Source organism: Vicugna pacos, chromosome 9 (genome assembly GCF_048564905.1).
Source record: "Vicugna pacos chromosome 9, VicPac4, whole genome shotgun sequence".
Taxonomy (NCBI): Eukaryota; Metazoa; Chordata; class Mammalia; order Artiodactyla; family Camelidae; genus Vicugna; species Vicugna pacos.
This window is the reverse complement of record NC_132995.1, coordinates 3,805,682-3,949,860: the sequence shown is the minus strand read 5'-3', so window position 1 is coordinate 3,949,860 and position 144,179 is coordinate 3,805,682. Positions and strand designations below refer to the sequence as shown.

General features: G+C 40.6%; 7 protein-coding genes and 1 non-coding gene across 31 annotated transcripts in view; 4 read left to right on the top strand and 4 right to left on the bottom strand.

Moving 5' to 3' along the window:
* The window catches only part of LOC102533272 (uncharacterized), an 18,813-nt gene extending 13,326 nt beyond the window's left edge, over positions 1-5,487 (bottom strand). Inside the window, exons 1-3 of one of the 4 annotated variants that reach the window (XM_072968484.1) lie at positions 5,440-5,487; positions 4,247-4,367; positions 1,407-1,497 (exon numbers count right to left, since the gene is read on the bottom strand). In XM_072968484.1, the coding sequence (XP_072824585.1) occupies positions 1,407-1,421 (15 nt within the window). In that variant the 5' untranslated portion in view covers positions 1,422-1,497; positions 4,247-4,367; positions 5,440-5,487. Of the gene's footprint in view, positions 1-1,406; positions 1,498-4,246; positions 4,368-5,327; positions 5,402-5,439 lie in introns of those variants that run through there. The other 3 variants (XM_015242766.3, XM_072968485.1, XM_072968486.1) reach the window with 3 other exon arrangements.
* A 9,376-nt stretch (positions 5,488-14,863) lies between these two features.
* LOC102533022 (uncharacterized) lies at positions 14,864-29,666 on the bottom strand. Of its 6 annotated transcripts, XM_072968490.1 has the most exons (5): positions 29,517-29,534; positions 28,908-29,066; positions 25,666-25,730; positions 21,214-21,367; positions 14,864-18,783 (listed from the first exon to the last, which is right to left on the bottom strand). In XM_072968490.1, exons 3-5 carry the CDS (start codon positions 25,678-25,680, stop codon positions 17,096-17,098), a joined length of 1,857 nt encoding a protein of 618 aa, XP_072824591.1. In that variant the 5' UTR covers positions 25,681-25,730; positions 28,908-29,066; positions 29,517-29,534; the 3' UTR covers positions 14,864-17,095. The 6 variants fall into 6 exon arrangements, with proteins under 6 accessions (XP_072824591.1, XP_072824592.1, XP_072824590.1 ...); XM_072968491.1 differs by lacking the exons at positions 28,908-29,066; positions 29,517-29,534 and adding an exon at positions 29,580-29,666; XM_072968489.1 differs by having other exon boundaries at positions 28,908-29,571.
* An 8,070-nt stretch (positions 29,667-37,736) lies between these two features.
* On the bottom strand, positions 37,737-110,021 carry LOC116282204 (vomeronasal type-1 receptor 4-like). 10 transcript variants are annotated; one of them, XM_072968542.1, is made up of 5 exons: positions 109,707-110,021; positions 80,329-80,421; positions 71,935-72,059; positions 69,896-70,006; positions 67,600-67,942 (listed from the first exon to the last, which is right to left on the bottom strand). In XM_072968542.1, the coding sequence occupies exons 2-5, from the start codon at positions 80,341-80,343 to the stop codon at positions 67,921-67,923; spliced, it is 273 nt and encodes a 90-aa protein (XP_072824643.1). In that variant the 5' UTR covers positions 80,344-80,421; positions 109,707-110,021; the 3' UTR covers positions 67,600-67,920. The 10 variants fall into 10 exon arrangements, 6 of the variants coding, with proteins under 6 accessions (XP_072824643.1, XP_072824638.1, XP_072824641.1 ...); XM_072968537.1 differs by lacking the exon at positions 67,600-67,942 and adding an exon at positions 79,050-79,174 and having other exon boundaries at positions 69,277-70,393; XM_072968540.1 differs by lacking the exon at positions 67,600-67,942 and adding an exon at positions 79,050-79,174 and having other exon boundaries at positions 69,277-70,393; positions 109,745-110,021.
* On the top strand, positions 39,930-49,230 carry LOC140698350 (protein FAM90A27P-like). The gene is made up of 7 exons (XM_072968543.1): positions 39,930-40,025; positions 43,986-44,092; positions 44,525-44,697; positions 45,517-45,694; positions 46,365-46,561; positions 47,031-47,139; positions 47,891-49,230. The coding sequence occupies exons 2-7, from the start codon at positions 44,021-44,023 to the stop codon at positions 47,990-47,992; spliced, it is 831 nt and encodes a 276-aa protein (XP_072824644.1). The 5' UTR covers positions 39,930-40,025; positions 43,986-44,020; the 3' UTR covers positions 47,993-49,230.
* On the top strand, positions 91,889-92,788 carry LOC140698569 (vomeronasal type-1 receptor 4-like). The gene has a single exon (XM_072968877.1). It carries the CDS (start codon positions 91,889-91,891, stop codon positions 92,786-92,788), a length of 900 nt encoding a protein of 299 aa, XP_072824978.1.
* A 175-nt stretch (positions 110,022-110,196) lies between the features above and the next one.
* On the top strand, positions 110,197-123,610 carry ZNF331 (zinc finger protein 331). Of its 7 annotated transcripts, none has more exons than XM_072968513.1 (8): positions 110,197-110,324; positions 111,381-111,449; positions 111,566-111,615; positions 111,802-111,859; positions 114,759-115,169; positions 116,064-116,149; positions 117,192-117,318; positions 119,714-123,610. In XM_072968513.1, exons 5-8 carry the CDS (start codon positions 115,130-115,132, stop codon positions 121,048-121,050), a joined length of 1,590 nt encoding a protein of 529 aa, XP_072824614.1. In that variant the 5' UTR covers positions 110,197-110,324; positions 111,381-111,449; positions 111,566-111,615; positions 111,802-111,859; positions 114,759-115,129; the 3' UTR covers positions 121,051-123,610. The 7 variants fall into 7 exon arrangements, with proteins under 7 accessions (XP_072824614.1, XP_072824613.1, XP_031537401.2 ...); XM_072968514.1 differs by lacking the exon at positions 110,197-110,324 and adding an exon at positions 110,717-110,866; XM_072968512.1 differs by lacking the exons at positions 111,566-111,615; positions 111,802-111,859.
* A 2,532-nt stretch (positions 123,611-126,142) lies between these two features.
* On the bottom strand, positions 126,143-131,159 carry LOC102532286 (cationic amino acid transporter 3-like). Its single transcript, XM_072968510.1, has 11 exons — positions 130,787-131,159; positions 130,083-130,241; positions 129,268-129,445; positions 128,947-129,059; positions 128,565-128,787; positions 128,253-128,392; positions 128,047-128,149; positions 127,674-127,870; positions 127,306-127,472; positions 126,723-126,831; positions 126,143-126,567 (listed from the first exon to the last, which is right to left on the bottom strand). The coding sequence occupies exons 1-11, from the start codon at positions 131,157-131,159 to the stop codon at positions 126,446-126,448; spliced, it is 1,884 nt and encodes a 627-aa protein (XP_072824611.1). The 3' UTR covers positions 126,143-126,445.
* Positions 131,160-135,304: 4,145 nt separating this feature from the next.
* Positions 135,305-135,377, top strand: TRNAV-AAC (transfer RNA valine (anticodon AAC)). The gene has a single exon. It is a non-coding gene; the product is annotated as a tRNA-Val (tRNA).
* The last annotated feature ends 8,802 nt before the right edge of the window (positions 135,378-144,179 follow it).

Sequence of the window (144,179 nt, the reverse complement as noted above, 5' to 3'; positions counted from 1 at the left end):
ACCGAGTGATATTCAGTATGCAGATAAGCTAGCGCATGAGTGGTGTCTTCGGAGATGACTAAGTCCACAGTGGCTTTAAAGAAAGATCAGGATCCTAAAATTGTGATGAGGATAACAAGAGCAATGACGAAGTGCGTCTGAACACTTCCTGTGCGCTAAGCATCACTCTTACTATGTTACATACATTAACTCAACATTGTATGTAATTAACTTAAATATTATTGAGGTTGGGCCCCAAACATAACAGCTCATCAGAGAAAGATCTGTTCCCACCTTACTAAGGAGAAAACTGGGTCACAGACACTCGGAGAAAACTGGGTCACAGCCACTCGTAAGAAACTCACCTCAGATCAGATAGCTAAGAAATGACATAGTAAGCACCTGAATGCAGGTAGTCAGCCTTCAGAATCGAAACTAAAGAATCAAAAAGTTAAGTAGAGCATTAAAAGTACACTGACAGAGGGTTCCCTGAGAAAAGCTGAAACAAGTCCTAGGTTAACAACATGCAAATGCATGAAAAATGATTATCTATGCCTACGTACACATCTACACATGTTACCATTCTTACTACTAAATGATTCGTGTGATGGATATAATTTCAATTGCTAAAAAATAGAAAACTTATTTATAAAATGATGTCTTTTATAAAAAACATGGACTTGCACATCCATGAACTCAGGCACATACATGTATTTTTTATTTTTAGGCACACACGTGTAAACACACAATTCACTAGAGTAGCTGTCTCTCAACATGTTTTTGATTTTTAAAATTATCATTTTTATTCAGATGCATTTCAGCATCTGTGGGACAATGAAAATGTACAAACTGTACTTAATTTAGTTTGTCAACATTCTTCTATTGTAGGCTAGCAAAAACCTGGTACAAACACAAACAAATGTATAATACTTTAATCTCTAGAAAATACATATATTCAAAAATATAAATACAATTTTATCCATTTAAATTTAGATATGTAGTTAATAACAAGAGCTAAAGAGAGTTTATTTCACTAGCAAAATATTGATTCAATATATACAAGATCTTGTGATAGCACATAGCAAAAAAAAATGTAACAATGAATATATGTATGTTCATGTATAACTGAAAAATTGTGCTCTACACAGGAATTTGACACATTGTAAAATGTAACAATAAAAAATGTTAAAAAAAGTAAAAAAAACAAAGTTGGAAAGGTTATTAGTGGTATATATTAATATAACAGATTAAGAAAAAAATCATCAAAATAGAGGTGAAAAATTCTTGGATAATTAAAAATCCTGACAAAAAGAATATTGAAAGAAAACTTTTATTGAGCAAGAACATACTTCATAGAAGACCGGCAAATTCAAAGAAGGGCATTTCAGGAAGGACTGATGAAACAATCAACTAAAAATATGAGTTACCTGAGAAAGAGCCATTCCTGACTTCTTTGCTATCCTCTTCCTCCTCTGCTGGGCTTATTCCTCGGGGAACATGAGTCTTCAGAAGTCAATCCTGAAAGTTAGAAGATGCTGCTTAATGCTGAGAACCAACACACTCTTCCCTGTGCCACAACCACACACACAGGGAAGACCTCACCACGTGGAACAGATAGTCCTCTGCTGCCCACTGTCACAGGAGGGACTCAGGACAGGAATCTCCACACGCAGACCAACAAGGGAGTTTCCCCACACTGTCCTCAGATCACTCTCCCCTCCTGGTGAGCCCCTTCCCTACACAGCAGCAGTGGGCACCTCAGCTGGACCTGACAGCCCCCTTCAGGTCACAGACCAGGCCCTGACCCATCCCCACGCAGAGCAGAACCCCCTCCCTCTCAGACCGGATCTCAGCCCTCAGGATGGGAGGACTCAGAGTCAGGATGCTTAGTGAGAGACCCAGACTGGAATCACTGGGCCCCTTAAATATTATTGCGGTTGGACCCCACACAGACTGAATGGGAATTTCTGGTCTGAGGGTACAAAACATCCGTATGAAAAATGCCTCATCGATCTAATGTGAAACTCAAGAGGAGGTGAGCCCAGCACACCTGGCACGTTCTTCTTTCCCAGCTTTACTGAGGTATAACAGAATATAGGTATAAATGAATAAAAATGGTGTACATATAACATGTACAATGTGACTATCTGACAGACGTATCCGCTGTGAAACAATGATCACAATCAAGTAATTTCCACTTCCATTAACCACAATTACCATTTTGTGTCTGTGTGGTGTTACTCTCTCTGCAAATTACAAGGCTGCAGAAACACAGTGTGATTAAGTACAGTCAGCAAGCTGTACATTAGAAGCCCAGACTTACTAATTTTACTACTGAAAGGTTAAACCCTTTGGCCAACATGTCCCCATTCTCATCAACTCCCAGACCTCGGTACCCACCATTCTACCCTCTGGTTCTATGAGTTTAACTTTCTTAGTTTCCACATATAAGTGAGATTATACTGCATGTCTTTCTCTGCCTGGCTTAGTCTACTTAGCATAATGCTCTCCACGTTCATCCACGGTGTCGTAAATGGCAGGACCCTTCATTTTTAAGGCTGAATAATAGTTCATAGTGTATATACCACATTTATCTGTCACTAAACTGTCCTGTTTTTTAGTTGCTATGAATAATGCAGTGTCGCTCATGGGAGTACAAGTATCTCCTTCCAAGTAATGATTCTGTTTCCTTTGGGCAAACAGCCAGAATGGGATGGCTAGACTGTCTCCCTGCCTTATTTTTAATTTTTGAAGAAACCTCCACATTGAGGCCCTAGAACAGTAAGTGGAGGCTAGAAGACTTGAGGGAGGAAACACAAGCGAGGCACAGAGAGAGAACACTTTTCTTCCTCAAGTCACCTAATTGGGAAAGTTCCATCACCGCCATACTACAGAAGACAACAGAGAAGTGTGTGTGGAGGGTGAGTGTGTTGGGTAGAAACGCAAGCTCCTTTCTATAACATGACCCCCTTAGCTTACTGCTTTCTGTTCATTAACTGCTGGGCACTGGGCCACCTGGTGAGTATGAACAGGGCTTTTCCTCTATTTGCTGAATTTCCCTGCAATTACTAGGACTCTAACTCCCTAAACAATGCTCCCAATCCTGTCTCCAAATTCCCTTCCCAGGATAGTGTCTCTCCTCATTACTTCCACATCTAGTTTAAAACATCTTGTTCATCTGCTCCCCAGCTGCCTTGTGACTGGAGAGTGTGTGTGTGTGCGCGCGCGCGTGTGTGTGTGCTGTTTTGGGACAGATGTGGAGGGAACGGTAGAGAAACCAGTGCTGGCCCGGCAGGAAGAAAGCAGCAGCTGCATTTTTGTGCTTCAATTCACTAGGGTGTTGACAGCCCCCTGATTTCTGGGACAATCTTTCCCCAAGTTGTAGGGCCTTACAGCTCCTCTCATGTTGCGCCTGGAGACTCATCCCTAGCAGGTCCTTCCTGTTAAATCTTTCTGCCATCTGCAACTTAAGACTCAATGTTTCCCTTCTGGATTCAAACAAAGTCTCATGGGGCCCAACACACTCCCCAAACACCCCATAATGATCCCTCATCCTGCTATGAAGCCCCACAAAACATTCCCAGCCTTAATAACTCATGCATTTAGATGGACTAGTGCACACAAAGACATGCAGGACCCAAAAGATCCAAGTCACCATATTGTCATTCAGTGACCTCAGCCCAAACATCTCCAAAGCTACTAATAAGACAGATGTCTCCAAAGAGCCCCAGTGAGACTGCCACATCTTCAAAGAAAACACTCCAAATTCTCTTTAGTACCTTCCAAAATGCTACTGTTAACTTCCTTCACTTGGAATTCAAAATATCTCAGACACCAAAGGATACCCACAAAACGACCTCTGGTATTTCCCCTACAGTTACTCTATGGGATGTGTGATGATACTTGCCATCCCAAAAGATCCCACAGAAGTCACCAAATGGAATGGATTCTGTCGGACAACGTCTGGGCGCCCCTCAGGACCCAGGAACCCACCCTCCTGTGCAGAGAGCTCCCTGTGGGCTCCTTGGTTCTAACAACATCACAGGACACATTTCCCTTCGCCAAATCCACTGTCTTCATTCCCCTGCAGTGTGGTCATGAGTCACTCAATTAAACTCACAAGTGCAAACTTCAGTCTAAGCAGCTGTGTCCCAGGGAACCTGAGCTAAGACACTATGGTACCCCACATCATTCCATGCTGCCCACAACCACACTTTGTACAGGTGCACACACCACCCACTGGGCTCATGTGGAGGCCCACACTTACTTCTAAATCCCTCCTGCAGACTCCTAAAGGCTCCCCACCACTTCCTCTACTTTTCCTCCTCTCTTCCACACATGCAGGAGCAAACAGGGCTGAAAGGCACAGGGACCTCTGGGCACAGGCACTGCAAAAGATAAGCACACAAGCTTCAAATGGAAGGATACTGCGGCATTCAGTACGCAGATCAAGAAGCTGGCCCTTCTGGGAAAACACTGAGAGAGGTCAGCTTAGAAATAAGCTGTGAGTAAACTTCTTCATGAATAGGTGGGCTCTGTTGGAAGGTTTCAGGTTAATCCTGCCCATCCTTCATCATTTGCAGAGAACAGTCAAGAGGGACTTGAGGGGAAAATCTACTTAATAGCTCACAGCTCACCATTTTAATAGGTCACATAAAAGGGAAGAAAACAGATTAGACTGACTGACTAGTTTTCAACTGTTAGATCACTGACATCCTTACCAAGTACCAAATAGGCCCTCACCCATCTTCTACGTTGTCATTTGTTCTTTCTTTTTTTCTCCTCAGTTTTTCCATGTCTCTGTCAGCCACTCTGTTCCTGCTTTTCCTGATCCCCCTCGCCCACATATTTACAGGGATGGCGACTAAGTTGTTCTCTCTCCCAGAAGAACACATTTTCCAGACGTTTGGAATGTGGGACGTAACAATACCGGGGGGTCACACGGCTGGCCCAGGTCCCCTCCCCCCACGCGGGGTGGGGGAAGGGCTGACTACCAAGGGGAGGCCCGCGGAGCAGAAGAACCGGCCTGAGGACGACGCGGGGACAGAAGGGCTGGGAGGGAGGGGATCCCAGAATCCCGGGACCCGGGAGAAGACGCGGCCTCACGGGAGCGGGGCGGCCGGCGCTGCCCTCCAGGGGCCGAGAGGGCGAGGCTGGGGGCGTGAGTCCACCTCGCGGAAGAGGACGTTACACAGAAGGGGGCGGAGGGAGTATAGGGTTCTGAGCAGGAAAATATCAGGAAAGGCAGTGTCAAAAGGCAGAAAAGCCAAGGGCAGGAACCAGCCTCAGAGCGGTTTCAAGCCCAAAGGAAAAGATCCCCCACCTGGAGCGGCGCCGTCGGGACTTACGTGGCCGGAGGGCCGGGTGCTGGGATTTTAGGTTCGCAGTGACTCCCACACCCTGAGGACGGAGGAAGGGGGACCACGCAGCACAGATTTACATTAGAAAGGAGGAACTTACGCTCTCCTGTGTGACCTTCTCTCCGCGCTCTCCGTTTCCGGGTCCTTTGGAAACTGCGCACGCGCGGTGTTAAGAGGCAGGACTTCCGGGGGCGGGGCCGAAGGGAGCGCAGTGAGCGGCGCGGGGGCGAGGAGGGAGCGCAGGGAGCGTCGAGAGCACGGAGGGTCGGGGCATGGGGCGGGGCCTGCGCGTCCCTCCGCCTCCCTCCGCCCTGCTGCGAAGGCGTAGCTTCGGGTTTAGAAATGCTTGAGTGTCTTTCATGCCTTGTGATGCAGCGGTCGCTACCTCCTTATATTAAGTTACTGTCTTTAACTGTAACTCTGAAGCTTGCAGTTGTGTGGAACACTTACAATGAAACTAACATGTTTTTCTCTTAAGTTGAAAACAATTTAGTCAAAAGCTGTTTGTACCAGTGGGTTGCTAGCGAGGCTGAAGCGATTCAGAGGTCCACGAACTGGGATCGCCGTTATAAAATATAAATATATTTAAAAGTATATTCTCTTTTATATGAACGATGTGGTTGGATCCAGGAACATTTCCTGCAGTTAGACTTAATTTAAGCAGTTTAAGTAAACAAGAACTGGAGTTGTCTTTGTAGCGATGCAAACTAGAATGTGAAATAAAAAACTCTCCCTGCAGAAAATAGGCAGTTTCACACTGACACGCCACAAAACATTTCCATTCCCCATTCACTGCAGGAGGCCAGCTTAACAGTGTGCTCAGTTCCAGAGACTCGGGGACAAGACCTGGGGTCCCAGACTGCAGGATTAAACAGTTAACGATAATTTAGGTCACTAACCATAACTTTAAACCTAGGAATTAAAGAAAAAGTTATAAATTGCACTGTTCTTTCTTTTTGCTAAGGTGTTCCAATTATTTGCCTTTGTAAAACTGTCTCTCTTCCCCAGTTTAATTAAAATATAATTAATATACATCACTGTATAATTTTAAAGTGTACAACATAATGGTTTGACTTACATATATTGTAAAATGATTACCACAATAAGTTTAGTTAGCATCTGTCATCTCATATAGATACAATAAAAAGAGAAGGCACAAAAGAATTTTTTTATAATTGATGAGAATTGCATTTGTCTTTATGAGTTATTCTATTTACACTTGTGATAAATTACGTTCAAATACTGTTCAGTAAAAAAACTTGTTTACATCCTAATATGCTTAAGTCAATACTATCTAAATATATTATAACTGCAAATTCTCTGTACGTTCATTTTGAAAGTATTAGAAACTTTACTTTTCATTTGAAAATCGTAATGTATTTTAGCTCTGTTTTCCATTTCTGCACATTCTGTCAGGTGTGAATAACAATCCTGTAAGTATATAAACAAATTTGGGATTTATTTTCACCTAAAGAATAATCATTTTGCAATATAAGGCATTTAGTAAGAAGGTATATTCTCTTTTAGATGAACCCTAAAGAAAGTAAAACTAGATTATCAAATATCCAATAAATTCACTTCTACACTAATTTTTATGGCAGTATCTGTTAGCTAACATCTACTACAAAGAATATTTTCTCATATCCTTACAAGTGGAAGATTTCATCTACAATAGAGGAATGGCAACCCTTTGAAATATGAACATGTTTGTAGGGAAAAGAGCCTATTTAAAATATTTTCACGTTAACTGAGGAGAATGTCTTGACGTGGCACACATATGAATACAAGAAGATATAGCATCACATTTTAAAAAGATGGGGTGAGGGGGATAGATTTTGGGATCTTTATAAGGTAGATTACCCTGTATTATGCAATACTGCTAACTAACCATGTTGGCAAGAAACACCTTCCCGCACAGACTTCCATGATTCCAAACAAGGAAATGAGTCGATGGGGAACTTTTCTTTAAGCACAAAACAGTAGCGGAGAAGTCAATTATAGGTGCAAGTCATGAATCCATTTTGTTTACAGGGAATTGTGTTACTTGTGTAATTTTAAGGCAGCAAAATGAACCTACTCACAAGGGGGAAGAAAGGACTTCTTCAATCATGGAAGATTTTGATCCATGGCTCCTGTAATATTATGAAATAGATGTAAATTATTAAGGACTTAAAACTGTGAAAAACACAAGGATCTAGTTTGACCTGTGTATATATATTAAACCCTGTGCTAGAAAATTATAGTATATACATTTTCAAACACAGATGCATGACTAAAATATTCCCCAGTCAATCTTAGGTAAGGAGATATTTTATTCCAAAGGATTATTACCATAGAGACAATGCTCCAACCACAAAATCTGCAGATGTCTCAAAAGTGTGACACAAAAGAGCTTTTCTTTTATACCGAGGGGTAAACAGGGCTACAAAAAAATCCCGTATGGGGGACTAGATGAGTAGGTGGCACAACTCAGGGAATATTTTACCCTTAACGTACCCACTTCTGGGGGAAAAGTGGTATGGGAGCGAGGTAGTTCTGAATTACAGTGCTCAAGAGTGCCCCCAAATTCTGAGGCCATGGGGGCTGAGAGAAGCTAAGTAACGTTTGATGAAATCATGCTAAGAAGTATTCTTCCCATTGATGAGTGAGGACAATCACTGACAAGGCAAAGGATGGGGATTTGGAGGATCTGTATTTCGCTGGGTCCTAAGTAAACAACGAGGCTCTCACAAGTCTTACGGAAATTAACAGGGAAGGCTTGGCTTTGCGAGTTCCTTGGCTCACTTGGTGTGAGTGGATGGGCATGTTTCAACTTTAAATGAAAGCTTTCAAAGCTTTTGTTTGCTTTTTCAAACCTTCTCTTCTCTCTGCTGCAAGAAAGGTACAGCCCAGATACACTGGAATTTTACCCTGAATCCCAGAATCAAATTACAGAAAAAGCTAGAAGTGAATAATAAAAGATATAATATGAGGCAGAAACAAATGTTTGTTGTTATAAGCCAAGGGGAATTCAGGGATATCTGTTACCATAGAAAACCCCCAGAGAGCACTTTTAATAACATTTCCCTTTTTTTCTCACCCACCTTCAACTCTCAAATTCAAGGTTACAGGTAGGAGCTCATTATCTCCAGTAATTATTCCACCTTTGAAATCTTGATTTAAGAATTCCTTTCCTAGGCTATTACCATCATTCCTTCTATTATATATTCACTCTTTCCATTAGAATATCCATTTATTTTTAATTCACCTACAAATATATTACTTTTCATTGTCTAACTTTCAATGGACTATGTGTTCCCAGTTACAACATTTCCAGCTGGCTCTTCATGATCCAGTATTTGTAAATAACCTCAAGTTACTTACCCTCTTACATGGTGCTGCCTTCATTTGAGTATGCAAGCCTCAGATCTGGATGAGCTCAGTTAATGGCTTAACTCTCTTTACAAACAGGAAGAGGAAGTTCACACTGTTGGCCAAAAAACCCATGCAAACAGAGTGGCAAGATATATTCAAAGCCCTGAATGAAAAAAAGATGCAGCCTAGGATACTTTATCCAGCAAGGCTATCCTTTAGGATAGAAGGAGAAATAAAGAGTTTCACAGACAAAAAAAAGCTGCAGGAGTTTAGCAACACTAAACCCATACTAAAAGAAATATTGAAAGGGCTATTCTAAATAGAAAAGCAGCAGGATGCTACAGAAATGAGAAACTTACAACTGGAAAGGTGATAACTCATGAATTACAAATAAAGAAAACACGAAATTATAAAAGAAGACATACAAATCACTGAGAGTGGGAGAGGGAGGCAGGGAAATATAGAATTTTTTTTTCTTTCTTTTTTAAATTTTTTTTTAACAGTAGGATGGGTTTGAGATCATGTTATTATCAGTTTATTAAAAACGGGTATAGGTTAATAGATTTACAAAAAAGGGTAACCACAAGTCAAAAATTTACAAGGGAGTCACAAAAATTAAATAAAATCCATGATAATACAAAGGAAAATTACCAAACCACAAAAGGAAGAAGAAAGGAACAAAGAGGATATACCAATTCAACTGCAAAGATAAGTTCAAAATGGCAATAAACACACATCTATCATTAATTACTATAAATGTTAATGGACTAAATGCTCCAGTCAAAAGACATAGAGTGGCAGAGTGGATAATAAAGCAAGAACCTTCAATATGCTGCATACAAGAGATCCACTTTAGGGAGAAGGACACATATAGATTGAGAGTGAAAGGATGGAAAAGGATATTCCATGCAAATGGAAAAGCCAAAAAAGCAGGTGTTGCAGTACTGATTTCAGACAAAATAGACTTTAAAACAAAGGCCATAAAGATAAAGAAGGACATTTTATAATGATTAAAGGAGTGATACAAGATGAAGAAATTACACTCGTTAATATATATGCACCCAATATAGGAGCACCTAAGTACATACAAGAATTACTAACAGAGATAAAGGGGGATATTGATGGGAATACAATCATAGTTGGAGATTTTAACACTGCATTAACATCACTAGACAGATCTTCCAGACAGAAAATAAACAAGGCAACAGAGAAATTAAATACTACAATAGAAAAACTAGATTTGGTGGATATTTTCAGAGCATTACACTCCCAAAAAATAGAATATATATTCTTTTCAAGTGCACATGGAACATTTTCCAGGATCGATCATATACTTGGACACAAAAGAAACCTCAACAAATTTAAGAAGATAGAAATTATCTCAAGCATCTTTACTGACCACAATGCCATGAAACTGGAAATCAACAACAAAGAAACAAAGCAGAAAAAAAGAAAAGCATGGAGATTAAACAATATGTTATTGAAAAAACAATGGATCAATGAGGAAATCAAAGCTGAAATTAAAAAATACCTTGAGACAAATGATAATGAAAGCACAACCACTCAAAATCTATGGGACACAGCAAAGGCAGTGCTAAGAGGGAAATTTATAGCGATACAGGCCTTCCTCAAAAAAGAAGAACAATCTCAAATAAACAAGTTAACCCACCACCTGAATCAATTAGAAAAAGAAGAACAAAAAGCCCCAAAAAGCAGCAGAAGGAAGGAAATAATAAAGATCAGAGAGGAATTAAATACAATAAAGATTAACAAGACTATAGAAAAAATCAACCAAACCAAAAGTTGTTTTTTTTAAAAAGTAAATAAAATCGACAAACCTCTGGCCAAACTCACAAAGAAGAAAAAAGAGAGAGCACAAATTAGCAAAATAAGAAAGGAAAATGGAGAAATTACAACAAACAAAATAGAAATACAGAATATCATACGAGAATATTATGAAAAACTATATGGAACCAAACTGGATAACCTAGAGGAGATGGACAAGTTTCTGGAAACATACTGTCCACCAAAACTGAATCAAGAAGAAACTGAACACTTAAACAATCCGATCACTAGAAAGGAAATAGAAATAGCAATTAAAAACCTCCCTACAAATAAAAGTCCAGGACCAGATGGCTTCACCGGGGAATTCTACCAAACATACAAAGAAGAACTCATACCAGTCCTTCTCAAACTCTTCCAGACGATTGAAAAGGAGGGAATACTCCCAAACTCATTCTATGAAGCCACCATCACCGTGATACCAAAACCAGGCAAAGACACTACAAAAATAGAGAATTATAGGCCAATATCACTGATGAAAATAGACGCCAAAATCCTCACCAAAATTTTAGCAAATAGAATCCAACAACACATAAAAAAGATTATACATCATGACCAAGTGGGGTTCATCCCAGGGACACAAGGCTGGTTCAACATACGCAAATCAATCAATGTAATACATCACATCAACAAGAGAAAGGACAAAAACCACATGATCATCTCAATCGATGCAGAAAAAGCATTTGATAAAATTCAACACCCATTTATGATAAAAACTCTCGCCAAAGTGGGTATAGAGGGAACATATCTCAACATAATAAAAGCTATATATGACAAACCTACAGCCAGCATAGTTCTCAACGGTGAAAAACTCAAAAGCTTCCCACTAAAATCTGGGACAAGGATGCCCACTATCACCCCTCCTATTCAACATAGTCCTGGAAGTCCTAGCCACAGCAATCAGGCAAGAGAAAGAAATAAAAGGGATCCAAATTGGAAAAGAAGAGGTAAAAGTGTCATTATATGCTGATGACATGTTACTATATATAGAAAACCCTAAAAGGCCCACAAAAAAGCTACTAGAGCTGATTGAAGAATTCAGCAAGGTAGCAGGTTACAAAATTAATGTTCAAAAATCAGTTGCATTTCTTTACACTAACGATAAATCAACAGAAAAAGAAAGTAAAGAAACAATCCCCTTTAAAATAGCACCCAAAGTAATAAAATATCTGGGAATAAATCTAACCAAGGAGGTGAAAGAATTATACACAGAAAACTATAAACCACTGATGAAGGAAATTAAAGAAGACTTTAAAAAATGGAAAGATATTCCATGCTCTTGGATTGGAAGAATCAATATTGTTAAAATGGTCACACTGCCCAAGGCAATCTACAGATTTAATGCAATCCCTATCCAATTACCCAGGGCATATTTCACAGAACTAGAACAAATCATAATAAAATTTATATGGAACCATCAAAGACCTAGAATTGCCAAAGCATTACTGAAGAGAAAGAAAGAGTCTGGAGGAATAACTTTCCCAGACCTCAGACAATACTATAGAGCTACAGTCATCAAGACAGCATGGTATTGGTACCAAAACAGACATATAGACCAATGGAATAGAATAGAGAGCGCAGAAATCAACCCACAAACTTTTGGTCAACTCATCTTCGACAAAGGAGGCAAGATTATACAATGGAATAAAGACAGTCTCTTCAGCAAATGGTGTTGGGAAAACTGGACAGCAGCATGTAAAACAATGAAGCTAGAGCACACCCTTACACCATATACAAAAATCAACTCAAAATGGATTAAAGACTTAAACATAAGACAAGATACAATAAATCTCCTAGAGGAAAACATAGGCAAAACATTATCTGACATACATTTCAAAAATTTTCTCCTAGAAGAAATAAAAGCAAGAATAAACAAATGGGACCTAATGAAACTTACAAGCTTCTGCAGAGCAAAGGAAACCAGAAATAAAACAAGAAGAAAACCTATGGAATGGGAGAAAATTTTTGCAAGTGAAACCAACAAAGGCTTGATCTCCAAAATATATAAGCAGCTTATACAACTCAATAAGAAAAAAATAAACAACCCAATCCAAAAATGGGCAGAAGACCTAAACAAGCAATTCTCCAAGGAAGACATACAAATGATCAAAAAGCACATGAAAAAATGTTCAATATCACTAATTATCAGAGAAATGCAAATCAAAACTACAATGAGGTATCACCTCACACCAGTCAGAATGGCCGTCATTCAAAAATCCAAAAATGACAAATGCTGGAGAGGCTGTGGAGAAAGGGGAACCCTCCTACACTGCTGGTGGGAATGCAGTTTGGTGCAGCCACTATGGAAAACAGTGTGGAGATTCCTCAAAAGACTAGGAATAGACTTACCATATGACCCAGGAATCCCACTCCTGGGCTTGTACCCAGAAGGAAATCTACTTCAGGATGACACCTGCACTCCAATGTTCATAGCAGCACTATTTACAATAGCCAAAACATGGAAACAGCCTAAATGTCCATCAACAGGTGACTGGATAAAGAAGATGTGGTATATTATACAATGGAATACTACTCAGCCATAAAAACCGACAACATAATGCCATTTGCAGCAACATGGATGCTCCTGGAGAATGTCATTCTAAGTGAAGTAAGCCAGAAGAGAAAGAAAAATACCATATGAGATCGCTCATATGTGGAATCTAAAAAACAAAAACAAACAAACAAAAACAAAGCATAAATACAGGACAGAAATAGACTCATAGACAGAGAATACAGACTTGTGGTTATCAGGGGGGTAGAGGGTGGGAAGGGATAGACTGGGATTTCAAAATTGTAGAATAGATAAACAAGATTACACTGTATAGCACAGGGAAATATACACAAAATGTTACGATAAATCACAGAGAAAAAAATGTGACAATGAGGGTGTATATGTCCATGAATGACTGAAAACTTGTGCTGAACACTGGAATTTGACACAACACTGTAAAATGATTATAAATCAATAAAAAATGTTAAAAAAAAAACAATGGAAAAGGAAAAAAAATAAACCCATGCAAACAAGAAAATGAAAGAGACTTCAGGCTTTCAGTGTTCTGCTATCCTTTCTCCAAGGGTCCTGCGCTAGTGGCAAATTAGAAATGTTGATACGTTCTGTTTCCATTTTCAGTCAATTCAAAATACATTCCCATTTCCTTTTTAATTTCATCTTTGTCCCACGATTAGTCACAAGTAGGTCATTATTTTTCCAAATATTTGATTTTCCAGGGATTTTCCTGTTATTTATTTCTATTTTAATAACATTATGGTTATACAGATATTTTGTATAACTTGGATTCTTTTAAAATTTACCAAGACAAGAATGGTTTGTCTTGGTAAAGTACTATATGGACTTTGAAAGGCTGCATAAAATCCTCTTGCAAGGTGGAGTTTCTTATAAAGTTCTCTTCCTCCTGTGGAGGAAAAGACCCAGTTCTTCCTATTGTGTGTCTTTCCTCTGTCTCACACTGCCACCACACTCACAGACAATACTTCACTTCTGACATTTCCAGTCAACAGATATGTAGACATTTTATCCGCAACGAGCAATTGTATATGACACCAGCTGGGAGTCCTACAATTCAACTCAATTCTGACACTTTTCAGACATAGTATCAGATCCCATAAGACTGATCTCCCTCCCCCCCCCCACCGCAACACACTTCAGTAGCCAGTGACAAGTCCAAGTTGTCACCTGTGCTTCTGACCAACTGACTAGAGATTGGAGTTTCCAAACACTCCCCACCCCCAACTTTAAAGTTCATGAAAAAGGCTATATAAACAGCCAGTTTATATAGGATTGCTTCTTAAGTCCTAAAGAATAAAAAAGAAATTCTGACTAGAAGTCGTCTCCATATTTTAAATGTCTCCAATAGAAACTGAACATCATGTCCCATGAAGCCACACACCAGCTGTGGATATTCCTCCATCTTGTAGGCACGTTCCCATCCTGACAATTTTTTCCTTCTATTTTTTCCCCACACAACTGCCCTTCCCCATTTGTATCTGCATGACACACTTTCAGTTAATTAATGATTCTGCTTAAATATCACCTTATCTTATGGGTATTTCCTGAACATACTTTAAATTAGGGTCCCTTTCACTACCATTGTACACGTACACTTAATCACCATCATATTTTAATTATTGCTGATTTCCCCTTATACAATATAAGCTACTTGAAGATAGGCATGGATTCCCTGCTATACTGTCAACGATTAGAATCGTTCTTCACTGACAGAATGAATGGATGCATTTTATCAGTGCAAAGAAGCTACCACAATGCATAAATCCATAGATGAGTAGGATGTGATCTACCAAAACTGCGATTATACTTGTGGCATTGATTTATTTTTGATACCCACATCTCTTTTACTGGGGGGCGGGGGGTGCTGGCAGTTGGCGGCGGGGGCTCTCACTGAACAGCTTGTTCACTGGCGCTGCTTCCTGAGTCCTGCGGCTCCATCACGTCCGGCAGCTGGGGCTGGCGGGAAACGGGCTCCACGCACAGGGACTCCAGGGCTGCTTCTGCCCGGAAGGCGAGACCCACGGTGGCTGGGACCTGCGGCCGTGCTGTCTGGTTGGTGAAGCCACACTCACCCACGGTCTTGCCGTCGTCCAGAAACTGGCCGTCCTTGTGCAGCCGCTGCTTGTCTGGCAGCTGCCTGAGGATGCCCTGCACTCCTTGGCCTCAGTGAAGATGGCGCTCTCCCGGCGCCCACCGTGAGAAACGCGCGCATCTCGGCGGTGCTGCCTCTGCCCTTCAGTGCGCCTGCGTGGCGTGCTCCGCCCACTCCCGGCAGCCCATGCGCCGCCCCAGCGTGCCCCACGGCTGAAGGCCCTCTCCCCGTGCCCGGAGCTTACAAGCTAATGTTGTGAATATTTGTCATACATTCTGAAGCTGTATTTTGTTCACGCCTTGTGAACTTTAGGTCACACGTGCTAAACATTTCATCAGTGAAAGGCTATTTTCATAAAGTTTTTCTAAGCCACAAAATTTAAAGTTCAAGGTTCCCTGCCACATGCTCCATTCTGCTCCCAACACAAAGTAATAATCTTGTCAGGTAGGATGGTTTCCTTTTGTGAGTGACAGGCCACCCGGAACACAGGTGAGAAGTAGGTTTATCATTCCCACCTGACAGGAAGTGCAGAGGGTGCAGTGTGGGCTGTGACGGGTCCTTCGCCCCGCCAGCTCCGTGAGCCTCCACTTCAGTGTCCTCACAGCAACACGGCTGCTGTGCGACTAAGAGAGCAGTGAGGAGGCAAAACCCTTTTCATTATTACGTCTTGTTTCCATGGTAACAATCCCAGGAGTTTCTCCCAAATACTACTAGCTAGTTGTATTAAATGGCCACCATAATTTTAATAAAAAATGGTAATTTTGAATTTCATATTCACACCTCAAAAACACAGGTAAAGGGAAAAGACGTTAGAGAAAACATTTGCAGAACAAATAAAAAATATCCCTTATTAATGATATTAAATGACAAAGTAGTCAAGAATAACGTGAAGAGACAAATACCAGTTTTCTTAATTCATCCCTAGAGTATACTATTTCATGTAATCCACTGCCAGTCTCCCAGCTGTTTCAAATGAAAGGTAAATACTAACATCCTTTGAGCTTTCTAACTTATTATTCCCCTTCAGCTCTCTCTGAATCTCAACAAAAATATTTTCCAGTTTTGATATTGGTATTGATTCTAGCACCAGGGTCAGAAATGACAGAATCAATTTTGAGATCCTGTTCATTCATGCTATCCTACCTGAAAGTGGGAGATACACAAAAAGGCTTATAGTTTGGAAATATTCTAGTATCACCTCTAAATGTATTTTAATAATAGGCTGTAAGTTAATGGTAACAACTGTTATAACTCAAGGATGTTCAAAATTGGGAAGCCAACATTAAGCTTTTCCCATACAGACACACACACACACACATATCGCCCACATTTTATCTACTCATCTATCAGTTGATATTTAGGTAGCTTGCATCTCTTGGCTATTAAAAATAATGGTACAATGAACAATGGTGTGCATGTATTTTTTCAAATTAGTATTAAGAAAATATCCAGATGTGCAACTGCTGAACCATAGGGCAGTTCTATTTTCAATTAAAAATTATTTATTTGGGGGGTAGGTAATTAGGTATTTAGTTATTTTTAGTGGAGGTACTGTGTATTGAACCTGGGACCTTGTGCTACATGCTAAGTATGCACTCTACTACTGAGCTATACCCTCCTCCCCTATTTTTAATTTTTTGAGGTACCACTATATAGTTTTCCATAGTTGTTGCACCAATTTACAGTCCTACTAAAAGTGCATGAGAATTCCTCATCTTCACCAACACTTGTTATTAATTGTCTTTTTGTTGACAGCTGTTCCAACAGGTGTGAAGTGACATCTCATAGTGGATTTGGTCTGAATGTCCACAATGGCTAGTGATGTTGCGCATCATTTTACATACCTTTCTGCCATCTGTATGTCTTCTTTTTCCATGATGGAGTCTCTTAGCCTCGGTAAGGCTGGAATACTTGCACAAGTTTTGTGTCAATCATTACATTTTAAGGTTTCTTCCTACTATAAATTCTCTGATGAGCCACAAAGCTTGAGCTTTGAATAAAATCACTGCCACATAAGTTAGGTGTATGTTTGTTTTCAGTATGTATTTTCTGATGCCTAGTAAGGCTTGCAAATTGGGTATAAGCTTTGCCACACTGAACACATTTGTAAGGTTTCTCTCCTGTATGGATTGTTTTATGTTGAGTAAGATATGAACGCATTGTAAAAGCTTTGCCACACTCATTACATTTGTAAGGTTTCTCTCCTGTGTGAGTTCTCTCGTGACCCCAAAGTTGTGAACACTGGATAAAAGTCTTATCACAGTTTTTACATTTGTAAGATTTTTCTCCTGTATGAATTCTCTGATGTGCTATAAGGCTTGAATGTTGGGTAAATCCCTTGCCACACACATTACATTTGTGTGGCTTCTCTCCAGTATGAGTTCTCTCATGACCCCAAAGTTGTGAATGTTCGATAAAAGCCTTTCCACACACACTACATTTGTGTGGTTTCTCTCCGGTATGCATTTTCTGATGCCTAGTAAGGCGTGAAAATTGGGTAAAAGCTTTGCCACATTCATTACATTTGTAAGGTTTCTCTCCAGTATGGATTGTCTCATGCTGAGTAAGATTTGATCGCATGGTAAAGGCTTTGCCACACTGAGCACATATATAAGGTTTCTCTCCAGTATGGATTTTTTTATGTTTGTTAAGGCTTGAACGTTCAGCAAAGGCTTTACTGCATTCACTACATTTGTAAGGTTTCTCACCACTATGCATTTTCTCATGACTCCAAAGGAGTGAATGTTGGATAAAGGCCTTACCACATTCCCGACATTTGTAAGGTTTCTCTCCAGTATGCATTCTCTGATGATTTGCAAGGTGTGAATTTCGACTAAAGACCTTGCCACATACATCACATTTATATGGTTTCTCTCCTGTGTGCACTTTCTGATGTGTAGTGAGATTAGAACACTGGTTAAAGGCCTTGCCACACACGTTGCATTTGTAAGGTTTCTGTCCAGAATGAATTCTCTTGTGATTCCTGAGGTTTGAGCTTTTGCTGAAAGCCTTCCCACAGGCATCACAGTTGTAGGATTTTTCTCCAGTGTGTGCTCTCCTGTCTTGTGCAGGTAACAAAGTGTTTTTCACACTAGCAGGAATTCTTCGCAATGGTGAAACTGAGGAACCATTGTTGATTGACTTCTCAACTTGATTGTATTCATACATTTTCTCCTCAGTTGGGAGTCTCTGCAGTGCAGCCACGTGGGCCTGCAAACTTACTCCAACTCCACTTTCCAAACAATTTCTGTATGTGTTTCCTGCAATGCTTATGCTATGTTTCATTTTTAACAAACTTCTTATGAATGGTTTGTCATGCATGAAATACTCATATATATTAATACTTCTTACAGAAACACTCTGAGGAAAATTAATTAAGGATTTATCATCTTGATCTTCTCTATGACTGAGGCTTTTGTTATGGGTCAAAGGCACTTCTTTATAATTTCTTGCAGCATAGCCCCATGTGCTCGCACCCTCATGCGTATTTTCCCAGACTTCCTTGAGGTCAAAATCCTTGATGCCATGGCTTTCTTTTCTGTCCAGTATCACCAGATGGTATAATTCTTCTTTATGAATGGCCTCTCTTGGTACTAATTCCTTGATTGCAAATCCAGCAGAAAGGCTTCCTGTTAATAAGTAAGTTGGAAAATAAACATTTCATATTGAATTACAAAATTATACAAATAACAAATTAAAAAAGATGTTTTTAAACATCTGTATACCACAATAATAATTAATGAAATATTTAGTAACCCATGGTAGCTCCAGCAGGTACGTTAATAACTAACTACAGTTACACAAAATAATAAGTCTCTGGCATTCTAAAGGATTCTTCCATAAGAACTGGAGAAAGAATTTACATTCCAGAAGAAACATATAATAGGAAAAGTAAAAATCAGGTTCAGGTAAATACAAATTTTTAAAATAAAGATTAAGAATTAGGGAAAACTGTCTGAAATCTCTATTATGATTTAAAGCCTACAGTTCTAATAATAGCCAAAATGGAGATCAACTCCCTAGCCATGAAGTATGATTTAACTATGCAGTTATATGGCCAAAAATATATATAGTGTATAGTGTGTGCTTTGAAAACTTGTTATCTAAGGTGAGCAAAAATATTAATCTGGGAAAAATTACAAAATGACAACATACAAGGTACACTGCAGGCACATGTAAATCTCGTAAGAAACATGATCAAAAAATTGACATTATCTTATTAACTACAGGTAACTTCCTAGTCCTTACTATGTGCCATGTAGTGTTTGAAGCCCTCTGGCAGCATTATTTTAATTATTTTTGATGTAAATTATTCAATTTTTCATATCAAAACAGAAGGCTCACAAGGCTTAAATACCTATCCCAAAGTGACTGAGAGCAAAATCCAGAGTCAGGGTGTGACCTGGGTGTGCATACACCCATGACACATCCACGAGCATTCACAAGCATTAAGCACCACTGTCCATCTGGGCAGTGCAGACTACGACAGGTCTCAATAAACACCAGAAGCCTACAAAGAAACGTTTCAAGAGAGATATAGAACCTGAGTTGTGTCACTGTTGTGTTACGTACAGCGTGACTGTCTCACCATTCCCAGATAACAGTACACATCATCGTGTCCTGCACACGTTGATGTACACAGTCACCAGATCCTGCTGCTGATCTGAGCAAGCTGTACTGTGCACAGTAGGGGTCTTTCCTTTTGCAGTGTGTACAGTGTGGGAAGGGGGCAAGTCCTGCCAAAAATGGGGAGCCTAGGGGCTCAAAATTAATATACTTCTGGGAGGTACCAGAATAGTTAGATCAATAAAAATCTGAGGGAAGGCTGGGGCTGGGATTTAATAAAGCAAGAGTAATGGGCAATGTGGGAGCAGTGCTTGTACTTGCGAATCTATGAAAATCTGATTGTGCTACAGCAGTTAAGGGGCTGACCTTGGAAAAGAGAACTGGTTTAGCAAGAGGCATAATACTGACTCACTCTATGTAAACTATACCATGAGTATGAGCATACATGTCACTATACATTTGTCCAAGCCCACGGAATGTACAACAGCAAGAGTGAACTCTAATGTAAACATGTACTCGGAGGGGTTAGCTTGTGTCAATGCAGGTTCATCAGTGGTAACAAATATACCCCTCTTGTGTGGGATGTTGATAATGGGGCAAAGTCTGCATGACTGGGGTAGAAAATACATGGGAAATCTCTGTAACTTCCATTCAGTTTTTCCGTGAATCTACAGCTGCTTAGAAAAAGTCTATTAAAGGGAAGGTGTATGTGTTAATAGTCAGTACTAAGTAATTAAAAAAACAGAGTAAAAGGAGTGACTTAGACTATTTTTTCAAAAATTTCAAGAGATTACGTAGGTTTTGGGGAAACAAATGTCAAGTAATAAACGCTCAAGAAAGACATCCTGTAAAATATAAAAATCAATATTCATTCCATGACTCCACAGCCCAAATTGTAGCTATACAACAAAGAACACTAAAAAGTTCATCAAAAATATGAATTAATGATAAAATAAAGAAAAAGGTCATTTATAACAATGAAATTTGCAAGATGAAAGTAAAAGTACCAGTGGTTTAAACAAATTACAGCAGACATAAAAAATGCTGGCATCAGAAGCTCCCTCAGCTTTGTTCAGCCAAGAAGAAAGAAAATTGCAGAGGGGTCTAGAACTGTATAATAAAAATCAGTCAACTGCCTGCCTGCTGAATGCTTAGATTATTTTAAGTACGTAAATATCTAGCTCTCTTCTAAAAACTACTGAATCAAAAGTACAAAGGTAAAAATCAGAGAATGAGGTATTTTTAAAAATTTGCCGTAAGGCTTTCTGACTGCTACTGTTCCGTAAGCACAACTAATGAGCATGGATGCAGAACTTCTGAAGAAAGGGAAGTCAGAGTCTGAAATCATGTTATAAAGCCTTTCAGCCTTTCAATCTGAATCAAAACAACTTCAACCACTCTCTTAAGAACAGGGATTTGAAACTGTCACAAGCACGCCAGGGGCTTGCAAAAGACTCACAAGGGAACATGCAAAGATGGACAAGAGTAGTTACCGACTTCCGGAGGGATGTTCTCCTCACCCAGGGAGAGCAGGTTCCTGCAGGTCTCCAACATCACGTCCCTGTACAAGGCCCTCTGAGCAGGGACCAGGCACTCCCACTCCTCCTGGGAGAACTCGATGGCCACGTCCTTGAGTGTAAATAGTCCCTGAAAACAAAGTGCATTTCACGACGTGGGCAAGGAGAGAGTTCTGAGTTTGACACAAACTTACATAAACTGATGTGTATAAGGGTTGACTGGGCTGCAGTGAATGTTCTGGTTAATCCATAAGATAATTCTGAGCAAGTTATATTTCTCTAATTCTTTTTAACTGAGGTAAAATTCATGTTAACATAAAGTTAGCTATTTTAAGGTACCATTCAGTGGCATTTAGTACATTCACAATACTGCACAGCATCAACTCTAGTTCAAAAACATTTTTAACATCACTGAAGGAAATCCACCCCTTACGCAGTCACTTACCATTCCCCTTTGCGCCCAGTCCCTGGACACTAGTGCTTACTGTCATTACGCATTTACCGACTTGTGATTATTTTCATATAAACGGAATAGTACGAGATGTGAGCTTTTCAGTGTGGTTTCTTTCACTGAGTGTTTCTGGTTCACCCATGATGTAGCACTTATCAGTACTGCATTCCTTTTTTATGGCTGAATAACATTCTGTCTGGTTGTTCCACCCACTACTAAAAGGGGAGTACTGAGGTCTCCAACTACGAGAGCTGAACTGTCCATCTCTCCTCAGTTTTTGCTTCAAAATACTTGGGGCTTAGTTGTTACGTGCTTATTGCTTTTGGCTGTTTCATCTTATTGATGGATTAACCAACTGGATCAATTGATGTATAATGTCCTTAAAAATCTCTGGTAACCATTTTATGATTTAAAGTTTATTCAATCTGATATGAGTACAGCTAGGATTGGTTACTACTTCCATGGAATATCTTTTTCTATCCTTTCACTTCTATTTGAGTATTTCATTTCATTTCATTCCTATTTGAGTATCGTAAAGTGAGTGTTTTGTAGAAAGATTCAGTAGAATCTTTAAAAAAAAAACCTTGCAGTTGATGTCTTTTAATGTAAAGTTTAACCTATTTACATTTAAAGTAACTCTAAACAAGGAAAGAATCACTTCTGCCATTTAGCTATTCAATTTCTAAATATCTAGCATTTTCTCTGTTTTGTAATTCCACCCTTGCTTCCTTCTGTGTATTCCTTTGTGTGTATAACATTCAGATTCCCTTCATATATACTTTTCTGTATATTTTAAAATTATTTTCTTAGTGGTTACCTTGGGAATTACAGTTTACATATTAAACTGATATTATTTGTGCTCCAGCTGATACTCACTTAGCTTTAACAGCATACAACTGCTCCTATACTGCCCCCCCATATTGTTGTCAAAAATTATTTCTTTATACATTTTGTATTCAATAACAGATTTATAATGACTTTTACACATCTGCCTCAAGTCACTAAGGAAAAAATGAGTTAAAAACTAAAAATACAATAATACTGTCTTTTATATATGCCTATATAGTTACATCCCCACAGTTCTTTATTTGCCCCTGCGGCTTTGAGGTACTGCTAATAACCTTTCATTTCAGCCTGAAGATCTCCATTTAGAATTTCAAGTAGGATAAGTGAGGCAGTGTGAATTCCTTCAGGTTTTGTTTACATAGCTGTCATAGATGTCTCTAAATTTCATTACCAATTTTAAGGCATAGTTTCCCCGATAATGAATTCCTGGTAGTTTTTTTTTTTTTAACCTTTCAAACTTTAAGCATATCATCAGACTCCTTTCTGGCTTCCACAGCTTCTGATGAGAAACAGGCTGTTAATCTTCTTGAGGACCCTGTACACGGGAAGTTGTTTCTGTTTCGCTACTTTTCCCACTCTCTTCTTGTCTTTGTCGTTGGTTATATGTCTTGGCCAGGCTCTCTCTGTGTTTATCACATCTGAAGTCTGTTGAGTTTCTTAGATTTGTAGCTTCATGTTCTAAATAAATTTGTGAGGCTTTCTGCTCTTCCTTCTTCAAATATTCTTTCTGCCCTTTCTCCTTTCTTTCTGGGTCTCCTATTACGTGTATATTGGTGTTTTTGATAGTGTCCCAAATATTTCTTAGTTTCTGTTCATTCTTCTTTTTTTCTACTCTTCTTCTGCTCAGACTGGATAATTCCAATTAAAGTATGTTTACGTTCACTGACTCTTTATTCTGATTGTCAATCTGCTGTTGAAACCCTGTAATGAATTTTCAAATTCAGTTATGGCACTTTTTGGCCCCAGAATTTCTATTTCTTCTCTTTTGTGTTAATACCTATCTCTTTACGGGTATTTTCCATTTGTTGAAACATTGTTCTCTGACTTTCCTTTAGTCTTTGTCCTTGGTTTCCTGTAGCTCTCTCAGTACATTTAAGACAGTTGATTTATAATCTTTACTTAGTACTTGTAACGTCTGTTCTTCTGAAACAGCATCATTAATACAGTAATCGTGCTCAGGTTGCCCATTCTGGAGAAATCCTTAGACACCTATACTGAAGTTGGCCTAATGAAAAGTAGCCACTAAGGCATTTTTTATAATAGTAAAAAATGTGAAAAACCCGTTTGAGAGCATTGAGAGAATCCTCCAATAAGGATCTAAAGAACAGTTATCTGTATATTTACTAATATGAAAATAACTCTAACACATATGGCATGTAAATATTTAAATTTGCAGAATAAAATACACAAACATTTACTGAAAAATATGTTCTAAAATCACTTCAATGTATATATGTATTTTAAATATCAATCATATGTGGTATCTCAAAAAAAAAAAAGGGACACTATGAACTCATCTACAAAACAGAAACAGACTTGCAGACTTAGTAAACAATCTTATAGTTACCGGGGAAAGCGGGTAGGCAGGGATAAATTTGGAAGTTTGAGATTTGCAAATGTTAGCCACTATATATAAAAATAGATTTTAAAAAAAGTTTCTTTTGTACAGCATAGGGAACTATGTTGAATACCTTGTAATAACCTTTAATGGAAAAGAAATGAAAATGAATATATGTACATATATGCATGACTGGGATATTTTACTGTACACCAGATATCAGATATAGACACAATGTAACTGACTGAACTTCAATTTAAAAAAATGCCTTTTAATGGATTTGTGCCGAGAACTAACAGTTGTTCCTGGTGGAGACAGTAAGTGACGGTGGAAGACAGGGAAGGGGATATTTTACTTATTTTCTAAACTGCATCACTGGGTGGAGCTGAACCACAAATACACATACACAAGAAGGTCAGTACAAAACATATAACACTGAACAACAATGAGTAGAATCAGAATGTGGCTCCAGGCTCTTTGACGGCAGAAAGTTCTGCTCCTGTGCCTTGGCTAAATTATAATCATTTTTATCAAAAACCATCTGCTGCATGAGAATCCCTATGTGAACACCTGGGTCTTTGTGAGATGGATGTGGCATGAATAATTTAAAGGACCCTTCCTGTTAGACAATTAAGTTGAGTCTACTTTTAAAAACTAACTAGGTAATAAAACTCTCTATATCTCATTTCTATTTTGGACCTTCCCACTTTATTCTTGAGTACTGATATTTTAGAGTCAGAAATACAATGATTCACTTCTTTTTAAAAGAGAAAAAGTTGTTTAAAAGATTTTTATGGGAGAGGTAATTAAGTTTCTTTCTTTCTCTCTCTCTCTTTTGCTTTCCTTCCTCCCTCCCTCACTCCCTCTCTCTTTCTCTTTTCTTTCTTTTCTTCCTTCCTTCCTTCCTTCTTCCCTCCCTCTCTCTCTTTTCTTTCTTCCTTCCTCCCTCCCTCTCTCTCTCTCTTTTCTTTCTTCCTTCCTCCCTCCCTCTCTCTCTCTTTCTTTCGTTCTTTCTTTCTTAACAGAGGAACGGGGTACTGAGCCCAGGATCTCGTACATGCTAGGAATGCACTCTACCACTGTGCTATACCCTCCCCTCAATGATTTACTTCTTTAACTTCCAATGCATTTATAAAATGTGATGAGGCAAGTTTCTCTGTATCAGTTTTCCTTTCCAGACCTCCTCTGATATTTGCACACATTAACACATCACCTACATATGTAGTCTCTGTGATCCTGGTTTCTAGAGAGCTGACAGAGCATTCTCTCAACAGTCCTCACTGCCCTACCTCACTGACACCACAGAGCCTACTCCCCAGCATCTCCAATCTGTGTCTGAGTATAAAACCCTCCACAGGATGATCACCTAAAAGGGGACTCTTTCCAAGTTCCATGTCACTGGGTCACCGTGAGGTAGAATCTGCAGGGAGATGAGAGGAGATTGAGGGAAGGCCCCGTGTAAGAGTAAATATTTTAGACAGGAAACTTCAGAGACTGAGAAATGTAACAAGTCCAAAATGAGCCGTTTTAGGAAGGAGAGAACAGAACAATCAATGAAGAGTATGCCTTCTACCTGGGAAAACGCCATTCCTTCTTTCTTTCCACTTCCTCTGAGCTTCTTTCTCAGGTAAGATTATTCTGTGCGATAAAAATATGTTGTTTAATGCTTAGAATCGACATGCCTCCTTCCCCTGCCACAAGTATACACACAGGGAGAACCTTATGACAGTTCACTATCCAAAATGTGACAATGATTTATTAGCACCTTGCTTTTAGCCTCTCAATGACCTCTTCATGTCCACAGGAGCAAATAAAGCTCCTTAAGAGAGACTCTGTCATAAGTCCCCTCGTGACATGACCCTTGCTTTTGCCTCCAGCTGCATTCCTTTCACTCTCTGCTTCATACTTTGCATCGAAGCAACATTAAAAGGTGCTAATAATCTCTTCACACCAATAACACACTTACTTTCTTCATTTTGGAATGCTGCTTCTCCTCTATTAGCTGGTGAACTAGTACAAACTATTTAAAATTCAACTTGAATAATAAAAATAAACTAAACTAAAACGGCTGTAAGAGTTGCCTCTCCCAATTCTCTTCCCTTAAATGGTCCAATTTTATCCCATCCAGATAGAATTATTCACCTCTGCAGTTTACACCTGCTTCTATTATCTCACAAGATATGTTTTAAAATATCCACATATCCATTTTCCTTAAAAGAATGCAAGCTCTGTGTAAAAGGAAACACATCTTCCATTCTGGTAGTCTGCACTCCATTCCATATGCTGGCAACGATCTCCTGAGTTCTCTTCTGAACATAATTTGAAAGCCTTCCTTATAGTAACTTGACTTCCTTGCTTGGCTTACCCAGCTCCCCATCAAAAGTAGGGTCCACTTTTAGGTCACTTGAAACAATAGGTTTGAGTGGAAAGACTCAATCATTAACACTTGAGAAAAATGTAACTATTGAGGAAATTAGAAATATTCGCATGTTTCAATATCTTATTAGGAACAGGCTGTTGAGAGTGAACAGCATAACAGCAGAAGCAGAGGTAAGCAAACACTGGTTGGCTGACGTCACTGTGCTTATAGTAATATTACTTTCACAGCAATATCCTTTTATTATGAATGTCATTTTACTAATTTGCTACTGGATCACTAGTGCTAAAATCTGTCTATACACCAGAAGGTACAAACTGGCTCCCAGCATACCCACTGGTGCAACTTGCAGCAGTATTTAAAAGGTGGATTTGATGCCAGTTGTGGGACTGGAACCAGGTCCTTAAATATGTGGACATAATACCAAAGGAGCGAGGACAGTCAATATTGATGAGGTCTTTTCTAACCTCAACCAGGAGCCTTCTTAGCCTCCTCACTATAATCAGAGTAGGAAGTTTTCTCGGTTTGACTGCAGCACCTATCCACTCATACTCTGGTTGACACACTGATTAGTATGAACACATACAGCGACACATCCACCATTACACGTTTCCACAAAAACACGGCCTAACCTTTTCTTCATAATCTCTGCCTTCAGTAAAACATACCCTGCATTGTTTTACGACAAACATCACAAACCAATGAATGTGTTTTTTGCACTCAGTTATGATGCTCCAATGCTTATGTGAAGACTGTAATTCAACAGTTATTCAAAAAGTTGTCTCAGGTCCTTTGGCTCAGTTCTGCTCTCTCATACAGCATTCTACTTTGTCAAAGGTTCCTCCTTTGGCCTAAAATTTGGCCTAAATTCCAAACCATAATATTCTACTGAAGAGATGGAGGACAATCATCTGCTTTTATGCTGTTGGTATCCAATGCTGTATTTACAGCAATGCATTCTAAAATTACATTAGCTTTTTCCCCCCTCTTATGTTGAAGTATTATTGATGTACAAATACTAGGTTACTTCTGGGCATACTACATAGCGATCTGATGTTTGCAAACATTACAAAACAAGACAAGTCAAAAAGAAAAGAAGAAAAAAGCTTTGGCCCATGATACAGAAATTGAGAAAGACAAGCTCAGAGAGCAGCATGCCCCTTTCTTTGAGCTTATGCTCCTGCCTCTTTCTTAGCGGTCTGCATTATCGCTGGAGGACTGGGGCACATTTCAAATTCTAACTGGGCACCCATCCCAGAAAACTGCCAAATGCAAACACAAGACCAATTCTGAAGATCATTTCAGGGATCCCAGTTGCACAGACTCAGAAAACCTGGTCTACTTTAACTTCTCCATGTTACAGGTGGCATATCAGACTCACAGGGCAAGTAATTTTGCCAAGTTTACTTTGAAGAAGTCTGACTTGGGTGAGCAGAACTGGGTGTAAGTGGTGGCCTGACTAGGTTTAAGCAGAAAGAGTTTGTCCTAATTCCAGATTATCTTTCATACTCCCGAGCAAGAGAGGCTTCTTGTTTGATGGTTTAATCAAACCCAAACATTTAATTCCTCTCCTCTAGAAAAAAAAAGAATAAAAAATATGAAATTATAAATAGTTATTACTCCAGGAAAATACGAAAGAGGGTCACGTGTGAAGATAAGCTCTGAGCAATCTCTTCATTGTAAACACACGGGCTCTGCTGGAACAAAGTTCCATATCAATCCAGCCCATCCTTCAACATCTGCACAGAAAGGACAGAGGAGACTTGAGGGGAACATCATCTTAGCTGGAGACTTCAGTTCAGAGCTCACTGATTTAGCAGATAACTTAAGGGAAGAAACAAGCAGTTGAATACTAAACTAACTGGTTAAATAAGGTCTTGAATGTTAAAAGATCACAACATCCTTATCACATGCATAGTGAAGTGCTGTAAAGCTATTTGCCAGACAGCAAAGAATAGTTCCAATACAGGATACAGTAGAAAGTGTATAAACCTCATAATCTAAACAATAAAATTTAGAGGAAGAATAATTTGGAAATTTAAGAACTATCCAATGAGTTCTGAGATTGAAGTTAGAACAAGTGTGAGGATACATCAAATTTAGAAAAGACAGACAGGAACCACAGAAGAAAGGGGGAGAGGGGAACAGAACCGTTAATAATGGCCGTTTTAAAAAGCACCATGCAGTGAAAGAAATTGTTCTTCTACTTATTTTTAAAGGTAAGAGTAGGAACTGGAATTGACTGAGCTAAATCTCTGCACTCTGGATGAACAGGGATCGCAAGTGGAATTATCAATGATGTAATCATCTGGTTTTTGCAACTCTCATCTTTTCTGCATTATTTAAACAAGTCAACAAACTTGACATTAATTAGGTTATAAGCCGCAAGTTAGTACTTTAGAACTTAATATTCCACATCCAAACCACTCAATACTCACCAGAGTGTGGGTCCTCTGTTTTCTCCACCACTATGCACTCTGTTTTCTGTATATGTCTCTCTCTCTCCGTTTCTTCTCCTTCTGTTCATTTCTGTGTTTCCTCTTCTTTTTTCTACACATCATTCGGTTTCCCTCCCTCTCAATTCCTCCTCCTACAAACTGGCCCCATTCTGTTAGTATCTGTTTCAATCCTTGCGGTTCTTTCTCCCCAGACTTTCTGATGCCTCACTAAACGGCATCTATTTCTGCCTCTCGGTTCCCCCTCTGCTCTCTTCAGAGGTGAAGGGCGCACACCCACCTCCTGAGGGAAAACTCTGCACAATGGAACTGGGCGGAGGTGGCGGGAAAAGGGCTGGGGAAGTCGGAAGTCAGAGAAAGGTTTGAGAAGGGGAGGAAGGCAGCCCAGAGCAGGAAAACATCGCTGCAGGAGGTCAACGTCTATAAGCACCGCAGGCAGAAAGTTGGGGCCGGTGCCTGCCTCACAGCGGGTTTACCCGGACTCGGACTCAGACTCCAGGGACCGAACTGAGTCTTCTGGCGAAGCCGCGAGAGGCGGAAGGGACGGACTCAGATCGAAAGCGACGAGCGCGCTCAGGAGTTTTCACTTACCGGGAGGCCCCAGAAACCCGGCGTGTGGAGAAGCGGGGCCTGAAGCCCGCACAGCGTACTCACCAGAAAAACCGACACTCACTCGCCCGAGCACGTCCGTTGTTCCGCGGGACCCGCTTCCGGGTCTGCAAGTGCGTGCGCGCACGCGCACCAGGGCGGCTCAGGGGCGGGGCCGCTGGGGGCGGGGCTCGGACGTTCGGTGGGTGGGGACGGTGAAGAGGGTGGGGCTCAGCCTGCGGGCGCCGCCTCCGGCCCTCAGACCCTCCGTGGAAGTTTCTGGTCGGTTCCCCTTCACTCCCCGCAGGCTCTGCTTCTTAGTTGGATCCTTTGAACGTGTCCAGTGCCCTTTGGCGCCTGGCTGGGTACAGAATTAGAGATGCGCGGCCGCTTATGTCGGAAGCGGGGAGTTGAGAACGGTTTACGTGAAAGCTGCCGGGCGAGCGGACGAAGAAGCGGATCGTCTGAGCGGCGAGGCGGCGGCAGCGCCGGGACCTGGGGGCGGGGTTGTGGGCGGTGCTTGGACCCCGGACCTTCTGGGACCCCGGACCTTCTGGGGACCCGAGGCCGTTACAGCTTCCTATTAAACGAAAGCCGGAGTTTTAGAATAGGTGACGGAAACTGGAGTGTGACAGGAAATGAAACGCTGTGCCAGTACGGGATATGCAAATTTATGCCAACTTCCCACCAGAGCATAATTTTCACTTCTGTTCCACATTCACTTGGAGGCGTCAAAAATCACAAACCTGTCATTGTCTGAGGAGACTATGATCAAGGAGTTGGCTACAGTCAAGAGCTTAAGAAAAAAGTTTCAGGAAGGAATTCAACCGTATTTTAATTTTTTACGGTATAGATTCCACCCCCCACCCCCTACTTTGACCTGTACCTTGCTATCGGCTTTGAGGAAGAGGGTCTAGACTAGGTGCCCCGTGTGGGCCGGGCTGCCAGCTGGGATGGTGTAGGTGCACCAGTCAGAGCCCCAGGCTGCTCGCGTTCTGCTGCTTCTTCACGCGTATCCGTCACGGACCCCTGATCATGTTCAGATGCAGGGCTGGATGGAGACAGAGACATGGGTAGTTTTCTATCTACTTCCTCAGCCTTCTTCCCCAGAGTAACCAAGCGCGTGCACGCGCTTTTCAGGAACAGAGCCCCCTGGTTGTGTGCCACTAAAACAGCTACGGGGACTCATTTTCTAGGTATGGGACCCCAGGGCTGGGGCAACCAGTATGTGGCTCAAACCCTTCACCCCCCAGGGAGGATCTGTGAGCCTATGATATGCCCCTCCTCTGTGTCGCCTGCTAGGGGTGTGGGTCCAAATCCGATCCCTTACCCCACTTTCTAACTACCTCTGTGTAGATCTTCACAGCCTTTGTTGTAGAAAAGCCTTTCCACCAGCCTCCAGTTTGTTTTCAGTGAGAATTAGTTGCTCCACGTGTAGATGTAAGTTTTATGTGTTTCCTACTCTGGCTTCTTGATCTTCCTCTACTCTTTGTCTTTATAATTTCGCTATGCAGGATAAAAATCTACACATGGCATCACAAATTCCCTGGTGTATTAGGTAATACAAGCAGTAACTAATATGCCTGTGCCATATATTGTTATTACCCTCCATCTCCAAGATGAGTCCTGCTGTGAGGTATGGACCACGAACAACAAAATAGAGTCACTTATGTCAAAGGTATCAAAAACGGAGTTAAGAGGCAATTAAGGAAGTCGAAGATCACACATCCATACTCAGATGAAACATAAACTCACTCAGCTGACTACCAGCCCCCTGGAATTCATTTGCTTCACTCCCTGAAAACTCGCAGCTTAGCAACCAATCAACTGCTCTCAAGTACCTGGCACCAATCATAATTCGACAAAATAACCTGTGTATCTTGTCTGGGATGTCTTTGTTGTCTTTATAAACCTCTGATTCTGCATTTCTTGGCCCATACAGGCGAGTAACAAAAGCCACTCTCTTTTCTCCTCCTTAACCCGAAATTTCTGTCTCTTCCAGCATCGTCACATCAGGGGAGGGAACAGATAAAGCATCCACTTTGTTGCTATGGGACCGTTTCAATAGCATCACTATTCTCTTGTTTTGACAGATGTTTATTGATGCGACTTTCTCTCATGAGAATTTTGGGGTTTAGTGATATATCGGTAGTGCTCAAAAGTTTTGTTTTTGAACATTCTATAAAGTTTTGTGAAACTCTGTGACCTTGTTTAAGGTGGAATTTAAAATTTTAATCTTAAGAATGAATTCTGTAAATGGTACAATTTTCAGAATATCTTAAATTTTTACCCATAAAAATAAAAAAAATTTCCTACTCAAGAACACGGTGTGATCTATTTATGTCTACTTTTTTGTATTTCAATCATTTTCTATGGTTCTTCTTATATATACTTCACATACTTTTATTAAATTTATTTCTAATTATTTAATTTTTTAAACGTTTGTAATTGCATCCCCAATTTCCGAGTGTAACTTGTCAATTCTCTTTTTTGTACATGTGAATCACTTGTATAATTTGAAGCCATTTCATGGGCTAAAAGTGATCTGTGCTATATTATCATTGAATTGGCCCCATTCACTGGAATGACAAACTGCTATCCTTATGTACAACAAGAGCTGTTTGGTGTAGGAAAGTAAAGGTGAGGTAAAGTAGAGTGTAAAGAAAACAGTCTCCTAAACCACACATACAGTAAAAAAAAAAAAAATCCACATGAATAAATAGGTAATTAACTAAAATATGAAATACATTAAAACAGTATTTATTTCATCACTAAGTGATATGCAAATAATGAGGCAAAGGATAAAACAGTTTTGCAAAACTTTACTTTTATTTTTCTTCCATAAAATTATATAAATTTATTTTATAAAGGTTACATGATCCCAGTATAAAATGCAAATCAAAAACTATATAAAAGAAAATACAACAATATGTAAAATCTATGACAATATCTCTAATAGATTTAATAGCCTCTGGGAAAATATGAAAAATTGATATCTATAAAGTAGAAGATTTATAAGTAGGTCCGTAAATTGAGACAGATTAAGAATAAATACATGTGGTGAAAAAGCATTTAATATTCCTTGACTTAGCTTTTACGTAAAGTAACAAAAAAGCAAAAATGATATGATGATGTTGCCATAATTTCATCAAACTGAAAAATAAAAAAATAAACATTTTCCAAAACATATTGTTAGCAAAGATTTTTGGATATTAGCCTTCCATGGACTGGACTTTTATTTTTAGAATAAAAGGATTTGACTATATGCCTACTTTGCTACTTTAAAGTATGCAAACACATACGAATTACATCCTGACATTCGTTCTCATTATAAAATAATACTTAACTTTCTTCACTGTAATTAATGCCAGTGTAGAACACGCACGGCAGCGCTGTCCTGAGAGGCAAGGGGCCTGGGGGTTCATACACCAAGTTGACTTTCCTAAGGTAGTCAAAGCATATCAAGTGTCTAACATGAATTATAAACTTTGCAATCTTAGTTCTCAAGAAAACCCAGTTTTCACCATTCTGAGTCAATTTTTCAAGCTCCTTTCCTATGACCACCAGGTTCCAGTGTTTATGATGAACACACAGCGTCTAAAATAGGCCCTGCGGGTCCTCTTGGAGAATCTGAGAAGTAGCAGGGCTTTGCTCTGCCTCTCAGCGCTGATGCGGTCTCTGCTGAGTAAGGCTGGGTCCCCTTGGCTCGAATCAAGTCTAGTCTGATCCACTGACAGCCTGTCTAGGGAAGAAGGGGCGCGTCCTCGGAGCAAGGACCTGCTCCTCCATCCCTGGCAGGACTCCGGCGCCCGGGCAGCGGGGCTGGGACGAGCCAGCTCTCAGCAGGGAACACGTAGGCCGCCTGGTGGGCCACGGCGTAGAAAGTCTGCACCGCTGCGCACAGGCTCCCACGCAGCTGGGCCAGCTCCTCCCAGCTGGGCGGTGAGTCTCCCTGCTGGTTGTACACTTGAACTATGTTCTGAAAAATGGCCTCCGACATAGAGCGCAGGGAGGTCACGAGGCTTTTCCGAAGTGGAGGCGGCTGGTCTCCTGGGGACCCGGATCTGGGTCGCTTGCTGCGCCCCCGGCGCCTCCCCTGGGGTCCCCTGGGGCGGGCATCCCGGATCTCTCCACTCTCGCTCCCGAGGCCAGCGTCAGAGGCCGTTTGCTTCGTCTTCTCCGAAGTCATACTGCGCTTATTTGGAGAGGCCCCTGCGGATGAAGCACGTGGGTGAGAGGCCTGCCACATCAGTTCCCACGGACCCCCGGCCCCGGATCTCACCGCGAGCCTTCCGGTAAACCCCACCCATCTCCGGCTCCTTCCCTGCCCCTCGGCTCTAGAATGAGGTGATACGCGCCCACCCTGGGCCCTCAAATGCTCCCTGGATCCGAGACTCTAAAAACGGCTGCGTCCACTGAATAACCAACCCCCTTCGCGCCCACGCTCTGGATGGTTTACCTCCTGTTTTCTCTGTTCACCAAGGGGCCCAGAAGCAAGACCCTACCTGTTCTCTCGTAGGTGCTGTCCCTGGAATTGATCTTCCTCTCCGGGCTGGAGCTGCCTTCTGAATCTGCGGGTGAAGTGAGAGTTTGAGTGACTGCCTGACCCCGGCACCTTCAAAACCTAGTCTATCCTGGATGCACGAGGAGCCAAGATTGCAAACAAAACTGGTGTCTCAGCTGGTCGCAGAGTCCAGGCTGCGCAAGGCCTGGTTCAAAGCTCACCCAGTACCCTGCCCAGGGAAGTCTGAGTTACTCCACCCCCTCTCCAGAAAAATGAAATCTCACCTGAGGGAGCAATGCAGCTGCTTCCACCATCGGGCTCTGTTTTGTTGGCATTGTCTTCCCCATCACTCTTGGGCTCTGACCCTGGAGAAAAAGAGGGAGTGAGATGACTGGCCTCCCTTGAGGCACACACAACCCCGGTCCATCCCTAACCCATTTTGCGGGCAATTCCCCCAACAGAGGCTGTTCAGTCATGTCATATGTGAACTGGAGTATGTGGCTTCAGGGGATCATTGCCACAATACTCAGAGCCCCCATGGGGCTGGGTGAAGTTTCCTATCACCAGCCTCAAAGTAAAGCCCCAATAAAGCACTAATTCAGTATCCCCGATCCCATTCCTCCTTCCAGCTCCCAGAAAAACGGCCCAGCTGCCTACCTGGCCTTTCAGCCTGGCTCTCATCTAACTGGAAAGAGAACGTCTTGCCATTTTCTTCGGCTATTTTCTCCTCCGCATCTGAGGCCCTTTCTTCCACGGAACTCTGTTGGAAGGTGGGCTGGTCAGTGGGGTGTCCGTTGGAGGGGCTGTGAGGGTGTAGGACTCCAGTTCCCGATTCCATCTTGAAGACGGAATGAAAGCCCCTCTCTCACAGGAGTCCAGAGTCAGAAGTGTCCAGAGGCGAGATGAACCACCTTTTATTAGACCCCCTATGGGGCGTGGCTTGCTCCTATTGGCTGATGAGATTGCATCTTCCTGCCGTTTATCACAGCCTGAGATGAGATTAGGAGTGTGATTGGTTGTGATTGTATTGGGGAACCTGACACAAGAAAAGTGAATCTCTGTTTACCCTTAAGACCTCTTCAAAGTGTTCATTGTTTTTCCAGTCTTGGATCATCCAATCCAACCTTGTCCTTTGAGTGAGAGTTGGGTGGGAAATGGAGCTGATATATTTTAATTCAGGTTGAAGAATTATGTATTCGTCTAATAAACATGTTGAGCTCCATAAAATCAGTTCTAATAATTATTTAAGGGTATAAAAGACAATAAAAGACTCAGGCTTTATAACACAAAATTATTTAAATATTTAAAAAATATTATTTAATACCCAGTCCTATTCACATTCTCCCATATTAGTCAAACACATTTTATTTATTATTTTTTGAGCCAGAGTCTAAACAAAGTTCCTACATTACAATTACTTCTCATAACATTAAACTTGGTACATTCTGTCTAAAAATACAACTAAAACAGTTACATATTGGAGGCACATATTTGTCATTTTCATCACTCAAAAAGAAATTATAAATTTTTAAAATCGAAGGGAATGGCAAGGACCAAATTATAGTCTATTGTTTCAGACCTGTACATTTGAGATAAAGTGGAAGTGCGAAGAAATGGTAAACAACCAATGAAACAGTCCATCTAATCAGGGGAGAGTGGGCGGTGATTAGATCCCAGGAGATTAGGCTTGGATGATGACCTCAGCAGGTGGGAAATTCCAGGGAGTCCAGAGGCAGTATAAAGCCCAGTAGAAAAAGGAATCTTCTGGGAAAAAAAAGAAAAAGGAAAAAAAAAAAAAAAGAAAAAGAAAAAAAAGAAAAGAAGGGAAAAAGGGAAAAAAGGGAAAAAAGAAAAAAAAGGAATCTTCTGGTCAGTCATCTCTTCTTCAGTCATCCTGGTAACCATCCGGTCCCCATGGGTTTGTCCAGTGTCCATGTATCTGAGCCACTCCGGACCCACAGCAAAAAAAAATGGGTTAGTTTTCATTACTACTTGGAGCCTCTATGTATCCCTCAGAGAAACAGGAGAGTAGGAAAAATGTAGAGAGGGCCATTTTAGCGTTAAGGTAAAGATTAGTTAATTGTTTAATAGAATGTCTAAGCATTGACTCTGATTCACAAAATATTTCCAAATGTTAATTTTGAGATGAAGGCCAAAATTTCCAAAACAAACAAACAATGGTCACCTAGCACGTGATTTTTCTGAGGTGGTGGACAAACATTATGGGGTCCTGGTGTTTTTGACCAAGGGTTTTTGAAAACTGTAAGTGATTTGTTAATTTATCAATTGTTGTAATGTATTCAGGAGAGCTTGTTTGGAGCAGGTTGAAATTCGGGACCTTGACCCTAAACCTGTAAACAAAAGGAAGCATCACAATTCTGTTACATTCTATTTGTGATTCCATTAGGCCTTATTTAATTTTTAGTTAGCCAATTCCGTCTTTTCAAAGGAGCTCCCTGACAAAAATGTGACTGGGCGTTGGGTCTCAGGGCCCCTTCCCTTGTCTGAAACTCAGAGAGGTGTGATGGTCAGAACTCACCAGTCCCAATACCTCTCTCCCACCAGCGTGGATCACCTGTCATTGAAGACCAGGCTTCATGGGTTCACGTCCTACTCCTCCGGCTTCAGCTGAATTCTCTTCTCTGGTTGCTTTTAGAGACACCCCCGCCACCTGCAGAAGGGAGGCCCCCCACCACCACCATGAAAGGTCATAGACTGGTCCTGGAGCCACTGCCATAATGTGTGCCACCATCCATACTTACAAATTTGTGCCTGTGTGATGAGGACTTTTAAGATCTAGTCTTTTTGCAACTTTCAAATATGCAAGAAAATATTTTAAATATAGTCACCATGCTGTACATATAGCTCTAGACTTGTTTGTTTTATAACTAGAAATTTGTACCTTTTCCCACACCCTTCCCCACAACCACCAATCTGTTCTCTGTATCTATGAGTGTGTCTTTATAAAGATTCTACATGTAAGTGAAATCATACTGTTATCTGTCCTTCTCTGCCTGGTTTATTTCACTCAGTGTAATGCTCTCCACATCCATCCAGGTTGTTACGAAAGGCAAGATTCTATCCATTTTTTTATCATTGAACCATGTTCCATTGATGTATATACTATATCTTCTTTATCCATTCATCCATTGATGGACATTAAGGTAGTTACCATATCTTGGCCAAGCCAGGCTTTTCTCAACCTTGGTCTTCACCGGTGCCCAGCAGGTCAGGATCTCCAAAGCCTGGCTGCCCTTGAGCTCTTTGCCATGGAAACCGAGTTGACTCATTGGCAAGATGCAGAAAGATTCAGCCAGCATATTGGTATACGTATAAGTTTTTTTTTAATTGGCTTAATTTTTTAAGAGTAGTTTTTAGCTCAGAGCAATAATGAACAGAAGGCTCAGAGAATTCCCCAAAATGCCCTGCCCCCACACATGCACAACGTCTGGCACTGGCAGTATATGTATAAATGTTTTAAACAGAATAGGTTGTTAAACTTACATAGTTAAACATGCATGTTTTTAAAATTGCAGGGACTGGCAAAGACCAAATTATAGCACATTGTTTCAGATCTGTAAGTTTGAGATAAAGTGAAAGTGGGAAGGAATGATAACAACCCAACACCACGTTCCCTCCAATCAGGGGAGAGCGGGCGGCGACCAGGTCCCCAGAGAGTAGGCTAGGCTGATGGCCTCAGCCCGAGGGGCATTCCAGGGGGTCCTGCGGCCGTGTAAAGCCCAGCGCAGGAAGGAACCTTCTGGCCAGTCGTCTCTTCTCCAGTCGTCCTGGTAACCACCACGGTGGTTTTGTCCAGTGTCCACCTATCTGAGTGGCTCCTGCCCTACAGCAAAAGCACAGGTTAGTTTTCATTACTACTTGGGGCCTCTGTGTATCCCTCAGAGAAACAGGAGATTGGAAAAGTCTAGAAAGCGTCCTTTAAGGAGTTGTTAACTGTTTAATATAATTACTTGGCACTGATCCTGATTCACAAAATATTTCCAAAATGTTAATTTTGGGATGAAGGTCAAAATTTCAAAGAAAGAAAGAAACAAACAAATAAACAAACAGTCACCCAGCAGCTGATTTGTCTGGGGTGGGGGACAAGCATTATGGAGCCCTCGTGTCTTTGACGGAGAGCTTTTAATAACTGAAAGTGATTTACTAATTTATAATTTTTCCTAGTATATTTAGGAGAACTTGTTTGAAGCTGATTGAAATTTGGGACCCTGACCCTAAACCCATAAACCAAAAGGAGCGGCAGCGCAGGGGTGAAGCTCCCAGTCCACTGTGGAGGGGACAGTTCTTCCCTAACTGTAGTTGGGACGCGCTTCCTCGCTGCTTCATTTTGTTCATATAAAATTGGCAGAGGAAAGCACGATGTATTCTACACATTGGAATATGCCAGGCCCAGGAGTAGACAGGACATGTCTGGACACAGCTTTTTTCCTGTGTCTATGGCAAAATTGTCTTTTCCTTTTTTTAATAGAGTCTATTACGATAAAGTTTTTTGTCTTCACATGACAGCCCATGGTCATGTATTTGACTGCTTTCAAGAAATATTTTCTTGTTGCATTGTATTTATATTTCCATTAGATCCTATTTATTTTTTGGCTAACTGTTCCTGTCTTTTCAAAGGAGCTCCCTGAGAGGATGTAACTGGGTTTTTAGTGTCAGGGTCCCTTCCCTTTGTCTGAAAGTCAGAGAGGTGTGCAGCCTGAACTCTCCAGTGCCAGCACCTCTCTGTCGCCATCCTGGGTGGCCTGTCATTGAAGGGCAGGCGTTGTGGGTTTGCTGCCTCAGTTCCTCGGGCTTCAGCTGAACTCTGTTCCCCAGCTGCTTTGAGAGAAGCCCTTGCCATTCCTAGAGGGAGTCGTTCACCCTGAGGAAGCAGTGTAGACCGGGTCCCGGGGGCACTGCGGCAATCTGCACCCACATATAGTTCCACATTGTGTGTGTGTGATGAGGACTTGTAAGATCTACTCTGTTAGCATCTTACAAATGTGAAATAAAATATTTTCAATACAGTCACCATAGTGAATCGATATCACTGTGACCCATTTATTTTACAACTGGAAGTCTGGACCGTTTGGAAGGCCACCCCGCCAGCCACCAATCTGTTCTCTGTATCTATGAGCTCGTTCGTTTGTTTTTAGATTCCACCTATAACTGAGATTATACCGTATTCGCTTTTCTCTGTCTGGTTTATTGCACTTAGCGTAATGCCCTTGACATCTAGGCATTATGCTGTTACCAAAGCCAAAATTCAATTCCTCTTTGTAGTTGAATAACATTCCATTGGTGCATATACACATTTTCTTTATCCATTCATCCACTGATGGACATTTAGGTGTTAGTGTTTTATGGCTGACACAGGTGTCCTCCAATGCCCGGGTTGCCCTTCAGCAATTTGCCATGGAGACTGAGTTGTCTCATTGGGAAGGTGCAGAAAGATTCAGCCAACATGTTCGTATGTGTATAAGTTTTATTTTCTTTAATTGGCTTTATGTTAGCGTAGTTGTTAAGCTCAGGGCAATAACGAGCAGAAGGTTCAGAGATTCCAAATATATGCCCTGCCCCTACATTGCACAACATCTCCCACTGGCAACATATGTATAAGTATTTCAAACAATATAAGTTGTTAAAATTATATAGTTATATATGCATCTTGTTAAAATCATAGGGAATGGCAAGGACCAAATTATGGTCTATTGTTTCAGATCTGTACATTTGAGGTAGAGTAAAAGTGGGAAGGAATGGTAAACACCCGATACAACATTCCATCCAATCAGGGGAGAGTGGGCGCTGATTAGATCCCCAGACACTAGGCCAGGATTATGACATCAGCAAGGGAAATTCCAGGGGATCCTGAGACAGTATAAAGCCAGCACACGATCCAGTCTCTGGTCAGTGTCTCTTCTGCTGTCATCCTGGTTACCACGCTGTCTCTAGTGGTTTTGCCCAGTGTCCACTTTTGTGGTGGCTCCAGACAGACGACAAAGACACAGGTTAGTTTTCATGACTTTCTGGGGGCCTCTGTTTATTTTTCAGAAAACAGGAAAGTGGGAGAAATCTAGAGATGGACATTTTCGGTATTAAAGTAAGAATTTTAAAATTGTTTAATAGAATTTCTTAGCACTGACCCTGATTCACAAAATATTTCCAAAGTGTTATTTTTGAGATGAAGGTAAAAATTTCCACAAAAATGGTTACCCATCCCCTGATTTGTCTGCGGTGGTGAACATGCATTGTGGGGGCATAATGAGGCCTATGGCTTTAAAAAACTGTAAATGAGTTTTAAATTTATCATTTATCCTAGTGTATTCATCTATCAAGTGTATTCAACTTTTTGGGAGCTGCTTGAGATTTGGGAAACTGACCCTAAACCTGTAAACGAAAGAGGGCATCACAATCCTGTTGCACTCTATTTATATTTTTATTAGATCCTATTTACTTATTTTTTGTTAACCGATTTCACTCTTTCAAAGGAGCTCCCTGTGAAAAATATGACTGGGCATAAAGCCTCAGGGCCCCTTCCCTTATTTGAAACTCAGAGAGGTGTGCTAGTCAGAAGTCTCCAGTTTCAAAACCCGTCTCCTGCGGCCTGTCAGTGAAGGTCAGGCTGTGCAGGTTCACTGTCCCACTCCTGGGGGAATTCTGTTCCCTAGCTGCTTTGAAAGACACCCCTGCCAACCCCAGAAAGGAGCTCTCCCACCTCCACAAAGGGTCCTAGACTGGGTTCTGGGGCCACTACCAAAACCTCTGCCACCATCCAGAGTTACAAATTATGTGTTTGTGTGATGAGGGCTTTCAAGATCTACTCTCTTAGCAACCTTCAAATACACAATATTTGAAAGATAGTCACCGTGCTGTACATACATCTCTCTGACTTGTTTATTTTATAACTGGAAGTTAGTACGTTTTGACACCCCACCCCCGACACCACCAATCTGTTCTCTGCACCTATGAGTTCGTCTTTATGAAGATTCTACATATAAGTGAGATCGTACAGTATGTCTTTGTCTGGTTTATTTCACTCAGCATAATGCCCTGAACACCTATCCATGTCGTTACCAAGGGCAAGTTTCTACCCCTTTTTGTGGTTTAATAAGATTCCACTGATGTGTATACCACTTTTTCTTTATACATTCATCAACTGATTGACGCTAAGGTTGTTACTGTATCTTGGCTGAGCCTGGCTGTTCTCAGCCTTGGTTTTCACTGGTGCTTAGCAGGTTGGGATTTCCAAAACCCTGGCTGCCATTGAACTCCATTCCATGGGGCCTGGGTTATCTCATTGGCAAGATGCAGAAAGAGTCAGCCAGTATGTTGGTATATGAATAATTATTTTCTTAAAATAGGCTTTATTTTTCAGAGAAGTTTAGTGCTCAGAGCAACAGTGAGCAGAAGGTTCAGAGATTTCCTATATATGCCCCGCCCCCACACATGCACAACCTGGCCCAGTGGCAACATATGTATAAGTATTTTAAACACTATATATTGTTTAAATTATATAGTTATATGTGTATCTTTTTAAAATCATAGGGAATGGCAAGGACCACATTATAGTGCACTGTTTCAGATCTATAAGTTTGGGATAAAGTGAGAGTGGGAAGAAGCAGTAAACCCCGGTACAACATTCCATCCAATCAAGGGATGGTGGGCGGTGACTAGATCCCCGGAGATTAGGTGAGGATGGTGACGTCAGCTGGAGGGAGATTCCAGGGCGTCCTGAGACAGTATAAAGCCCAGCAGAAGGGTTTTCTGGTCAGTTGTCTCTTCTCCAGTCACCCTGGTAACCGTTCGGTCCTTGTGGGTTTGTGGAGTATCCACATAGCTGAACTGCTCTGGAATAGCAAGAAGACAGGTTGTTTTCCTTACTATCTGGGGCCTCCGTGTATCCCTCAGAGAAACAGGAGAGTGGGGAAAATGTAGAGATGGCCATTTTAGGTGCTAAGGTAAGGATTAGTTAATTGTTTAATAGAATTACTTGGCACTGATCCTGAGTCACAAAATATTTCCAAAATGTTAATTTTGAGATGAAGGTCAAAATTCCCCCCTCCCCCTAAAAAGACTCCCCAAACCTCAAAAAACAAAACAAAACAACAACCAAAAGAAACGGTCACCAAGCACGTGATTTGTCTGAGGTGGTGGACAAGCATTATGGAACCTGGTGTCTTTGACTGAGGGCGTTTAAAAACTGAGAATGATTTACGGATTCATCATTTATCCTAGTGCATTTATGAGAACTTGTCTGGAGCCGGTTGAAATTTGGGTCCCTGACCCTAACTAAGCCTGTTAAAAAAAAAAAATGGAGCGGCACCTCAGGTGTGGAGCTCCCAGTCCACTGTGGAGGCAAGAGTTCTTCTACCTTAGTTTGTGGTTGGGACGTTTCCTACCTACTGGAGTTTGGTCAATTTAAAATTGAAAGAGGAAAGCATACTTTATTCCAAACATTGAAATACGTCAGCCCCAAAATGAGTTGTAGTAGGTCCTGATCCTTTCTTTCCTGTTTCTATGGCAATAATGTCTTTTCTTTTTTTGAATATGAACCTTATGATACATATTATTGTCATTTTATGACAGCCTGGGGAAAGGTTATTTTCTTGTTGCAAACTATTTGTATTTCCATTAGATCCTACTCATTTTTTAGTTAATCAATTCCATCTTCATTTCCTTTTTTATAATCTTTCTTCTCTCTCCAATTTCAAACACTTTGGGTAAATTTCATTTGTTTATAATGTGTCCATTTAGATTAAGGAATTCCCCCGAACTCAAGTTTTTTTCCTGTCCTTAATTTTTGATTCGAAATGCTTTATTTTTCCCTTATGATTTCCACTTTAATTTCATTTATGATTTTAAAGAGTTTCATTTCAGAAATTTCTGGAAACATATTTCACAGTTTAAAAAATCCTAATGTTATATAGAAATTTAGAAGTGTAGTTGCATCTAATTTTCTTAAAATGTGACAAAGGGTGACTATAGGGTGTAAATATCCAGTTTTCAAGTACATTGAATTTTCTTCAAGATCAATTACATGATCACTTTTCCCAAGTGTTTTATGGTATATTACATAAAGTCTCTAAAGAAGGACTCTGCATTTAATGAATATGATATGTTATGTACTTGATGGGGAAAAAAATCACAAATTTCTTAATGGCAAGACAATCTAGTTCAGAATTGAAGCACACATAGGATGTCTCCACATGCCTTTGTGACTGTCTTTTCCCAATATGCATCCACATTGTACAATAACCACACCTCCTGAAGACCAAGGGATATAATCAAACGTTGTGAAAAACAGTCCTTTTCATATGCCAGCACTGTAACTCCTAAGATGAATATTTCCATTCTATCCTGTACATGGGGTGTTGTTGACCTGTAGGTTTGCTCTCTACGTGCGTACGTCACCAAAATATCTCTGATGAAATTTAGATATAACATATACCTGTTAAGATGATACATTATTCCTTGTCTTGAAAATGTATAAAACTGCCTCTCTGACTCCTGACCCAGGGAACAGTTCTCACAGCTTCTGAGAGTCTGTCTCCTGGGTTATAACGCTCAGTTTGACTGGAATAAATTACTCCTTTTTTCTTCTTAGCTTGATTGAATTGTTAATTAAATTTTTATTGACATAGTGGAGTAACTTAACAAAAACATCACCTTATTTTTTCATTGCTTGGTGCTCTGTTTCTCGCAGAAGAATATATATATGTAGTTTGTCGGGGAAAGGGTGGCAGTTAGACATTTTTAGAGGAGGTCCTGGGGGTTGAACCCAGGACTCTGTGCGTGCTAAGCAGGCACCCAACCACTTGTGCTATACCCTCCTCTACATACATGTGGTTTGAATAAAAGGTAATAGGTGAGATGGTGGGCAGAGAAGAGTGATGAGACTTGACTGCATCCTGTATTTGGGAGATTTCAGGGATGTACAAAATTCAATGGTTTCATTTTCTTCCCTCCAGAGAGAAAGAGCGCCCCTGGGAGAGCGCCCGCAGTGATGGACCCCGGCACACTTTCAATGGAACAGGGCAAAGCCTTCTTAAAGCAAGCTGGGATTCCGCAGAGAGACGTAAGTGAGGGAGATGTTAGTTTGAGTGAATGAGATGCAGAGGGATGAGGTGGGCTCCCAGTCCGGTGTCAGTGCTCAGGCAGTTTCCCCCTTGACCAGGGGTGGAATCTGGTGATTGACAACATGGGCGGATGGACGCTGGGTGATCACAGAGGACCTGCAGTTATCAGATGGGAGGGGCACATGCAGCCCCAGTTCCCGGCTGGGGATCGCCAGCATTCTCTCGGCACTCAGCTCTCACCCCTTGCTGCCTGCCACCTGGGGTCATGAGCAAGCTCACTGTGGGATTGGAGGAAAGAGCCTTTACGCTCTGATTAGCATTGGATGAAAGAACTCAGGAAACTGGGAGCTTTCTTCATCTTGTGTCACTCCAGGGCTTCTTCCTGTGTGCAGAACTCTAATTGAATCTTTATCCTCTTTCATCGCTATCAGATCAACTTGATGACAGAGAAATGGATAGTTGATGCCTCTGTGGAGGTTCTGCTACGGTTTCCTCTGTTGCCGGGAGAGGATCCAACGGCCCGCTGTGTCCCGAGTAAGAAGGGCCAGCCTTCGGTGGACCAGCTTCCCAGAGCCCCCCAGAGACCTGGAGCCCGAGGGGAGAGGTAGGCGCACGGTGTCAGGCGGTGACGTGGGTGGAGCCTGGAGGGATTCCAGCAGGGCATGGGTGTGGGCTGTCGATTCTCCTGAGCAGACTTTCGATTCATGTGTCCCTGTATAACACAGGCTTTTATCTGTGAGTTGCCTGGTGTGAATTTGCACATACATGTGAGCTTGCACGGGCATCCTCAGATTGCTTGTTCCTCTGTGGCTTTGTGCAAGCCTCTGATGAAATTTGGCATGTGGTTATGAGGCCATGTCTGAAATTTCACAGGTGATCATCAGCTTAAGTATCAAATCTCTGCAGAGCTTTGCCAGAAGAACTGGCAGGTTTTCTCAGTAAGAAGCTGCTCTATGAGAATTCCGAGTTTTCTGGAAATACGTGGGGGAAAAGTCAATAGTAGTTGGCTGCCTGTGTATTCACTTTCATAAATGCTGGTAGACGGTTAAATGTTGGAGGGAGTGCCTGACCCAAAACCCAGAACACAGGCGCAGGTTACATGGAGCTTGTCAGGGAGAAAGAGTACAAGCAGCCCTGACCACAGGCAAGTCTCCAAAAGCAGGCATTCAGGGCTGCAAATTTAATTTCACTGTTTGTTCATCCAGTGGTCTTTTCTCAGGCAGTGTCCTATTCTGGGAGTAAATAATGTTGGGAAAAGATGACAAGTGTCACAAAATGGGACATCAGTTCATGAGCAGACCAGCTCATAGTGGGTGTGACTTAGTGGGTGTGACTCAGTGAGCCCTGTCATCTACTCAGAGAGGTAAGGGCAGGATGGCTTCTGTCCCTGTATCTCCATGGTATTATTTTTTCGTGTGTCTAGAAAATACAACAGTCAATTCCCAAGGAAGAATGACCAGAAGCCCAAGGATATGAGGCAGATAAAAAGTCACTACATTCACAATCCGCCCCTAAGACCCCCTACGTCCCAGAATGAGAAGGTGCTACAGAGGGGACCGGTGAGGCAGAGGACCCCCTTTCCAGAAGAGACGGATACCAAGGTAAGTGGAAGCGTGGATATTTTAAGAACCAGGGGGTCTGCATGAATCCCAAAGAGTGTTTTTTTCCATGGAAACGTCTATCTTATGACGCAACTGCTCTTCCGTATCCAGGGCTACACTGGTTTGTAGTATCCTCGTCTGATGATTGGCCCATCAGATCCTCTGAGGAGTAATCTTATTCCCTATTTAGTGTCATGTCCAGCTTGGTGTTTGTCCAAGGCCCCAAATCTGGTTCATTTCTCCCATCTTTAGACACTCAATTCTTTTCCCCTTGATCTCCCTCTAAAATGCTCTGTGGGCAGCACCAGAGTATCTCGAATTTCCTGGTGGTTATGTTCTCTGTCCTCTATCCCAAACTCATATCCAGCGTCAAAACTCTGTCCAACATAAGAAATCTGAAACAGTGCCTGCGTTCAGGGCAGCACCTGGGTCCGTGAGAAATCCACGTGGAATGGCACAGTCAGCCCCTAGCCCTTTGTAACCAAGGTTCCCCATCCACGGATTCAACCAACTTTGGGTCCTGTAGGGAGCACTACAGTACATATTGATGAAAAGTATCTGAGCAGAAGTGGACCTGCCCAGGTCCAGCCCACCTTGCCCAACTATCATCCTTTGAAAGTTGCCTGTGATTCCTGTGGACTCACTGCCCACCCTCCTCCTCTTCCCACAGGTGAAGTGTAGGAAGTGTGGAGCCTTTGGGCACTTGGCCATCAGCAAGTGGTGCCCCAGCAAGTGCTGGAGTGGGGCCCCTGCTGCTCAGCCTTTGGGCTCCAAGAATAAGGAGAATCTGGAACCCAAGAAGCCCCAAGACATCCAGACTCCGGGATCCTTTACCAAACCTGTCAGAGAGATGGAACCAAGACGGAGGTGAGGCGTCCAGGGCCAGATGACCCGGGCAGTGGAGCTGAGGGGTGCTGTCCTACACAGCTGCCCCAGGTGCAGGGAGGGTGACTCAAGAGACATGGACAGGAGCCTTGTGCCCTGCAGGGCTGCACACTCAGAGCTAATTCTAGTCCTGAGACTCCTGGGAATCACTAAGGGGGAAGGGCCAGAAACTATCCGGGCAGGATGCACGGGGCAGGCGGAGAGGCAGTTGCGTCTATGTGAGTGTATTTAATGAGGAAAGCAGAGTGGGGAAGCGGGTGCTCCCGGGAAGGAGGGGCTGCCTCTGACGTGATGGAAGGACTTGCCTTTGCTAAGGTCTCAGGAGCCTGGATGCCTCCATCACCCCCAAACAAGGGTGGGGACTGGGCTCTGGGAGTGTTCTTGGTCCCCAGTCACCAGTGAGGACAGGAAGGTGGGGGCATCCAGACACTTAATGTGAACCGTCCTGCAGGCCACAAGAGCAGCAGAGAAATCCTCTCGCACGAAACATTCCCAGAAGACCCCAAGAGGAAAAACAGAGACTCTGCACGGAATCCACGGAGCCGTGTCCCTTTGTGAGGGTGAGTCTTGCCCCTGCTGCCTTGCTCTGTTTCCCGTCTCAGTCCCCGTTTTGCTTCACTTCTGTGTCCCTCATGGGTGCGGGGTTATGTTAAACCCAGGCTGGCCTCTAGGAGTCCTGTTTCATTTCTGTATTTTTCATATTCCAATTTATTTTGAACTTTTTTCCTATTTTGTGCAAGAGGACCAGCGAATGCTCGTGGAGGCATTTCAGTGCACGTGTGAAGTGTTTTATCAGATGCCTTCTCTGACTTTATGTCAAGGCATCTTTTAACTTGTAAATTCTCCCAAATGCCCCCAAACCGATAGACACTGTTGACATTCTTCACATCGTGTAGGGAAATGTTCTAAACCTTGACCTTAACAGCAGACAATATTGGGAAAGTTTTTATTGTCTGTTCTGACAGGCAAACCACTCAGATTAATATTGTAATTTTTCCCCTTGACCACATCTGAGGGGGGTACCTCTTCAAGTGTGTAATGATCATTTGCATGATTTTTTCTGTAAAATTTAACTTTGCATGTGTTGTTTATTTCTACTGGGTTGTTTTCTTCCTCCTGTTGTAGAAAAGATCCTAGGGTATATTGCTAACTTCCCCGTTTTGTTTCAGTCTGCCAGTTTTTCTCTGTCCTAAATTGTTTATCATTTTCCTGTGTTCCATTAGGCTGTGGTTGAAATTGTCGGTCCTGGACTGCATCCAGTTTGCTAATTCTGACTCCTGAGGTGTCTAAATGATGTTCTCTCTCCCACAGCGTCCCACCCGGCCAATGCCTGTCCAAACGTCCAGGAAGAGGTCTGTCCCGGGCCCTGTTGTCACAGGTCAGCCGCCGGTCAAGAGACCTGCTGTGAAATGATTCTGCCCTACACCGTCTCTCAAGAAAGCACCTGAACTGGGTGCTTGTGAACCGAAGACTTGAGGTGGCCTTTAGTGCCTCACCCGTCAGGCTCTATGGAGCTTCCACCAGGAAGTACAAGGCAAACTTCCTGGTGTGGAGTCATAGCCTAGTTGACAGTCTGCCACACAACAGTGTGGCCACAACTCTAAATTTAGCATCCAGGCATGAGATGAGAAGTCTTCCCACGTCCCCATCCAGACTTACCAGAATCCTCTCCCCAAAGGCACTCAGCCTATCCTCAGCCTCCCAGCCCAGATCGCAGTGGCCTGGTCTGGGGCTGTCAGGCATTTCAGCTTCCCCTCAGGACACCTGGACCTGGATCCAAACAATCGGCCCACATGACCAGGAAGACACCAGCCTGATACCCAGCTTTGACCTTCAGGCTCCACCCAACTCAACTTGCCTGAGTCCAGTCGAGATCCGCACTGTCTCCAACCCCGACCGTGAATATTTCAGGCGAGCTGGACAGAACTGTCTGTATGAGATGGAAGACGGGATGGTCAAACTTTGAACCTCAACTGCTCCCACCTCCTTTTTCTCAAGAAGCCTACACTTGTTGGTCAGAGCCCTGGCATCACGGAGGAGTCTGAGGGACAGGTTTTTCAGTCCCATTAAGCGTCCTCTGTGAGGACCTCCTGGTCTCTCCCCTCCCTGAGTGACTGTGAGTCTGCCATGGACAGAAGGCTGGGTGTCAGGTCTCGTGTGACTGGGAAGGGACGGAAAGGCTGAGGACTGAAACGGTGTAGGCGCACCTGTGTCCATGAGTCAGCACTTCCCCAGGTGGTGCCTGAGCCAATGCTGCAACTCCCAACAATATTGGGAGTTAGGAGGCAGCCTGTAAATTTTGTAAATGTATGTTGTATTTAAAATGGAGTTTGTGAAATTGTCAAGCGTAGTTATTTGTAAGTTAGGTATATAAGAAACAGTCAACACAAGGCAACTGTGTTATATTATAATGTCAGTAGAGAGCTGTGAAATTCATCTGTACGGCTGAGTAAATGACTCACATTTTGGCAAGTGGGCAAAGGCCTTTTTATGATTTTGGAAAATGTTTGCACCTTGTAAACAACGTCCTTTTTGAGTGTTGGATTTTTGACTCTGAGGAAGAGTTTTAGTGGAAGCTCTCTTTACCTCGTTTAATGGGAAATACTCTCTTCCCTTTGTAGATTTTGTTATTAAAAGCCATTGCAATATCATGTTTGATTGATTTCTTTCAATATGAATAAAATTTCTCTTGAAATGGAACATACATTGCAGGTGTTTTGATTTTTTCCTTATCATCTCAGGTCAGTTTTCTTTATTTTTCTTCCTCAAATTTTATTGAGCTGAGTAAAGAGGACCTGGGTCCATACAGTGAAATCCAGGGACCTGTAGCTTTTAAGAAATACAAATCCTCAGGCACAAACCAGCTCTTCCGAGCCAGACACTTACTAAGAATTCCAGGTGTTTGCCATTTAGGCTGAAGTGTGATGACCACAAAAATAAACGATCTCAGTCTGCACAGCAGAATCACACAGTGAGCTTGAAAGCTGTAATGACTCTTTCCTTCCCCCAGGCATAAGCATCCACTGGGTTTGGCTTGAGATGTGGGCTGAGATCATTGAAAATATGTATATTGGTCTCTGTCCCCACATCCCGGCTCAGAGCTTGTAAAACTCATTGTCAGCCGAGGGGGGGCTGAAGAGGGATCCGAGGAGGTGAGCTGCCCAACCGGAAGAAAGCGCGAGGAGCCGACAAGGAGCAAAACGGCACTTCACTGCAGTACAAGCGGGTGGCGCGCGCTCGGGTGCAGGTGCTTGGCCTCTTATTACGCCCGCACATGCGTGTGTTCATAACGCTGGCTCATGCCACTAGCGCATGCGTACATTTACTTCTCAGCTCACACACATGCAAGTTGTTGTGAGCTTTGACCTGGGTCCCACGACCTGCTCACTTAAGACTGCCGACACGCGTGTAAATTCCTAACTGATAAGAGTAACCAGGAGCATATATTGAAATGACCTGAGTGGGGCTCCTATATGGAGGCTGATCAGTAGAAAGACCAAACCATGATTAGAAGCTTGGAGTTTTCAGCCCTACCCTCATCTTCTAGAGAGGGGAGATGAGCTAGGAAAGGACTTAATAATTGGCCATGCCTATGTGAGGAAGCCTTCCCAAGATTCCAATTGTAGGGATTTCGATGAGCTTCCAGAGTGGCAAACACACGCACACTGGGAGAAGAAAGCAACCCAACGCCACAGGCACAGAAGCTTCTGCGATGGGGACCCTCTCAGAAGGAAGGAACTACACAAGACATGGAAAACGGAGTTTTTCCTTATTTAAGTGGGCATAAGGATTCTTAAACACACTGTACTTATTTGTAACATCCTCACTGGAAGGAGAGGGCAAAGATAATGCCCCAGTAAACTATCTTCTCTTTTTCATTTTTTGGGGAAACTCTGTCCTGAATCAACAAGAGTAAATGGCTCAGAGCAAACCAAAATGCTGATTCAGGAGAGGGTAGCGGAGAGGCAGCCAAGTGAGGAGACAGGGGGACAAGTCTCAGATCTGCCTCCAGAAAGGAAAGGGGCTTGTGGTACTTTAGGGATAAAAAGTAGAGAAGCAAGAGGAGGAGGATACAGCTCAGTGGTAGAGTGCCTGCTTGGCACACACAAGGTACTGGGTTCAATCCCCAGTACCTCCATCAAGGGATGAACAAAGAAACCTAATTACCTCCCCCTTTAAAGGAATAAAGAAGCTGGGGAGTGGTGATTGGATTTGTTCATTTGTTTAAAGAATAAATAAAGCTAATTACCCTACCCCCACCCCCAAGAAAAGAACAGAGGGTGGCGGTTTTAGCCCTCTGACATCAAAAGGTCCCCAGCACATGCCCAGTTGGCCCAGCTGGAGGGTTGTGGTTCCTTTCCACTTAACTGGCTCTGCTGGAACTGGACACAGCTGACTCCAAGTTCCTGGAAAACAGGCAAACATCTCATTGCTTGGGCTACCTGCTGCTTGAAGGACACGCTTGTTTTTCTAGCAACATATTAAAAGGACCTCGATTAGTGAAGGTGGGTTCCAGGTGAAATGGATTTAACTAATGATTACCTGTGGTTTCCACATGTGGCTTGGTTCATGTTGGGAGTTGAACTCAGTGTTTGCCACACTTCATGTCGTTCCATCTTCCTAAAGCTGTGATTGCCAGCGTAGACACATGGGTGCTAATGAGAGATGGTTTGCCACCTCTGGAGCTTCCTGGGTGAAATCTGAAACTGGCCACCACATGAGGAGGAATAAAGAGAGCCTGAAGAAGGAGGCAGATCTCTCCAGATTGGTAGGTGGCAGTTCTAATAAGCAAGGAAACTTACATACAAGGCTTGTCTAGGGCGGCCACAAGATGAGTGGATCTCTGTGCCTGCCCATCAAAATCTTAAAAGTTTATGCCATCCAAGTGGTGTCAGTAACACTTTACTCTTTCAAGGCTGCATCCTTGGAACAGCTCCCACTGTGAGAACAGCAGGCAGAGCTCACATTCCAAGGACAGCGGAGGGCTTCTTCAGAGACAGTTTTTGTTAATTTCTTCTCCTATTCCTCTTCCTCCCCCTTCTCCTTCTTCTTTAATGGCTCATGCATAAAAAAAATTACTTTGTGATAAACAAGATTACACTGTATAGCACAGGGAAATATACACAAAATGTTATGATAAATCACAGAGAAAAAAATGTGACAGTGAGTGTGTATATGTCCATGAATGACTGAAAAATTGTGCTGAACACTGGAATTTGACACAACATTGTAAAATGATTATAAATCAATAAAAAATGTTAAAGAATACACACACACACACACAAAATTACTTTGTATGTTTCATTTGTTTTGGTGGAAAAATGTACATTTGGAATGCTCTAATGTGCTAACATTGAAAATCAGATTCTGCCTGGTGATGGCTAATTTTAGTATCAACTTGCAAGACTCTGATGCCTAGTGGAGACATGGTAGTGAAGGTGTTTTTCGGTTGTGGTTGACGTTTAAGTTAGCCTGTTCCTTTCCAGGCTTTTGGGTCTGGTTTTTTCCTTGCCCCTACTGTTGTCCTTTGACCTATGCTGCTGAAGTCAATACTTAATAGCTTTAAATGCTGGAGCAAAAGCTGTCTGGGAATCTGCACCAGTCCTGAGGATGCTCTGATTCTGGTGAAGCAAAGGCAAGCCCTTCCCCTTGTCCTCCAGGCAGATCAGTCAAAACACCAAAGCACAGTTCTTTGTATAACTCCTTCTGGTAAAAGCTGTATGCACTGGAGTGTGTGGTGGCTTCCTGTGACTGCCGTTCACTTGGGGTGTTGGTGATGGGAGTCAGGCGATTTCATACACTACAGCACTCTCTTAGGACAAAGCGGCATCGTCTTCTCACATGAAGTCTTCCCCTGACTGTCGTCTGTTAATTGCTGCAGAGTTCTGCAAAAGCCGATTCTGACAGCTGATTTTTTTTTTTTGCCAGCTCATCAGTTGCTTTTGTGGAGAAATGAAGCCTTAAGTTTTCTTTTTAAAAAAATATTTTTGTTGAAATATAGTCTGTTTACAATGTTGTGTCAATTTCTGGTGTACAGCACAATGCTTCCATCATACAGGAACATACACATATGTGTTTCCATATTCTTTTTCACCATAAGTTACTACCAGATATTGAATATAGTTCCTTGTGCTATACAGTATAAACTTATTGTTTATCTATTTTATATATTATTAGTTAGTATCTGCAAATCTCAAACTCCCAATTTATTCCTTCCTTTATACCCCTTTTCCTCGCTGGTAATCATAAGTTAATTTGTGTTCTATGTCTGTGAATCTGTTTCTGTTTTGTAAATAAGTTTGTCTTATTTTTTTTTTAGATTCCACATATATGTGATATAATATGGCATTTTTCTCTTTCTGGCTTACTTAGAATGACAATCTCCAGGTCTACCCATGTTGCTGCAAGTGGCATTATTTTATTCTTTTTTATGACTGAGAAGTATTCCATTGTATAAATATACCACAACTTCTTTATCCAGTTATCTGTCCAAGGACAGTTAGGCTGTTTCCATGCCTTAAGCCTCGAGTTCTCACTCCATCACTCAACTGTCTGTTTTTTAACAAAGTTTCATTGGAGCTCAGCTCCACCCATTCATTTACATATTGTTGTCAGGACAAGAGCAGAGTAGTTTACAAAGCCTATGATCATTATTATGTGGCTGTGTACAGAAAAAACAATTGCTACTTGTGATGTAGATTTATGTTTTAGTGTGTGTTTATAAAATTTGGAAAATGAAAGAACACTGAAAAGTCCTTTTTAGGGTCCAATACTAAGCGAGGGTGACACAAAATTGGTCTCAATGGGAGGAAGAAACCAAAATTCATTCAGAGCCAGCTGGTCTTGGATTCAGAACAAGGAGGATTCAGAGATGAGGGAGTAGGTTGCAATTTGGTTGAAACTACATTTTATGAAATGTTAAAATATCTTCCTTTATGACTCAACATTGGAGACACAGATTGGAAAAAGTTGCAGGTGAAAACATTTACAAACCCTTTAATTGAACTCAGTGGGCACTCATAAATGAAAGTGACAGTGTTCCCACTGGCGGCTCCGGGGGTAGGTTACAGGAAAAGTGCGTCTCCTAAAAAGTACTTGCCGAGCTAGTATCACACATCTCAGACAGTTTTGGAAAATGACATCAAATCCCTTCCCACTAATTCATTATTTTACCCTCCCCTAGGAATTAAAGAGCTTGGCCTAAAGGACATTTTTTGGGAAAACCCCAAATGGGTCATGATTTTAGATTCTCTGTTTATATCTCAACATTCCTAGGGAACTTTTTCTTTTATGTGTTTATTTTTTTAAAGCATCAACACTCAAAAACACACGCAACTCATTTACATAGGCCTTGACTTTTAAGCCCTGAAAACACACATGCAAAAATATGGAATCCCAAATTTCAGATTTGTATCTGTATTTATAATTGTAAATGTGTGCAATAGATATCTGTACACCTCACCAGGCTTTATGACAAATTGCTCAATTATCACACTTTCACACAGGCATTCCATAGATACGGTTTGAAACTGGCACACCCTGTCACCCTCTGTCACCTACCAAATGCACTTTTAAGGTACTCATCACTGTATTACATTTTACGTAATTAATGCTCACTTATCCCCGTTGTCTTAATCCTTTTAGGCTGCTGTAACAAAAATACTACAGACTGGGTGGCTTAAATAACTGGAATAACTAATTTATTCCTGACAGTTCTGGAAGATAGTAGGTTCTAGACAAAGCACCAGCAGATCCCGTGTTGGGTGAGGGCCCTCTTCCCGGTTCATAGATGACCATCCCCTCCCTGCGTCGTCACAAGATGGACTGGGGGAGAAAGCTCTTTGGGGTCTCTTTCTAATTACATCCTCCCTGAGAATCCAGTCACCTCTCAAGAACTCCAGACCCTGATAAGATCAAACTGGGTGTTAGGATTTCAACGTACAAATTTTGGGAGGGCACATTTAGTCCATAGCACCAATAGAGAAAAGCCACTTGGGGCCAGAGAATAGGTTTTGTTTTCTGCTAGATCACTAATGAGAACAGCTCCTGACAGAGAGCAAGTCTTTCATTATCATGCTGCTTTTCTTCTCAACGTGGCAAGACAGCTTCTGTAAAACAATGAAGAGTGAAGGCTGAGGGGCAACCGTCCTACTTTTATAAGGGTTGATCCTATTTACTGTGGAAGTGGAAATCCCCAAGGAACCTTTTCCATCTTTGTGTGTGTGTGTGTGTGCGCGCGCTGCTTCTGTTTAGAGGGTGTGATGGTTCATGTCCGTGTCAACCTGCCCAGGTCACAGGGTGCTCACATGACTGGTTAAGCATCATCCCGTGTGTGTCCGTGAGGGTGCATCTGGGTGAGATTAACATTAAACAGGTGGACTGAGTAAAGCAGACTGCCCTCCCCGGTGCGGATGGGCCTCCTTCAGTCCCTCCACGAACTGACTAGAACAAGGGTGTTAAGTAAAGAAGAATTTGCTCTATCTTTTTGGCTGTCTGGAGCCAGGAGGCAGGTTTCTTTCCTGTCTTCTAACTTGGGTTTAGGCTGGTACTTACGCGATTGGCTCTCCTGGATCTCCAGATTGCCAGCTACAGATCTTGGGATTTCTCTGAGCCAACACCTTGCAATACACCCCCCTCCTTCAATATGTAAGCACATTATTAAAGTACATACTTGGCATGTTGACTGTGTGCATGTGGTTTTGTGAGTGTGAAGGGAAACATGTGAGTATGAGTATGTTTAACAATGAGTGTGTGTGAGTGTGTGCTTCTGAGTGTAAGTTCTGGAAAGTGCATACAAGAATGTGTGTTAGTGTGTGAGGCTATAGTGCTGCGTATTGAGTGTGTGTTGCAAATACACATGTGTGTTTTCATGTATATGGAAATGTGTTTGAGTGTGTGTTTGTGCACATGAACCGAAGGGTTGTACTCAACTGTGGCTCTATTCTGACTTGGATATGGAGAGTATTAAATACATGACATGGGTGAAATTGTGTATTTGTTTTTAAGGAAAAGTAAAGAATCAGTTGGACCTCATTTTGAGTTTCTAATTCATTACAAAGGCAATTAAACCTCAATACTGAAAATTCAGGAAAAAGTAGGTATAGAAAAATGGAATCATCCAATGCTACTTACATGAGGAAGCAGCACTGACTTAATGCTTCCTCCAACCATTGGATCCTGGTGCTTTTCCGTTTGAGGGACTCATAAACCTTTTCCTTTCTGTAGATGTTGTTCTCTTCAGACTTCTTATCACTAGTGGAGACATCAACATTGGTAAAGTATATTTTCCTAACAAATTTCCATATCATCTACACTTCCAAATAACTGGCGTTGAAACATGAAAGATCATCCAAGGATATCTCATGTCAATGATTGACATCATCCTCTTCTCTTTGACTGTAACACCTTGCAAATCCTTTTAGGTACTTTGATTTTACTTCTATGATTCTAACTTAAATGATGGGGCATTTCAGCCATCTGGATATTAGAAAGTACTCAGTTTTCTGTAGAATTTCTCAGGAGAGCAGAGAATGCAGTGAAATTCTGCTGTTTCAGTGGGGAGGGATGACTCAGGGGCAGAGCACATGCTTATAGCATGCATGAATACCTGGGTTCAATCCCCAGTACCTCCATTAAAAAAACATACAAAAATAGTGAAAACAAAAATAAAAAAAGGAATTCTGGTGTCTCCCTGACATTCCCTCACCTGACCTGCATTCCCTGACAGGCAATTTTTGCCCTTTTTCCTGTGAACTTCAGTCTACCTCCTGGAATTTGTGCAAAAGAAAGAGCCTCTTCCATACACTGCCGAGGTCTCTGGGGAGATGCTAACTTAGAACTTGTCATTGTTGTTTTCAGTAGCTAGCCACTGGGAAAAAGTTTTTCACAAATATTCTCAGCTTCCCACGTCTGCATACTCATTGTAGCTACAGGTGAAAAGATAATTGCGGTTCCAAGGGTAGGTGAGGTCACAGAATCACAAAGTCATATACAGGGTCTGGCTGCCGCCCTCCCACATGAGCTGCTTGCTGTGACCATCACCCTGAGCCCACCTTTCTGGCAGTAGGAGGTTTTTGGGGAGTATTTCCTATTTCAATTTGAGAGGCAGGCTGCAAAGAAACCTCTCAGGCATGTGGGTAAGTGACCCTATCAGGAGAAGGGATTGTTCTGGGTTTGAAGTTGATCCAGTCCCAAAGCCACACAGCAAGGAGGAAGAATACTGAGGCTTGAGCTGACCTAGTAAGGAGAGACAGGGTCCTAGACCCTGCACCAGTCCCCGATGTCTCCTAATGTGATTTAGTATAATCCTCAATGACAGTGATTGTGGGAGTTCCATCCACGAAGCAATGAAACCTGATTTTAAAGGTGCTTAAGGACTGCAGTTTGAAATCAATCTGCTTGTGAGGCTTGCTTTCAGGACCCAGAGACTAAATTTTCAGGATTACTAGAGCTTTGGTATTAATACAGGGATCAGTCATTCTGGATGGCAATTGCCATACTAAGAAAGTTTTCTCTAGATCTGGGAGTGTGAAGTGCTTAATAGACACAGTGTGTCTCTACTAAAAACACCTGTGGTCTGTTGATTTGATGAGACTTTTTCCCCCCTTGAATTTAGGGAAGCAGCACTTAAGAGAGAATAACTTTTATAAATAATGGGTTTCTGATGTCATGTTCAAACACATACCATGATATTTTCCCTGCTTTAAAAATTCTAACGTCAGTCACAAACTCCGGAATTTCCATTTATAAATGACACAATATTTACAAAGTAAAGTTTCAGCTTTGCATAGAAACCAAAGAATAAGTTAGTAACTGCTTGTACATTTTTCATAGCAGTGATTTGGATGTTGTAACTCTTCTTTAAAGGTTATACATACAGCTCCTTGAGCCTAATAATAAAAATGATCTAATGAAATGTTTCTCAGTGAGAAATAAAGTAAGTGGAGAATACTGGGTTTTAATTGACAAGATACCAGTAACCCATTCCTTGTCTTCCAGCACAGGATCCTTTGGCTCTGTACACGTTCCAGTCACTGGGAACCAGCAGAATGTCTTCCAAGGATCTGACAATGGGAGTGGTCTACTTAACACAGACTGTAGTTGGAATCTTGGGGAATGTCTGTTTTCTTTACCATTGTCTCTGGAGGTCAAGGCCAATAGATTTTATTCTTAAGCACCTGATGTTAGCCAACTCCTTAGTCATTCTCTCTAAAGGAGTCACCCAGACAATGGCAAGTTTGGGGTTGAAACTTTTTCTCAGTGATGCTGGATGCAAAGTTATTTTCTATGTTCACAGGGTGAGCAGGGGTGTGTCCATTAGCACCACCTGCCTCTTGAGTGTCTTCCAGGCCATCATGATCAGCCCCAGGAGCTCCAGGTGGGCTGAACATAAAGCAAAAGCTCCCAAGTATGTGGGCATCTCTATTTCCTTATGCTGGTCACTAAACATGATGCTTAATGGTACAGTTGTTTTGTATGTAACTGGAAGTTGGGCAAGAAAAATATCACCCATAAAAGAGATTTTGGACACTGTTATGTTGAATTTCTTGATGAAATCACAGACTCATTGAATACAGTATTGGTTTCAATCCCTGACGTGTTCTGCTTGGGGCTCATGCTGTGGGCCAGCAGCAACATGGTTTTCAGCCTGCACAGGCATAAGCAGCAGGTCCAGTATATTCATAGGACCAGTGTCTCCTGCCAATCAGCCCCTGAGACCAGAGCCACCCAAAGCATCCTTGTCCTGGTGAGCACCTTTGTGTCTTTTTATACCCTCTCCTTTATCTTTCACATTTACTTCTCTGTTGTAAATCATTCCAGTTTTTGGCTAGTGAACACCTCTGTACTAATGTCCGCATGTTTCCCGACTGTCAGCCCTTTTGTGTTCATGAGCAGGGACTCCAGTGCACTCAGGCTCTGCTTTCCCTGGATAAGGATTACATAAATGTGTGTATTTGCACAGTGTCCAATTGTCTCTTCATCCCCCTCAGGGTCCTCAGCCCATTTATGGGATGATCACTTTACAAGACACTGCTGAGTAAGACAGACCATGCTTCTGCTCTACAATAAACAATCCAATACGGTTATCAATGAGTTATGATGGAAATATTTACACAACTGAAGTTTTATTAAGACTTCCAGTGGAGGAGTTCAGAGTCTATGGAAGAATAAAATGAAAGATCCTTAAAAAAATCTGGGGATTTTGGAGATTTCACTGAATGTGTAACATGTATGTAATATGTATGCTGGGAGGTTAAGTAGGTTTGGGAGTGTAGGAAATGTTTTGTGAATGCCGAGCAGAATGAAAGGTGGTCACTCTGGATACTGAAGAAATAAAGATGCTCTCATAAAACACTGGGTACCATAGAGTGAAGATGGAGGATAAGTCTAATTTATGGGAGTTGTGGTTTTGAAGTCCTCATGATGAGATTTGTCTGTGACAGCTTTCGAGAGACGGTAGTCATTTGAAATACGATGTTATGAAGAGAGAGTAGTATATTGAAGAATATTATATTGAAAACATTTTCATGGGAAAAAGGGTCGGAAGGAAATTCAGTAGGACAAAATAGAGCACAAAATATGTTTTTAGTGATTTTAAAAGAAACCAAGTAAATGTTGCCAGTGGGAAATGAAATGATATCTGGGAGGAACTAGCATGCATTTTGGGATCAATAGAAGGTAGATTTGTTCTTTAGTCTGTGAAAATGTCACCTGGGAATGTTGAAGAAAAGAGATTCAAGTGCGTTTTCATGTCTGTAGGTGAGAAAGAAATGAGTCTGTGGTAGAGTCTTCATTCATTTTGGAGAGGTTGAGACAAATCCTCTTGAAAGGCGAAGCCAAGAAATAATTTTGTGTGTGTGTGGAGTTTCTGGCTCGTGGATTTTAAAACATTTCCTTAATTTTATGAAAGATTTCAAAATGGCTCTCTCTGCATTTATCTTACTAAAGCAGAAGCAATGTAATGAAGTTTTAGAATTTTTAAAAAAAGAATTAATTTGGCAGCTGGACTTAATGGATATATATTGAACATATGCCACAAAAATAAAGAAAGGTGTTTTATCTCATAAGAGACACTTGAAAACACCAGACTATGTCACAAGCAAGATATACATGTGTGCACATGCATATATCCATGTGTATCTGTCTAAAAATGTACATATACACATATATGTTTCTATGCACATGTTTTTTATCACTTAAATGTATAAAATCAGTTATGTTTGTTTTCATCAATTAGCAGTACTGCAAGAGTGTAAATGAAGAACTCAACAATGAAGACTAATTACAATAAAAACAAACTATTTAAACTTAATGTCTCCTTTATCTGATATGTACACTTTATCTGCTATGCCGTGGTAGTTGTCTCATTGGTTACAAAATTGTGTGAAATGTATATTTCACTTTTTTATTAAAAGCCTTATGTTTTCACGCTATTTTTTGACAAAATATCCAAAGCATTATTGAAAAAATTGTTTGATTTTTTTCAGGACTAATTAGTTTTTGATGGTTAATATAAAAATAAAAAATAAAAAATAAAAGATGCTGTTCTCAAAAAAAATAACAAATGAATATATTTGGAATTAGAGTCACCTACTTTGTCCTTTTTTATATTTTTTAACTTTTTTAAATTAAAAAGTTATAGTCATTTTGCAATGTTGTGTCAAATTCCAGTGTAGAGCACAATTTTTCAGTTATACATGAACATACACATATTCATTGTCACATTTTTTTCTGCTGTGACCTACTTTGTGCTGTTTATGACATATGTTTTATCTTCTTATTTCTAACCTCTTTGTTAAGTTTTTAAAATAGTTCTATATTTTCCCCTTTCTTGCTGGAACTTGTATTCTCAGTATCTCATAGTTACAGTGTTCCTTTAAAAATTACTGATAATACAAAGTATATAGAAGTTTAACATTCACATTTACAATATCAGGGTTGCATCAAACTAATATTTGCCTTTTTTCCAACATTTTGTAATTGGTCATATGTATATATATTCAGATATATAAAGATAAATGTGTATAAATATACATATATACACATATTTAAAGGCAAAAGTGCTAGCTCAATGAAATTTGAAAAACAGAACACATGTCTGTAAGTAACGTGTAGATCAAGAAACAATACTGTCACCCTCCCCGAATTTCCCCTCTGCCCTGTTCCAGGCACTGACCGCAAGAGTAACCACTATGTTGACATCTAACAGCGCACATCACTTCCAGCCTGATTTGTAATTTATATGAATTAAATAATGCACTGTTAACCCTTTTGTATTTGGATTTTACATCTCTTATGTTGTCTACGAAACCTGTTGTACAGTTACATGATGTTGGTAATTCCTGACGATCACTGTATAGGATTCCATTGTGAGAATATCAGTTAATGAATTAATCATTCCACTGTTCAAGAGCAAGTGGCTGGTTTTCAGGTTATGAAGATTATGAATATTGCTGGTATATAAATCCTAGAATTTGTGTTCTGGTGACCCATGTAAATATTTATGCTGGTTGCATGTGTAGCAGTGGAATTGCTGGGTCACAGGTTTATACATGTTAAGCTTTTTAAGATACTGTCAAACAGTCTCCAAAAGTTTTGTCCTTATCTTCACAGATATCTGCAGTTTATGACATTTCTGGTTTATCTAAATTCTTGCTAATACACATTAATTTCTGTCATTTTAATTTTCGCATTGTGGTTGGTACCACGTGGGAGTTTTATTTCCACTTCCTGATGACTAAGAAAGTTAAGCATCTCTCCACGTGTTTACTAGCCACGGATGAATGTCTTTATTGAAGTGTCTTCTGGTTTATTTTGCTTGTTTTGTTTATTGTCGTTTTTTCCATACTAATCTGTAGTTCTTTATTTTTCTTTCTTTCTTTAAACTGAAGTAGAGTTGATTTTACAATGTTGTCTTAGACTCCGGTGTACAGCATAGTGATTCAGTATACACACACACACATATGCATATATACATATTCTTTTTCATTATAGGTTACTACAAGATACTGATTACAGTTTCCTGTGCTATACAGTAGGAGCTTAATGTTTATCTATTTTACATACGGTAGTTAGCATCTGCAAATCCCAAATTCCCATTTTATCCCTGCCCTCTTCCCCTCTGCTAACCATGCTTGTTTTCTATGTCTGTAAGTCTGTTTCTGTTTTACATACAAGTCCATTTGTATCATTTTCTTAGATGCCACACACAAGTGATATCATATGGTATTTGTCTTTCTCTTTCTGGTTTACTTCCCTTAATATGCTAATTTCTAGGTCCACCCATGTTGCTCCAAATGGCATTATTTCATTTTTTATGTCTGAGTATTATTCCATTGTGTCTGTATATATACACACACACCCACACATACCCTTTTTATCCAGTCATCTACTGATGGATATTTAGATTGCTTCCATGTCTTGGCTATTTTAAATAGTGCTGCTGTGAACATTGTGGTGCATGTATCTTTTTTTTTTTTAACACTTAATCAATGTTTATTTGCCACTGTTATGGATATTAAGATGTAAATTTTTTCAGCAGTGTGGGAATCACAAGTTCGAATGCACACAAGCAACAACATGGTTTACCTGCTCCAGTCAAACATCAGGGAATGTTTGTATTTATCAGCTAAAGTGGCTCCACCCTATGGTGTTAGCACAAACACGGCTCACAATTCACAAACATCAGTTTTAAAACTAAGCGAATCTCCTCACATTTAAAAATGTGGATGTGTAGCACAGGGAAATATATACAAGGTCTTGTGGTAGCTCACAGCATAAGAGAGTGTGACAATGAATATATGTATGTTCACATATAACTGAGAAACTGTGCTCTACACTGGAACTTGACACAACATTGTAAAAGGACTATAACTCAATAAAAAATGTTAAATCTGAAAAACATTAAAAAATGTGGATAGATTCACACAATTCAAAAATTGTGTATAATAAACTGTAACATTTGTATACTACCTTTATGTAATGTAATTTATGTTTGCATAAAATGTAGCTACAATATGTATGTTTTAAAAAACAGAAATGTTATCAGTTGTTATGCAGAGTAGAATAATGGATGATTCTTATTTTACATGTTTTAAAATTTTCAAAAATTTCAGCAATAAATGTGTTGATTTTTAATCAGATAACAGGGTTACTTTCCATATTTATAGTTTCATAATCCTAATCTTTTAAGTGTCGTAAAATATACATAACATAAAATGTACTATTTTAGCCATTTGTAAGTGTACAATTCAGTGGCATTAAGTACATTCATAATGTTGTGTAACCATCACCACTATCTGTTTCAAGAAAGTTTTTTATCATTCCAGATACTGTGTACCCATTAAACTCTAACTCTCCATTCTTCCTTCCAGTCCCTGGAAACTTCTTTTCTACTCTCTGTTTCTCTGAATTTGCCTATTCTAGGAACCTCATGTAACTGGAATCATAAGGTATCTGTCCTTTGGCTTATTTCACTTCCTTAACATTTCAACATTCATCCACATTGCAGCACATGTCAGCATTTCATTCCTCTTTATGGCTAAATAATATTCCATTGTGTGTTTACACTGTGTTGGGCTCATCCATTCACGTACTGATAGACACTTGAGTTGTTTCTCCCTTTTGTCTACTGTGAACAATGCTGCTGTGCACACTGGTACACAAGTATCTATCTGAGTCTCTGCTTTCAGTTCTTTGAGTATGAACCCAGGAGAGGAACTGCTGGATCACATGGCAAATCTACATGTGACTTCTGGAGGAACCACCATACTGTTGCCCACAGCAGCTGCCCCATTTTACATTCCCAGCAGCAATGACCCAGGGCTCCAAATTCTCCTCCTCCTTGCCAACATTTGTCATTTTCCATTCTTTTGGACAATAGGATTCCTAATGGGTGTAAAGTGATATCACTGTGCATATAAATTATTTTTCTATAATAAAACAGATGAATACAAATATTGATAGCACTTCCTAATGTCAGATACTGTTCTGAAGATATAATTTATTTAATTCTTATAAAGGCCCAGTGAGGTAAGTACTGTTATTATCTTCAGTTGACGGGTAACGAAATTGAGGCGCAGGGAAGGCCAATAACTTACTCAAAGTGACAGGGTATGAAAGTCATAAGTCAACACAGAAAAACTAAATAGAGAGAGAAGTGACACAAAGATGAAAAACTCACATCAGATCAAGAAGAAAAAACCAGCATCAAACATCTAACATTTTCCAATTCATTGTAAATAATTGAAAGGAACTAAAAATAAATACATTGTGTTTTTCACCTATAAGTTTCCACTTATATTATTACAAACTCATAGTGAACATGATTTGTTAGGGATGCAAACGTAATTTAGAAGTGCCATTGTGGACAAACTACTTCTATCTGTCAGACATCTAAGTTGTCTCCTCCAATTATTTTCTTTTTAACATTTTTTATTGATTTATAATCATTTTACAATGTTGTGTCAAATTCCAATGTAGAGCACAATTTTTTCAGTTATACATGAACATATATATACTCATTGCCACATTTTTTTCTCTGTGAGCTACCATAAGATCTTGTATATATTTCCCTGTGCTATACAGTATAATCTTGTTTATCTATTCTACAATTTTGTGATCCCGTCTATCCCTTCCCACCCTCCGCCCCCTAGGCAACCACAAGTTTGTATTCTATGTCTATGAGTCTGTTTCTGTTTTGTATTTATGCTTTGTTTGTTTTTGGTTTTTTTTAATTTGATTACACATATGAGCAATCTCATATGGTATTTTTCTTTCTCTTTCTGGCTTACTTCACTTAGAATGACATTCTCCAGGAGCATCCATGTTGCTGCAAATGGCGTTGTCTGTTTTTATGGCTGAGTAGTATTCCATTGTATAAATATACCACTTCTTTATCCAGTCATCCGTTGATGGACATTTAGGCTGTTTCCACATCTTGGTTATTGTAAATATCGCTGCTGTGAACACTGGGGTGCAGGTGTCATTTTGAAGTAGGGTTCCTTCTGGCTGTATGTGCAGGAGCGGGATTCCTGGGTCATATGGTAAGTCTATTCCTAGTCTTTTGAGGAATCTCCATACTGTTTTCCACAGTGGCTGCACCAAACTGCATTCCCACCAGCAGTGTAGGAGGGTTCCCCTTTCTCCACAGCCTCTCCAGCATTTGTCATTTGTGGATTTTTGAATGATGGCCATTCTGACTGGTGTGAGGTGATACCTCATTGTAGTTTTGATTTGCATTTCTCTGATAATTAGTGATATTGAGCATTTTTTCATGTGCATATTGATCATTTGTATGTCTTCCTTGGAGAATTGCTTGTTTAGGTCTTCTGCCCATTTTTGAATTGGGTTGTTTGTTTTTTTCTTATTAAGTCGTATGAGCTGCTTATATATTCTGGAGATCAAGCCTTTGTCACTTTCATTTGTAAAAATTTTCTCCCATTCTGGAGGTTTTCGTGCAGAAGCTTGTAAGTTTCATTAGGTCCCATTTGTTGATTCTTGCTTTCATTTCTATCGCTTGAGAAGACTGTTCTAGGAGAACATTTTTGAGATGTATGTCAGATAATGTTTTGCCTATATTTTCTTCTAGGAGGTTTATTGTACCTTGTCTTATGTTTAAGTCTTTGATCCATTTTGAGTTTATTTATGTGTATGGTGTAAGGGAGTGTTCTAGATTCACTGCTTTACATGCTGCTGTCCTGTTTTCCCAACACCATTTGCTGAAGAGACTGTCTTTATTCCATTGTATATTCTTGCCTCCTTTGTCGAAGATTAGTTGACCAAAAGTATGTGGGTTCATTTCAGCTCTCTGTTCTGTTCCATTGGTCTTTATGTCTGTTTTTGTACCAATACTATGGTGTCTTCTTGACTATAGCTCTGTACTTTGTCTTAAGTCTGGGAGATTTATTCCTCCAGCCTCTTTCTTTCTCTTCAGTAATGCTCTGGCAATTCTAGTTCTTTTGGGTTTCCATATAAATTTTATTATGATTAGTTCTAGTTCTGTGAAATGTGTCCTTGTTAATTTGATAGGGATTGCATTAAATCTGTAGATTGCCTTGGGAAATGTGACCATTTTCATGATATTGATTCCTCTCATCCCGGAACATGGGATATGTTTCCATTTTTTAAAGTCTTCTTTAATTTCCTTTGTCTATGGTTTACAGATTTCTGTGTATAAGTCTGTAACCTCTTTGGTTAGATTTATTCCTAGGTATTTTATTACTTTGGGTGCTATTTTAATGGGGATTTTTTCCTTTAATTTATTTTTCTGTTGATTCATCATTAGTGTAAATAAATGCAAATGATTTTTGAACGTTAATCTTGTAACCTGCTACCTTGCTCAATTCTTCGATCAGCTCTAGTAGGTTTTGTGTGGATCTTTTAGCATTTTCTATGTATAATAACATGTCATTAGCATATAGTGACACTTTCACCTCTTCTTATCCAATTTGGATCCCTTTTATTTCTCTCTCTTGCTTGATTGCTGTGGCTAGGGCTTCCAAGACTATGTTGCATAGGAATAGTGATAGTGGCAGCTTTGTCTAGACAGCTAATGCCTTTTATTATTTATTGAGATGATTTTAAAGATCTTATTTAGCCCCAGACATGCAGTTTTAAGGGGGCTGTGATTCTAAATTTGGTAAAGAAAGTCCTTCTGTCAATCTGTGTTTAAAGAGAGCTCTTTCTCTCCCCTGCCCTTTAGTTCCCGGTTTTACTGACTAAGCTAAGCTGGGTTAATGTGGGCTGTGTTTACATTTCAAAAGATAAGATCAATAACTTGAAGGGACAAAGATAGTGTAAGTTTTCTCCTAGGAGTTTTGGAGAATTTTTGTCTATTACCATAAGATGTAGGGTAGATTTTATTTAATTGTTTCCCTTTGTAAATATAGGAAAAATATGCTGCAATATCCTGATCTTTTACAATACCTATAAGCATTTTGAGTGGAATTGGGGTGGGCTTGGGGTTGGAAGATTTAAATGGGCCTTGATTTGTTTCTAGTTGCATTTCTAGTTTTGTGGAGATTTTTCAATAAAGACAGTTGTTTCTACTAGCCCTTGAATATTGGCTTCCAGCAGATCAATTTCTTGATAATTTGTAGAAGGGCCTGGGTAATGGCTGAGGAGACAAGTTAATGTTTTCCTCGTTTCAGAAGGAAAATTGATGTTGGATATATAGTTTAAATCTAAGTTCTTGCATCTCAATAAGGGATTCCCTAAGGCTAGTCATTGCCAATAAAAATTGACACTTACCATCTGCGTCTACAAGGATTGGGTCATCTTGGCACTTGCCACCTACTTCTGCTTGGATTAGGCCATGAACTGCTGCAGCTGCTGACATCCAACACCTTCTGAAAGGTGTTGAGGCTGGAGATCAGGAATGGGGCGCTCTGTGCTCTGGGAAAACTGGCAAAACAGTCCTTCAGAGAGTTAGATGTTTTCAGGAGAAGATTTTAGAAGCCCAAATTCTTGCATCTCCTCAAATCTAGAAAGACACTAAAGTCATTTATGGTGACTCTGCTCCTTGTGACTAGCAGCAATCTTCTGTCTTAAGTGTGTGCTTGACCTCACATACCCCTCTTCACTAAAATCATCATACTGAGCTCCTCCCTGCCTCTTTGGAGCCATTCCTCAGAGCTATCTGAAATGCCATCTCCCTGGCTATAGTCCTCATTTTACCCCACATAAAATTTTACCCACAGCTCTGATGTTGTGTGCTTTTATTTCATTCGACATCATTTTACTTTCTCCCACTTTCGATTTGATCATTGTACTAATATGACAGTTGTAATTATAATGAGGGCTCCTAAAGGTTTTCCTTACATATTGCCAGTTTGAAGGATCCATTTCTGTCCATTAACTACTGGAATCTTGTTTTCAAAGCAATGGAAACCAATAAACATTTCTATAGCTTAACCAAAGATGCAAAAGTTATCTCACTGGAGATGATATAGCCTTCATAAGATCCAGAAAATTCACTCCCAGAGTTAGTCTAAGAAAGTAAAATTCCTTCATTGGTACAGATGTTAACAATGTATAGAAAAAGCTGTCTCCAGTTTCCCATGGGTATGTGATGTGCCTTTAGTCCTAGACATGCAATTCTGAGACACTACGGGGCATTGATGGAATGCGGCTTTTCTAGTGCATTCAAGGGAATGAGGGTTGGTTAGGCAAACGTCCCTTTTGAACTGAGACCCCTTGTAAGCATCCTTGTGGAATTGGAATGGCTGGACACAGGGTGTGTCTGTGACTTTTTTTGTCTTCGATCTTCTGCCTGGATGAGTGATCAGCAAATACACTCCGTAAGTTCAACTTCCAGTTGGCAGAGACCAGAGGATATATTCTCACTTGTCATAAAGCCAAACACTGAGGACATAGAACAAAATAACAGCAACATCAAAAACCATCTGGATTTTACCTGGGAGAACCACAGTAAAATTGGTCTTTATTGACGCCAGTCTAATGAGAAATATTTCACGCATCTATGGTTCTGTTAAAACAGAAGGCTTGTAAAGTGCCTCTGCCTTCTGCTGTATGGTCCTTCCTCTTTATGACAGATGAACCAACAGACAGAAACAAAGGGAAACAGTGACCATTTGTGGGAAGGAAAATAATTAAAAGAAAAAAAAAAGAGAGTACTCATTTACAAAAACCGAAGTAACTGCCCTAAGGAACTGGCTACAAAATATTTTCCCTGGCTAACCTAAAATTAGATACAGAAAGGACCCTCACCACTTTCCCTCAGCAGACCCTGTGGGCAGAGGTCTGGGAGGCTGACAAGGTAAGAAACCTCATCTCTTGTTGGCCTTGTCAATATCTCAGGATGTAAAAGCTGCAGCTGCCTGGAGGCAGGGAATTGGGTCCAGCCAGTCTCCTTACTGGCTAAACACCTGTTCAGGAGGAGGAAATATCCCCGCTATTTCTATTGAGGTTTGGTGGCTGGTCTAATAATAAAATTAATACAATATAAGTTAACAGGAGTAAAAGATTTAATTTGTGTCTACAAAGATCTCATAGACAAAGACCTAATGACTAATGACATGGTATTGATTAGTTTTCTTTTCTTTCTTTTCTTTTAGTGAAGATCCTGGGAATGGAACCCAGAACCTTGTGCATGCTAGCTAGCCATGTGCTCTACCACAGAGCTATACCCACCCCCTGGTTCTTATTTAGTCAAAGATTTACACATAATTGGCTTGAGAAGTACATTATTAAAGAAGTCACAAGATCTGTTTATACAGGCTTCTCAGCGCTGAATTACCTGCCTTTAGTGATGAAGATGTCTTTCAACATCCAGAAGAGGGAGGGCACATTTCACATGGGAAATATATTTTCGGCTTTTAGGGAGATAGGGGAGAATCAAAGTGTCCCTCTTGCATTGGCCATTTTTTAAGTAACCTTAATTTAAAATCATCCATATGCTGTTAAGGAATCAATTATGTCCCCATATAGGGGCAGACTTCTCTGGGTCTCAAGAAGTTCTGGATAGCTTATCAGTAATCTGCAGATGGTTTCCACAGCTGCAGATTAAACAATGTATAAACTTGGAATGCCTCCACTAAAATTATTAATAATTATTGAGTTAGATATTTATGACCTTGATAAATGCATCTCATTACTATTATCATTGCTATGGATGCTGACATTCATTTAGGAGCAAAAATATTTACCTCTCTCTTGTAAACTGAGTCATAAATGTCATATTTCATGAGATTTAGGGATAAACAATGAATCATTGTCAATATGCCTGTAATTTACATATTTGTGATAGATTTCTGTGATTTTTGTATTTTATTCTAGTGAAAGCAGATCTGAGGTACTCTGGAGTCATGGATCATGAGAATGTAGGGGCTGACAGCCGGGAAACATGCAGTGATCAGGGCAGCAGTGTTCTTTAACCAGAAACTAGGATTGTTAAAAACTGCCAAACAAATGTGTAAGGTACCAGAAAGTGTCCACAAAGAAATGAAGAAGCACATCATGACAAGGATGCTTTGGGTAGCTGCAGTTTCAGGGGAGGTTCTAGGAGACTGATTGTTCCTGTGAATGTACTGGACACGCTGCCTGTGCCTGTGCAGGATAAAAACCATGGACCCACTGGCCCAGACCATCAGCACCAAATAGATACCATCATGGAGTAATACTATTGGCACATAGAGTGACTTGGTGATTTTACAACAATTTAATGCATAACAGTAGCCATGATCTATGTTGCTTAAGGTGATTGTATTGTTTATTCTGTTAGTTATATGGAAAGGAACCAAAATATTTAGCATCATGGTCAAGATCCAGCAGAGGATATTGGAGATGCCCATGTACCTGGGAGCTTTTACTTTAAGCTCTGCCAACCTGGAGCCACTGGGACTGATCATGATCACCTGAAAGATACTCAGGATGCAGGTGGTGCCCATGGACACATCTCTGCCCATTCTGTGAATATAAAAAATAAATTTGCATCCAACATCGCTGAAGAAAATTTTCAACCCAAATGCTGTCAGTGTGTCAGGGATTCCTTTGGAAAGAAAGAGTAAGAGGTTGGCTGAAGCCATGTGCTTGAGAATCAAATCTGTGGACCTAAATCTGCCTCCTGTGAAGTGAAGGAAGAGAAAATGATAAACAAGACAGAAATTCCCCAGAAGTCCTGCTATGGTCTGTAAGGAAATGACCACTCCTATTGCCAGCTGCTTGGTGGCCATTCTGTCAAGTCCCAGGGAAGACACTCTTCTTCTGAGCTGGATATTCCTTTATGGAGGTACGAGGCACAGCGCCGTGTAGCATATCAATTAGTTTACCTTGCTTTTACTTCTAGTGGAGATCCTGAAATTGAAATGGATAGTTCATTCAATATTCTTCACTTATATCAGTTCCCCCTGAATGATAATTATTCCTCGTTCTTTCTTTTAATCGGGTGTCTGAGAGATGAATATGTAACAGCGAAAGAGCTTTACAAAATATGGCTCCCTATGTAAAAGTATTGCATGTAATACATTCTGTGTTCTTCATAATGTCATGCGAGGGTCAGTACTAGTATCTTCATTGAAAACATAAGGAGCACTTAGGCAGATCAGGCTTAATGATTTTTACAGATTTAAAACCCTTTCATAATGTGGAGATTAGATCCTTGCTAGATTGGTAAACTAATAGTGCATTTAAACACAATGATATTTTAACAAAGCTAGTTATTTATTTTTCTGTAAAATACTAATGTATATTAATATTTTCCTATACGTTTGTCATTTCACTCATGGTTTGCTGGTATGTTTTCAGTATATTTATAGTAAGACATTTCCATTTATCTTTATATATTCAACATATATGTCAGTATTGATTATGGTTAAAATGGAAATATCTTAACAAAATTTAGATACGTTGATTGTAGTATAATTCTCGGGAACTGCTCCCTGTAAAACTGTATTTTTAAAATGCACTGTAAGCTTTCTGTTTTGGAAACAGAAACACTACCTTGCTTTTATGAAAGAAGTGGAATGACTTCTATTAGAGGAATCACTGAAGACTGTCATACCCTGAACTAGGACACCTGAAACAGCAATATGTGATGAAGTAGTGTGGTCTGGAAGATGAATATTACTAATTCAACTCACAAAATAATCTGTTAATTAGCAGGAAATTCAATGTATTAAGAGTAACTGAAGGTTTTTGAAACATTAATGTATCACATATTTAGCAAATACAAATACTAAGATTTGATATATTTTTCCTGTAGAAAATGAAATTGCAGAGTTTCAAAGATAAGAAATTTTATAAACCAGAACATAGGCCACGTTATACTTTCATATTGATAGCTCTTGTCTGAAAACCGTTTTTGCATTTACCTTTGCTTTACATTTCTCTTCTTGAATGTAATGGAAAATGGGCTGGCAAAAATCAATAAATGATCGATGTTTTCATTAGGAAACAATGTCTCCATTAAGCACTTTTTACACACAGAAGAAGAGAAAATGTTTTTATTCCAGCAGTAGTCATTGGAATACAGTACTTGTATAAAAGAGTTGATCATTCCTGTAAATTTATTCTAGATTTTATGAAACATAGAGATGGTATTGACACACCTGGATACCTCAAAAATGTACCCTCTGATTACTCTGATGTAACCTGTTTACAGAGGCATTTCTGAATTACAATCATCAGTTACATTTAAAATCAGGTTTCATATCATTTGGATTAAACAGTTACAATCACTGTCATTAGGAAGCAATAGAAATTGAGGGCTGGTCTAGCATCCCCTTCTCCCTTTAATAGCTCCCTTTAGTTCTTGGATTTATCCTTTCTTACTGTTTTCCTATGGCAGTAGACCAATTTCAACATGAACAGTTCTTTTTTCCTGTATGATCACTTACCTAGTTTTCTGATACCCCTCATTTGTTGCAGATTCTTGCTCTAAGACTGAAATAGGAAATACTCGTTTCTCTTCCTCTGGTTGCCTGGAGAGTGGATTCAGTGTGCTGGTCACAGCAGCCTGCTCCTATGGCAGGAAGGGAGGAAGCTGGACTCCAAGATATGGGATGTGATGCTGTGACCTCCCCTCCCCTCCCTTCAGAATTGCAATTATCTTTTCACCTGTAATTTCAATGTGAGACAGGCTTGGGGACCTGAAAACATTTGTGAAAAAATTATTTCCCAGTTGCTAATTATCAAAAGACAATTAAAAGTTTGTAGTTATCTTCTCCAAGGAAGTACTGCAATTAAAGAAAAGCTCTTTTTTGCCTTGATCCTGGGAGGCAGACAGGAACTCAAATGGGAGCAGCAGTAAATCCTGAGGTGTGACACATGAAGACCTTTCAGGGAATTTCATGTGTCTTCTTGTATATTGTGCTCCCCTGAGAAGTGTTTCTACTCAAAATGAGTTGTTTCCTAGTGTTGAGACCACTGAACTGTGCCTTCCTTTAGGTTATGCGTAGGAATATGAAACCAAACAAAGAACCTTACCAGGATTTCCAAAGAAGTAAAAGGAAGAACATGATGCAATAATTTATTTTGGACCATAGCACTTACATAGAAAGCATTGGGCATTTTTTGCTCAACTAATCTAATCATTTTCAGTTATTTGGAAATCTAGGTGATATGGAAAATTTCTAGCAAATTACACTTCATGAAGAGTGACTTTTTCCTTCTCCCAAGTTTGGTGATAGAACGTCTAAACAGAAGAATATCCACTTGTAATAACCTCTAATGAAAAAATTGAAAATGAATGTAGGTATGTATATATAGTTCTATACACCAGAAATTGACACATTGTAACTGACAGTACTTCAATTTAAAAAAAAGAATATCCATTTATTGATGGAAATATATAGATGTGTTTCTCACCTATAAAAGCACCGAGATCAGATGGTTAAAAAGGCCAATTTTAGAGTTTCTTGCCTATCACATAAGTCAGTGTTACCTCCTTACCTCAAGAGCAAAGAGCATTTGCCAGCAATATAAGGCAAAATGAGGATCACCCAAATTAAGAATCAAAACTTTGATCTGTGTCATTGAGAAACAGGAGAAAGTTCCTTAAGTTTGAAAGGGCACATTGTCACATTTTGGTCCTGCAAGTCCTTGCCCATAGCCCGAAGCTGGGGGAGTCACATGTGACCATCAAATGTTGATATTATTAGAGAGACTGTCTTTTCTCCACTGTATTTTCTTGCCTCCTCTTTCATAGATTAATTGACCAGAGGTGTCTGGGTTTATTTCAGGGTGTTTATTGTGTTCTGTTGATCTATATGTCTGTTTTTGTGCTAGCGCCAGGCTGATGTGATGAGTGTTGGTTTGTAGTACAGTTGGAAGTTTAGGAGTGTATAACCTCCAACTTTGTTCTTTTTCTGAAGATTGCTTTGGCTGTTTAGGGTCATTTTAGATTCTATATAAGTTTTAGCATAATTTGTTCTAGTTCTGTGGAACGTCATGGGTACTAAGGATTGCATTAAATCTGTACATTGCATCGGGTGGTATGGCAATTTTAACATTATTTCAATCCAAGAACATGAGAGTCTTTCCATTTCTTTGTGTCATTTGTAAATTCTTTGATCAGTGTTTCAGTAGGCAGAGTATAGGTGTTTCATCTCATTGCATTTTCATCTCATAAGTATTTTTGAGCAATTTTAAGTGGAATTGTTTTTTGCTTTTGCTTTCTGGTAATTTAATTTTAGCATATAGATGAGCAACAAATATTTGTATATTAATCTTGTATCCTAGATCTTTACTGGATTCATCATTGTTCTAATCCATTTTGGGTGGAGGCTTTAGGGTTTTCTATAGAATGTATCATGTCATCAGCAAATAATGACAGGTTTACTTTTCCCTTCCAATATGCATGCTTCTTATTTCCTGTTGATTTCTGATTTCTGTGACTAGGACTTCCAATTATTTATTCCACAGAAGAAGTGAGAGTGAGCTTGTTGTATTGTTCCTGATTTAAAGAAATGATTTTCGCTTTTCACTGTTGAATTTTTCCTTAGCTGTGGGTTTTTAATAAGTGTTCATCAACAGATGACTGGATAAAGAAAATGTGGTATGTTTTTACAATGGAATACTACTCAGCTATAAAAACAGACAACATAACGTCATTTGCAGCACCATGGATGCTCCTGGAGAACGTCATTCTAAGTGAAGTAAGCCAGAAAGAGAAAGTAAAGTACCATATGAGATCGCTCATATGTGGAATCTAAAAACAAACAAACAAACAAACAAACAATACAAACAAAACATAAATACAAAACAGAAGCAGACTCATAGACATAGAATACAAACTTGTGGTTGCCAAGGGGGCAGGGGGTGGGAAGGGACAGACTGGGATTTCAAAATTGTAGAATAGATAAACAAGATTATACTGTATAGCACAGGGAAATATATACAAGATCTTATGGTAGCTCACAGAGAAAAAAATGTGACAATGAATATATACATGTTCATGTATAATTGAAAAATTGAGCTCTACACTGGAAATTGATACAACATTGTAAAATTACTATAAATCAATAAAAAATGTTAAAAAAATAAAGTTAACTACTGAATTCTTATACACAACATTAAAACACCACTGTGAGAATAACAAAATATTATTCTCAATACTTGTTATACACATACGTTCATGCAAAACAGGCATACTGCAACATTAGCAATTAGTACACTGGGCTTATATTACATAATATATGCTAATATTAATGGTATATTAATCAAAATAACAATAATAAATAGTTAGTAATCTTAGACAAATCCAGTCATAAATAATAAGCATTTATATTGTTAAATAGATATGTGTATATATATATATATATATAGAGTCCAATTCTCAAGAATTCACCTGTAAGAATAAAAGATTATTTCACATAATAATTTAATTCTTATTATATTTTTTAAAACAAATATTGTTTCATCTATTCTTACATTAGAGTCCAATTCTCAAGAATTCACCTGTAAGAATAAAAGATTATTTCACATAATAATTTAATTCTTATTATATTTTTTAAAACAAATATTGTTTCATCTATTCTTACATTATAAAATTAAAAGAATCAAAGAAATTTCAGGAAGAACACAGAATATGAGAAGTGTAAAATATGCTGGAAACCACTGATTTTGAAATAAGAGGTCCAGGTAAATATGTAATATTATAGACATTAACAAAAGGAAAATGTGACATCAAAAATGACAAAGCAGGGAACTCCAAATGTATTTCCCCATATAACGGAAGAAATGAACTGACAAAAACTGTCAGAATCAACTTTATAAAAACTCTGGAAATTAACAAAAGGATTCCAGCAACAGGAAGACACTCAACCAAAAAAAAGGCAGCTGACGCCATCCCTGTTCCTCATCTGCAGTGGCCTTGAAGATGGCAGCCCACAAGCTGCTATAGGTTTCCAGGATGAGAGGTGACAGGACAGAACTTACAATTTGGCTGTTTTTGTTTTTTTGTTTTTTGACCTGCCTGATGTTTCCCTGAAGGACTAGCTCAAAGTGCTAGCGTTCATTGGCCTGATTCAAACCCACACCTGGGTGGAAGTGCCACAAGGAGGCTTTGTGGAAAACATTTAAAGGGGAATGTATTAGCCACGGCCACCTAGGACAATGTGTAACAACTGTGGCAAAGAACGGACAAGCCAAAAACCCTGAGAAAAACACTGGGGAGTGAGCTGCACTGGGAAATAGGCCTGTGAAAATCTCCCACACGTTCCATGGGATCAAGACAGATATGAGCAGGCCCAGGAATGGGAATATGAGAAACGAGCTGAAAAGCCCCTAAGCCGCTACCTGCAGCTGACCATCAGATTCTGTGCAAGCAGGAAGGGAAGGCTAAGGCAGGACTGTAAACTCTTGCTTAAGTTTTTAAGGCATTCTCCAGCACACAGAGCTCATCTACAAAGAGTGTAAGGTGTTTTGTTTTGCTTTGGGTTTCAGGTATTTAAGGATATCTGTCCAGGCACTGACTGACCAATAAGCAAACCAAGACTTCAGTGGCCACCCAAGGCAGTGAAAAACATACTACACAAAATTAGCTGAGAGAAATAAACACACAATAGCAGTCAGAAGAAACAACAACAAAATATGTGGGTGGGGAAGGTGGATTATGATTTACAAACTCTCAACATATTCACAATATCCCTTTTTCTTAAACAAAAAGTTACAAAGCAGGCAAAGAAACAATAAAGTATGAATCATGCAGGAAAGTAAATAAATAGCATAAATTGTCCATAATGGAGCCCAAACTTCAGACTTACTAAACAAATACTTTATATCAATTATTTAAGCTAAAAGGAATAGACAAAGAATTAATGAAAATAAGGAAAACACTGTTTAAACAAATAGAGAATATCAATAAAGTGACAGAGATTATGAAGAGAGGCTAAATAGAAATTTTGGAGCTGAAAGGGAAAATTACTCAAATGAAAAATTCCCTAGAGAGGTCCAACATCAGGTCTCATCAGGTAGAAGAGAGAATCAGCAAACCTGGAGGTACATCAGTTCAAATTACCCAGAGGAAGGAGCAGACAAAAGAAGAAAGAATGAAAGAAAAATTCACATGAAAGCCAAAAAGTATGTATGGAAAACAAACTATGCTATAGAGAAACCAAGGTATCTTATATGACAAATTACAGCCAATCAATTTAATTACATTTCTGGTATAAAGACAGTATGTTAATAACAAAAATATATTCAAGATATATGATATTCCCAATTTTAAAAATCCAAACTGATTTAAATGAAAAAGCATGTGTTAATTATATAAAGCAGGCATTATTTAAGCAAAACAAATGTAAAAGGAATCACTGTGATTATTAAATGTTCAGAAAATTCTACAAGTTATAGACATTTTGAGGAAACTGCTGCTGAGCTGTAACCCTCAACATTCAAGAAGGAAATCTTGCAAAATATATAAAACAGTATTCATTCCTCCATCCAATAGACCCACTAATTACAGCTATAACAGGAAAAACATTATTAGTGTGACCAGGAAAAAGTAATCAATGATTACATAAATCAAAGAAAATTCATGTATAATACAAGATGGTAGCAAGAATGTCTGAAACAAAACCAACAGGGTACAATTCAGTTGTAACATAGGCATCACGAACTTCATCAACTCCCCGAGAGGATGCATCAAAATCACCTTTGTGAACAATGAACAATGCCACACACGTGGAATGAACCCTGTTGTGAGATGAGTAGTTTGGTCAATGGTCTCACTGATATGGGGTTATGAACTTGGCAATTTTCTCCCTAAAATAAATCCCTATGCCTCAAATCAGAGGATGACTGTTAGTAGACTTAATCAACATTGCCACACTGCCCTTGACAGAGACACCAGTGATGATCCACAGAAACCAGAAGGACATCTGGAACCACCTGTGTCACATTCTTGGGACACTTTCTATCTCAGCATCCTGGAACACGCTGGCCACGCTACTGAGTTACTTCGGGGACACTTCTCTACACAGCAGTGTGATGCTGTGACACCTAAACCAGAGTTCTAAATTCAGAATTTTCTTTTTCTCAGTAAAGCTCCTTGTGGGAGAGTTCACCAAAAGATGAGCAGCACCTAAAGGGTGGGCTCTCACAGCAGAAAACAGGATAAAATTTCAGACACCCAGTAGATGTATTTCAAAAGCATGTTTCAGAGAAAAAAAATCACACGACCTCAAAAAAAAAAAAGAAAAAGAAATCAGCGAGAGCCAAAGTTTTTCCATGTTCCCATATTAAGTAGCCACAGTAAAAGGGAGAAAAAGAAAAGAAATGAGAGCAAAGCCAGGGGGTCAGATTTTGTGGGATGCTGAAATGGGCCCTGGGCCTGCCTGCACACCCCAGGCCGTGCCTGAGATGTGGTCCCCATGAAGGACTGGCAATCAAAGAAAGGTTCTCTCTGCCCACTGTGTTTATGCTACTGGTGTGTAACAACCTCCAAAGATTCATGCTATTCCATTATGCACGATCCTGGAGGCAAAAGCAGAAATGAAGAAATGGCTGAGGCACATGAACAGGCAGAGAGGGCTTGAGGCAGGCCCAGGCACTGGCCTGGGGCCCCAGATGTGATGGAAGGGCAGCCAATGATCTCCATCCCAAAAAAGGTCTCTGGCTACACGAAATGGGGATGGAAGCTGGAGAAGGACAGGAGCGGCGACCAGGGAGACCTCGGCTGTGATGCGTGTGGATGGAGAACTGAGTATAGAATGAGAGGTCAACCCCCCAAAGTCAAATACAAAAAAAGACCACAGAGGGCAGGTGACAGAATGTGAGTCATGATGAAGGCTCTGACTTTGTCTCTGCAACAGCTCAAATGCCACTGGGGATGGGAGGAACATTTCAGACACAGGAAGAAGAGAGAGAGGAGAGGAAAGCTGACAGAAATAAAGTTTTGTTTTCCCAAGGACCTCTCACATATAGGAAGACTTTCCTAAAAAATACCTGAGGAAGTCATCACTGCTTTGCCATCTGAGTTCTCACTTGTCTTCATACTTTTATATATCCCCGCACATCGGATTTTTTTCCCCGTTATTCTCACCTCACTCTTCAGAGGCCAGGGGTCTTCCCCTTTCTCCAAAATGAAAATAATATTCACCTCAGAAAGACAGATTCTTGCTTAAATGAAAAAGGTGACTGATGTGCTGTGGCTTTTCCATAATACACTCCAGCCCTTTGTTCAGATGGGAAGGAAGTTACGGATGGGAGAGAATAATACATCACAAATTTGTTCAATGACTGTCTCCTTCCAAATCCTAAAGGAATATTGCAAATATGCAGACATGTAGCTCTCTTCCAAGAACTACTAAATCAGAAGTGCAGGAGGACAGCCAGCCTGATATTTTATAGTTTTGCCATAAGCTTCTGGGCTTACTCAACTTCCAAAACCACCATTACCTAGCATGAAGGGGGCAGGAGTCAAGTAACTCAGCAGTTTCCAAGAGACTCAAGATAAAATGCAAAGATAACCAGGGGCAGATCCCAACTTCTGTGGGGAAGTGATCCTCACCCTGGGAGGCCAGGTTCCTGCAGGTCTCCAACATCACGTCCCTGTATAAGGCCCTCTGAGCAGGGTCCAGGCACTCCCACTCCTCCTGGAAGAGCTCAATGGCCACATCCCTGAATGTCATCGTTCTGGAAATGAAAACACATTTCACCAAGATGCCACCAGAAGAGTGCTTATCTTCACACAAAATGAGAAGAGGAGAGAGGTGCTGGTGTCCATCCCTAGGGGAGGCAGAGCACAGCTAATGTCTTCAGGAATGACAGAGTCCACAGTCACTTCAAAGAAAGGTGAGCACTGAAAACATGGGATAATGATAATTACAAGAACAACCAAAAGTTCCCAAACACAATGCATTTCTCTCAATGTTTCATAAGCATTACCTCCTATAACAACATAGCATCTGATTTTTTCCCACCTTATAGAGGACCCAACTCTGCTAGTCAGCAGCTACTGAATGGCAAAACCATCACCTGAGCCAGTTGGTCCAGCTTTAGAATGGAACCTACAGCAGCACACATTTAAGTTAACAGATACAACATTAAATGTATGATGACACAGTTGTTTCCTAACTTAGCAAACATGACACATTTTCAGCACAGGCTGAAAACACAGAACTCCTGGAAAGGCCAATATGTACGTGTACACACACACATACATACAAGGAGGTACAATCTTCTACTCAAAACTCATTAACATGGCAGGATAGGAAAAGACTTAAGAACATGTAAAGCATCTAAGATATACTTTTAATTTTAAAATAAATACAAATCTTCTTTATGAAATGATGACGTCGCTGATACACACCACGGGCCCCCGCTTACTTTCACAAGAGTGCGCCTACAAACATACACGTGGAACTCAAAGGAATTAAAATTTGCCCGTGTCCAAAAAACATTTTTTGAATGTGTCTTCATTTTCTATTATCTCTTACTTGTGCATTTCAAACTTTTTGGTACAGTGAACATGTATAATTTATACTAAACTTAATTAAGATGGTCAACATTATTCTATAGGAGCCTAGTAATTTAAAAAGCACTTCAAACTTTGAAAAACTATGTATTAAAATATTTAACTTTAATCACCATAAATACATATAGGGAGTATAAATACCAAATAGAAGTTGTGTGGTGATGGGAGAAGATTGAGGGAAGGCCCTGGGGTGAGTTCAAGCCAACCTATCAGGCAGGATACTTGAGGGTGAGAGATTATCAAGTCCACACGGCCTCAGATCTTCAGTCCAGGATGGAGAGCACTGAACAAGAAACTAAGGATGTGATTTTACCTGAGAAAGAGTCATTCCTGACTCCTTGTTCTTCCCTCTTCTTCCTCTTCAGGGCTTCTTTCTCAGGTAACATTCAGTCTTGAGACATCAATCCTGAAAGTCAAAATACGCTGCTTAATGCTTAGAATCAACATACCACTTCGTGTACCACAACCACACACACACACACACACACACACACACACACACACACACACACAGGGGAGACCTCACTACATGGAACAGACAGACCTCTGCTGCACACTGTCCCAGGAGGGACTCAGGATGGGAAACACCTACAGGGAAACTAACAAGTAAGGTTTCTGACCCCCCGTCTTCAGAACTCACCCTCCCGGTTAGGGCCACACACATGTTGCATCAGTGGGGACTTATGAAGGCCTGGCCCGCATCTTCAAGTCACAGACCCAGCCCTGACCAAAAGCCATGCAGAGGACAGCTCCTCTCACCTCTCTCTCGGTTAGGGGCTGGTATCTGTCCTCAGAAACAGATGAGCCAGAGCCCTAGTCTTCAGAGCTGAACATTTTCACAGAAGGGACAAAAGGGGGTTGAGGGGAACATCTACTTTGTAACTCACAGCTCACTAATTCAACACACCACACAAAGGGAAGAAAAGAAGCTGCTAAATACTAGACTAACTCACTAAACTAGGATCATTGATGTCCTGACCAAGTGTATACTGAAATGGTCTCCAATTATTTACTGAGTACCCAAAAATGTTCCAAAATAGGACAAAGAGGAGAAAGAATGCAGGCCTTATAATCTGAACTAGACACAATATATTTAATAGGGAAAACAATCTGGGACTTTTATTTAATCTAATGACTTCTGGCATCAAAATATTTTAAAATATGAGACTATCTCATATTTAGAATAGAATGATAAGAGCTGGTTTATTATATGTCACCAAAGCTTATTGCAGAAGTTAATGATTTACATAAAAGCAGAAATTCAGTATACTATCATTTATCTCAATATGCTTTTAAAAATAGTGAATTAAATGTAAGAGGAGTAGAAAGAAAAGTGTACATTCATTAAAAGAAAAACCAACAGTTTTAATATTCCTTTAAAAAGCATCATGTAGTGACACATTCAGTCATTTGTCCCAGTTCTCCTCCCTCACAGCATCCCCAGAGAAGAAGGTGACCCACTGACACAAGTCTCCCCTCGCTGCCTGAAGAAAGGCTGCAAATGGAAACTATTCTATGAGGCAAATAATTAATGGAATACACAAGTCTTATAAACAGGAGTTTTGCAATTCTCATCTGTAAAATTAAAAAGGATTAAGCTAAATTTAAACTGAATAGATTATAAAGCCAGAAGTAAGTTTATCACAACCTGTTCAGCCATATTCCATCGCCCCATCGCTCATCCAGAATTAGATTTTCCTTCTTTCTCTCCACTATCTTTCTGTTAATCTGTATCCTTTTCCTCCTCTCCATTGTTTTTCCTTTTGTTTCCTCCCTCACCTCCACTGCTCTCTCTCCTTTTCTGTCTTCCTTTCCTTATACCTCTTTGCACAAGTCTTGAAACCTATCTCAACCTATCTCCTGTTTCTCCCTCTCCCCAGTCTGTTTCCAATCTCCATATATATCTGCCCCAACCCACATTTCTGTGTGCCTTCTGCTCTCCAATACATCATCTTTCCTGTTACATCCCGTCTGCCACGACTCACTGACCCCCGCAGCTGGCTAGGCTCTCTCAGTGCTGTTTCTCACTCTGCCATCCCTAATCCTTCCTTCTGTCCCTGCATCCCGCTCCCACAACTCTTTTTCTCCTAACCACTCTCTCTGTCTGAAATGCTTTGACTTTCTTGTTCCACACTTCTACCAACAAAGGGCCCCTTTCCCTGTTTTGCTCCCCTTCCTCTTTCTGGAGCTCCTCCCTTTCCTGTACATTTCTCTATTTTCCCCTCTTGCTACTTTCCTGAGTTATTTTATTCTCTTTCATTTGCTCTTTGCAAGCCCCTCCTCCATCCTCTATTTTGCCTTCTCTTTATGGGCTGCCTCACTGATCTTTTCCACCCTTTCCCTTTTCTATTTCTCCTCATTCTCCCTCTGTCTCTTTCTCCTGATCTTACTTACTCCCTAGTCCTGCTTTTCTGGCCTCCCCATTTACAATCACGTCCACAAAGCTCCTGATCACTGGGTGGGGGAGGTGACACTCTAGGGACACTCCAAGGTTTTCAGTCCTAAATCGCACCCTACTGAAAAGTGTGCTCTTCTGGGACACTGATACAGGAAAAATGAATGTAGGGTGAGAGGATCGCCATGTTCCAGGCCTCAGTTGAGTCCCTGGGATGTTCCCCACCAAGTGTGGGTCCTTGGCTTCTTGCAGGAAAGAATTCAAGAGTGAGCCACAGTTTGAGAAAAGGTAGATTTATTTGGAGAGATACATACTCCATATAATGCAGGCTGTTTAAGAAGCAAGAGAAAGGCCATGACCTGTGTGTGTGTAGTTGGGAGTGCTGTTTAAAGTAAAAGTAGAGACGCTCCATAGACAGAGTGCAGGTCCTCTTACTCATAAGGGTGAGTTGCCACCAGGTGTGAAGGTTGTTAGTTTTTATGGGCTTGGTGGCTTCATATGCTAACAAGTGGGAGAATTATTCCAACTACTTAGGGGAAGGGACTGGAATTCCCTGGAATTGGGCCACCACCCAATTTCTGACCTTTTAAGGTTAGCCTCGGAACTGTAAGGGCACCTACAGGACTCTTATTTATCTATATTACATGAGCACATAATGAAGCCCAAGGTCTACTGGAAGTCAGATCTCCCATCGGCAAAAGGGGTGAGCATGGGGCAGAGGCCCAAAGAGTTTGAATCTATCCCAGAAGTCCATCTCCCAAGACTTTATAAAGCGTGGAGTGGGAGGGGAGGTCAGAGAAGTGATTGAAGCAGGGAAACAACAGGGCAGGCGGGTCTAATGGCCCGAGGCCGAAAGTCCATAGGCGGGAAGTCCTCAGAAAGATTTTACTCAAAAACCAAAGCGGACCCCCGACCCAGCAGCCATGCGCTCAGGCTTCAGGGCGTCTCACACCGACGCCAGCACTTACCTAAGGTGGGAGGTGCGAGTGCAGGAGTTTTAACGTCCGTAGCAATCCCAAGACCCCAGCGTGTAGGGCTGAGATGGTCAGGTTTAAACTTAAGACCAAAACTCACAGACACCGGCCAACCTTAGCCCCGCGTGAGCCACTTCCGGTGTGCCAGACGCTGCGCGTGCCCGCTCCTTCCGGGACTTGCTGAGGGCGGGGCCTAGGTCAAGCGCTTCCGGAAGTGGGCGTGAATAGTGTCCCGGCCTGAGCAGGAAAGTGGGGGCGGGGCCAGGCCAAGGGAGGGGCATGGCGGGGGGCGGGGAAGGGTCGAGAAACGGACACCCCTCCCTTGCTCCCTAAAGGCATTTTTTTTGTTTTCTTTATTTGCTTCTGAGTTTGGATCAGTTGAATTTTTTACGTGTGTGGGGAGCCGGGCTGCTCCTTGCCTATTTTAAGTTCATGTTTCAATTTAAGGTAAAAACATAGGAGTTATGTGGGCTCTTCTTGCAAGCTATTTACACTTTTAAAGAACATTGCTAAGCTGTTGGCAGCATGTTTCTCAGCTCTGAGCCCCTACATTGTCATGAGCTATGACTCCAGAGTACCTAGGGTCTGTTTTGATTACACTGGAATTCAAAATTCCCCAAACCTGTCAAAAATATGTAAATTATATGTATATTTACAATGGTTCTATATCCATTCCTCTGACTGAATGCATGTCATTTATGAAATACTTATAAGAGTGGTACACAAGATAAACTGAACTTCTGCTCCTAATTAAACAACCTTATCCATATAAATGATATTAGAAAATGATGTGCTTATATAGTCAATATATATTCAATTCTATCTTTATAAATGTTTGTCTTAGACGAGTCTACAGCCTATGCATTATTTAAAACTGCGCAAAAAGAATCTGCAGATGATGCATAAACTATTTAGAATGTGTTGGAACCCAGAGCAGGCTGCCACAAAATATGCCTCAATAGCATATTGGTTATTTTGAATTAAAGTACTTGAGAAACGACCAATCCAAGGGGGACAATTTGACCCTTTCCTGAATGGAGAAAATAAATTCCCCATCTGAAAGATTCCCTCCCTGTAACAGGAAGTTCAAAAACATCATCATCTCTACAGATAGGGAATTTAGAACCAGGAAGCCTCTATGAACAGATCTTGTTTCTTCTTAAATAATTTATTTCTGAAGCCGACTTTGCTTTTTTGTTTTTTTACTAAGTAAGCCATCAAATCCAAGTTTCTCTGTCCTGTCAATTCTTCTCAAATTTCTTGCTACTTGTTTATGAGAGATAAAAGCTGCCTGCTTTTGCTACCTCTTAGGTCCTGTTTCTAGGAGACATCTCTGGTTACAACTTAAATTCTTTTTTCCTGTCACTCTGTCTTGTGTCAGTTTTATTATTAGACCATCCACAAGAAATCAAGAGAAGTAGAAGGAAAAATTTCCCCTCCCCAACACTTGGTGAGGTAGCAAGGAGACTGGCTGTGTGATTCTCTGCCCTCAGGCAACTCTAAGAATCCCAAGGACACCAAAGACCTGCAGGAGATAAGATTTCTTGCCCTGTCAGGCTCCTAGATCCCTGCCCACTGGGTCTGTTGGAAGGAAAAGTGGTAAGAGTCTCTTTTCTACCTCTCTAAGTTTAGATTAGCTTGATAAAATATTTTGTAGCTAGTCCTTAGGACATAGTGACTCTGGTTTTGGTAAATGAGTACTCAGGCTTTTAACTGATCTTTTCCTACCAGAGATGGTCACAGTTTTTCTTTGCTTCTGTCTGTTGGGTCATGATGGTTCAGAGCTGCAGGCAGAGACCCTTTATAGAGTCCTGCAGATGGACTTGCCTCACAGACTGGTAAATTAACCATTCTCATAAGATTGGCAACAATATACACCTACTTGACTGTGGTATTTTTGCACAAGGTATTTTTGCTTTTCGGTTTCTTGACTTGTTCTACAATTTTAGAGCTTGGCTTTATGACCAGAATTCTCTATGGTCTGTCATCTCAAATGTGCACTTATGGGGAGCATCTGGTGGTCAGATGAACAGACTGGGGTTCCAAGACACAAAGTCCTAAGAACCACTGTCTTTGACAGCCATTCCAGAATCAGGGGAATATTCTCAAGGACTCGCAGTCCATAAGGAGCCTCTGTCTTACAAACCTGCAATGCACTGATAGTGCTGGAAAAGCCCCATTCCAGCAGTGCCTCCCCAGTGCCACAGATTAGCGTGTCTAGGACTAAAGGCATCTTACTGCCTCCTGGGCACCTCACACACTGTGTTCACTACACCATTCTTTACTATAGCAATTCAGTACTTTTACTTTCTTAGACTAATTCTGACAGTGAACTTTCTAGATCTTTTAAGGCTTACATCATCTCTTTTGAGATACCTATTTGCATATTTGATTAAGCTAATAAAAAAGGCATTTTTTTTTTAGTTACTATGTGAAAATAATATACCATCCCACTTGTTCATGAACAGACAGGAATTCTTTATGTACTTTTTTTTTTAGGGGTGAGATACTTACTCAGACAGGGATCCTTTAAATTGGGTGTATTTAACAAGAAAAATATGATAGCTTTCATTATAAACACCCATCATATTGGTACAAAAGAAAGAACAAAATTGCCTTATGGAATCCCTTATTAAGGTGAAAGAACAGAAATTAGACATAAAATATATATCAAACATAAACTCTCCTTCTTAGACAAAGAAACATTACCCTCACTTTGGCAATTATCCACCCCCCCAACAGGAAACAGGAAATAGATCACCCAGAAGTCAGTATTCAAGGGCTAATAGAAACAACTCTCTTAGTTTTGAAAATCTCCAGAAAACTAGAAATGCACTCCAGACGCAAGACATGGCCCACTTTTCTGTACCAATTCCAAAACCTCCCCTATTCCACTCAAAATGTGTATAGATATTTTAAAGGATCAGGATATTGTGGCAAAACTGTCCTGTGCTTAAGAAGGAAAAAATTGAATAATAAATCCCCTAACACTAATGACAATAGATAAAAATATTCCAAAAACTCCTAAGAAAAAATTTAGATTTTCTTTCCTTGTGCCTTAAAGTTTCATGTCTTATTTGGTCTTTGAAATGTAAACCCAGCTCACATTAACCTAGCTTATTTCAATCAGTGGAACCTGAAACTAGGGGGAGAAAAGAGAGAGAGAGAGACAGAGAGAAAATAGACACCACTGTAACCAGAAAATGATAGTAGAAGGACCTTTTCCCCAAACTCCAATTCACAGCCTCTATAAAATTGTGTGACAAGGTCAAATATAGATCTTAAAAGTCTTCTCAACAAATAACAAGACATTAGCTGTCTGAGCGAGCACAACTAAATTTCAAGTTATTATTTATGAACTAGTGAGTTTTGTACTGTACCTGATTCATGAGTAAAGTTTAAAATTAAAACTCTGAGATTAAGTATATTTGTGTCAATTAGTAAACATGGCTTGAGACTTAGTGAAGAATTGTACTATGTGGTAGCATGTTTCCAGAAATTATGAAATGCTAATTCAGTTCACAATAGTATATATTTCTTTATTTTCACTGTAAAAAATTGAGATCTCCAATGATTAAGAATTCTTGGTAACAAAGATGGTTACAGCTACTAGAAATAATAAAGAAAGTAGGATGTGTCTAGGAATTAAAAAGAGGTTAAGGTACTGAGATTTTTTTTCAAGGAAATTAAAAGTCTATTTTGTCCTACAGCTCTTACTTCATGTAAAATGGACATAGAATATTGTAAAAGGTTTGTAAAAAAAACAAAAAGAAATTTTAGAGAAGTTTATGTGTGGTCAGAATTGGCAAGATTGGAATCAATTAACTCTATGAGTTTTAATTAAACTGTTGCAAAATTAATGTTAGTTTGTTTTCTCTCTGTTAAAGCATAAAATTATTTTCCACTGTTGTTCTGGGCTTAATGAGAGATTGTGAACAGCCTTTTTCCAGTTTTAATGTAATCTGTCTAAAAAAACGCCAAAAATTCTGTATGTTGTCTATATCAGGTCATTGATGACTTAGAAGTAAAGAAATAAAAAAGTATCTATTCAACATTTTAAAAGCTAAAGCTTTTTACAACTATGTAACTTTCCCCATTTGCCTGTGATGTGTTTGTTACTGTGATTAAACGGATAAGTAATGACTGTTTCAGTGACCCATGATCCCATTTGATCAAGTGTTTTAAGGTTTTCTCTCTTTCTTTTTTGATTCTTTAAAAAGCTTTCCAAAAGAAAATTCTAAATGAAGTCTTAGCAATCTGGGCATTATTGAGGCTTTCAAAGGAACTCTGAATTATCTCAATTTTTTTTTTCTTTCCTCATAAAAGAATGCATTTAAACTAATTCCAGTTCTTGTCAAATAAATGGTGATAACACTTAACCAGTTATATTATGTGGGTAAATGATATTATATGAATGTTGTAGAAATTATATGAGATTCCTAAAATTACCATATATCCTAGTGTAATGTTATCAGTCATAACTCTAGTAATTTTCTTAAAATACTGTTCATCACAGAGATAACCAAATTTCCATGTTAATTCCATTACAGTAAATCAGGTCTCTAATAACCAACATTTAATGTCCTTTATTTTTACAGACAATATCATTTTTTCAGATGTTTCATAAGATCTTCCTGCAAATGTGTTTCATCTTAGAAAAATTTATGAAAGTACTAACCAGTACTCTAGAATAAAATGTTCTCAGCATCTTAAACTGTACTGCTAAAAAGGGTTAGAATTTAGAGACACTACTAGAAAAACTGATGGATTCATAATTTCTGGAAAAAAAACAGATTATGAATTCAGCACATGATAATAAATGAACTGCAGGAGGAATACAATTTTTGATGACTTCTTATTGGAAACATTGTTGATTCACACGACCTCCCAGACTCACACCTCGAGGCATCTCCTTCTCATCAAATGTCACACCTCTGTACAGGTGGCCCCAGTTTCCTTGGTACTAGAACCTTGAATTTCAAACCTTCAGGCTTCACCTTCTGGCCCTCTAGTTTATGAGACAGTGACACCCTTTCTCCCCACAGGGATCATCTTCATTGGTCCAGGTCTGAACCTTCCTTTTCTAACCAAAATCCTTTTATCTCCTGGCAACGGCTCATTAATAAAAAGTCATGGACACTTGGTTTACTAAAACTCTCTTAACTTCCTTTCCCTCTCCATAAAAGTCTTCACCATTGGTTGCCAAGTGGAGAACTGTGCATGGCTCACCATGGTTGTAGACCCCAAACTGTAACTCTCTACAACCCTCAACTATCAGGACACTATTTATTTCAGGTCAACATTTTGATGGCCTGTACAGGGAGGGACCACAGAAGACACATGATGGCCTCAGGGCTGGGGGGCAAACAGGTGCAGTGCCCACAATTGAGTCCATTATAACTCATTAGCTTTTCTTGCTGACCTTGGAGTTTGAAGGTACATCTTTTTTTCTGCATCTGAGCCCATACCCTTCTTGAAGCTCTCTAGGCATTATTCAAAATCAACTTAAACTTCTTATCTTTGTATTTAAGACCTTGTTCCGTATTTGAGGACTTATTTGGCACTTCAATCAGATTTGAGATCAGAATGTTTTACTGAAACTGGCTAGTTTTCAGCCTATGTCCTTCAGAACAGGGGCTTCTTGTCCTGAAGCTGGTTAGCCTTCAACCCATTCCTTCAGGAACAAGTCTTCTTTCTCTGAAATGGTGCCGGGGTTTTCAGCTATGATCCTATTCTTTTGGAAGGCCTGACTTCTAAACACTGGCTAAAACAAAGCCTTCTGCCTGGTTCCTCCCAGACCATGCTATCTTCTTGGCCTTGGCAGGGGTTGCCTTGTTGGCTGTTTGAAATGAACTTTCTGTACTATAAGCAATTAAAGCTTATTGGTTGGAAATTGTCCTCAACTGTAGAGAAAAACCACTAAGAAATGGAATACTCATTTTCTAAGCATTATGGGGGCAACACACACACAGAGGATAATTTTATGTTTAAAAACTGAGGTCCTTTCTCATGTGAATTTCTTACTAAATGGATCAACCTCACCAAAGGCAAATTACAGTACCAGTGGTCATTATAGGAATTTTAAATCCCTAAATTTAATTTCCTTAAAACCAAATTGGACTACCATAACTCAGAAATGTCCAGAACTTAGTGGGATGCTCATTTTGATGTTTTACAGTGCTACTTGGAGTCTAAAATTGCCTCTCTGCAAAATAAAATTTTAAGCAAACAAATGATTAAAGACAGATGAAATGACTATGGAAACCACAGGCTCTGCTCCCGGTCCGTCTTGTCTCTCCTTTGGCTCCTTGTGGTCAGACTGCATCTGCCACCATCTTCTTTCTTTCCTACTATGCCCACCGATGCCTACACTATACCCTTACATCTACATACAACTCTCTCACTAAACCTCCCCTTTTCAAACCTTCAATTCATAAAAAGAGAAAAATGGCAATAGTTCTGAAACACAAAAAGTGAAGCACAATAAAAGGTTTCCTTCTATTTACTTTTGCTGTTTTCCAAGAGCCGCCTTCCAGAACTACCAAATTCAGTGAGACACATGAAATTCCCTGCCAGGCCTTCACATGTCACACCTCAGTATCTGCTGCTGCATCCATTTGAGTCTCTGTCTGCCTCCAGGGATCAAGGGAAAAAAAGCGTTCTCTCAAACATTAAAATTGTCCCTTTGGAGACGATAACTACAAACTTTAAGTGGCTGCGTTGCAATTAGCAACTAGGTGGGGAAAAACAGGTTCTCACAAATATTCTCAGTTCACCAGGCCTGTCTCAGGTTGCAGCTACAGGTGAAAAGATAATTGCAATTTGAGGGGCGGGCAGGTCACAGCATCACATCCCATATCTAGGGGTCCGGCTTCCTCCCTCCCTGTCACAGGAGCAGGCTGTGTGACCAGCACACTGAACGCACTCTCCAGGCAACCAGAGGAAGAGAGGTGAGTATTTTCTATTTCAGTCTTAGAGAAAGAATCTGCAAGAAATGAAGGGTGTTAGGATCTGAGTAAGTGATCATAAAGGAAAAGGAATTCTTCTGCTTTAAATTGGTCCAGTGTCAAAGAAAAAGAGGAAGAAACTACTCATTTTCATTCAGAAATACATCTGCAGCAAGTTTACTTTCCAGAAATCACAGAGTACTTCTTCAGGGTCACTATATGTGTGCCAACAGCACCTCCATGATTAATAAAAACTAGAATAAACCTACAGGAATGATCTAATCTTTGATAGAAACAGTGTATATGATGGACAATTGCTAAAAATAGAAATACTTTCTCTGACTCTGGGTGTATAAAGTGCTTAACAAAGACATTGATGGATTCCCACTGTAAACATCCATAGGTGGTTGATTTGATCAGACCGATTTCCATCAAGTTAGGGAAGGGGAATGTTACACAAAGGTAACTTCGAAAATGGGTTTCAAGTACCACCTATCAGGCACAAAAGTACAGTGTGATCTATTCTCTGCTTTCAAAATACTCTCACAGATCCAAGCTCTACAGATTCATTTTATACAATAAAAAGATATCACTTTTTTTTAAATTTCATTTTCTATGCAGGTGATATATTAACATTTCACAAATATTCACCTCCTGTTAATACTTTTATTGTCATGGTAATTAATGTATCAGTTTATGATTTGAACTTAGACATATTTATTTTCTATGCCACACGGCTTTTCACATGCTGATATTTCAAGTGTCACAGTCCAGGGCATGACAGAGTCATCAGTAATTCCTCTGAGAGATATCTTTCCAATCTTGTGTAAAAGCAACTTAGTATTTCTGTTGTCAAACCAATAAAAAGCTGAGAGTGAATTTTTAAAATGCCATGGCATAGAACACATCCCTTGAATTATACTATATTCAGTTTTTCCACATTTAATTAAGATACATAAAACCTTATCCATACTTGGTACTGTCCCATACAATAAACAAAGATAAATGGAATCTTGATACAGAAATATTTTTAAAAATACCAGAAAATCTAAAAGGAAGGGATGAGGGATGAAAATACATAAATATAAATTTGTCTTTTATTTAAAAAAATAACTAACTACCTTTGTAAAAATATCATCTAAGTGTGCTGTGATTTTAGCAATTTAATCAGGTTCTAATCTCCAGCTTTTTCATAAAAAGGCTGTAAATTTGGACAACTCATTGAACTTTATAAGCCCCAGTGCTCCTAATGTTCTGAATTTGAATACTAGTAATGACTCTTAGATGAATTTAGGATGAATGCTGAGTTTATTAAAGACATAACTTTTATACACTATCCCAGGTTTTGCAAAGGTCTTCCAATGTTATACACTGATCACTCAGACACTTGTTTAAAAGAAAGAAATATAATTACTTTTCAATGGGAACTAATGCACACGAAGAATATTGATTGAAGAATATCAATTTCACTTGATATGATACACGGAGCTCTGCCTCATATCTCCAAGCGGGAATCTCTGGTTCAGAAGAAGAATATTTTCCCTGGGATTTGACAGAATGGCCATCAATCATCTGGCAATAGGAGTGATCATTTCATTACAGACTGTAGCAGGACTTCTTGGGAATTTCTGTCTTGTTTACCATTTTCTCTTCCTTTACTTCACAGGAGGCAGATTCAGGTCCACAGATTTGATTCTCAAGCACTTGACTTCAGCTAATCTCTTAGTTCTTCTTTCCAAAGAAATCCCAGAAACACCAGAAGCTTTTGGGTTGAAACCTTTCCTCAATGACTTTGGATGCAAACTTGTATTTTATGTTCAAAGAGTGAGCAGAGATGTGTCCATGGGCACCACCTGCATCCTGAGTATCTTTCAGGTGATCATGATCAGCCCCAGCGGCTCCAGGTTGGCAGAGCTTAAGGTAAAAGCTCCCAGGTTCATGGGCACCTCCAGTATGCTCTGCTGGATCTTCAGCATGTTTCTAAATATTTTGGTTCCTCTTTCTACAACAGACAAGTTGAACATGACAATAATCACAGAGTATATTGATCATGGCTACTGTTATTCAATAACTTTTGGTAAAATTGGGGACATACTCTATGCACCACTTGTATTACTCCAGGATGGTTTCCGTTTGGTGCTGATGGTCTGGGCCAGTGGCTCCATGGTTTTTATCCTGCACAGGCACAAGCAGCGGGTCCAGTACATTCACAGGAACAATCAGACTCCTAGACCCTCCGCTGAGACCACAGCTATGCAAAGCATCCTTGTCCTATTGGGCGTCTTTGTTTCTTTATGGACAGTCTCCTCTGTCTTTCACATTTGTGCCTCAGTTTTTCACAATCCCAGTTTCTGGCTGAAGAACACTTCCAGGATAATTGCTGGGTGTTTCCCAACTGTCAGCCCCTACATTCTCCTGATCCAGGATTCTAGAGTCTCTACGTTCTGCTTTGCTTAGAATGCCATAAAATTACCAGTATCTATTAAAATATGTAAATTATATGCATACTTACAATGGTTGTTCATTTATCCATTAACCGCATTAAATGTGTGAAATTTCTGAACTGTTTTCAAGAGAGTGGTACACAAGATGAGCTGAGGTTTTGCTCCTAAATGAACAACACCACCCACAGCAATGATAATAGGAATGTGATGAAGTTATCAAGTTCATAGATATGGAATTTAGTTCTTCCTAATATTTCTTAAAGAGGAGCTCAGTGTCCGTGGGTTATTTAAACTGTGGTGCAGAAACAATATGGAGATTATGGATAAGCTATTAAGAATATGTTGTGATCCAGAGCAGGCTGCCCCAAAATATGCTTCAATGATATATCGATTATTTCAAATTAAACTTACTTTAGAAATGGCCAATGGAAAAGGAAAATTTTTATTCTCCCTTGTGTCACCCCGAATACAGGACATAAATTTCCGTTCTGAAAGCTGCCCTCCCTGTACTGGAAGATGGAAATTAATACTTACCACTCGTGTGGATAAAAATGTTGCTCGCAATATCAGCAAGCAAATGATGCTGTGACCAACAGGCCATTAGGCACCTCCGCTGCCCCTGAGGCAACTCAGGAAGTAGACAATTGGGCTGACCCTTGCCTACCCTTCCACCACGGCAGCCATCAGTAAGGGTATATCCTGAGGGGACCCAGAGAAGTAAGAAACTGATACTGGCCCCAGACAGCTAAGGTACATATCAAAGGAATGAATTCAGTGAGCCCAGACTCTTGCCTCTTCCCACACACAGAACAGCACTAAATTCATTAACTTGACACATCTGGTCTTCCCTAATTAGTAGTAAGCTTTCAATGCTCTGACCACCTGGGTTTTGTTGAAAACTGTATATTCTGCCTCCACCCTTAGCTCTGCAGAGCCAGGCCCTCAGTGCTATCTGAGAGGCTGCTTCCCACACTTTAAGTCCTCAGAAATTCCAAGGAATAGCACTTAAGGTTTTGCTATATTTTTTTTCAATTAACACTGGAGATAATGAATTCAGGTCCAACAGACCTATATAAACAAGCCTGCTCAATGTTTTCCCTTAGTGAGCAACCAATCCCAAACTTCTTTGTCCTGTCAATTCTTCTCAAATATATTTTTCCTTGTTTAAAAAGGTTAAAATCTACCTGAATTGGCTACTTCTTAGGTGTTATTTCTAGGAGAACTCTATGGGCACAAAGTACATTTGTTTTCTCTGGTTAATATGTCTTGCATCAATTTTATGACTAGACCAGCCACAGGAAGACAAGAGAGATAGAGGGGAAGGTCTCCCTCCCCAACAGTTGGTGAGGCAGCAAGGAGACTGACTGGACCTCATTTCCTGTCCCCAGGCAGCTGCAGCTGAGAGATCCTGGGACACTGACAAAGGCCAACAGAAGGTAAGATTTCTTACCGTATCAGTCCCCCAGACCTCTGCCTGCAAGGTCTGGTGGAGGGGAACATGGGGTGAGAGTCCCTTTTCTGTGTTTCTACGTTTAGATTAGCATGAGAAAATATTTTTGTAGCTAGTTCCATTGAATGTCGTGACTCTGCTTATGGTAAATGAGTACTCTGTTTTTCTATTGATCTTGTTTTTGTTGTTTTCTGCCTGTTGGGTCATTTCTCATAAGGAGGAAGAACTGTAAGCAGAGATGGTAGAGGTTCCATGGAGAAAGGGTAAGAGAAGCCATTTTTTGCCTAAGCCATTTTGTGACTTAACCTGGACACAATGCTTATCCTTCAAAAATTCTGAGTAAATAAACATCCTAAGGAAACAAAGGCATGCTGAAACATTGCCTGTTATCAGTAGGGAACTGAGAGTAGTAAAGGTAGCACATCAGCATGTAAAGATTCCTAGTTCTGTTTCAGTGGTAAAGATTAGCCTGAGTCACTCAACCACCAGATCCACTGGAGCCTGAGGAATGCGGATGTTGGTCTTTTCTGATCCTCCTGACTTCAAAAAAGAGGTGATCAAAGTACTGAAGGAACTAAAAGAGGTAGTGTTTAGAGATATAAAATATGTCAAAAATGAAATTGAAGCTATAAAGAGCCAAGTAGAACTGGTAAACTCATTGGTTGAGATGAGAACTGATTTAAAGGCTGTACAAAGCAGACTAGATCATGCAGAGGAACAAATAAGTGACCTAGAAGACAGGACAACAGAAAGCATCCAATCAGAACAGCTAAGAGAAAAACAAGTGAAAACAACATAAAGGACCTATGGGATAATATAAAGCATGCCAATCTACGCCTAATAGGAGTTCTAGAAGGGGAAGAAAGAACAAAGGGGATTGAAAAGATATTGGAAGAAATCATGATTGAAAACTTCCCAAACCTAAACAAGGAATCAGATATCCAAGTACAGGAGGCTCAGAGTGTCTGAAACAGACCCACACCAAGACATATCAAATCAAGATAGCCAGAGTCAAGAATAAAAAAATGACCCTAAAGGCAGCAATAGAAAAACAAAGACTAAGTTACAAGGGAACCCCCATAAGGTTCTCTGCTGATTTTTCTACACAAACACTACAGGCCAGGAGGGAGTGGCAAGATATATTCAAAGTTCTGAATGAAAAAAAGATGCAGCCTAGGATACACTATTCAGCAAGGCTATCATTTAGAATAGAAGGTGAGATAAAGAACTTCACAGACAAGCAAAAACTACAAGAGTTTAGCAACACTAAACCCATGCTTAAACAAATATTGACAGGTCTACTCTAAATAGAAGAGAAGCAGGATGCTACAGAAATGAGAAACTCATAACTGGGAAGGTGATAACTATCATGAATTACAAATAAAATAAACACAAAATTGTAAAAGGAGATATCTAAATCATTAAGACTGGGAGAGGGAAGGAAGAAAATATAGAGTCTTTTTTTTTCTTCTTCTTTTTAAAATTTTCTGTTCTCAGTAGGATGGGTTTGAGCATATACTACTATAGGTTTAGTACAAACAGTTGTAGTAATGTGCTAATAGACTTAAAGAAAAGGGTAACCACAAGCCAAAAACTTACAGTGAGTCATAAAACCTAAATAAAATCCATGATAATACAAAGGAAAATTACCAAACAACAAAGGGAAGAAGGAACAAAGAGGAAATACCAAGTCAACTGCAAAAATAAGTTCAAAATGGCAATAAACACACATCTATCATTAATTACTGTAAATGTTAATGGACTAAATGCTCCAGTCAAAAGACACAGAGTGGCAGACTGGATAATAAAGCAAGAAACTTCAATATGCTGTATACAAGAGACCCACATTAGGGAGAATGATACACATAGATTTAGAGTTAAAGGATGGAAAAGGATATTCCATGCAAATGGGAAAGTCAAAAGAGCAGGTGTAGCAGTACTCATTTCAGACAAAACAGACTTTAAAATAAAGGCCATAAAGAAAGAAAAAGAAGGACATTTTATAATGATTAAAAGGGTAATACAAGATGAGAATATTATACTCATTAATATATATGCACCCAATATAGGAGCACCTAAGCACATAAAACAAATACTAACAGAGATAAAGGGGGAAATTGATGGGAATACAATCATTGTTGGAGATTTTAACACCGCATTAATATCACTAGACAGAATTCCAGACAGAAAATAAATAAGGCAACAGAGAAATTAAATAATGCAATAGAAAAATTAGATTTGGTGGATATTTTCAAAGCATTACACCCCCAAAACTTAGATATACATTCTTTTCAAGCGCACATGGAACATTTTCTAGGATTGATCATATACTTGGGCACAAAAGAAGCCTCAACAATTTTATTAAGATAGAAATTATCTCAAGCATCTTTACTGACCACAATGACATGAAACTACAAATCAACTACAGAGAAACAAAGGAGAAAAAAAGGAAGCATGGAGATTAAACAACATGCTATTAAAAAGGCAGTGGGTCAACGATGAAATCAAAGCTGAAATTAAAAAATACCTTGAGACAAGTGAAAATGAAAACACAACCACACAAAATTTATGGGACGCAGCAAAGGCAGTGCTAAGAAGGAAGTTTATAGCGATACAGGCCATCCTCAAATAACAAGAACAATCTCAAGTAAACAATCTAACACACCAGCTAAAAGAACTAGAAAAAGAAGAGCAAAAACACCCAAAAGTCAGCAGAAGGAAGGAACTAATAAAGATCAGGGAGGAAATAAATAAAATACAGATTTTTAAAAAATTGAAAAAAATCAATGAAACCAAAAGCTGGCTTTATGAAAGAGTAAATAAAATCGACAAACCTCTGGCCAAACTCACAAAGAAGAAAAAAGAGATACCACAAATAAGCAAAATAAGAAAGGAAAATGGGGAAATTACAACAAATAAAATAGAAATACAGAATATCATACGAAAACATTATGAAAAACTATATGGAACTAAAATGGATAACCTAGAGGAGATGGACAAGTTTCTGAAAACATACAGCCCACCAAGACTGAACCAAGAAGAAAGTGACCACTTGAACAAACCGATCACTAGAAATGAAATTCAATTAGCAATAAAAAACAAACCTCCCTACAAATAAAGTCCAGGACCAGATGGCTTCACAGGGGAATTCTACCAAACATACACAAAAGAACTCATACCAGTCCTTTTCAAACTCTTCCAGAAGATTGAAAAGGAGGGAATACTCCCAAACTCATGCTATGAAGCCACCATCACCCTGATACCAAAACCAGGCAAAGACACTACCAAAAAAAAAGAATTAGAGAATTAAAGGCCAATATCCCTAATGAACATCAATGCAAAAATCCTCACCAAAATATTAGCAAATAGAATCCAACAGCACATAAAAAAGATTATACATCATGACCAAGTGGGGTTCATCCCAGGGACACAAGGCTGGTTCAACATATGCAAATCAATCAATTAGATTTCTCAACTAGAGAAAGATCAAAAAACATATGATCATCTCAATAGATGCAGAAAAAGCATTTGATAAAATTCAACACCCATTTATGATAAAAAAAAAACTCTCACCGAAGTGGGTATAGAAGGAATGTATCTCAACATAATAGAACCTATATACAACAAACCTACAGCCAGCATAGTACTCAATGGTAAAAAACTCAAAAGCTTCCCACTAAAATCTGGGACAAGACAAGGATGCCCACTACCATCACTCCTATTCAACATAGTCTTGGAAGTCCTAGCCACAGCAATCAGGCAAGGGAGAGAAGTAAAGGGGATCCAAATTAGAAAAGATGAGGTAAAAATGTCACTATATGCTGATGACAAGTTACTATATATAGAAAACCCTAAAAGGTCCAAACAAAAACTACTAGAGCTGATCAAAGAATTCAGCAAGGTAGCAGGTTACAAGATTAACATTCAAAAATGAGTTGCATTTCTTTATACTAACGATGAATCAACAGAAAAAGAAAGCAAAGAAACAATCCCCTTTAAAACAGCACCCAAAGTAATAAAATACCTAGGAATAAATCTAACCAAGGAGGTGAAAGAATTATACACAGAAAATTATAAACCATTGAAGAAGGAAATTAAAGAAGACTTTCAAAAGTGGAAAGATATCCCATGCTCTTGGATGAGAGGAATCAATATTTTTAAAATGGTCACACTGCCCAAGGCAATCTACAGATTTAATGCAATCCCTATCTAATTACCCACGACATATTTCACAGAACTAGAACAAATCATAATAACATTTATGGAGCCATCAAAGACCTAGAATTGCCAAAGCATTACTGAAGAGAAAGAAAGAGGCTGGAGGAATAACTCTCCCAGACTTCAGACAACACTATAGAGCTACAGTCATCAAGACAGCATGGTATTGGTACAAAAACAGACATATAGACCAATGGAACAGAATAGAGAGCCCAGAAATGAACCCACAAACTTTTGGTCAACTAACCTTTGACAAAGGAGGCAAGAATATACAATGGAATAAAGACAGTCTCTTCAGCCAATGGTGTTGGGAAAACTGGACAGCAGCATGTAAAACAATGAAGCTAGAGCACTCCCTTACACCATACACAAAAATCAACTCAAAATGCATCAAAGACTTAAAAATTTTTAAGACAAGATACAATAAACCTTCTAGAGGAAAATGTAGGCAAAACATTATCTGACATACATCTCAAAAATTTTCTCCTAGAAGAAATAAAAGCAAGAATCAACAAATGGGACCTAATGAAACTTACAAGCTTCTGCACAGCAAAGGAAACCATAGTAAAACAAAAAGACAACCTACGGAATGGGAAAAAATTTTGCAAATGAAACCGACAAAGGCTTGATCTACAGAATATATAAGCAGCTCATACGACTCAATAAGAAGAAAATCAACAACCCAACCCAAAATTGGGCAGAAGAGCTAAACAAGCAATTCTCCAAGGAAGACATACAAATGATCAATAGACACATGAAAAAATGCTCAATATCACTAATTATCAGAGAAATGCAAATCAAAACTACAATGAGGTATCACCTCACACCAGTCAGAATGGCCATCATTCAAAAATCCACAAATGACAAATGCTGGAGAGGCTGTGGAGAAAAGGGAACCCTCCTTCACTGCTGGTGGGAATGCAGTTTGGTGCAGCCACTGTGGAAAACAGTATGGAGATTCCTCAAAAGACTAGGAATAGACTTACCATATGACCCAGAAATCCCACTCCTGAGCATACATCCAGAAGGAGCCCTACTTCAGGATGACACGTGCATCCCAATGTTCATCGCAGCACTATTTACAATAGCCAAGACATGGAGACAGCCTAAATGTCCATCAACAGATGACTGGATAAAGAAGAAGTGGTATATTTATACAATGGAATACTACTCAGCCATAAAAACCGACAACATAATGCCATTTGCAGCAACATGGATGCTCCTGGAGAATGTCATTCTAAGTCAAGTAAGCCAGAAAGAGAAAGAAAAATAGCATATGAGATCGCTCATGTGTGGAATCTAAAAAAAAAAACTAACTAACAAAGCATAAATATAAAACAGAAATAGACTCATAGACATAGAACATAGACTTGTGGTTGCCAAGGGAGCAGGGGGTGGGAAGAGATAGACTGGGATTTCAAAATTGTAGAATAGATAAACAAGACTATACTGTATAGCACAGGGAAATAAACACAAGATCTTATGGTAGCTCACAGAGAAAAAAATGTGACAATGAATATATATATGTTCATATATAATGGAAAATTTTTGCTCTACACTGGAATTTGACACAACATTGTAAAATGATTATAAATCAATAAAAAAGTCTTTAAAAAAATCAAGAGCTGTTTCTTTAAGATGGATAAAATTGATCACCACTAGCCAGGCTAATGAGGAAATAAGGAGAGAAGATGCAAATTACCAATATCAGAAATAGAATAAAAAATATCATTACAAATCCAATGGATATTAAACTGATATATAATTTTTAAGTGTCATAAACAAAATAATAATAATATTACTGTTATTATTTTTGGAGACATTTTGTCAAACATTCTGTATAGGTTAAAACTTGATTTTTACTCCAGTTTACAAGAACTAGAATTTATCTAAAAAGATCACAGACGTATACAAACACATAGCCATAATGTTTAAGCAGTATCTATAATGGAAAAGAATAAGAGAAGTAAGGACAAAATGAATCAAATTTGTTGACATTTTGTGCGTCCAGACAAATGGGGACTTTGGACACTTTCAAAGTGATCCTGAAGAAAATATCAATGTCACAGAAATCAAGGTAATTTTTATTTAGAAAAATCTTATATGCCTATTTGTGGATGACACTGAATTTTTTTTAAATGAATTAGAGTGTGAACATACACAACAATATAAAATAGAACCATTGGGATTGAATCTTATTTCTTGGAAAAATCTATCGCCTGTGCTGAGGATTATTTTAGAAATTTCACACAGTTCAGCATATATTGCTAATACGATTTCTCTAAACAGTCGAAAAATACAGGAAAATATTAAGGAAGAGTATGTCTGTGGCATGACTGGGGGGTATAATAGAAACTATCAAAACCCAGGCTTAACTGGAGGGGGAGGGTAGAGCTCAGTGGTAGAGCATGTGCTAAACACGAGGTCCTGGGTTCAAACCCCAGTACCTCCATTAAAATAAATAAATATACCTGATTACCTTCCCCCACAAAATAAATAAATAAATAAATAAATAAATATTTTAAATTTAAAAAAAGAAATGTTTACAAAGAAAAAAATGAGGCTTAACTGATTAAAAAAAAAACAAAACTCCACATACAAAACCCAATCTCTACGAAACACAGTTGAATGTTGTTCTTTCAAAGCCAACAACAAGCAAAGAGAAACTAAGAAGAAATGCCGTTCCCACATCACTGCTTGGGTATTTTTGGCAAAAATAAGGAAAACATAATCTTAATCTATCATGAAAAAATGTCATTTTATGCAAACTTCCATCAATACATACCTCCCCTGTTCTGGATTCTACAGTGCATTTAAATAGTAAGCATTTCTTACCAGTATAAGAGCAGTCTCTCCTACTTAACTTTTTAAAAATTTGATTATTCGCTAGAACATCTCTCTTTGTTTCTCAGAACCTTGTGAGTAACGTTTGACCGCTAAAGTCATCCTGTTCCATGGACATTTCTTTTCCTGAGAGAGTAGACGTTGCATGCAGTTTAAACAAATCACTCCACCTTCTCCCTGTTTGCTGAGATCCCCAAACCCAAACCCGTGCCCGTGGGAACCTTGGATCACAATACTTTCACCTGCTAATCTCTCACAAAGGGAATATGGTCGTTATAAATTATTAATTCTTGGTGGGAATTCTTTATGCTCTAAAGGGACCCTGGAGGCAGACAATTTTAAGAAACGATTCTGCAAAACGAGAGGAGTATTTTAAACAGCTGATCTTGACTATCACAACAATAAGAAAAGAAGTTATAGAAAACCACCTCCTTAGGCTGGAATTTCAGGAGCAGAGAACGAAAGGTTTTAGCTTTTCAATCCAAGGCATTTATGGAGGAAGAAAAGATACAGCCTCTGACCCATGACAGGACATTCACCTGAGAAGCTGCCATTTCCTCCCCTTCTTCCTCTTGCTCTCGGTCATTTTCTCATTGATATTATGTTGAGGAATCACATCAGCATCTTGAGAAGATGCTTTCAAAGATGTCAGCACAGCTCCTTCATCTGCTCTGACCATACACAGGCAGGAGGGCCCTGAAGTGCTGAAAAGGCCAACTTCTCCCTTCCATTCTCTCAGGAAAGATTTAGGAAAGCCAAGCTGTGGATTTATTCTTTCCTGTTTACAGGGGTTTTCTCCCCCAAATACATGCTAACACGGGCCTTGTGGGCCGCACTGACAATCCTCATTCGAGTCCATGAGACAGGAGACTATGCTGCCTCTTCTTGGCCTAACGCCTACGCTCAACTCTTAGAAATGTAGCCAGGAGACCATGTGATGAACCTTTGCCGCACCCAGGAATCACCTGGAGCCCTGAATTAAAACACTGATGCTCCAACGTGATGGAAAGGGCACAGGTGATATCATTTCTTGAAACTGGTCGTGTGATCCTAATGGAAAACCAAATGGGAACCGCTTAGCTAAACTTTTTTTTTCCTGAAGCAATTTACAATGAATACAAATCACTTTGTGATCAGGCCTCACTCTAAGAAGTTATGAATCTGCAAATCTGAATTTGAGGTGGTGCCGATAAATGACACCTTGAACAAGTTCCTTGCTGGTGCTGATTTGGCTCACCCATGAACCATTTTCAGTTGCATTTAGCTAGAGATCACTGAGGAGTGTGAGGATTTGGGGAAGGAACTTCTACCAACATAGACTCTGTCAGCCTGATTCCCTGTGAAGGACCCTTCCTGGCCGGGGTCTGGCTCTGTCATTGCTTTGTGCATATTGGCTTGGGGAAGAGGAGCTGGGAGTTTAGTGCTTGGCAGAAATGTCATAGTGGCACTGGGGCTGTGTAAGGCTTTGCTCCCAGAACCCTTCCCAATGCTACCCTGAGTCCTAAGGTCCTTTCATCCCCTCCCCTCCCCTCCCTGGGGCCACGTGAATTCACAAAATGATTTGCAGTGTGATCACCCGTCTGCAGGTGAAGGCGCCTCCATTCTCAAGACCAGGAGCTTGAAGGCCTTTGCACCACAGCTTTCTTTGAAGACAAACTAAAGACAGCTACAGAGCATAGATTAGAAGTATGTGTTGAAAAAGGGCAAAAGCCTTTGAAAATGATGCCATAGATGTGTATTTGATGATACATCAAGGAGGCCATAATCTGTTTTAAGTAATGCGGAGCATTATAACTGAATTAACACAGAATGTTGTTGCTGCTCCACTGAGAGCGTGCGTTTTTCTATGATTTTTGAATTGTGTTGCTACAGTGTTTTTTTCCCCACCCTTTGGTACTTGTATTTTGTCACATCTTTAAAGTATATTAAAAAATTAAAGAAAACAAACATATCCATTTTTCAAATTTTGAGAGCACTGAATCTTTAAAAATAGCTCCATAAAAAGCCCCTCAAACACATTCTTTATTTCTGTTTATCTCTAACATTTCACTTTGACTTTTATTAATATATTACTCTCTGCTTACATTGCCTATCTCTTTATGAATGCTGCATATTTTATCTATTCTATCCCTTAGCATCTTAATTGTACTTGTTTTAAAATCCTGACTGAGAATTTTCCCAAATTTTAGGTTCTGCTTCTGTTTTAATTATCAATTCCACGTTTACATCATTTTTCTCTTCCCCTAGTTTACTGTAAGCATTTAAGAGAAATCAGGCTGTTCTCAACACCTTGCTTAGAAACTTCTGACACCAAAGTTCCAGTTTCATCGCTCATAAGATCTACCTTGCACAGAACACTAGGGGAAGACTACAATTCAAACGCTTTATCACATTAAAAACAGCAGTAACCTTTCCACCAGTTGCCAATAAAATGTTCCTCATTTCTGTCTGAGATGTCATCAGATTGGCCTTTAGAGTGTACATTTCTCCCAAAATGTTGTTTTTGGACAGTAATATTTTCTCTAAGAAGCCTGAGGTTCTCTCTCTAGCTCTCCTCCTTCCTTCTGAGCGTTCACCAGAGTTGCCCTTAATAATTCTTTCATGGTGATGCAGAACTTTCCAGCATTCACTTCCAAACTGTTCCATACTCAATCCTTTGAGTTGCAACAAAACTTCCATATTTTTAAGTATTTTTTCAGATATTCCCTTACTTCTCGGTACCAATTTTTACCTTAGTCTCTTTGGGATGCTTAAAGAGAGAGGGAGAGACTGAGTAGTTATTTTCTCTCACAGTGACTGAAGCTGAGAAGTCCAAGATCAAAGCCCGAGCAAATTCAGTATCTAGCGATGGTGCAATTTCTGGTTAATAGGGAGGATCCTCTAGCTGTGCAGTCAGATGAGAGAGGGGGGAAAAGAGCTTTGGGGAGTTACTATTATGAGGGAACTAGTCCCATTTATTAGGTCACTTCCCTTGTGACCTAATCAGCTCCCAAAAGAATGACTTCATAATACCATCGCCATTGGAGTTGAGTTTCAACGTAAGAAAATTGAAAGGGCAGAAATGTTTACAACATAGAAGAGGCCAATGAGAAAATTGATTAATTCTTTGCTGCTGAAAGGTTTGAACACTGTAAATTTGCTTATATAGTCTCAATAAACCTTAGTTGGTAAGCAGGACTCTCAATTTTGTTATGTTTCATGAACTACTCTTACTGGCAAACATGTGATAACCCTTTTTGAAGAGATACTAAGAAATCAAGCCTCAACAAATTTAAGAGAATGGAAATTATTTCAAGAATCTTTTGTGGCCACAACAACATGAAACCAGAAATCAATCACAGAAAGAGAAACAAACAAACAAAAAAAGATTACATAGAGTCTAAAAACATACTTCTAAAGAACTAGTAGGTCAATGATGAAATCAAAGAGCAAACTTTAAAATACTTTGAGACAAATGACAATGAAAACACAACCATACAAAATAAATGGGATGCAGCAAAAAATTTCCTAGGAAGGAAGTTTGCAGTGATACAGGCCTTCCTCAAAACACAAGAAGAATCTCAAATAAAAAACCCATCTTACCACCTAAAAGAATTAGAAAATGAAGAACAAACAAAACCTAAAGTCAGCAGAAGAAAATGATAAACAGCAGAAAAGGAAATGAACAAACTGATATTTTTAAAACCAATAGAAAAAAATCAATCATACCAAGAGCTGTTTTTTTGAAAGGATAAACAAAATCAGCAAATCTCTGCCTAGGCTCACCAAGATATCAAAACCAGACAAAGACACTAGCAAAAACATAAAGTTACAAGCTAATATCTTTGATGAATATAGATGCAAAAATTCTCAACAAAATATTAGCAAACCAAATCCATTAAAAAAGATCATACATCGTGATTGAGTTGGATTCATCCCAGGGTCACAAGGATGGTTCAACATACCCGAATCAATCAATGTGATACACCACATCAACAAAAGAAAAGACAAAAACTACATGATCATCACAATAGATGCAAAAAAAACATGTGATAAAATTCAACATCCATTCATGATAATACTCTGACAAAAGTGGGCACAGAGGGAACATATCTCAACATAATTACAGTTATTTATGACAAAGCCACAACCAACATAATATTCCATGGTAAAAACTTGAAAGTCTCCCCATTAATACCTGAAACAGGACAAGGATGCCCATTCTCAGCACTTCTATTCAACATAGTATTGGAAGTCCCAACCACAGTAATCAGACAAGAAAAAGAAATAACAGGGATCCAAATTGGAAGAAAGAGGTAAAATTGTCACCATAAGCAGATGACATGATACTATATAGAGAAAACCCTAAAGACTCTACACAAAAACTACTAGAACTGAAAAACAAATTCAGTAAGGTAGCAGGATACAAAATTAACACACAGAAATCTGTTGCATTTCTTTACACTAACAATGAAATATCAGAAAGGAAAAGTTAAAAAAAATCCTTTTAAAATCACACCAAAAAAATAAAATAAAATAAAGTAAAATAAAATAAAATACTTAGGAATAAACCTGACCAAAGATGTGGTAGACTCATATGTGGAGAAATATACAACATTGATTAAAGAAATTAAAGATGATTTAAAGGAATGGAAAGTTATCCCATGCTCTTGGATTGGAAGAATTAATATGGTTAAAATGGCCATACTACCCAAAGCAGTCTACAGATTTAATGCAATCCCTATCAAATTACCCAGGATATTTTTCACAGAACTGTAACAAATAATACTAAAATCTACATGGAATCACAACAGACCCAGAATTGCCAAAGTAATACAGAAGAAAAAGAACAAAGCTGGAGGAATAACCCTCGCAGACTTTAGACGGTACTACAGAACTACAGTAATCAAAACAGCATGGTATTGGCACAAAAACAGAAAAATGGATCAATGGAATAGAATAGACAGCCCAGAAATAAACCCATGCACTTATAGTCAATTAATCTATGACAAAGGAGGCAAATATATACAATGGGGAAAAGACAGTCTCCTCAGCAAGTGGTGTGGGAAAACTGGACAGCTACATGTAAAAGAATGGCATTAGAACAGTTTCTCATACCATATACAAAAATAAACTCAAAATGGATTAAAGGCCTAAAGGTAACACCAGAAACCACAAAGCTCCTGGAAGAAAACAGAACACTCTTTGACATAAGTTGTAGCAATATTTTTTTTTAATCTATCTCCTCCAGCAAAGAAAAGAGAAGCAAAAATAAACAAATGAGACCTAATTAAATTTAAATGCTTTGCACAGCAAAGGAAACCATCAATGGAACGAAAAGACAACCTACTGAATGGGACAAAATATTTGCTGTATCATCTTTTTCCCCCCTTAACAGAGGCATGGGGATTGAACCCAGGACCATGTGCACACCAGGCATGTGCTCTACCCCACCACCCCTGGGACAAAATACTTGAAAATGATATGTCTGATATGGGGTTAATATCCAAAATATATAAACAGCTCATACAATACAATATCAAAAACAAAACCTCAATCAAAAAATAAGCAGAAGATCTGAACAGATATTTTTCCAAAGAAGACCTGCAGATACCCAGAAGGCACATGAAAAGATGCCCAGCCTCGCCAGTCATCAGGGAAATGCAAATCAAAACTACAATGAGATATAACCTTAAACCTGCCAGAATGGATATCATCAAAACAGCAAATGTTGCCAAGGATATGGAGAAAAGGGAACCCTAGTACGATGCTGGTGGGAATGTAAACTGGTATAGCCATTATGAAAAACAGTATGGAGGCTCCTCAAAAAACTGAAACAAGAACTACCATATGATCCAGCAATTCCATTCCTGAATAAATCTCTAAAGAAAATGAAAACACTAATTTGAAAGGATACACCCACCCCAATGTTCATAGCAGCACTGTTTACAATAGCCAAGATATGGAGGCAACCTATCTGTCTATCCACAGATGAATGGATAAAGAAGGTGTGGTATATATATTCAATGGAATATCACTCAGACAGAAAGAGAATAACATTCTGCCATTTGCAGGAACAGAGATGGACCTAGAAAAATTATATTTAGTGAAATAAGTCAGACAGAAAAAGACAAATACTCTATGTTATCACTTACATGTGGAATCTAAATAATAAAACAAATTAATAAGCATAATAAAACAAAAACAGACTCACACATATAGAGGACAAACTAGTGATTACCAGTGGGAAGAGTAATACACGAGGGGCAAGATAATGGTAGTGGATTAAGAGGTACAAACTATTGGGGGGAGGGTATATCTCAGAGGCAGAGCACATGCTTAGCATGCACAAGGTCCTGGGTTCAATCCTCAGTACCTCGATTAAAAGTAAATAAATAAACCTAATTACCTCCCCCCTCTACAAAAAAGAATAAAATGAAAACTCACAAATAAATTCAAACGTTAAAAAAAGAGGTACAAATTATCATGTAGAAAATAAATACAAGGATATACTGTACAGGGAATACAGTCAATATTTTTAATAACTTTAAATGGAGTATAATCTATAAAAATATTAAATCACTATGCTGTACACCTGAAACTAATATAATATGTAAATCAATTAGAATAAAAAAAGAAAAGATTAAAATGGAAAATGCCTTCTCTACACAAAAATTCATAAACACTGAGAGCACTGTTTTATGTTAAACGCCTCTGTGTTTCACTTGGTCCCATTAGAAGGTAAGTAAAATGTTTACAACAGATGTTAAAGGACCTTCTCTAGTCATCAAACCATAAGAAAAGAGAACAAAAAGAAAAAAGAAATAGACTTACAAAAGATTGCTTTGGCTATTCGGGGTCTTTTGTGGTTCCTTATAAATTCTGGAATTGTTTGTTCTAGTTCTGTGAGGAATGTTGTGAGTATTTTGGCAGGGGTTGCTTTGGATCTGTGGATTGCTTTGGGAAGTGTGGCCGTTTTGATAGTGTTGATTCTTCCAATCCAAGAGCATGAGAAATCTTTCCATTTCTTTGTGTCATTTCCATTTTTGGAGTATGGGTAACCTCATTGGTTAAGTTTATTTCTAGGTTTATTGTTGGTTTTGATGTAATGGAAACGTTTCTGCCAGTTATAAAATTCTGGTTTTTGAAGTGGAAAAAAAAAGGAATGAAGGGCTGCAAATGGCAAAATATCCTTTGTTATAGGTGAGTTGTATTCCTTTACATAATGCATGCTGCATCTTCATTATCTATTCAACTATTGATGTGCACTTATGTTGCTTCCATATCTTGGCAGCTATAAATAATGTTGCTGTTAATAGCAGGGTGTATGTATCTTTTTGAATTAATTCTTATTTTGTGGTTGGCTTTATTCCTTTGATAACTATGTAAGTTTAAAAAGCTAAAGCTCTAAACGTTCTTAGAAACAATGAACAGTACATATATGTAAATTAAAAAATATATGTGCAGTTAAAAAAAAGAGCTATCAAGCCATGAAAGACACGGAAGAAACTTAAAAGATATTACTAAATGAAAGAAGCCAGTCTGAAAAGGCTACAAATTGTACAATTCCAACCAAATGACATTCTGGAAAAGGCATAGCTACAGGAATAAAAAGATCGTGGTTTCCAGGGGTTTGGGGAGAGGGAGGGAAGGAGGAATGACTAGATGGAGCACAAGGGATTTTTAGGGCAATGAAGTTATTCTCTATAACACTATAGTGGTGGCTACATGTCATTATGCGTTTGTCAAAACCCATAGAATGTACAACAAGAGTGAACCCTAAAGTAAATTATGGGCTTTGGTTGATAATAATGTGCCATGTTGGTTCATCCATTGTACCAAATATGCCACGCTTGATGAGTGATGTTGAGGGTAGGGGAGTATATATGTGTAGGTGGAGCGGGATATGTGTGAACTCTGTATTTTCCGCTCAATTCTGCTGTGAACCTAAAACTGCTCTAAAAAAATAGTCTATTAATTAAAAAAAAGGAGATATGTAAATCTGTTTAAAATAACAAAACTCTTATGGGAGACAGGTTAACCTCCAGTATGGAAATAGAGCTCTTTCATGGTAGAGGTGTTAGTAAGACGGAGCGAGAACTTGGCACAAAGTTTGTCACATAGTAGGTACCTTAGAAAGTAAATATGAGTACCGTTGACTCACGGCAACAGACCTAAATTAGACCAATTCATAAACAGTATAAAACTGCACGATAGACGAAGAGAACACATACGGAAAGATTTCATGGCCTTCCTCGGTGACAACAACGCCTATACTGTAAGTGAAGGAAACCAGGTATGTCACCCCAAAATATGTCTCTTTGACATAAAAATTATTTTGAGCTGAAGGCAATTAAGAAATTATAAACACAGAGAAGATTCCCCTTCCTTGTTGAAAGGTAGGAAATAAATTCTTCTTTTAACGCGCATAGACTCTTACCAGCCCACAGATGGCACCAGAGGAATCTTCAGACCAACCTCATTAACTGAAGACCGGGGTTAGCAGTTTTAAGGGAACTACCACCAGCCCACTGTCCTGGCAGTACTTCACAAATTTATCCGTTCTTGGTCGAAAACATACAATAGCTTCCTGCTCTGGTCACGTCTTCAGGATTTCGTTCCCCTGGGAAGCTCCTATGCCCCAGCAGGGGTCCCAGCATTTATAAATTCCGCTATTCTGAATTACACTCCCTCTCACGTCTGTGGAGGAACAGGTCCTCCCCCGCAGGGAGAGAGGCCTTCTGAAAGCCTTGCGGACTACATTTCCCAGAAGTCTCTGAGGCACAGCTCCGTTAGTGCCGTTGTGGAGTTGCATGCTGGGAAACAGAGCCAGCACGCTTCCAGCTCCGCGGATTCCCGGTTTTCTGGACTGCATTTCCCAGAGGGCTCTGGGGCACGGCCCCGTCAGGAGCGCGCGGAGTTGCATGCTGGGAGCCGCGCGTCCTGCGCAAAGGATTTTTTTCCCTCCCAAGCTCTGGTTTCCTGGTGACGCTGTCCGGAGTTAACGCCAACGCTTACGATCCCTCCTAACGTCCTGCTGATGGTTGGGCCCCAAGCGGTGAGTTATTAGCATCCCATGAGGAAACACGCGCCGAATGCCGCAGCGATGGTGGTGAGGGAGAAAGCCAGGGGGCCCGAAACGTACCCTCGGCCTCTGGCTGCGGGAGCGGCTGCGGAGGAAGTGCGAGCGTGTGTGTGTGTGCGTGTCTGTGTGCGTGTGCTTGTGTGACGGGCTTGGCCGTGTGCATTGACTGAGGTGTGCGCATGAGCGTCGGTCAGGGAGACAGGCCCTATCTTTGTGGTGGTGACGCACTTGTCTGTTGTGTGTGATGGGGACGCAGCGGGGCCCCGTCCCCAGGGCTGTGCCTCCCGTGCGTGTGAGCGTGACTCCGCCACTCTGCTCTGTGTGAGTTACACGCGTGTGGGGTCTGCGGGGGTGGCGGGACCCAGTTATGTCTCTGTGGCTGTGAGATGTGCTTTTGCATTTCTGTGGGGTTGGCAGAGCCGTTCGCCGTGTCTCTGGCGTGGGCGTCAGTCGATGTGACAGAGCCAAGATGTACCTCATGACAGTGTGTACGTACGATTGTTCGGCTGTGACAGGTGCGGGATTGTGCTTGGGTATGTGGCCACGGATTGAGTCAGCACGGGGCTGTGTGACAGTGTAAACTGTAGCTCTGATGTCTCTGCTGCTCCCTCTGCCTTCACGGCCCAACCGTGTTGTACTTGTTTGGGCACAGCAGCCCCAAAGGGAGGTCAGAGCCTGAACCCTGTAATGACGATGACTAACAAGAACGGCACAGACATCGTCTTGAGATGGCAATTTTAAAGCTGAAGGTGCTTTCCATTCAGGCTGCCTGACTGACAGGATGCAAAAGCCTCAAGAATAATATTCATTTTTTGGAGGGGAGAGGCCCCTTACCTGGGAGGTGGGGGAACCCCGATTACTAGAGCCTAGTCTCCAGGAATCTCTGAAATACTCAGATCTCAGTGCCCTCTGATTTCTGATTGATTTTAGATAAGACATGGGACCAGGTGTCCTTAGAGAATATTTTCTGATGTTGTCTGTGCACCAGAAAGGCCCTAGTGTCTCATTCTGTCCTCCTCTTTCCTCCAGGCCAGCGATCCTCCAGAAGAGGCATCTTGAGGAGGAAGAATTATCACACCTTTTAAGATCAAGGTTCCTGTGAGTTATTTTTTTGTTCAGTAAATGATTTGTGTTTATAGCGTTTAAGAATATGTGCTTTCCTTGGCCCAAAGTGTCCTCCCTAATAATGACTTATCCAGTAATTTCTTCCCAAGAGTCCTGCAGTATATTCGCCAGAGTATTCCCCACTGACCAGCCCTCTCCAGTGAGTATTTACATATTCATTTGGCAAATTGTTTACATCCTCCTGTGTGGGCTTCTGAGAATCCGCATAGGATAGAGGAATACTACTGGGAGGTTAATGTTAGCACTTCTGGGGTGTGATTTGGTAAGGGAAAATAATAATTTTTAGGTGGAATCAAATGCTAAGTATCTTTGGTCTTTTCCACAGGGCTGACCTTCAGAATGCAGTAAGAAAGAAGGTTTGATCATTTTAGTAAATCACAAAGGTATCAGCTTTATGAGGCTTTTAAGAGTAGGGTTTGACCAGAAATTGACATAACAATGTAAACTGACTATACTTCAATAAAAAAGAATGCAAAAATAAAAAGAAGAAGAGGAGAAGGATTTGGGCAAAGATCTTTATCATTAAAGGCAGGGTTTTTTTTTTTGTAATCAATAAGTAGAAATTTGTTGTATTAGCCCGGTGTTATTTGAGGTCTGACAGTTTCAGTTGGTTTCAGCTACATTTTTGTGTGAACAATGAAAAGCAGTATGGTTTGATTTTGAATATGAGTCCTGGATCTAGAGCAGGGTTTGTGAAAGGTCACATGTTAAATATTTGATGCTTCGTGGGCAATGTATGATTGAATATTGATTTTCTTTTTTTGATAGATTTTATTATTTAGAATGGTTTTAGGTTTACAGAAAAATTGCAAAGATAGTACGGAGAATTCCAAAGTACCCTGCAACCAGTTTCTCCCATTATTAAGAACTCATGTTAGTATGGGGGATTAGTTGCAATTAGCCAGTTCTGAAACATTATTGTTAACTGAAGTCCATGCTTTTTTCAGATTTCTTTAGTTTTTCCATAATGCTTTTCATCTGTTCCAGGATCCCATCCAGGATACCACATTACATTTCATTGTCGTGTCTCCTTTTAAGAGCCTCTTGGCTCTGCTAATTTCTCAGACTTCCCTTGTTTCTGATAACCTTGACAGTTTTAAGAGGTACTGGTTAGGTGTTTCGTTAAGATGCTGCTCTACTGGAATCTGACGTTTTCCTCATAATTAGACTGTGTTTATGGGTTTGGGGGTGGAAGATCACAGAGGTAAATTACCACTTTTATCACAGTCCATGCTCTATCTGTCTGCAACCTAACTCCTCTTTAATGTAACGTAACATATTCACAGGTTCAGGCTTAGGACATGGACATCTTAGGGAGACTTGTTACTCCACCCACCACAGGCCTGTCTTTAATAACTGCAACATGCCTGCCCCCCATAACTGTAGTCCTTTTCTTTGTTAATTTTTTTTTAATTTGGAATTATCTTCAGGTATATTTCTTACAGTGGGATTAATGCAGGCCTGCTGGAAAAAATTCAGTCTTCTAAGGAGCTTATAAAGAAGAAACACAAAATTACCCATTACTGTACCTTCCAGAGATAATTAATATTGATATTTTGGTGTGTATGTTTTCCAGTCTTCCCCTCTCCCTCTAAGCATGTGTGTGTGGTTTTGTTTCTGGAGCACTGAATCCTGCTAATTGGTCTATAATGAGCCAAAGACTCTCCAGATCTTAGTTTGTAAAAAGACTCCATCTCAGCCAAGGGCCAACATTATACATGTGTGCAAGAAGAGAGGGGAGAGGTGTGCCAATGATCCCCTTCTTGTTTGAAAAAAATCTCTCACATATTTACACCTTAAAGGATTAGAGAGACATCATTTGAAACTAATCCCATGGCAACAAATTATCAAGAAAGACAGACTTTCAAAGTTAGATTTTTCTAGGAAGGGAGGGTATAGCTCAGTAGTAGAGTACGTGCCTAGCATGCGTGAGGTCCTGGGTTCAATCCCCAGTACCTCCATTAAATAGATAGATAGATAAATCTAATTACCCCCCCAAAAAAATACATTTTGAAAGTTAGGTTTTCTAGGACTTAAATCCCCAGGACTTAAATCTATAGATAGATAGATAGATAGATAGATAGATAGATAGATAGATAGATAGATAGATAGAATTGCCCCCCCAAAATTTTTTTGTTAAGTTTGATTTTCTAGGACTTTAATATTTCTTTCACAGAACATGACGGTGATCACTGATGCATAATAAATGGACTGTCCAAGTAACATTTCCATAGGCAGATATATGGACAAAATATGACAGTTTAAAATGTTCACATAAATCTTCGTTATCACATAAAGGACAAGATTCAACCACTTAACTAATGTTCTCAGTTTGGCATCTTCAGTTTAGGTTCTTTGAGCTGGATTTTTAATGTAGAACCATGTCTGTCCCTCTTTTACTGATGGGGAGGGAATACTTCCTCCTTATCTATCTTAGACTTTTTTTGCTACTGTTAATTAAAAAGAATTCATTCTTAAGAGGCTCTGGAAGTTTTTAGTTAACAGTGATTATATGGACAGCAGGTTTGAGAAGTACGTATTTTAGCATGAGGAAAAGGGGAAACAGCAGGCTTGAGTTTGTTTTACAAAAACAAAGGGATGTATAATCTTATTGATCTTAAATCATAGCAGCTAACTTGAGTTAAATAATTACTACATGTTATTGTGTTTTATGTAGATGATCATCTTAATAGTTGAGAAAGTCATACCTGGTAGGTACAGTTTTTATCTGAGTCTTACCTGCAGGGGAACAGATCCTGGAGGTTAGTAACTGTCAGAGCAAAGATTCACATCCTAAAGTCAGACCACAGAGCCTTGTACTTAACCTCACCAAGACCTCTTGTCCCAAATTATGTACACCTTTTTAAACATACCTTCTCCACTTGGTAATTCATCTTAAATTTCTTTCTCAGTTAATATGAATCAATATCATTACTGGAACATATATATTATGCCATTATAACAGACCATAATCTATTTAATCTACCCTCTACTGTGAGATATTTATATTTCTACTTTTTTCATGTTTTTAAATGATTCTCTGGAAACCCTGAATAAAACTGATGGATCATATCAATGTCAATGTCCTGGCTGTGATATTTTCCTATAGGTTTGCAGTATATTTTGCCATTGGGGTAAACTGGGAAAAGAGTACACAGGATCTCTGTATAATTTCTTGCTTATAAATGTATAATTATCTCAATTTTTTTTAAAAAGTGTCCCATTTAAATGTTCTGTGAACATACATATATTTGTTCCATATTCATGTTCTTTTCCTTATAGATTGCTACAAGATACTGACTATAGTTCCCTGTGCTCTACCGAAGAAACTTGTTGTATATTAACTCAGCATTTAATAACCAGTACAACAGCAATGTAAAACATGTACTTTTGCAGTCAGCTTTCTTGGACCCAGACACTGCCTGGGCAGTTCCTTCTCCACCCTGTCCACCTGCTCTGTCTTGACTGACATCACCCTATCTAGAGGCCAGAGGAGCTTCGAGTTTGCATGGCGCAGCCCCTCTCCACCCTGAGTGGTGTGACTAAAGGGGGCAGGATGTTCTCAGTGAGACTCAGCACCCTCAACACAGCCAGTCTCAGGTCCAAGCCGCCGCCCCTCTTCCCAGACTTATCCGGCCTCACAGTGACGTTTGATGCCACAGTCTCCACACAAGACCACCCTCAGTTCTGATGGTAACTGCAAATCCAAGAGTTTCCCTCAACCCCCTTCAGGTTTAATAATTAGGACTGGAAGGACTCAGAACTCACTGAGAGCCACTTTGCTCACGGTTACAGTTAACTGTAGTGAAAGGATGCAGGTTAACGTCAGCCAAGGTTAAACAAGTGCACACAGTGAGGTCCAGGAGGGCTCCCATCGTGGAGCTCCCAGCATCTTCTCAGTGCAGTCAGGACTCATTATTCTGCCGACATCGATGTGTGATAAATCACTCGGAGTATCACCAACCAGGGAAACACACCTGAGCTTCAGTGTCCAGAGTTTTCATTGGTGCTTCATCACGTAGGCATGATTGATGGATCACATAGACTAGATTGATTGACTCATTGCCCAGACGTTAATCTCAATCTCCCAAGTCAACTGATTCCCTGTGACCCAAAGCCTCCCACCGCTCCCATTACCTGGTTGGTGTTTCTGGCATGGCCAGGCCCCAGCCTGTCCCTACCCAGAACAAAGACATTCCCATCAGGTGTGATGTAGCTTACCTCTCAGAAGCTGAGCCCTCAAAACTACATATCTCTTTGGACAAGGCCAAGTTCTTTATTCATCGCCCCCAGTAGGGAGCTGGCCAGGATTCCTCCTGCTAAAATGTCTGGATCTGACTTCAAGGCAAAAAAAAAAAAAAAAAAAAATCAAAGCTCCTCTGCCCTGTCTATTCAGCATTTCCTGGAATTTCAGGGAGAGAGAGCTTTTTTGTTTTTTTCCCAGAAACTTTTTAATCTTCTCCAGATGCATTTATATGCAGATCTTGTGGGGCAAAAAGCTGGGGTTTCTTTCGAAGCAAAGGTGGAGGAGTGAAAAGATTGTAATTTGGGGAGCGCTTATTTTAATGCCTTTTTTCCCTTGTCTAGATCTGGACTTCTCTGGATTTTGTGTCTCCAGTAAAGGAAACCCCAAGAGTACCGATCAGACCTTGAAGTCTAAAACTATGGCCCGCGTAAGTGTGTATTTCTGTTTCCTTCTTGAAATGTGATACTGTGGATACGTCTATGAAACAGTGTGAAGCCTCCTGCCCAGGCGAGTCCCACCTAAGTACTCACTTCCCGGCTCTGCCTGTTCCAACGAGTAATGACGCCGGATAGCCTGGCGCCCGCCTCTGTGGCTCATGTTCACTTAACCCTTGAGCTAATTATTCGGTATCTCCTACGTACTCTTGTCAAGAGTAACTAGGGCCTCTGGGCTTAGAGGTCGTGTTCTTACCAGGGGACACGGGGGATAAATTTCGTTGTTGAACAAACCTGTCTGTTTGCTTCTGAATCATTTGGTACCAGTTTCCTCTAAATCAGGGACAAAGGAATGGCAGGGCTAGTGGGTGGTACCAGGTAAGGTTATTTTGTACAAAGGTAATAAATGATATACTCCTGGAATTGGGGAAAACCTTAGACATTTTACTCAACCTAAGTGTGTAACTGTAATAATTAAATCTAATCTGTCTGTATCATGGAATAAAAAAATGCCTTTCTTATCACAAAGACTGCTTAAAAGACAACCTGGCAAAGTGGTGAACTGACGCCTGAAAAATTCAAAGGTGCAAAGCCTGTTTTCTAAGAGAAAAGATTTTATATTAGATTTGGAAAGCAAGCCATGAGAGGTTTGGTTTTTTTTTTCTTTCCCCTTAAAGGGAAAAGGAAGTTGTAGGAATCCACACTTGCTGAGAATTTACGAGGCAGGCCCGGAGCAGGCTCTGGGCTTGCGAACGGGAGGCAAGCTGGGACGGTTTTATCCGTTTCCTGACGGGCTGGCGCGATGAATTCCACAGGGCGTAGTGGTTTCCCTGCCCCGGTGGGGCTCGGCTCTTGAGGAACGTGTAGGGGCTCTGTTTCAGCCACGGCCACGTCCTCACTGGCCCCCGCCCGCGGGACAGGCTCGCAGTCGCTCGCTGCGTCTACCCGAACCCAGAGCGTAGCCCTGCCTCTCCTTTCCTTCCTCGTGAAACTGTCCTCCCGTTTCATCAGGGACGTGTGGGTTTGTGCTTTCAGGGTTTGGTGACATTCTCAGATGTAGCCATAGACTTCTCTCAGGAGGAGTGGGCATGTCTGGACTCCGCGCAGCGGGACCTGTACTGGGATGTGATGCTGGAGAACTACAGTAACCTGGTCTCGCTGGGTAAGTCGCCTGCCTCAGGGAACCGAAACTCCGCTCCCTGGAGTGTCAGCGCCCTCCCCTGTGAACTTGAGGACTGTCTTTCAAGAAAAGAATTGAATTTCATTCTGCCTGTGCCCAGGAAATGGTCTGAGCTTTGTCCAGTTGGAAATGGGCATTACGAACACACCTGGGTCTCCTGATCCGTCGGTGACCTTCCCACCTTTCTCTGGCCCCTCCTGTAATTGCCTTAGTGACCAAAGAATTAATTAGAATTATTTATTTTATTAGAATATTTATTTCATGACCATTTGCAAAGAAACCAAGCCTCATGCTATGACCTTACATTCGCACTCAAACTACTGGGTTTTGGGGTGTGTGTGTGTATGTGTGTGTGATATGAACAGGAGATTTTATTAGTAAAAAGGTAGTGAAATATAGTACGCCCCCGAGTGTTGGGGGCCGGAGAGGAAAAAGTGGCCCAGGTTGCTGTTGATGGTACTTCGGGGACCCACCTCTAGGGAAAACAGCTCAACACAGTGACTTGATTTCCTCCAGTAAGCCAGCTTCTGTGTTTGATGTAGAAGTGGATTGAGAAACAGAATGTGTGTCAAACCAAACTGAGTGTATTCCGCTTCCTACACACTGTACCTGAACTGAGCTTGGAAGTTACAATCCATGAACTTTGAGTTAAACATTGGATGGTAACATCTTGTAAACATCTAAGGACATTTCTTACTTTTCTGTTGGCAAATAACAACCCTGATGTGAATAGTTCTGCTGTGCTTGCTCTGCACCAGGAAGCAGTCTAAGCACTCGTGTGTGTTTGTGTAAACGCATTTCATGCTCACAGGCTTGCGAGGCAGGAGCAGTTGTGTCTAACTCATGGATAGGTGTACGGGGCACAAAGTGACTTGGTCAGCCAAGGGGACAGAAGCAAGAATTGAACCTAAGCATTCTGGCCCCAGAATCCACACTCTCAACTGCCATATTCTATTTGCCTCTAGAAGTTTTCTTTTCCCTACCCGTCTGGTTTCCTGTTGGTCCTTCAACCCTTTCTCTTTTCTGAAGTCTTTATCATTTTGACATTTAGGTTGACTAAAGTTCAGTCAAAAATTTGGAGCCAACAATTTTTCCTAAGTTCTACATCATGTGACACTTCTTCTTTTGAAAGCATGACATCTCATTTCTAAGCCAGACACGACTGTCTGATGGAAGCAAGGGAGAGAGCTTTGCTGGTGGAGAGGGAAAAGGGAAGAGACACGAAGACAGTGCAGGGAAGAGGGACAGCCGTCTGGCCAAGGGCAGGCCATCGTCACCACGGGCGGCCGGCTGGGCAGGGAGCAGCTGCACCTGAGGTGCTTGGAGGGCTCCCTACACGGGTCCCAGGCCCAAGGCCTCTGAGGAAAACGTCACCACCTTGAACTTTAGTTCACCCCATTCCCCTCTCCATTTGTTTTTCTTCTCATATTTCACCCCTATTGAGTAGCAAGGGTGTGGGTAACACGATCCTGCGCCCTTCAGAGTTTCTGAAAGTTGGCTGTTATCCTAGCTTCCCGTGCTTTTTTCTTTTCTTTGTATCTGTTTTTTGGTGATACTGCTTCCTGGGTGCTCTGTTCTTCCACCATGAAGCAATATCTGGTTATGTCTCCTTTTGTGCTGTTACAGTCACTGACAGTACCTAGATTCACTGTTTCATTAGGGGTTCAGGATGGTGACATTCCATCATGGCCTCTTCATTTATTCACTGTAACAGTTCTTTAAACTGTGGTCCATCTTTTATTATCTGTGAACTCATGAATTTAAACATGTTTGGTATTTTGCAGTCCCTGATTGATGCTCAGATTGTTCTAAATACTTCCTCTTAAGGATCCCACAATCTATTTATTAAATTTCATTCTGCACATTGTCTTTTTTGGTTGCTTTTGAATGTTAGGTGTTTGTAACCAGAATTACTTTTAATTATATTAATTGAATACACACACACATATATATTCTATAGTTATCCAACTATCTGTTTCTAGTTTTTACAGCAGTTCTGTGTTTGATTTTCCTGGTTCTCCAGGTTCATCACCACATCTACAAATTGTACTCCTTTTCATCTTCACTTTTGGGATTTATCCCTCTAATTTCTTTTGCTTAATTGTTTCAGCTGATAGTAAACAGTAGGGCTAATAGTCAGTGCCTTTTTCTTATTTGACTTTAGCAAGACTCTCTCCAGTGTTTCTTTACCAAGTATTGTGGTGCCAGATGTGGAATCTACATTTTAATAAGAGCCCTAGGTGATTCATATTTCCCATTAGAGAAGTTTTATTTCTAATCGAGAAGTTTTTGGTTTGTGGTTAGATTTGTTTTTGTTTTCTTAAAAGGAAACAAAATATGTTGGGGTTTTGTTTTTTTGGGTTATTTTTTTTTCCAGATTTGGAATCACCATATGAGACCAAGCGTTTACCTACACACAAGGGCATTTATGAGATAAATTTTTCCAAACGGAACTCAAATGGAAAAAGTAAATCCCTTGGCCTTGCCTGGATGTCTGAAGGTGAGTTTGAAGGACCACAGGCCCCTCAAAAGGGATATTTCAATCAGATGGTAAACAACTGTGGGAAAGCTCCCACTTACAGAGAAAACGCCTCTGTCAGAACACACCAGAGACTTCACAATAGGGAAAATTCCTATGAGTGTAAGGAATGTGGGAAGGCCTTTAGTCGCGGCTATCAGCTTACTCAACATCAGAAGATTCACACTGGTGAGAAACCCTATGAATGTAAAGAATGTAAAAAGGCCTTCCGTTGGGGTAATCAACTTACCCAACACCAGAAAATCCACACTGGCGAGAAACCTTATGAATGTAAGGACTGCGGGAAGGCCTTTCGATGGGGTTCGAGCCTCGTTATTCATAAGAGAATCCATACGGGCGAGAAGCCCTATGAGTGCAAAGACTGCGGGAAGGCCTTTAGGCGCGGCGATGAGCTCACTCAGCATCAGAGATTCCACACTGGTGAGAAAGACTATGAGTGTAAAGACTGTGGCAAGACCTTTAGCCGTGTGTATAAGCTGATTCAGCATAAGAGAATTCACAGTGGTGAGAAACCCTATGAATGTAAGGACTGTGGAAAGGCCTTTATTTGTGGTTCGAGCCTCGTTCAGCACAAGAGAATTCATACCGGTGAGAAGCCCTATGAGTGTCAAGAATGTGGCAAGGCCTTTACTCGCGTCAATTATCTCACTCAGCATCAGAAAATCCACACCGGCGAGAAGCCTCACGAATGTAAGGAATGTGGGAAGGCCTTCCGCTGGGGTTCGAGTCTCGTGAAACACGAGAGAATCCATACAGGTGAGAAGCCATATAAATGTGCAGAGTGTGGGAAGGCCTTCAACTGTGGCTATCACCTTACACAGCACGAGAGAATTCACACTGGCGAAACGCCTTACAAGTGTAAGGAATGTGGGAAGGCCTTTATTTACGGGTCCAGCCTTGTCAAACACGAGAGGATTCACACAGGGGAGAAACCCTATGGATGTAAAGAATGCGGGAAGGCCTTCAGTCATGGCCATCAGCTTACACAGCATCAGAAGATTCATACCGGTGAGAAACCCTCCGCGTGTAAGGAATGTGGAAAGGCATGTAATCACATAAACCACCTTCAGGAACATCAGAGACTTCATACTGTTGAAAAACCTTTTGCGTACAAAGAACGCACGGTGGCCTCTGTCCAGCATTCATTTCTTCCACAACATGAGGAAAATTTGTGATAAAATGTAATATAACAAAGCCTTTACTGGTCGCCTTCCTGCTTGTAGAGTACCAGAAGTCATATTAGAGGTGAACTTGGAGAACGAAGAAGTGGCCTTTGCTTGTTGATCACAGCATAATCAGTGTAGTGACTTTTTACTGGATAGGTTAGTTTTATGAATGCATAGAAACCTTCTGGTACCATTTCATCTCTATCATAGTTCAGGTTTATTCTAGGGTAAAACCCTGTTGATGGAACATAAGTGGGAGAGCCTTTCCTCGTGGTACAATCCCTACCTGTTGTCATCACCGTCCCACCTCTTTACTCCCTGAGACCTGGGGAAATTAGCTGTTACCCCTGTGCATTGTGAAGTGGGGCTGATCACACCTACCTAATACTGCTGTTGTGGTGATTAAATGAGTTTGGTACCTGTACACTTGTTGAATGTGTATCTGGAGTATTTTGTAAGCTCAATAAATACTAGCTGTTGTTGTTCTCATTATTAGTAGCATTGCTGTTAGTAAATTATTAAAACCCCTGTGGGTGCAGTGAGTTAAGACTTAAACTTCTAGAAGAAAATACAGATTACTGTCACAACGTTGGGGTAGGCAGCGCTTCTTAGCACACAGAAGACACTAAATGTAACGTTAAAAATTATTAAGTTGGATTTCATCAAAAGTACAAAGTTCTGATCATTGAATGACACCATGAAGGTGGTGAAAAAGCAAGAAGCAGAGTGGGAGGAGATATTTACATACACCTGATGAAGGTTTCACATTGAAAGTACAAAGAATCCTTCAAGTCATTAATAAAATGACAAATCAGTTAAGAGGTAGGGGGAGACTTACATATGCATTTAAGATCACCAAATGGCCAGTAAGTAAGTGAAGATGTGTTAAACATCATTGCTTCTCAAGAATATGCGAAATAAAATCACCATGTGATGTCACTGGCCACTTGCCAGAAAGGCTGACATTACAACTGTATATGAGTTGTCTCTTTGTTGGATATTCAAACATGGCCTCTTAGGAAGGAACAGAACCAGCACAGTGGACCTCTCCAAGTCCTGGAGGTCCTGCAGCAGCGATACAGAGGTGATACTAGAGGGAGGCAAGTGGGCTTGTCCCAGGGAAGGGGCCAGAGCCTGGGATCAAGTCCTGGAGGAGTTGAGGGAGCAGTTAGACTTAGGAGGGACTTGAGCTGTCTTAATTAAGAGGGTCAGTCCTAGAGTGAAGGGAGTATGTTGTCTTGGGGAAGGGACTTGAGTCCATGGTGAGGAATCTGAGACTGTGGGTGAGGGAAGGCTAGAGCCCATGGGAGTGAGTTTGAAAAAGTACCAGGGCATGGGAGGGCCTGGTACATGGGGAGTGATCAGCTAGAGCTCAGACAGGTCCTGGGAGACTGGAGAAAAGGGGAGAGCCCAGAAGAGGAGCCTTTGAGAGCTGGAGGAGGACTTGAATGCTGTCCATGAGAATAGCCTGGGAGATGTAGGGTTGTTGCTGAAGCCATTGAGAGAACCTTGGCACAGAAGATGACAGTGTGGTTAGAACCCAGAGGAGTGCCCTGTGGAGGCCAGCAGAGGGTCCAGAATCAGGCTGAAGTAGTGCTTATCTTTGGTTTATCTCAGAAGGGAAATTAGAAAATACATAGGAATGAAAATCAAAACAAAACACAACTCACGGGATGCAGTGGAAGCCATGCTTTAAAGACAGTGTATAGGAGTAAATGCCTACATTTAAATAGAAAAAAGATCTCAAGTAAGTAAACTAACTCTTCATGGTAAGAAACTAGAGAAAGAGCAAACTAAACCAAGAGCAACAGAAGGAAGAAAATAACAGGGATTAGAGTGGAGAAAAATGAAATGGGGAATTTTTCTACATGATAAAAAGAATTGACGGAGCCAGATGTTGGTTCTTTGAAAAGATAAACAAAATGGGCAAACCTTTAGCTAGACTGACCAAGGGGGTGAAAGTAATTTTGCAGAGAAGTCCAAGATCAATAGAGACGCTTCCAGTCTCTTCTAGGTGTGTGTGGCAGTGGTGAAACATCACGAAAGCATGGAAGCTTGAACATGCCAACATTGCAAATAACCACGGTAAACCTGGGTACATTCAGTTATACCAGAACAGGGATCGCCAAGGTTTTCCAGTTGAGAGCCAGATAGTAAATATTTTAGGTTTTACAGGTCACGTATGCTCTGGGTCACATATTCCTCTACTTTTTTAAATAGCCTTTTGAAACTGAAAACACTCTTAGCCTCCAGACCGTACAAAATCAGGGCCACAGGCGAGATTTGAGCTGTGGACTAGAGTTTACCTGACTACTGCACTAAACTAATAGGTGAGCATGGGAGAAAATTCTAGATCAGCATTATCCAATGTGGTAACAAATAGCGACACAGACTCTTGAGCACTTGAAATGTGGCCGGGTGGTAAAGGAAGTGTAAGATACACACTGAGATTTGAAGACTGGAAACACAAAAGGTAAAACATCTCATTAATAATTTGTACTTTCATTACATGTCAAAATGATAACATTTTGGATGTTTTCAGCTGAATAAAGTATATTATTAAAGTTAATTTTGTCTTTTTGCCTTTTTAATGTGCCACTAGGAAAATTTTAATTACGTATGTGGCTGTCATTGTGTTTGAACAGGGCTATTCTCAACTGCAATTTGGCAACATTTGTCAAAATGTTTAAATGTGTATGTGTCTTTGACGCAGCATTCCCACTTGTAAGAATATACTGCTTTACAGCATTAATTAAAAATCTTCCCGTGACATACGCACTTTTCCCAGAGCACTGCCTCTTATTTTGGGGAGCTCCTTAGTGAAAATTGCATTGTTGACTTTCTGTGGAGTCTGGTTTTTTGTCTGTTTGTCTGTTTGTTTGCAGGGTGTGGGGACTGTTGCAGTATTAGTATGAAGCAAAATTCATGCAAAAATCCATTGAAAACTTCCACATCTGGTAATACATGGTTGTGCTGGAGGAACAGTCTATCTTTCATTAGACAGAATTCATTTTCTTTAAACTATTATGTAATGAGTGACCCAGCCAACTGTGAAATTTCAAATAAAGGGAAAAAAGTAGAATATTTAAATACTTTGACGAAAGACTCAGCTGCAGCTAACCAGACTGGCCCACAGGCGGGACCTCTGTGGATGTTGAAGACATACAGAGTACAGTTGTTCTTCAGGCCTCCAGGTAAACAGAAGAGGTGAGGAGCTGGGGATGGGAAGTGTCTACTGAATTTACGGTCTTCTTTTTCAGGATATCCAGGGACAGTCTCACTGAGAATGTAACTTTTGAGTAAAATACTAGGTAACTGTGTCTTAGAGAAGTGTTTTAGAGAAAATTTGTAAAAGTGAATGGTAGATGAAGATAAATATTTAAGCTGAAACATTACAATGTTAAACTGTTCAATAAACTAAATTTAATCACACCGCATCCTCAGCACAACTTCTCCTCATTACAGTTCTCCCAGTCTTCTCTTGAACGTGTTTTTAACCTACAGTCAAGGTCATTACAGGTTTCCCCAGCCATACGAAGGTAGTGTTCCTGTGAAACCTTCCATAAGCTGAAGTGGTGTAAAGCGAAGAAGCAGTTACCTATTACAATGCATTTGAAGTAAAGAGATCAGCAACTTAGCTAATAATCAGGGAAATGCAAATCAAAACCACTATGAGGTATCACCTCACAGCCGTCAGAACGGCCATCATCAAAAAGAACACAAGTAACACATGTTGGCGAGGATGTGGAGAAAAAGGAGCCCTGTCACACTGTTGGTAGGAATGTAAACTGGCACAGCTACTGTGGAAAGCAGTATGAAGTTTTCCAAAAAAATAAAAATAAAGCTACCATATGACCCAGCAATCCCACTCCTGGATATATATCCAAAGAGAAAAAAACATTAATTTGAAAAGATACACACACCCCAGCGCTCATAGCAGAGTTATTTATAGTTGCCAAGATACAGAAACAACCTAAGTGTCCATCAGTTGTATAAATGAATGACGAAAATGTGATGATAAGATAGAAAGAAAGAAAAGGAAAGAAAGGAATACTGCTCAACCTTAAAAGAATTGAAATCTTGCAATTTGCAGCAACATGGATGGACTTGGAGGACATTATGCTAAGTGAAAAAAGTCACATGGAGAAAGAAGTATTGTATCACGTATATGTGGAAACTAAAAAATATAGCAAGTGAATATAACAGAAGCAGACTCAGAACAAAACAGTGGTTGTCAATGGGGAGAAGGAAGGGCTGGGGCAAACGGGTAGGGGAGTGAGAAGTACAAATTACCATGTATAAAACAAGCTACCGGATATACTGCACAGAACGTGGGAATAAATGATTTTAAATGAAGTATAATCTATAACAAGACTGTTACCACTGTGTTGTACACCTGAAACTAATATAATGTTGTAAATCAACTATACCTTAAAAAAAAAAAAAGAATGGATGAAGATGGCAGATGTGGATTAAAATATCCCAGTGGAAATACGCAGGTATCAAAAGTCCAGTAAGGTGGGTGAGGGCATAGCTCAAGTGGTAGAGGTCCTGGGTTCAATCCCCAGTGCCTCCTCTAAGAATGACTGAATAAATAAATAATAAACCTACTTACCTCCTCCCACCAAAAAAAACAAAAACAAAAACAAAAACAAAAACACCCAGGAAGTTTAAGAATCACCGTTTGATGTTATCATCCTGAAAATGAAGGATGAATGTGATAATCTAAAGTCATTCATTTTCCCTATTTTATTTTATTTGTATTCTACCTTTGCTGAACTATGATTATAAATTTAAAACTATGTGTATTTAGGGTTTTTTTAACCTTAAAAATACACAAAACTTTTATTTCACCGGTAACAAACAAAAGAAAAAATTGCAATAGCATCAAAATTTTAAATCATTTAGGAATAATTCCCACAGATTATTTGGAAATAATAGCAAAGACTTATTGAATGTCATTAAAGAGGATGAATCAAAGTGGAGAATGAAACCACAAAAAAATAAACACAGTGCAACTCTTGACACAGTGTATAGTTACCTGTGTTTTCTTCCCACATGGCAATCTCTGTTCTTGCTGGAAAAAGTCCTAAGAAGGCGCTTCTTATGTGCAGGTTAGTATTTTATTTCTTCCTCTAGTTGCTGGTTAACTTACTGTACTATCTTTGTGAAATTTCACCTTGCTGCACACTTCTGAAGCATGAACTATTCTGTATGTATATCATGCTTTTAAAGGCTTACTTAAAAATTATAGAACATTAAAGTCATTTTGTCCACTGGCAATAAATATAGAGCTTTAAATGAATTCCACCTTCACACTCCATAGAGGCTCCAAGTGTCCCACTGAAGATACCTCCAGTATCCAGTGTACGGAGGGATTCCACACAGCATCTGTTTCCTGTGGTTAAGCTAATTCATCACCAGGGGTGTTTTTGTCAAGAGTCTGTGAGTTGGAGGCTGGAGGCTGTGGATCAGTGTTATTCTCCAAGCTGTGTCGGATCCCATATCCAAAGTACATGGCGAATCCTAGTAGGGCAATGAGACAATGAGGGAAGAATAGGCACTCTCCCACTTACAAATGCCCAGCAGGCCTCCTGTGGCATCTGACAGTTCAGAAGAGATGTAACAGGAAGAGGGTTAAGTCACTTAAGAGGCCTTCTTTATCCCAGAAACCCACTTACCAATTGCCATCCAGATGCCAAACTGGGCCCAAGTCCCAGTGGTCATCTGCATCATCAAGTAAACATTCACAAAGATGCTCAGCAGCGGGAGGACAGGCAGAGCAGGCACCTGCGGGCAAAGGCAGTTAATCCCTGAACATCACAAACGCAGACCCCCTCCTCACGTGGGTGGGGAGACTCCAGGCCTGTTCACACTGTGCAGCCAGTGCCTCCTCAGGTTGGGTGTGTAAAGCACTGAAGCCACTGGTTGTAGCACCTCCCCTCCTTCCCTAGTCCAGCAAAGATAGTTCAGACCTATCAGGGGTTAGAGATTAAGACACCCATTACTATATATAAAATAAACAACAAGGTCTACTATAGAGCACATGCAACTATATTCAATTTCTTGTAATAACATATAATGGAAAAGAATCGGGAAAAAGGAATATTATGTATATATATAACTGAATCACTTTGCTGTACACCTGAAACTAACATTGTAAACTACACTTAAATAAAAAAATTTTTTAAGATACTTGAGACCTCACAATGTGCAGACTTCCTTCACTCGGGGTGGATGGTTTAGTCATTTAAGGTCAGTTACCTTGAAGGGAGGAGGAGTGGGGCCCTGGGGCTGCCTCCAGATGGTGACAGTGACCCCGGCGATGAGCACCAGCAGCAGCACAGCCACCGTTGTGCAGACGGGGTCTCCAGAGAACACACGGCGGGGCCACTGGGCCAGCACCAGGCTCAGGGCCGTCAGCAGGAGAACTGCAGGGTCCAGTTGGAGGAGAACAGGGTCAAGTGCAGAAGCCAGTGTGTCAGGCCTTGGGTCACACCCCTCCCCCATCAGAACTGCCCACATCACAAAGGGCCATTCTGTCTCCAAGACTGCACCTCCACTGCCAAAGACACATACTCCCACCACCTGTCAACGTCAGGACACCACCAAAGAGCCATCCCGCTGCTCACCAAGCAGTAAGGCACATCCGTAGACAATCCGGCCGGATTTCAGAGTGGGGCTGGTGTTGGTGTTGATAGGTTCACGCAGACTCTTTAGAGTCTTTAAGATTCCTGCTTTAGGTACAGATTCCAAAGGATTTTCCTCAACTACAGGCCCAATCTCAATTTTGTTCTCATTCCTGCTTAAACTGTGGTCTGGCTGGTACCTGAGTTAGAGGTATTAAGGCAATATTAACAGCAGCCCATACTCACCCTACACACAGTCTAATTCTTCTTCTTCCCAAATTAAACATAGCAGGACATTTTGAGGGCAGAAGAGGGTTGCCTCCCCATCAACCCCCAAGACGCCAAGACCCCCAGTCAAGATGCAGTGGACTCCCACCTGAGGACAAGGACAGAAAAAGCCACGAGGGAGTAGGCAAGAAGGGTTCCAATCGACATGAGGTCCACAAGATCACTGAGATCGAAGAGTAACGCCATGACCCCTAGAAGGAGGGCACAAACGTGGTTGGGGGAGGGAGGGAGAAATCAGTAGAAGTATCTATGTTAAGGAAATTGATCAAAGAAGGAGTGGCTTTGTTTAGTCACCTGCAAGAGTTCCAGAAGCCAAGGTGGCCACAACGGGGGTGTGTGTGCGGGTGTGGATCCGGGCGAGTCCCCGGAAAAGGAGCCCGTCCTCTGCCATTGCGTAGATCACACGAGGCATGGGAAACATGGCACCCAGGAGGCTGGAAGGGAAAATGGAAACACGTGTGAGGACGTGGAGAAGCAGGACAGACTGGGGCTCCTTCTGTTCCTCAGTCTACGTGGGATAAGGTGTCTTCACCACTTGTCTCTAAACCCCAAGAGCTGGGATACCTGCGAATCTGACAGCAGACAGGAAAAAGCTTCGAGACTGACCTGGATGTCAGTGCACAGAGGGTGCCAACAGCCACCACATATCTGGCAGGAGCCCACCCAACATGGAGAAGAGCCTGCGGCAAGGGGCTCTCAGGGTCAATCTGGTAGTAGGGCATCATGAGGGTGAGTGACGCTGAGACGCCAAAATACGCCAAAAAGCAGATGAACAGCGAGATGACAATGCCCAAGGGGATGGAGCGCTGAGGATTCCGGGCTTCCTCCCCTGCAGGATGGGTGGTAGGAAAACACACTGGGGTGAAAGCACAAAATCCCCTTCCCTCTTGAACCTCCCAAAGCAGGCTAGCCTTCTACCAACCCCTCTTCCCAAAGGCAGCCCAAAATGTGCCTGAACCTCCGATGGGACACACAGTGACCACGTTACCTGTAGTGGCGATGGCATCAAAACCAACAAATGCATAGAAACAAGTGGCTGCTCCTCGGAGAATCCCATCAAAGCCAAAAGGCACAAACCCTCCAGAACCCAGAGGGCCCAAGCTGCGGTGAGAGAAGGAACGAGGAAGAATGTAGGTGAGGTGTGTTCAGCCATACTGGATTTCTCAAAAAATACCCCAAGTCCTGGCCCCTTGTGCCCCCATCGCCTGGATCCAGCAGCTGAGATCTCTTTACTCCACATCATATTCCCCATTCTGCATGCCCACTCCCTACCCACAAGCCTTGCTATTGGCAGGAGCACCCTGCTAACCTATAGGTGCCATTGGATCCAGATGAGGCCAATTTGTGGTCCTGTTCCGTGAGCTGCCAGTTGTGCAGGTCTCCCTTAGTGAAGCCAGAGAGGATGATGAAGCCGAGAACCAAAAGGTTCAGGCCTGTGAACACTTTGGTAACCAGGGCTGACTCTCGAGCTCCCAGAACCAGTACTCCTGTGGGAAAGATGGATTTGTGAAGCCTCTAAAACAGTTAAATCCACAGAGACAGAAAGCAGGCAAGTGGTAGCCAGGGGCTGAGGGGCTGGTGGTGGTGGATGGATGGACAGTTACAGCTAAATGCATACAGGGTTTCCTTTTGGGGCAATGAAAATGTTTGGAACTAGCTGGAGGTGACGGTTGCACGACACTGTGAGTGTGCTAAGTGCCACTGAATTGTACATTTTCTGATGATGAGTTTCCCACAATATATACATCTAAGAAATCATCACATTGTACACCTTAAACTTATATAATTTTGTATGTCAATTATATCTCAATAAAGCGAGGGGGAAATAATAAATCACTGGGATCTAGTGAGAAAGGCCAGAAATGCTACTCAACACTCGACAATGAGTTTTTTAAAAAACCTAAAATGCACAAGACAGCGCCCCAAACCAAGGAATGACCCAGCCCAGACTGTCAGTATTGCCAAGGATGGGAAGCAGTGGTCTGTGTCTTGCCTTCCTGTCACTCATATCACAGGCCCTTCTTTCCAGTCCTAACCCCACCACCATTCCGCCTCTCCAAGCCTTCCCCATACCATCTCCCCCTCCACACCCAACTCCTCCCATCCTGTCTGCCCCTGTCTCACCTGTGAGCAGCAGCACCAGTCCAAATGCAAAAACGTCTGGATATTTGGCCAGGAAGTAGGGCACATGCCGGGAGAAAGTGCCCTGTAACCCCTGAGAGATGTGGTTCCCAATCAGGCTGTCAAAGGTGGAGCTCCAGGCCCTGGCCACGCTGGCGGTGCCTGCAGCAGCAGGAGGAGGAATGCTCATTGACAAACATGAATCATACCCCTACCATGTGCCCTGGGATGTATTTTGTCAGGGATGGGGGAAGCATACAAGATACCTAATCTCAAAGAATTTCTTTTCATGGGTTGGAGAGAGTAGACCCAGATGATCCACAAAATAGATCAGCTAACACGTTAGGAGAACAATGTTATGCAAGAAAAGAAAACAGGGTAAGTGGGACCGGGAGGTCTGGGAGATGAAGGCTGAAATTTGTAATCAAATGGTAAAGGAAAACCCCATCAAGGCAAGAGCTGAACAAAGCCTTCACAGTGGTGAGGGATGAGCCTGTCTCCCTCACCCGCGTCCTGCACTTCCCTTTCCCTCTTGGTTCTTGTTCTGTCATGTAAGGAAAGCAGGACAGACCTAAACAGAATGAACTTGTGGGGTTTTCCCGCCACTGCTACCCACTTCACCCCACAAGGTGAGTCACTGAAGACCCAAATCCCCCTCCTGGTTTCCCAGCCTTAACCCCCACACCTTCCCCACCCCATCATCTCACCAATGACATAGGACAGTATGAGGTTCCAGCCAGTGATGAAGGCACACAGTTCTCCCACTGTGACGTAGCTGTAGAGGTACGCAGACCCAGAACATGGTACCCGGGCCCCAAACTCCGCATAGCAGAGCCCGGACAGCACAGAAGACAGGGCGGCCACCAGGAAGCAGATGACGATTGCCGGTCCAGCTTTGTCCTTGGCCACCTCTCCAGCCAGGATGTACACGCCAGCCCCCAGGGTGCTGCCCACACCCAAGGCCACCAGGTCGAGGGTGTTCAGACAACGAGCCAGGCGACTCTCAGACCCCTCCCTGGGCTCCAGCAGCTGCCTGCGGACCAGCTTCTGACCGAATCGGAGAACATCCTGACACAGCATTCTAGACGGAGTTGAGGAGGCTCAGATCTGCTGAGAGAACGAGACAAAAAATTATCAAGGATGTCCATCCACCCTTGGCCCTGGGACACAAATTCCATGGAGCAACGGACTTATGGGGAGCAGGTGGTAAAGGGACACACTGAGCAAGTTCTCCAACTCTGAGCTTTGATTTCTTCAAACATAAAGAAGACTTTTAATATATTTCAAAGTTCCCGGAAGAGCGGCTTGAAGAGAAGTGAGGGGGAAAGGAACCAGTCTCCCCAGATGTGCCACTTTGGCATGTGGATTGCTTGGCAGTCAAGACCCAGCAGGCTCAGGGAAAGCTCTCTGCCTCTCCCTTAACTGCTCAGAATAATCTAGGTCAGGAGGCCCATGCCAGGAAGAGAGCTATTAAGAGAGGTGATTTTTTATTTCAAGGATATGTCTGCATCAAGTGGCAAATATTTGTTTATCAAGCATTTGCTCTTCCCACCTTCCTGGAGTTGTCTTCCTCCCCTTTGAAGCCCCAGATCCCTACCTCCTTCTCCTTAGCTCAGGGTAGCATATAAGCCCCCATTGCCTGGCTGTCTTTGAGCCTCAGTTTTTGTGTCACCTATACATAGGAAATTAGTTAATCTGTCTTATGTCAATTCAACTATTAGACCAGGCAAGAAAAGTTTCCCACCCCTACAGAAGCAAAAGCTTCCAGCACAGTGCCTGGCACACAGCAGCTGCTTAATTGGGATGAGGTGAGTAGATAAGAATATTGCTTTATTTTTTTTTTAGCAAAATCAGTCAGCCCTGCTGGTTCAGAGCTAGCACTGCTCTGTGTGGCTTTGATTTTGCACAAGCTGTATACTACTTTGTCCTCATTTCCTCCATAAAACAGGGGAAATTATTGCCATTATCCCCTCCCTTCCTTCATGTGTGTCAAGAGACAGTTTAAGGGGCTCAGTGATCGGATAAATTGAAAGCAAGTCCCCCCAAAACCAAGTTCCCTTGCCAAGTTTATGATTAATCTCTCCACCCAAAACTTTATTCCCTCTCTTGTCCCACCCTTTTCCCTTCAGGACTGAGGAGTATCAAAGAAAAGGGGGGATTGAAACTGAGCAGGACCCTGCAGGACCCTCCTAGGTACAAAAGTTCCTCTGTGCCCCCCAAGTTTCTAGAGAAAGGCTCAAGTCTCCTGGGCCTTCCCGGAGTTCCAAAATGCAGGTCCACCAGCACTGATTAGGGAAGTGATGGGACATGGACACAAAGGAAAAGCAGTGCTAAATGGCCTTGACGGAAAACAAAAACAAAAACAAAAACAAAGCAGCAGGGGGCCAGCTGGAAATGGAAATTCTTAACCTGTCATGTAGGCTCTAAGTAAATAATAAAATGCCTCAGCCATTGTTTCTGCTCTGTCCTACAGAGAAGTTAAGAGATCACAAGACCATGATTGACTCTTTGGCTTCACAGGGTCAAACACAATCACCAATGACCCCTTGAGTCACAAAATGGTGCCAGGAAGTCTGCAGCTCAGCTCTTATCTGGAGACTGAAACCACAAAGACCCCTTTACACTGTTACCTTTAAAAAACCTTGCAACCCTGCTCACCAGCAAAATGGATTTGAGATAAACCTGCTTATCCCATCTTCTCAAGAGGGCGGTGCCCTCTCCATCAGTAAACCTTTCTCTGATCCAAACTTTTTCGTTTGTTTGGGCAGGAACTTGGATTCACCAACAAACTCATGCCCCACACATTTTTATACCAGGAGTCCTGAAACCTGGTAGCTGCCTGTGCCATTGCCTGCAGAGTGAAATGGAACTGGAACTCTGAGTTGGGGCAGAATGAGACGGATTTGTAGGGAGGGACAGACTCTAGCCCAGTGCAGTGACAGCATCAAACCAGAGCAGCCTCGCAGTTGCCTGGAGGGAGGGAGGACTAACCTTCTTTCTGAATCAGAAATGACAGGACTCTGCGTCCTATCCTTTGGGGCTTGGAATGTCTCCTTGCTGCACGGCTCTGCAGGGCGAGGCTGATCCAGGCAACACAAGTTACCATCTCAAGGCTCCACCCATGATATCCCGGAAGTCCCAAGTTTTGCATTTTGGTTTAGAGGAAGCAGTTAAAGAGCCAAGAAACTATGATTTGAATCTCGGCCCCTCCACCACCCCTGTGCCTTTGAACAAGCCATTTACTGCTCTGGACCTCTGTGCGCCTCCTGTTCAAATGCTGCTGCTGAAGCCTCGTGCACTGTTAGTAGGAATGTAAAATGGTGCAGATGTTGTGGATAAAGCATGAAGTTTCCTTTAAAAATTAAGAAAGGAATTACCATATGATCCAACAATTCCACTTCGGGGTGTACACCCAAAAGAACTGAACATAGGGTCTCAGAGAGGTATTTGTACACCCATGTTCACAGCAGCATTATTCAGAGAAGCTGAAAGATGCAAGCCACACAAATATCCATCCCCAAATGAATAGATAAACACAGTCTGGTCTATACACACAGTGGAATATTACTCAGCCTTAAAAAGACGGGAAATTCCGATCCATGCTACAACATGGAGGAAACTTGAGGACACTATGCTAAGCGACATAAGCCAGTCACAAATATACAAATATTGTACAATTTCACTTCTATGAAGCACCACAAGTACTCAGACTCCTAGAAAGCAGAATGGTGCCAGGGGCTGGCGGGGCATGGCAGGGTGGCGGGAGGATGGAGAGTTGTTACCTGGGGCCAGTTTCAGCTTTACCAGATGAAAAGTGTTCTGGAGATTGGTTGCACAGCAATGTAAATATACTTCATGTTACTAAACTATACACTTAAAAGTGATGAAGGTGGTTAATTGCATGTTATGTGTGGTAAAGTTACCACCATTTTTAAAAATTGCTGCCAATGATAAATAGCAGAAAGAGTTTCAGAGTCACTTGATGTACAAAGCCCATGGGGATTAAATCATCACGGTAATCCCCCACAGAGACTAATATCCACGAGTGCTCAAGTCCCTTACAGCGCCACCCCCCACCCCCCACCCTGCAGAGGAGGACTCCACAGACACAGAGGGCCAACAGTACACAGGAGACTGAAATCAGTGGTCCACATATCATAAACCCTCTATAAGCATAGTCTTTACTGTCATTTGAACATCAGTCAAATTATGAGTCTCAGAGCCTCCAGACACTGATACGATCTCCCCCCACCTTTCCTCTTCTCACACAAACACACACAGCTCCCAGCTCCTGCTTTCATCCACTTGCCACCCTCAGGCTGAAGCTGGGCTGACCCAACTGCACACTTGGATGCAGAGGGCTGTTTAGGAGTATCTGAACTCAGCACCCAGTCTCCTACAGCAGAGGGGTTGCCCCAGACTTACAGGATCCTTGGAGCAGAGCCTGGAGCACTGGGCCGAGTCAGTGGAGTGGAGTTCACGCTCTGTAGGAGTGGAGCTGGTAGATCTCTACAAACCAAATCCGGGAACCCTTATGCACAAAAGACAACTTTTAACCCCTGGGTGGGAGTGGGCGGGGATGGGTGGGGCAAATCTGCAGTGATAAAATTAGCCAGTTGTTACCCTTCAGGGGATAGTTCTGAAGTTTTGTGTCGGTGAGGTAAAATACACATAAAATTTATCATTTTAAATGGGAGAAAATATTTGCAAATGATGAGACGACAAGGGACTAATTTCCCAAATACACAAGTGGCTAGTACAGCTTTATATAAAAAAAAAACAAACAATGCAATCAAAAAATGGGCAGAAGCCCTAAATAGACATTTCTCCAAAGAAGATATACAGATGGCCAACAGGCACATGAAAAGATGCTCAACATTGCTAAGTATTAGAGAAATGTAAATCAAAACTACAAGTTATCAGCTCATACCAGTCAGAATGAGCATACTTCGAAAGTCTACAAATAATAAATACTGGAGAGGGTGTGGAAAAAAAGGAAGCCTCCTACACTGTTAGTGAGGACATAAATTGTTGCAGCCACTATGGAAGACAGTATGGAGGATCCTCAAAACACTAAAAAACAAAAAACAAAAAACAAAAAAAACTGTCATATGATCTAGTAATTCTGCTCCTAGTTATATATCCAAAAAACCAAAAACACTAACTTGAAAAGATGCATGCCTCCCAATGTTCATAGCAGCACTATTTACAACAGCCAAGGGTGGGGAGGGTATAGCTCAGTGGTAGAGCACATGCTCAACATGCATGACGTCCTGGGTTCAATCCCCAGTACCTCCATTAAAAACTAAGTAAATAAACAAACCTCATTACCCTCCCCCAAAATAGATAAATAAAAATAAATTATACACAATAGCCAAGACATGGAAGCAACCAAATGTCAATTCACAGAGGAACTGATAAAGAAGAGATATATATAGTGGAATATTACTTAGCCATAAAAAAGAATGCAATGTCATTTGCAGTAACATGGATGAAACTAGAGATAATCATATTAAGTGGAGTAAATCAGACAGAAAGACAAATATCATATGATATCACTTATATGTGAAATCTAAAAAAAAAAGACACAAGTGAACTTATTTACAAACCGTAAGTGGACTCACAGATATAGAAAACAAACTATGACTACCAAAGAGGAAAGGGATGGAGTAGGAGTGATAAATTAATAAGAGTTTGAGATTTACATTTACACACTACCATATATAAAATAGATAAACAACAAGGACCTACTGTATAGCACAGAGAACTATATACAACATCTTGTAATAACCTATAATGGAAAAGAATCTGAAAAGGAATATATATATAACTGAATCATTTTGCTGTACAACTGAAACTAGCATAACATTATACATCAACTACACTTCAGTGGAGTGGGCGGGACTGGGGGTGTGGCTGTCAAGGGATGTATTTAAGTCCTGATGCCACTTCTGCCAGTTCTTATTACTGGACCAGTGCATGGAAGCACATCTAGGTTACAGGATGTCAGACCCAGGGGACCTTTCTAAAGGTAAGCCAGAGGAGTGAGAACTGACGGAAAGGGGTGTGAAGAATCTGAGAGCCATTGATGAGGATGGTAGAGACTGTTAAGCAGCTGCCATCGGAGGGCGAGCCCCATCAGAGGGACAGAGGGGCTCCCAAGTCTCTGCTGAAATTCCAAATCTCCCCTTGTTAACGATCCTAATTCTTCTGATTCTTAAGAAATGGGGACTCTGATCCCTATTAGGATGATGAAGTTATAAAATGTAAGCTCAACCAAGAAATCTGGTTAAGATTTCTGGAAATTTGGAAAGCTCATCATTTTTTTTTTTGAACACTTACTAGATTTCAGGGCTTATGCTAAACCACTTTCAGGTATGATTCAATTATTATAATCTTTTAAGCTGGTAATGGTTAGATGTCTCAATTTTACAGATAATGCTGTTTACAGTAAAGTCTATGTATTAAGGGTTTTTTTTCCCCTACTCCCTTAAGGAATCTTTGAATGACATTTAATCATAATATAGTCAAATGTATCCATCTTTTTCCTTTAACAGCTTGCTCATTTTATGTCTAATTTCAAAATCCTTCCCTACTTTGGACTCATAAACATATTTCCCAGAAGTGTTCTCTGTTTTAGGCTGTGCTTTTCTCATTTAAGTCCCCAAAGTTTTAAACTCCTGATTAACTTAATTCATAGAAATCTTGGAGTTTTTTGTTGCTTTGGTAACTGTCTTCTTTTTTTTCAATTTTATTTCTAGTATAACTAGATATACTAGTTCTATTCTAGTATACTAGAAAACTAGTATAATTAGTTTTAACTAGTAAAGTTGCTTAACTCTTTGAATAGTTTTAAAAGCCCAGATGTTGATTCTGTTGGCTTTTCTAGGAAATAATCTACAAAGAATCGGTTTCATCTTTTGCCTTCCGATCTTACACATTTTTTCCTTTCCTTATAAGCATTACAAGATTACACTGTCATCATGCTTGTAAATATCCCTTCCATGTTCCCGATTCTAAAAGGAAAGCATATTATGTTTTTCCATTGAGGAGAGTGTTTCCTAGAGGGATCTGGAATGTAACTTTAACAAAGTAAAGCAAGATGCTTTACTCCCTAATTTGTTAAGATTTTCTTTTTCAGTTAAAAAAATATTTATTGACGTGTAATTTACTTACAATAAGGTCTACCCATTTTAGGTGTACAGCTGAATAAGTTTTTACAAATGTATATGCCTCCCTACCCGCCTCAGACAGACCTTTACTCATAGGGTATTAAAACTAAAACTCCCTGCTCAAATTCCCCATCCCCTTTTCCCTGTTTTTTCCCTCTGTAGAACATTCAGTGTTACTGAACCAAACTTGGGTCCACTCACCCTCGCACAGTGAAGCCAATCCACTGACATCGGGCTGCGGTGAAGGAAGGTGCAGTGCTTACTGCAGGGCGCCAAGCAATGAGTGCAGGACAGGTAGTGCTCAAAATGCTCAGACTCCCCAGTGGCTTTCAAGGAAGCATTTTTAAAGGCAAGATTAAGGGGGGGGTGGGGAGGAGTCCCAGGGTATGTGATCAGTTCAGGCATAATTCTCTGATTAGTTGATGATGAATTAACAGGGCGGTGTCACAGGGGTTAATATTATCAGTCTTTAGGCACCAGCAGGTCTGGGGGCTCCACACGTGCTCATGGTCATCAAGGAGCTAATTTCTTCCATTTGGTGGGGGTGTTAGCATCTGTAAAACAACGCAGGACACATGCATCAGATACTGCCACCTAGGCACTTAGAGAGGCGCTGATGCAAAGGATGTGGGGGAGGGCTCTGTCCTGGGACAGCCCCAGAGGGTCCTGCTCAGTGACATCAGCACTGCGTAATGTAATGTGTATTTTAACACTTTTAGTTTGTGCATATGTGTGTCTCCACTAAAGCACGATATCCACAAAAGCATTGGTATTGTTATTATCATTAGACTATTTTTAGAGCAGTTTTAGTTTCACAGCAAAACTGAGCAGAAGAAACAGAGATATACCTCCTGCCTCCACACAGGCACAGCTACTCCCAGTGACAACGTCCTGCACTGGAGCGGTTCATCTGACGTGCTGCTCCACCTCACTACCGGTGACGAACCTGCGTTGATAGGTCCTTGTCACCCCAAATCCATAGTTTACATTAGGGTTCATTCTGGCCTTGTACATTCTATGCGTTTGGGAGGGCAAATTTTGGGGAGGATAAGTTTTATTTTTCTATTTCTTTGCTGTATGCTTAAAAGCATACCTGTGCCCGATAAAAGTTATTCAGTAAAATTTGAATGAGCGACAAGGGTAAAGTCATGGGCGTCTCTCATTGGATTGAGTTGCCTGTTGCTTTTTTTTTAATTGAACTATAGCTGATTTACAATATTGTGTTAGTTTCTGGTGTACAGCAAATAATTCAGTTTTAGATGCATATATACACATATACATACACATATCATTTTTCATATTCTTTTCCATTATGGTTTATTATAGGATATTGAGTACAGTTCCCTGTGCTGTACAGTAGGACCTTGTTGTTAATCTATTTTATATATAATAGTTTGTATCTGCTAAGCCCAAACTGCTCATTTATCCCTCCCCTAACCTCTTTCCCCTTTGGTAACCAAATTTGTTTTCTGTCTGTGAGTCTGTTTCTGTTTCCTAAATAAGTTCATTTGTGTCATATTTTAGATTCCACATATAAGTGATATCATATAGTATTTGTCTTTCTGTTTCTGGCTTCACTTAATATGATCATCTCTAGGTCCATCCATGTTGCAGCAAATGGCATTATTTCATTCTTTTTATGGCTGAGTAGTATTCCATTGTGTGTGGATATAGATATAGATATATAGATATACACACACACACATCTTTATCCACTCATCCATCGATTGACATTTAGGTTGCCTCCATGTCTTGACAGGCCTATTTTTTTTCCACACAAAAAATTTAAATCCAAAGCTGACATCCAAGGGATCAATATTTGAACAACCCTTTCTTATGGTGGGTATATGGATTAGCAACTGTGGCAAGATGAGGCTTTAGGAAAGCCAGCAGCAAAGTCATCCACACCATGTGTAAGTATCCAGGAATCTCAGTCACTTGACAGCAAGCTTGACTGCTGCGGAGAGCCAGTGGAAGCTCAAGGTTTTGAGACTAGAACTGTCTCGATACCTCATTCATGCCTTTCTCTCCTTTCCAGGAAAGCACCAGAAGTATCCACTAAGGAAACGAACTATGTTCACAAAGAAACAATTGGCAGCTTTGAACTTCTTTTTCAGTAAAAACCCATACCCTAGCCCCAGCCTACAAAGAGAAATGGCCTTGGAAATGGAGATACACCCAAGAGTACTGCAGGTCAGAAAATAACGCCCCACCTCTCCAAGCCACCTCCCGGAGTACCCTAAACTCAGGGACCCCAGGATAATTCCTGAAGCTGGATACCACACCAGTCCCCAAGATTCCTAGCACCCAGACTCCTAGGTATACCCAGTTGCCCTCTCTCCTAACCCCTAAAGCAAGAAACAGCAAACTTTTTCTATAAAGGGCCAGATAGTAAATATTTGTGACCCATACTCTCTGCCGCAATCAACTCTGCCATGATCACATAAGAGCAGCCATCGACCTTGTGCAAATAAATGGGTGTGTCTGCATTTCCATAATACTTTCGGGACACATGTTTGAAGGTCATATGGTATTCATGTCACAGAATATTCTTATTGTATTGCTTTTTTCCCCCCAACCATTTCAAAATGTAGAACCTCTTCGCTCATGGGCCTTACAAAAGCAGGCGGTGGGTCCGATTTGGCCCAGGAGCATTTGCGCGTGACACCAGCCCTAGAGCATCCCCTGGAGGTGACTGTTTTGCTCTCCTGTCTCTTGCTCTGGGTGTGCTCTGGTCCCTGCCTCGCTTTCTGGCCCCACAGCCTCTCACTTCTGCTCCTTCCTGGATCTAGGTTGTCAGGGGTTCCACTAATAGACTGTGAGTGTCAGAGGTGTCGGGCAAAATGAAAAGTCTGGTGGAACATCATCCGATTCATCAGCCCCTCGCTCCTCTCTTTTCTCCTTAGGTTTGGTTCAAGAACCGTCGAGCGAAACTCAAGAAAGCCAAATACGAGGATTTTCCACCAAAACAAGAGGCTCAACAAGAGCAATTAGCTGAGGCAGGAGTCAAAATCAGCTCTTCCAAAGGAAATATGGACACACCTCCCAGACCCCCTGTTGGTGCCTCCCCTATATCTCTAGTTTACACAGATCATTCAGTGCCTTCCTTCCAACTCAGCCTATGGCCCAGGTGGAAGGCTCTCACAGAGCAGTCTGTTGGCCACAAAATAGTCCACTTTGGCTGCTGCCAAGACCCTAATATATACTGTCTCTATCCCGTTCTGGAATCCCAAGCTCTCTTTTCCAGCTTCAGTTCTAATTCTCTTGGCTCTTTGTCATCACAAAGAATTTAGTGTGAGATGCTAGACCCAGAAAGTTACATCTGATAATGATTTGTAATGATTCCCTTACAAGGAAACACTGAAATGGAGCAGGACCCTGTAGGGTCTTCCCAGGACAGACCCCCCCCTATGTCCTCTGCCTGCCTTTTGTCTGTAGAAAAACTTTTGTCAGAGAATAAATATAGCAGGGAGGGTATAGCTCAAGTGGTAGAGTGCTCACTTAGCATGTATGAGGTCTTGGGTTCAATCCCCAGTACCTCCTCCAAATATAAATAAATCTAATTGCTGCACCCTCATAAAGAACAAATGAATAAAAGACTAAGTTTAATCAGGGAAAGAAGAGAATACAGAAACAAGGGGAAATAGCCAAGCTAAACAGTCATTAAAAAAAGTCAAAGGCTTTTTTGTTCCTCCTCAAAGGCTATAAATAATATTCTGAGCCATGTCCTTTGAGCTGTCTCATAGATACTGAAAGCCCCCACCAGGGGGAAGACATTAACTACGTGATGACCAGACTGTGGACGTGTCAGAAGCTGCCCCAATTCCAAGAACTGGCCTCAAAGAAATGGGAACAAACAGACCCTGGAACCGAAGATTAACTGTTCTTAAAACAGTCAAGATGATGCTGATCAGACCACTGCATGAGTAACCTCAAGACGATTGTCTGAGCTGACAGCTGTTCTGCGTGTAGCATCCTCCGTCCAAACAAACATCCCCAGACTCCCCCTTAAGAGCTCTTGCCCACTGGTTGGCAGAGGGGAGGAACTGGTATATATGTGGTATATGCGATATACACAGATGAACGCGGTTCAAAAACATGCTGGGTGAAAGAAACAAGACTACATAGTGGATAATTCTGTATAATTCCATCTATGAACTTGCAGAACATGCAGGAAAAACTACTCTACAGCAGCCAGAAACAGATCAGTCAGTGTCCATGTGGTAGAAAGAACTGAGTTGAAAAAGACACTGGACAATCTCATTGGGATGATGGAAAAGTTTCATGTCTTCAGTTGCATTTACCTGGACGGCAGTTACCTGGGTGTAAGATTCATCAAAACATAAAATGCTAATACTACATTATATGCTTGAAAGTTGCAAGAGACCGGATCCTAAATGTTCTCACTACAAAAAAGAAATAATTATGCGATGGGATGGAGCTGTTAGCTAATGTAATCATTTTGCAATACATAAATGTATTAAATCAACATGTTGTACACCTTAAACTTACACAGTGTTCTATTCAATCGTATCTCAATAAAGCTGGAAAAAAATTGTTTTCATAAAATCCATGCATTTTAATTTACCTGATCCCAAAAATCTCGCTATTTTAAATGAAAGACAAAAGGAGAGGGAAGTTGGTTGATTCAATGAATGGCTTTCTAGTGCTTTAGGATAAGAGATCTTACATCAAATCCAAACCCCTGCCCTCTCACCACCTGCTGGCCAGGATGACCCAAACCTGCTGATAAGATGATAAGAAACACCTGGGGAGCTTTCACAGCCCAGATTCCAGGAAGGGAGGGAATGTTTGTTCCTCAGAGAGGCACACTTTTGCCCAGGATTGTGTTTAAACAAGGGTCAAAGCTCAAAGACACTACCAAAGCCTGAATTGTCCAGAGAGATAGACTTCTTGAGAAGGAAAGAATTTCCCACAAGTCCTCAGGGGAGCAGGAGGGGGAGGGGTAAGGCTGTGCAGGAGGCTGAGGGCTGGAGCCGGCGGAGCGGGTGAGAGACTTCGAACCTCAGGTTCAGTGTCACAGCCCAGAGAGATGGAAACACTTGGAGACCCCAAAGCTGGGCTTGTATCCTGCCTCCTTTCCTGGCAAACTGTGGACATAAGCCACTTTGGTCCTGATCCTCTCACCTGATGAGTGGGGGAAATTGTCTCCATGGCGGGGGGCGGGGGGCGGGGGGGAGTTTCTTGCTGTATTGTACACATTCTTATAAAATGTGTGTTCTCAGCCGTCACCTACATTTCCCCAAAAGGAATCACTGTTTCATCTCATCACCATTGATTCGTTTGCCTGTTGTTGAAATTCAGAGAAACTGAATCATAACCCATGAACGTTTTTGTGCGTGGCTTCTTTCACGCACCGTTTCATTGGTGAGACCCATTCATGTTAAAGGGAGCACAGTGTTTTTTAAAATGGAAATGTTTATGCCAGTTATAAAATTGTGGTATTTGAAGTGGAAAAAAATAAGTGAATGAAGGGCTGCAAATGGCAAAATATCCTTCTTTCTCATGGGTGAGTTGTGTTCCATTACATACATATGTACTGCATCTTCTTTATCCATTCATCTATTGATGTTCACTTAGGATGCTTCCATATCTTGACAAATATAAATAATGTTGCTGTTAATAGTGGGGTGTATGTATCTTTTTGAATTAATTCTTATTTTGTGGTTGGTTTTATTCCTCTGATAACTATGTAAGTTTAAAAAGCTAAAGCTCTAAACGTTCTTAGAAACAATGAACAAGTACGTATATGTAAATTTTAAAAATATGTGCAGTGTATTGTGTATACATGTATTTACATGCAATACATTGTATATGTGTAGTCAAACTGTAACGATTCTACCTAATAAAAATGAAAAATGAAAAACAAATAAATAAAAAAAATTTAAAGAAACCCTTGGTATAACATAATATCGGGTTGTTGCCAAGTCCAAACTTGTTCTGCTCGCCGCACAACAGGCCAAGAAATCGGGAGATGAGGTGTTGGAGCAAAGAATAGCGACTTTAGCCGGCAGACCTAGAGGATGGCAGACTAATGGCTTGGAGAACCATCCTGCTCTAGTCAGAATACAGGCTCCCTTTGTATGAAAAACAAGGGAGGGGGTGAGGTTGATTGTTGCAATCTTCTTGCTGCAGGCATTCTTTGTTCTTGGCCCCGTGGGCCAGGTCATGGTGTCCCTGTAAACCTCCAACAAAACAAAGGTTAGTCGCTACTATAGGGTGATACTCAAATTTCCCTAATGGTCCCTTAAAGTTGGTTGTTTAAGTCAACGCTGAAGGAATATCATCTTAGAAAGGCTTACAAATGCATGTTAACTAATTTGATCATTCCTTCCACAATTATTAGAGACAAACCTTCTGCTTGTAAGCACTTTGCTTCATCTATTATTACTATCCTCAATTATTACTAGTAGGAGAGTAAAAATTGATGAGGCAATAGAATTCATACAGGAAATATAAACACTTAATTCTCTTTGTGTCCAGTGGTGACCCATAAGTCCAATTATCTCTAAGCATTTGGAATACTGGGGCTTTTTTATTTTTCAAAGAATGTAGAATATTCCTTGCCTGGGACCTCACGCTGGAGCATAAACCTCAGTTGAGCTGGGATTTCATCTTATTTCCCACCTATCCTCAGGTCCCAGAATAATGTCTGTCACAGAATAGATCTTCAAAAAAAATTCTAGAAAAAAAGAAAGGAATGGTTTCTTAGTGTCCTCAGAACGAAAGCCTTTTCTTGCATCAAATCCTGCCTGATCCCCTCCCACCACCTTCAAATCCAGAGTTTCGCCAAATTGCCTGATGATGAAAATCACATGAGAAGCTTCTTAAATCTGATTCTAGGACATCTCACCTGCAGAGTGTGTGTTGGACATGCATAATACATGTGAGTATCTGTGTGTATATC

Excerpts from the sequence above, each read along its gene's own strand:
- LOC102533022 (XM_072968488.1), bottom strand. The coding sequence starts at position 25,486 with ATGGAACTTGGAAAGAGTCCCCTTTTAGGTGATCATCCTGTGGAGGGT. Across the intron at positions 21,368-25,381 it reads GGCTCTGTGGTGTCAGTGAG|GGACTATTTACACTCAAGGA; the intron begins GTAGGGCAGTGA and ends CTTTGTTTTCAG. Across the intron at positions 18,784-21,213 it reads GAACATCCCTCCGGAAGTCG|GAAGCCTTTCTGCTGGATTT; the intron begins GTAACTACTCTT and ends ACTTATTAACAG.
- LOC140698350 (XM_072968543.1), top strand. The coding sequence starts at position 44,021 with ATGGACCCCGGCACACTTTCAATGGAACAGGGCAAAGCCTTCTTAAAG. Across the intron at positions 44,698-45,516 it reads CCTGGAGCCCGAGGGGAGAG|AAAATACAACAGTCAATTCC; the intron begins GTAGGCGCACGG and ends TCGTGTGTCTAG. Across the intron at positions 45,695-46,364 it reads CAGAAGAGACGGATACCAAG|GTGAAGTGTAGGAAGTGTGG; the intron begins GTAAGTGGAAGC and ends CTCTTCCCACAG.
- LOC116282204 (XM_072968537.1), bottom strand. The coding sequence starts at position 70,272 with ATGGCCACCAAGCAGCTGGCAATAGGAGTGGTCATTTCCTTACAGACC.
- LOC140698569 (XM_072968877.1), top strand. The coding sequence starts at position 91,889 with ATGGCCATCAATCATCTGGCAATAGGAGTGATCATTTCATTACAGACT.
- ZNF331 (XM_072968512.1), top strand. The coding sequence starts at position 115,130 with ATGCCACAGTCTCCACACAAGACCACCCTCAGTTCTGATG. Across the intron at positions 116,150-117,191 it reads AGTCTAAAACTATGGCCCGC|GGTTTGGTGACATTCTCAGA; the intron begins GTAAGTGTGTAT and ends TTGTGCTTTCAG. Across the intron at positions 117,319-119,713 it reads CAGTAACCTGGTCTCGCTGG|ATTTGGAATCACCATATGAG; the intron begins GTAAGTCGCCTG and ends TTTTTTTTCCAG.
- LOC102532286 (XM_072968510.1), bottom strand. The coding sequence starts at position 131,159 with ATGCTGTGTCAGGATGTTCTCCGATTCGGTCAGAAGCTGGTCCGCAGG. Across the intron at positions 129,060-129,267 it reads GGATCCAATGGCACCTATAG|CTTGGGCCCTCTGGGTTCTG; the intron begins GTTAGCAGGGTG and ends CTCTCACCGCAG. Across the intron at positions 126,832-127,305 it reads CCACTCCTCCTCCCTTCAAG|GTGCCTGCTCTGCCTGTCCT; the intron begins GTAACTGACCTT and ends CTTTGCCCGCAG.